At 42.4% G+C, this 121,896-nt stretch overlaps 2 protein-coding genes across 9 annotated transcripts; one reads left to right on the top strand and one right to left on the bottom strand.

The window, feature by feature from the left end:
- Positions 1 to 826: 826 nt before the first annotated feature.
- On the bottom strand, positions 827 to 29,190 carry JAM2 (junctional adhesion molecule 2). Of its 5 annotated transcripts, none has more exons than XM_053386530.1 (10): positions 29,023 to 29,187; positions 18,622 to 18,687; positions 13,331 to 13,441; positions 11,644 to 11,796; positions 10,697 to 10,902; positions 9,429 to 9,531; positions 8,578 to 8,685; positions 5,452 to 5,467; positions 3,752 to 3,782; positions 2,280 to 2,463 (listed from the first exon to the last, which is right to left on the bottom strand). In XM_053386530.1, exons 1-10 carry the CDS (start codon positions 29,075 to 29,077, stop codon positions 2,431 to 2,433), a joined length of 882 nt encoding a protein of 293 aa, XP_053242505.1. In that variant the 5' UTR covers positions 29,078 to 29,187; the 3' UTR covers positions 2,280 to 2,430. The 5 variants fall into 5 exon arrangements, with proteins under 5 accessions (XP_053242504.1, XP_053242505.1, XP_053242506.1 ...); XM_053386531.1 differs by having other exon boundaries at positions 3,752 to 3,779; XM_053386529.1 differs by lacking the exon at positions 5,452 to 5,467 and having other exon boundaries at positions 827 to 2,463.
- Positions 29,191 to 34,265: 5,075 nt separating this feature from the next.
- MRPL39 (mitochondrial ribosomal protein L39) lies at positions 34,266 to 49,752 on the top strand. Of its 4 annotated transcripts, none has more exons than XM_053386521.1 (10): positions 34,266 to 34,389; positions 39,577 to 39,783; positions 40,705 to 40,844; positions 41,754 to 41,853; positions 42,678 to 42,745; positions 45,127 to 45,239; positions 46,254 to 46,319; positions 47,314 to 47,467; positions 48,985 to 49,032; positions 49,627 to 49,752. In XM_053386521.1, the coding sequence occupies exons 1-10, from the start codon at positions 34,353 to 34,355 to the stop codon at positions 49,690 to 49,692; spliced, it is 999 nt and encodes a 332-aa protein (XP_053242496.1). In that variant the 5' UTR covers positions 34,266 to 34,352; the 3' UTR covers positions 49,693 to 49,752. The 4 variants fall into 4 exon arrangements, with proteins under 4 accessions (XP_053242496.1, XP_053242497.1, XP_053242499.1 ...); XM_053386522.1 differs by lacking the exon at positions 34,266 to 34,389 and adding an exon at positions 37,981 to 38,116 and having other exon boundaries at positions 39,592 to 39,783; XM_053386520.1 differs by lacking the exon at positions 34,266 to 34,389 and adding an exon at positions 37,982 to 38,116.
- Positions 49,753 to 121,896: the final 72,144 nt, after the last annotated feature.

Below are 121,896 nucleotides of genomic sequence, written 5' to 3'. Positions count from 1 at the left end.
CACCCTTATATAATATTTGCCTTTACTTAATGGATGCCATTGAAATGAGTAGGATTTGCTTCTAAGGAAATGTGTACAGGGTGGAGGGACACATGATTAATGGTAAATGTTTGCAACTCCATACTTGTTCTTGAAAGTTTGGTGGCGTGCTTTTAAAAATAAATTAATAACTGAAAAGTCCACACCAACTGGTACGAGCAAATGTGCTTGAAAATAGTTGCTATATTGGGAAAGAAATTTGAAATAATTGAGTAGTTTACACAGGAAAATTGTGTAAATAGTACCTGAAGCTTTGCCCAACCTTTGACAATTAGTCATAGTCATGCGTATAATGCAGATAATTGATTACTTGGTTGATCAGAACTGACTGCATATTAATTTGAGATCTATACTTGGATCTAAGGTTTTCCTATACAAGGTTTTTATCCTTGAAACAAAAAGCATCACATTACACTATTAATGCTTGCAGGAAGCATGGGGAACCTGTGGACTTCTAGATGTTGCATTACCACAGCTCCCATCTATGCCCATTGGCCATGCTGTCTTGGGTCCATCAACAACTAAAGCATCACAGGCTCCCCATCCCTAGCCTAGGAGCAGTAACCACATTTCTCACATCTCTAATAAGATACTTATAATATGGTGAGGCTAACAATGTCAACAGAACAATGTTAGGGCAAGAAATTATAGCCAGCTGTGAGGTTTAAGGTTCTTGGGTGGAGATGAGAATCCGGCTTAGGAATTTGTCTTGCTTTTTTTTTTATTTAAGAAACCTAACATTCATACCCATGTTTTGTCTTAAGCATCAGTATCATGATCACACTAGTAACAAAGCATATGTGATTTATTTATAATACCATCCAAGAGATTTTTATAAAAAAAACATTAAGGCATTTGTTAGCATTGAGTGGTGAAAAGGATTTCTTCTCAGGCAAAATGTACAGTCTTCAGAAAATAAATCATAAATAGGGTTTAAGGGGCGAAAAATGAGCAGTAGTAAGAATGCACTACACTTCAACAGACCTATACCTGCATAACTTTGTTATTGTTTAGATAGACTGAAAGAGTCAAGACATTTAAATAGTGGAGGCAAAAACGGCTTTGAACAATATTATTCTGATCTTGGCTGTGGAACCTATCATGTTCCACAAAAATTATGAGTCAAAAGCTCTTAAACTGCAGAGCTCTTTATTTGATTGATTCATATATTGCCTTTCTGCCATTTAGGCCTTTAAAGTTAGCTTACAAGCAGGCTGGAATAAAGTTGTTTATAGGGCAAGACATCACATGTAGATCTTCTACTCTAGAACAAGGAAAAATCCTCACTCTACACATGATGTCTTTTGAGGTTCTACCTATCCTAGACCAGGATGCAGGAGTAGAGAAAATAAAGTCAACATGTCAAGACTGTTCCTACTGCACAGTTCTTCCCACAGCCCGCTTGCTGGTAGAATTATGCCCTTAACATTAACAAGTATGGTAGCAGTTGTAGTTGTCTTGACCTGCACAATGGAGAAAAGGACAAATCTTCCTTAGAGGCATCTATGCCCCAGCCCAAAATATTGGCCCTGAATAGTTAAATTATTTAAGTTACTAAATTTATATCCTGCCCTTCCCAAAGGAGCCAAGGGCAGTAATGACCAGATCAGGCTACTTACTCCTGACAGTTCTTCCTAGAGGTCTGGCTTCATATAATCCAGTATCTTGTTTCCCAAAGTCACCAGCCAGAGACCTCTAGGTAGCCCACAAGGAAGACATGAAGGCAATTGTCCTCTCCACCTACTCCCAGGCAACTGGCATCATAAAAGAATATATAGCCAATTATAACTCATATCATCCATGAGTTTGTATAGCTCCCTTTTAAAGACATCAAAACTGGTTGCGCTCAGCAAAACCCACAAGTTAGCTATGTATGGTGTAAAGAACTATTTCCTTTTCTCTGTTCAGACTCTCCGGTTACCTTCACTGGATGGCACAGAAGTTCTGGAGTTATGAGAGGGGGGGCATACTTCAGCCACTTCCTCAACAATTTTATAAATCTGTCACCTTTCCTCATAGAGGAGTTGTTCCAGTCCTTTGATCTTTTGGTTGCACCTTTTCTAGTTGCATGGTATCCTTTTGAGATGTGGCGACTAGAATTGTGCACTTCATCACCTCCTCTCCTATCCTTTTGGGGATATTACACAGTAAGAAACCCCTTACAATTGCGTAATCTACAACCACCAGGTTAGAAAAGCACTATCAAACTACGTTAAAACAACTTTTGACAATCGTGTGTCTTCAGCTTTTAGCAATAGTGCCTTGGCTTTGCCATTGGTTTATTTTTTGCATGTACCACTCTTTAATATTTATATAATAGAGTCCAAGCATCCCTTTGATATTTTGCTCCAGCAAATGCTCATTTGGTGTTCCTCAGAGGGTGGGTTTCTTTTAAATAACAAAGGACTTGGTGTGCTTGAAATCCTAAGGAACGGAAAGAAGAACTGTTGAGATAATTCAGATAGTTGCAGTAGAAGGTTTTGTACTAATATCCATTCACCACTAATAATTATGAAAGCACATGGTGCAGACTCCAGCTATCCCTAACTATGGGCAATGTTGGCTGATGATGATGGGAATTGGAGTCCAAGACATCTGGAAGGTCCTATGCATTACATAAGGGGTAGCTAAGCCTGCGGCCCTCCAAATGTTGGACTACAACTTCCATCTGCATGGCTGATGGGAGCTGAAGTCCAGCAACATCTGCAGAACCACAAGTTATCCACCCCTGGTTTAGCAGTTTTCTGTGTCATCCATATCATTGTGAAAAGAACTCTACAAGCTGACTCACATATGTGAAGCAAACACTCTTTAATCCATGCATCCCCACCTGAGCATGAGATCAGCTGAATAAATCTCAATGTGGACTGTATCCTAAGCTTGTTGCCATTTCAGTGGTTCTATGCTGTCACTATGATGGTAAAAAATAACCACAAAGCTTCCTCCATGTATACAGACTGATTCCTACTGAAGTCCCTCCCTCCCCTTGATCTTATATGTAGAAGGGAGTTTGGTGAAAACCATCCTATCTAGCCATCTCTCACAGGGTCATGCAGTGTGAAAAACTTTAGTATGGCTGACATCTACCACTGCTTTGTGTGTTAACACTGATCCTACAAGTTGTCAGGAGTGCGGGAAAACAACAGTATTTAATATGTAATCTGGGTAAGGCTATAGAAATTCATGAACTTGCCACTAGATGGAGACGCACCTTCCTGAGAGCTGGTATGTATTCAGTATGTAACAAGACTGCTGGAAATAGCCTCTTTCTGGCAAATGCTCCTTTCTATAACTACCGGTATGATGTATAGAGGAGCGTACAGCTAAGTAAGATGCCAACAGAAATAACCTGATGCATCTCTTGCTATTCTCTACCAGGTCAGATGGGACATTATGCGGGACATAATTCAAAACAACTTTCTGTAAATAGTAGCCAAGCATAGTTTTCTTCCCTAATATGCTAGCCAGCTTTTTACGGGACACTTTTATACTGAAGAACATTCAAAGATAATTCCCTCCTTGCTCCCTGCATCTGAATTGGTGCAGTCCAGTTTACCATGTTGTCTGGGTGAATAGCTGTGCTCTTAGCCGTACTAAGAGCACTTTAGAGTTGTGGCATGAGAAAGTACATTATCTCCACCCTTCCTGAAGCAGACATAATGGGTGAATGAATCTTGCCAGTGCCACTACCGCATAGATACAGAATGCTCACCTTTTCACTGTTTGCAGCTTTGTTCTTCCTGCTAGCAAAACAAAAGTGGGAGAAAGTATACTGTTTTATCTGGGCATTTCATGCACATTACTTATATAGAGTTTTGTTTTCCATACATTCATGTTTCTACTGAATTTGCTTGGATTTTTATTTTTATTTTTTTAAAAAAGTTTGATTCAGTGCTTAGCACAAGGATAAGGGAACCTGTGGCTCTGCAGATGCTATTGGATTCCAACTCCCAGTATCCCCAGCCTGCATGGCCAATGGTTCAGGGACGGTTAGAGTATAGAGTCCCAACAAGAACTGGAGGGCCACAGGCTCCCCATCACTGGGAATTTGCCTGCATGTAAGAAGTCAATTAGGGACACGGGTGGCGCTGTGGGTTAAACCACAGAGCCTAGGACTTGCCGATCAGAAGGTCGGCAGTTCGAATCCCCATGACGGGGTGAGCTCCCGTTGCTTGGTCCCTGCTCCTGCCAACCTAGCAGTTCGAAAGCACGTCAAAGTGCAAGTAGATAAATAGGTACCGCTCCAGTGGGAAGGTAAACTGCGTTTCCATGCGCTGCTCTGGTTCGCCAGAAGTGGCTTAGTCATGCTGGCCACATGACCCGGAAGCTGTACGCTGGCTCCCTCGGCCAATAAAGCAAGATGAGCGCCGCAACCCCTGAGTCGGTCACAACTGGACCTAATGGTCAGGGGTCCCTTTACCTTTACCTTTACCTTTACCAAGAAGTCAATTAATCGTATTATTTCTAAATTTGGGGCTTAACGTTAAATTAATTTTTGTCTAACTGTTACAGAAGCAATACCCACAAGATCACATTATAAATCATATTATAATTGAATTAAACCCTATACTATTTTTTATTTAAACATAAGTAATTTTATCCAGATACGTCTGTTACATGGGTTTCAAAATATAGACAATATTGCTTTAGCAACCATGTAAAGTAGCTGTTTCACTGTGTTCTTATTAACAAAGAAAACATTGGCATATATACATATGAACTTTGAAAGAAATTGCCTTGTACATTTTCAGTGAGGGAAGTACTGAATATATACAGTGTTTTGTTCTACTGAGAATAAACTCATTTAAATCTGATCCACTGGTTTCAGTGAGTCTGTTCAGAGAAAGGGGTTGGACTAGATGACCCTCAGGGTCCTTTTCAACTCTATGGTTCTATGGTGCAATCCTTTATAGGGAAGACTGTTCAAGGCCTCCTTCAAATTAGTAGCCAATGGGCGACTGGAACCCTCTTAAAATATTAGCCAACTGAGCCCAGCTTTAGGTATTATAGGCTAGGAAATGAAATGGCTTAGATCCAAATTTTGCTCCAGCTAGCAAAAGGGAGAAAGGGAGTTTTTGCCCCATACCCCCTACAGCCCCTTGTGCTTTCTGAGGAAATGCTTCAGGGAGTTGTAACAGGCAGACATACAAGCGAAACATTGTGGGAGATGGCACTGGAGGGGGATTGGCAAAAATTGCCTCCTCGCCCTCTACTGTCAGCTGGATCCTTCCATCCAGGATCAAAAATCACCTGTGGATGGAAGGAGAAGTTTGGATTCGACCCGATATTACTAATGCAAGGGATTCTGCACAATAGTGCAGAACTATTGATCCTTGGATCAACAGTTGCAACTATAGTCAATGTTTCAGCTGTTCAAAAGTGGCAAACAGAAAGGAAAATAAATATACTTACGCTGAAGAATGTGCTTCTGGGGGATAAAAAAACAGGAAAAGAAAGATAAGCAAGTGCCATTCTCCATACTTCACACTGCCTAACTGCACACTTTACACCAGTCTCTGGAACAACTGCCATAAATATATGATCACATATTTCCTTCTAATCTTGCAGATATTTACTTTTAGACAAACATCAGGTTTTCCAGATATTCCCAATCAGATCACCCAGCTAAGGGTTAATAAAAGTTATATTTAAGACCATTTAAAGCAGGGTTTTTCCATACATTCACCCACCTTTTATGTAGCTTGGTTATGTTTTTCCTCCTTTCTCTGTGAGAAAGATGTGGTTAAATAATTTGAAGCTAATTATATTATGTGATCTGTAGTTTACATCTGTAGTCAGATGTGGCCTTCTGACTAGATGTTCAATCACTACCTCCTGTGCCCCACTCACTAGATTGCTGCATGTGTGAACAAAATAAAGATTCTAAAACAATTCTTTGTAGACTATGCTGCACTCTATAAATGCTAGAAAGGAAGCCACATCAGTTCATTATATATATAAAAAATTCCACAGTATGTAGGGCAATACAAAATAATTTGTCAAGACAACTTACAAAATAAGTTGCCAAGAAATTCCTAAGTAATCATTTATTGCTAGATTACAAAGTAACATATAGTCAATAAATTACTACTTAATTATTTGGTCTAAGTGGGATCTGAAGATGCCTGACTTCTTCCTAATTGCTCCTAGGACAAAAATGGTCCTATCTTACAGCTCACTGTTCAGTTAGATGGTTATTTTGTCCCTCGCGGTTTACTGCAGAATAGGAACAAGCGTCAATTAGGTTTTCTGTGGATTGATGTTTGTTCCAATTCAGCTGTAAACAGCGGGTTTTCCTAGCGAAAGGAAAACTTCTCAGACCCATGCCTAGAAATCACGGGGCAAAGAGGAATGTGGATGAACCCTGATTCTGGGAAAATAAAACATTTATTTTAAAGAAAGAAAGAAATATTTGGGGGACAGGGAGATGCACTCTCATTGTTACCCAGCAGAGGGAGCTGGCTAATCAAATTCAGCAGAAATTTCATATCAAAACTTGCCTCCAAAAATCTGCAAAGCGATATAACAGGGCAGAAACCATGGTGTTTGAGCTTTTACTGAAATACTGTCTACATGTACTGACTGGCTTTTAGACAACTGAAATATATCTCGTTACATATCGCAAATGAACCCACGAGAAACTGTCCTGTCTATTCTGTGTGCTGATGGCTTTTTACAATGGCTGTGGAAACGTACTAAACCTGACTCGGTTGCATTAAGCTCACCACATAAACAACTTCAGTCCAGGCTTCAGTCCCACACTGTGCCAGTAACATCAGATACAGAGAACAGCAACCGTTGTGGAAACAACAATTTCCTTTCCATGTGAATATTGCCAGGTAGAAATCTCTTTGCTGGGGAGCTGCACTGATCTCATTTCCCATGTGGATCTTCCATACGGTTATAAGCCAACTGGCATGAAGGAAGACCATGGGAATAGGTTGTTAGGATTTTACGTAGCCGATGCTGACTAGTGTGATTAGTATAAATCACGTGAGATGTCTGAGAAGAGTTTGGGAAAGGAAGACTGTCTTATCTCTTCGGTCTGTGAGTGTTACTGGACTGTACTTTCGCTTTTGCTCTATCCTTTCTGTTTCTGCCAGAGTTTGGAGAGCACAGACGTGATTATGGATTCTCTGTATATATTGTGAATAAAGCGTAGTTTAGACCTACGGATGTTTCTATCTTCTTACTGTGTGATGCCAGAAGACTTGTGTGCACTTTTCATATATGAAGTGTCGCAGAGGGGTACTCTGGAGTGAAGGGACATGCCATTCCAGAGACGTGCCCACTGGGAGACACTCGGAAGTACTGGGGGTCTGCCGTCTCCCCCCCCCCAGGAGAATTTCCTAACAAAGGTGTCCCAGCCTGTTGCAGTGATGCCTGAACTGGCTGCAGGTATCCTGGCTTTAAATGGTACCTAAATTCAACACCATGTGAAAAATCCATCGAGGTAAAATTCTGCAGTCTAGTGTAGATTAAGATTTAGTGTACTTTAATCCATGACTGTTTGTTATTGAATGGCAGTCACAGGGGCAGCCTGTCCCATTTTGCCACCTGAGGCAAAATGGGAATGTGCCCCTCTTGTCCCCCTGCCGCTGTGCCCCCCCCTCCAATTTCCATCGGTGGCGGAACACCACCCTGGCCAACACTTGGCAAAAGGAAAAGCATTCCACAATGCCTTGACACTCATCTTCTCCACCCCATGGGCTGGGTGGACAAGTGGCAACACCAAGTACCAAAAGTGGTGGGGCAGATGGGACGCTGCCTTTTGTGCTTCTGCCCCCTAAGGCAGCTGCTTCACCCTGCCTCATGGGTGGGCTGGATCTAAGGAGTCAGCTAAGTTTTACTCAGAGTACAGTCACTGAAATTAATCAACATGACTAAGTTAGGAGCATTAATTTCGATAGGCCTACCCTGGGTAAAACTTAGCTGAATCTCACCACAAACTGAACAGTTACAAATGTAAAATACCCAAGGTTGTTAAAAGCGGGGGGCGGGGTGTCAGAAAGCAATTCTAGATTTTCTGAGGGAAATCGCAATATTTAGACATTTTGCCACCAGCTTAAAGGTTTAAAAAAAGATTCAGAAGAAGATTGTATATCAAAAGTTCTCTACCCACCCTCTAATAAAAACTGGGTTGAAAACAGAACATGCAACGCTGACTCCAACTCTCTGTTATTACAAGGGCAGCATCTTTTATTTACAGGAACTGTTCATTATCCATCCACATGGAAAAAACATTAGCTTTCAACGCAGACCAGAAGTACTGCTTTCTGGCAGCTGGTTCTGCTGTTATTTCCAAGACTAAAGTTGTCTTTCCTTTTATTTTCCTATCACCCCCTTTTCCTATCACCCCCTTCCATTATTTTCCTATCATCCCCTTCCACCACCCTCCTTCCTATCACCCCCTTCCAAGTGTGCTAGCTCTGCTCCAAAACCACCTTTGCTTCTGCCGGCCCACAACCCCACACAGTTCACAAATATTTAAGCATGGGAACTTACTGATCAATCTGGGAAGGAAGAAGTTTCACTTACTTGAAAAGTAGCCCTTCTTTTGTGCATAATATACCCCGAGACCACAGGAAGCTATTATCAAAGCCACAATGACCACCGCAGCTATTATGCCACCTACATTAAGGTCATCTAGCATGGAAAGCAAAACAAATATAATTTCAAATTGGAGGTTGAGTATAGAAGGCAATATTCATTATATATATATATATATATATATATATATATATATATATATATACACACACACACACACACTCTCTCAAATAGGGCATGGTAGAGCCCTGGGAAGAGCGAATGTTTGTTAAACTACAATAACTATGGCCAGATAATCACTCTACACAGCTGGTCCAGGAACTGAAGTTAGTGAAAATATTATATGCTCCCTGCGTTTTCATCTGCAAAGGTGCATCTAAAGGCATTTCAAGTTGCAATCCTCACTACCCTGGATCCTTCTTTCTAAAAATGGTCCTGCACTGACCACTTGGATCCGTGGAGGCCGCCATCTTGTGGCGCAGCTGGGGGAGACAGTGCCAGCTAAGCCAATCAGAGGCAGGGGTTTAGGGGCTGTGACCAGCCCACTCCTAGCCTATTTAAGGGAACGGTTTAGTTGCAGGCCGCCCTCTTGGGTCCCCCCAGTATATTTTTTCAAGAAAACCTACTTTAAATTGTGGCAGTGTCCTGTAAAATGTATTTTTTTGCTTAAAATATTTTCTCTTTTTATTAATCATCCAAACTAGGCCTTTAAAGATGTGCCACATAACCGAGTTGGAAGTTGGAAGGTGAACTAACACATTTTAGTTTCCTAACTCTGTCTTGTAATTAAGACATTCTCATCTCAAGGTTGGTTGGTCACATTGGAATTTGACATTTACCAACTTGCATTCGCTTTACAGAACATTTCTGAGGCTGTCCAACTTTATTGTCAGCTTCACAGTAGTACTCTCCAGTGTCATTCTTTGAAACAGAATTGAATAGCTGGTAAAAAAAAAACAGAGAGGAAGAAGTAGAATATTCCAAAAAAAAAGGGGGGGGGATGAGCAGTCAAAACTGAGACAACATTTCTAGTACATTATGCCATTGCATTATTATTATTATTAAAATTATCATCATTATCATCATTATCATCATCATCATCATCATCATCATCACCAACATCATCAATGCAGTGGATTTAGAATACAGTCATACCTTGGAAGTCAAATGGAATCCGTTCCGGAAGTCCGTTCGACTTCCAAAATGTTTCAAAACCCAAGTGTGGCATCTGATTGGCTGCAGGAAGCTCCTGCAGCCAATCAGAAGCTGCAGAAGCCCCGTCAGATGTTTCGCTTCCAAAAATAGTTTGCAAACTGGAACAGTCACTTCCAGATTTGTGTTGTTCAGGAGCCAAAATGTCCGAGAACTAAGCTGTTTGAAAATCAATGACTGTATTTCACAGTTTTCCAGAATGCAAAATGATTGTCCAGTCTGACAGTGACAACTGATCTAAGGGATGGGAGAGGCTGGCCAAAGCAGTGCCAGCGCACCAATATTTTTGGCCAAACTGCTTTTAACCTTTTTAGGGGGAGGAGAGAGAAATGAAACAGTTCTGAAAATTGGGGTGTAGCAGAAATAAGAGGTGTTCATGGAACAAACATCAGTTGGGTGTTCTGCAGATTGACATTTGTCTCAATTCAGCAGTAAACAGCGGGTTTTCCTGAGGAAAGCAGCAGTGCAAAAGAAAAACCTCTTGGACCCATGCTTAGAAATCACCAAATAGAAGTGTGGATGAGCCAATTCAGTTACTGCAGCAGACATTTGGTGAGATAAGTACGTATCTCCGCTTTGTAAAATATATCCCATTTTCCTAACATTTTCTCATACTCATCAATCTATTTTATTATCCTATGGGTGAATCAGCAAAGTATCATGCTGGTTCTGAGCTATATATAAAAAGATATACAACGTGTAGGATGCAAGGTGACTGAAAGAGGTCCTATTTACTATATCTCTATGCAACTCTGAGGCAAAAAAACCCAAAACCACACAGTAGGGTCCTGCTACTATGTTGAATTTCCTCAGTACTACCACAGCAGAATGTTAAGCCTTTTCTTGGGCTAAGTAAAGTCCAATGATAAGTGGTATTGAGCAGAGGTTCACTAACCAGAGTTCCAGTTGTAGCATTCATGGTATAAGGAAGCCTCTCTTTTTTAATGCTCCGCAATGCTGGGCTTTCTGGCAGAAGAAGGCCATTCCTATACCATCTGTACTTCGACGCAGGAACCCCATTGTTTTCTTTACAGCGTAGCTCCACTACTGTCCCCGTCATAGCTGAGCTGGGCACTTCACAAGCAGGAGGAGCTGGTGGGACTAGGAAATGACATGATCTGTTTCAAAGTAAAATATCTGAATGGCTAAACCTGCCTATTTGCCCACAAGTTGCTCTAATAAAGGCAGCTGGATATAGTGGTTTATGCATCACATTGTATGCGTACTGTTCCTCGCCTCTAGCATTGTCCGACGGAAGTTTGATGTAAGCCAGTGTTCAAGATGTTTCAACAATGAATCAGCAAATGTAATATAATCTTTAGTTATAAACAAAATACTGATCTGAGGTGCATTATGTCCAGACTTTCTCTTCCACAACTAGAGATAAAATATAATCGGTTGTATCAAACTAATATCTAAATACTACTCCTCAGAGTAGACCCACTGAAATCAATGAACCTAATCATGTATTTTCAGTGAGTCCACTCTGGATACAACCCCATTCATACATTTTAAATAATCTATTTCAGAATGTCTAAAATTAGTTCCCAGCTACTTATCTCTTTACAAAATGGTTGGCTTTAAAGTCTGGTTCATACCATTAATTTAACAAAAATTATCCCAGGCCCAATGGATGTGTACATTTCAGATAACAATAAAATGATATAAAATGAAACATTATTTTTACAGAGGGTTTCTTTTAAAGACAACACACACACACACACACACACACACACTGGATACTTTATTGTACCCCTTCTGTAATTGGGTGGCAAACAAAATGCAAGAAGAAATGTACTACTGAATAGTGTTACCTCAAAATAGCTTTGTTTAGATTCTTACCCAACACTAAGAGAGAGACTATAACTTCCCCTATTTGTTGTCCATGTTCCGTGGATGCACTAATTTCACAACGGTATTTCCCAGAATCCTTTCTCGTCACATTTTTAATGCGGATGCTTGATTGCACTCTTTCTCCTCGATTTTTAAAATCACCTGCAAAACAATCAAGACAGAGAGCAATGGCTAGAAAGGAACTTCCTCAAGTTTGCTTTATAAATGTAAAAAACAATTGGGGAAAAAAGACTAGTTTTCCAGAATACAATGCCAGTTTGGCTCTCTACCTGCCATTCCCCACGATGTTTATTTTCTCCCGAAGACTCTTCCAACACTCCATTTCATATGAGCTAGTTTATTAAGGTATTTGGTGTCTCAAACACATATTTCGCATGCAATTTCAATACATTGTAAGCTTTCATATGTTGCAGTAGAATGTTTTCAAATGAGAACTATCAGCCACTATCAGTCATACAGCTGTTAAAGACACAAGTACCCTGTTATCAATGCCATTATTAATCCAAATGAAGGCCTTTGTGGATGCCATGGCTCCCAGGCACTGACTTGACAACTCCTGCTATATATCCTAATCATATTACTCCTTTTCTGGGGGAAAATTGTTAGAGCAAAATCGCAGCTAGTGGCTGTTAGGACATGTTTTGTGGTTGCTGCTACAGGGCTGTGACTGCTGGCAGTATCCCCCTTTAATTCCTCATCCCCCAATTTCCCACCCCGTTCTCTCCCCCATACAGATGCTTAGAGCGTACTCAAAATGACACCACTGAAAGCAGAGGAGCCATTTTGTGCCAGACCTAATTTGTGACTTAAAGGCAGGTTCACACATGAGATGCATGCTTTTTCTCATTTCTCCCTCAAAACTGTTACAACAGCAGACAGCACTACAAGACAGAGTAAGCCAAGCTACAGATGGAATGGGATGCTTGAGTGTGGATGTTAGCTGTTTGAAGAAGGGTTAGTCAGGACAGTCAGGAACACGAATGGAAAATGGAGGAAAGCCACATATGTGCGACTTTGCCTTTCAAGTGTTTGAGCAACCCTTGAAACAAAGGATGGGAGATTTTCAGTGACACACAAGAACTCTACAACAGCAGAATGCAATATGTATGTTCTGTTAACTAGTTACTCCACACACAAACACCCACACACACATATAGGGAATGTCACTTAATTAAATAAATCTTATGTCAGGCAGTCAAATCAATTTTATTTGATTTATCTATTAAGAAATGTGCCTATGACTAAAAGGAACATGTGAACCAAACAGGCTATCCTCTTGTTCAGCAAAGCAGGCAGCAGCTATTTCTACAGTTGATTGTGATGTCACAATCATGGAAATGGCTGCTAGAGCTACAAGTTCAATCCATGAGACTTGGGTTCAAATGCCCATTCAGCTTTGAAGCTTGCTGGGTGACCTTGGGCCAGCTGGTAACTCCTAGCTTAACTTAACTCACAGGGTTGAGCGAAGATAAAATGGAAGGAAAGAACAATGTACGTCATCTTGACCTTCTTGGGAGGAGAATTGAATAAAAGAGTAAAAAATAAATCCATGTACACTGTACATCCTGTGATTTCTCCATGCAACCCTGAACATGGGAACATTTCACATGCAGGACACAAGCCCTCAGCAGCACAGTAAACACACACACAAATATAAATGTAAGCATTTTCTTACCAACAAAGGAACCTTCAAAGTAGACAAATGTAACTCCAGTTTTGGTAATTTTTTTCCATTCTACTCTTGTAGTTTCCTTCCCTTCATTGTGTTTACAACTTAGAAATGCCTCTGTAGAGGGAAAAATACGTCATTGTTTCTGCTTTGAGTTGGAATACACTACAAACAACTGGCACACTTTCAGAACTAACTTTTGTAGAATGACTCTACAGATTAACAGTCCAAATACATTTTGTGTGTGTACACTGGGGTACAGAATGCACAAGCTTCTCATCATGCACAAAGTGTGCACCCATTCAGGATTTTGGTGCATAACTCTTAAGATATCTGGACCCAAGCCTTTCGGATTCTGCAGGTAGCATGGGAATTTTACAGAAAGAAATCCATATACAGTGGTACCTTGGGTTACATATGCTTCAGGTTACATACGCTTCAGGTTACAGAGTCCGCTAACCCAGAAATAGTACCTTGGGTTAAGAACTTTGCTTCAGGATGAGAACAGAAATTGTGCTCCGGCGGCGCGGCAGCAGCGGGAGGACCCATTAGCTAAAGTGGTGCTTCAGGTTAAGAACAGTTTCAGGTTAAGAACGGACCTCCGGAACGAATTAAGTACTTAACCTGAGGTACCACTGTATAAACACAACATGTGGGATGAGAGGCGCCCCTAAGTTTACAGTAGTACAAAAATAAATCCAAAGAAGCGAAGCAATTGCTAAACATCAGAAAAGCTAAACATCAAGCGCACTAAACAAGTTGTGAATCATCAAGCATTTTACAGTCTTCATCTTTCTCACTAAGACCATAATGATTATTCATCTCTAAAGGCTGATTGATACTCAAGAAGCAAGGAATTTGAAGGAATTCATTGGCAGCAGGGCTGGCCCATCCATGACCTCAGGTAGCAGAATCGACAGCAGCAGATCTGGCCTTCAAGAAAAGGATCACATGCAGATCTTTATTCACCCCTTGTTCCTAATACACAGCTTCACTCCCCACTTCTTCCCAGGCAAGGAAGGGGCGCTATTTTGTGCTTCACCTCAGGAACCAAAATGTCTTGGGTCAGCCCTGATTAGCTGTGTTCACACATGATGGTAAACCATGGTTAATGTGTAATGTGAACATGCAGACAGCTCCCACTTTGCTCCCTCTCCTAGCACAAGCAGGAGCAACAAAGCACAATCCCTGGTTTAGGATTATGTCAGAACCAAGAATTGTAGTTTGTTTGACTCCAAACAAACTATGATGTGAAGCCAAGGTTCTTGGCTTCCTGGCTGTGGTTTATTGGTGTGGAAAAAACCCACAATGTCCCACAAAGGTAATTGTGGGAGATGACCTTGTTCCCAATAGTTTTTCCTCCCTGTTTATGCACACATGATGTGTGTGTACAGTGGCAGGTACCAGCAGTGACGGCAGGTACCAGCAGTGGTCCGGCCTGGCTCCCTATAATTAAAGCCTAACTCCATGTACAGTCTCATTTCTTCATTCACGCCTACAACTTTCCAGGTTGCAAATGTTCAAAGAATAAGAATGAAAGACATACTTACTGACTTCGCAATTATATATTCTGAGCATAAAAGCAGCTACAAGGTTAGGTGGTGAAATTGGCCAGCTATTGTGTTACATTATTGATGCCTGCAAATTGTAGCAGGACACTTTATTCACACACGCACTGTTGTGGCCATTTTGGAAACTTTCTCAATCAATTAGATGTAACTCCATATTGCTCAGGCAATGTGCATGTAAGCCCCACATTACTCCACCCAAAAGAACATTTGTTGCATTTCAAAAGCATGTTAAAAGAAGTTCTAATGATGGGATCTTATCCTGCTCCAGGAAATCATAAACAACATTCATATGACAGACTTCCACAGCAAAACAGTGGAAATGCTTTTGTTTCCAAAGCTCTGATTGAGCGGAATAGGTGGTGTCTTTCCTGAAATGCCTGCATCATGTAGTCTTTTCTTAATCTTTTCTTATGCTTTTAAGAAAGAAAGTTACGAGACCACTGTGTTCTATTCCTACAAGTATTTTATTTGGCTGATTCTCATATTGCTAATATTATAGAATTAAAAATGAGAGGAGGGATATGGGATTTCAGAATTTCAAATCTGCACAGTGGGGAAGCTATTTTGCTCTTGTTCATGCAGCCTAATTTTAAAGACAAACCTTTTCAAAGATGGTTTCTCCCTGGCATTTCTCCAGGGGGGGAAAGGGTTCCTAAACTTTTGCATTTATAAGGGGAGAAAGATAAAAGCACAAAACTGTAGATGACCGAGGGATACACACACACACACGAATGAATAGTTGATATGGGTGGTCACTCAAGAAGAAAAACAAAAATGCAAATCTGAGAAGGGTGTGGATGAGAGAATTGGCAATAAAGATAAAATGGAATGTGGATAAGGACAGATGGAATTATTTCTGAAAAAACAATAACAAATAGATCCAGAAAAGACAAAGAAAGAAACTGTCAAGAGGAAGTACAATGTCTAATGATTCATATTCACTTCTGTTTGTAATATGATTTCTAGGAATAAGTCTGGGAGGTTTTTGTTTTGCTCCACCACTTTCCCCAGGAAAACCTGCAGTTTACTGCTGAATCAGAACAAACATCAATAGGGTTTTCTGTGGATTGATGTTTGTTCTGATTCAGCAGCAAACAGTGGGTTTTCCCAGGGAAAGCAGCAGAATGAGAGAAAAACTCATCAGACCTGTGTCTAGAAATCATGGGACAAACAGAAGAAAACATGGGACAAACATTAAGTGTGGATTTATGGTAATATCTTTCAAATCAATCACAGCAAATGCAAAGCCACTAACTCAGAAAACGATTGGACTAACACAATTACTGACTCTTCCATAGAGGACCCATGTTCTTTATTTCACATCAGGTCGTCTATATTTGTTACAGTTGGCACACTGTACTAGTTCCCATTTTGTTCTGGCAAGGGGAAATGCTGTGGAAGGGGATAACAGCCTAAACGATGCCAAGTGACCTTTCCTGGCAGTCCACAGCAGAACAGCCAATAAAGATACTCAAACAAAACAAAACATGCAGAGAGATATACACACATGGGTGGGAAATGAAAAGAAAAATACAGAAAGAGAGAGCGAGAAAACATTTGTTCACAGAATAATTGTTAAAACAGACTCAAAGCACATGATTCTGACAATCACCCAAAGCTCTACAGGGTTGTGTACAGAGTTCCATGCATTGCAAGTACACGTTCCCTTTATAGCTTCTCATTATATTAGAGGCACCTTGTGATTTTAGAGTCATCGCCTAGCTTTTCATATTGACCTCTCTGTCAATGAATCCTTGCACATCTACAATGGAGTCTGTCTATGCTAGGTGGGGAACCTCAGGCCTAGATGGGGAACCTCAGGCCTGCAGCCAAATATGACCCACCTCTGTATCTGGCCCATGGGATTCTCCTCCACTCACACGCCCTCCCTAGCCACACCCCAGGCCACACCCCTTGTCAGCCCTGCTTCACACTTTCCTTCACTGTTTTTGCTGGGCTAGAGTAAGTTCTTTAATTCTGGTTATGCCTCTTGCTTGTACAAATGGAGGACAGAGAGGGGTGTGAGAGTGTGTGAAGAAGCTAGCCTACTGTACAAGTACAGAATTCATATTTGTCACTGTTCACTTTTGCCTCTGGCCCCGCCCATCACTGGCATCTGGCCCCTGGAAGGCTGCCCAGCAGGAAATGTGGCCCCCAAGTTGAAAAAGTTCCCCATCCCTGCTGTGTATGTTGCAGACGATTCTGGAAGCGTTCCCAGGGGCACATTCCATTCATGAAGGGCAACAGCCAAGTCTGTACGGTTTTACCTTTACGCTGCATGAATTATGACCCTAAAGAACACTCACTGTGGCTGTGCACTGGCAGAGAATATTAATAGTATGTGTACAGAAGGCCTGGAGCCAAGTCTTCATATTTCCTACCCCCTAGGTTCACAGCTTGAGCCAGTTCTTTGTTTGTATTTCAAAAGGTTCCGAAACCGTAGGTCCTAAACATAGGTCCTTATAATTAATGCCCAATAATTAATGAATCCCCCCCCCCCAATTTGCCCTGTAAAATGCATTCGTGTCTCACTATAATCCATTTACCAGTATTGTATAACAATTTTAAGTGACGTTAGGCAGAGTGGGTTAAAATCAAGAAGATAAATAGTGACAGATTTTTTTAAAAAAGTTATATGACTAGATCACTTGAAATTCAGAACATAAAAGAGGGTGTTTCTAAATGGTTTCTCCCCTAAGGCGGGGGGAGTAACATGCCTCCATTACAGAGTTCTGAGAGTCCCTTTTCCCTGGGCTCCAGAGCATTGGAAGCAAGCAGTCACCATGAGAGTCCACAGTGCATGTTGCCTAGAAGGACAAAAAGCAACACACTCCAAAAAAGAAAAGCCAAACTGAATCTGAATATTCCAGCAAAATAAATTCAGTAGCGGACAGTTTGGTGGGACATAGAAAAATCTAGGGCCTTCCCAATGGCTGCCCCCCTCCCCAGAAATTGGTTGGGTTCTTAATATAATCCTAGAAATCTTTTCTGTAATTTGTGGGACACTCCCAAAGAACAATGGTATGGACTTGTCTGTTGAAACTTACCCAAAGTGGTTACAATGTGGTCCATGTCAAGCACTATCATATCCTAATGTTTTCAACTGATGGGGTTAAGCATATATTGCAATTTCACCCATTAAAATCAATGGAACTTTAAAAACTGTTAAGTTCTGCTGGATCAGATGGGCTGCGAAAAAGGGTTGTTCTGAAATCTCAACCTTATGTTGTTGTTTTTTTAAAAAATTATAATAATTTGGATTTGTCCCAGGAAAAGCAACTCTATTAAATAGGGAGAAGTACAGGCTGGCATTTCAACACCAATTATATTGTATAGACATTGCAAAAAACTTGAAACATCAGTTTCATACCAAACACCTGTCTGGAAGCACCCACAGGTTTGTATGTAACAAAGTCACCCTGTTTATGCAAGGACTTCTGCTTATGCAACCAAAGTTCTTCCTGCTCTTCTCTCTCTGAACCCGCCCCATGGCACATGCACACAAATTCTGCTCCGGAGGCTTGGGAATAGAATAGATTTGGGGACACTCAGTTGAGGGGGACAAATGGGATTACTTTTATATATATACAATCCAACTTCATTTTGTTGCTGCTGTATCCACTGCATCACTCCACTGCACTTTTATCAAACAGCCTTTTAAAATTCATCTCAGGACTTTCACTTAGCCACTGATATAAGATGTACACAGTCATACACATACTGTACCCTCAAATTCATTTGCTGTAACATCTTTCGTGTCTGTCTCTACGACGATTCCATACGCTTTATAATCTGAAAGGAAAAAGAAATCCTTTACATTGCAATGTCCATTCACTGTTGTTGTTTTTTTAAATCAAATAAATGCCCTCTGCAGTCATAAAGTTGGGCTGTTTGCTTAAATCATGTTGCCTGCAAAGGAGATCAAACTAACTAGTTAAGTTTTTTTAAACCACGCATGTGTATTTCAGAGTCCTTTTCTTCTTTTAATCTACAAGTACAACTCGTATTTCTATACACCTGCATCAGGGCCAAATGTACACTGTATTTTAACTCTAGGTACAGTTCTGGATTATAGTATTTAAACATCAGATCAGATGAAAGGTAAACTGCCCTTAAAAGAATCACTCAGGTTTCAGCTGAGCAACACCAGGGATAAGCAGTTTTTTGTACTGTTGCACTACAACATCCTTTCGCACAATTCTCAACATCAATACTTCAACCAGCCAAAGAAGGCAGAGGGAGGGGAAGGTTATAATTTTCATGTTATGACTACAGCTCAACAATGATTCTAAGTTGCGCAGCCAAGTTGTGCAACTGGAAATGATATTCTCTGGTCTTTTCAGGGAAGACTGAGGATTATCCAATAGGGATGGTGAAAGTCTTGAGAACCTTTCAATTTAGGGGGCTGCATTTCAGATCCCTTCCATAAATATTACGATTCGCTCCCATTTACAGGTCAGACCATACCAAGTGTGGTGATTTCACATGGAATATTAATATAAGCCCTCCCTCTAATGACACTCTGCATCTGAGTATGCTAACAGCTCTGTTGGAGCCAGGCCAAGTTTGTTGCACTTCAGTCCCACTGAAACCAATCTGGGCTGCATGCATAAGGCTTTCTGAATACCAGCAGTTCATCTAAAGCTTACTGCTTCTAAAGATGACTACACGTTTTCATTTAAAGTTATGAAGCATTTTTCTGACTACCCCTCCCCCCCCCCATTTTTCTGCTTTGATTTAAACTAATAAATAATCTAGGAAATGTGTGCATGTGTTTGTGCATTAAATAAAATGTGTGTTTCCACTATGCAGTTTACAGTTAGTCTTACCACTGCTGCTATTAAATAATATAGGCAGTATAATTAGAGTGAAATAAATATACATATATTTCAAAAGTCAGCATTTCTTCTACTACTGTTCTTGCTGGTTGCTAGTAAGTACTGTTTCCCCACCCCCACGCCCACTGAAATAGTTTACTGTTTGCCATTTTCAGGAGAAAAAACAGATGCATGCAAACTTTCACCTTTGTCTTCAGTTACTTTGGAAACATTTATAAAAACGTTAACTGAAAGACTCCTTATACACATCACTGAGAATTAAATAACAAGAAAGCTCAGACAAAAGGTGGGGTGGCGAAATTTTGACTAGAACCTTTCAAAGCTAAAACAATTTTTTATTTTTTGTGTGAATCCAGTAGGGCAGACCTCACATGAACCACCTTTCTGAATGCAATACATACACACACAAAATCATATGTAAGGTAACACACTTTTTAAGTGTGGGGGATTCCCTGGTCTTGAATGGGGTAACTGTGCCCCTGAAGGACCAGGTGCGCAGCCTGGGAGTCATTTTGGACTCACAGCTGTCCATGGAGGCGCAGGTTAACTCTGTGTCCAGGGCAGCTGTCTACCAGCTCCACCTGGTACGCAGGCTAAGACCCTACCTGCCCGCGAACTGTCTCACCAGAGTGGTGCATGCTCTAGTTATCTCACGCTTGGACTACTGCAATGCGCTCTACGTGGGGCTACCTTTGAATGTGACCCGGAAACTGCAATTAATCCAGAATGCGGCAGCTAGACTGGTGACTGGGAGTGGCCGCCGGGACCACATAACACCGGTTCTGAGAGATCTGCATTGGCTCCCAGTACGTTTCCGAGCACGATTCAAAGTGTTGGTGCTGACCTTTAAAGCCCTAAACGGCCTCGGTCCTGTATACCTGAAGGAGCGTCTCCACCCCCATCGTTCAGCCCGGACACTGAGATCCAGCGCCGAGGGCCTTCTGGCGGTTCCCTCATTGCGAGAAGTGAGGCTACAGGGAACCAGACAGAGGGCCTTCTCGGTAGTGGCGCCCGCCCTGTGGAACGCCCTCCCATCAGATGTCAAAGAGATAAATAATTACCTGACATTCAGAAGACATCTTAAGGCAGCCCTGTTCAGGGAAGTTTTTAATATGTAACGCTGTACTGTTTTTAACACTGATTGGGAGCCGCCCAGAGTGGCTGGGGAAACTCAGCCAGATGGGCGGGGTATAAATAATAAATTATTATTATTATTATTATTATTATTATTATTAATAATATATGTATTTTAAAAGCATCCTGGACCTGAGATGTATGTGCACTGTTCTTGCAGGCTTGGACCTTTACCAGGACACATTATCAACCACTAGGATGGGGAAGAAATTCAGTTTGGTTTGGATTTTAATCTGGATCTACCCAATTCTCACTTCCCAAAACAGCAAGTAAACTAAAGCACAGCTATCCTTTGTAATTCACAGTCCTGCAAATTTTGAAATGCAGTTCATCAACCCCCAAAAAGTGTATTTAAAATGTGTGTATCAGGGGAAAGCGTATATAAAATGCATTACATTAGTGAAACTGTCAAAGAAAAAGACACCCTATTAGGCAAAATTGCATGCAAAGTGTATATTAAGAGAAATATGCACTAAAATAAAGACATATTTTCAAGAGAATTTAAAAAAAACAAACCACCACCACCACCACAAACTGATATAGGAATGTGGTGAACTGAATTTAAGATGGAACCGGGGGGGGAGGTGAAATGAGAAACTGAAATTTCAATACCCATCCAACCTCATTAACCACTTGCTTTCAGTGGGAGTTGCACTGAGTTCCTTGAGCATAATATTACTACCTACATCTATGAATTAAGGACACAATTCAGTAACAGAAAACTTTGAAGATTCTGCACAAATATCCTTTTTCTTCCCATAAAGCTTTTGATTTATAAATTGGATAAATATTTTTCAGTTTCTTTTGGTAAGCATCAACAGGATAAAAATGCCCAAACTTAACTTTGAACCAGGCTTGAGATTTTTGCTGCCTCTTCTGTTTCTTGGCAATGAATAGGAAAATGGGGGTCAGGCATCTTTAGAAAAGCTTAGTGTCTTACAAATAATCAACTTACACTGCTATTGTAAGAGCTGCACAGAGTTTATTTCCATAGCAACAAAGTTGTTGGAAATGCTGCCAATTTATGAAGCCTAAAAATGCAAATGTTGTCCAAATGCATCATGTCTGTATTTTTTTACAGGAGTGCAAGATCCACTAAGATTGCAAACCCTGTTGCACCTTTGTACAACAAATGTATCATGAGTATGATAATTGTGTAGAGGAAAGGATTTTGTGTTGGTGCATGATGTGCTGGGGAAAGATACAGTGGCCAAAATGTCCTCACCTGTACAACTGCTACGCATATAAGAACTACTTCCTTATTTGACTACAGCCATCCTACACACTGCCAAGGTCGCTACACCTCCCAGGTACTTTGGGTGTGTGTGTGCGCATGCAGAATGCTACTTGTACAATCGGGTTTCCCTTTCCTCTCCCTTCTCTGCACAGCCTCATAATCTGCTCTGGGGCAGGGAGTTCTCCAATTCCCTGGAGCAGATTTTGACAGTGCATGGGAAACTGAAGAAAAGGAGAGAAAACATCCATTAGGGTAGTCTGCTGTGCTAGTGGAACAGCAGTATTTGATGAAACCCTTCAACTAGATTATGGAAGCCACCTGGGCCTCAGCACACAGGCTCTCTGGCTTCAGTACACAGTACACTGGACTCTGTACACGCTATACTGCTCAGACCATTGAAAACATCAAACCCAGAACAGCTTCTTCAGAGGCAGCAACCCACCAGATGTCTCTTCTACAGCTACGCCATGGAAGATGCTTTAACTAGAGCAGGGGTCAGCAAACTTTTTCAGCAGGGGGCTGGTGCACTGTCCCTCGGACCTTGTGGGGGGCCAGACTATGTTTTTTTGGGGGGGGGAAATGAACAAATTCCTATGCCCCACAAATAACCCTGAGATGCATTTTGAATAAAAGCACACATTCTACTCATGTAAAAACACCAGGCAGGCCCCACAAATAACCCAGAGATGCATGTTAAATAAAAGGACACATTCTACTCATGTAAAAACACACTAATTCCTGGACCATCCGCAGGCTGGATTTAGAAGGCAATTGGGCCGGATCCAGCCTCCGGACCTTAGTTTGCCTACCCATGAACTAGAGCAAAGCCAGGCAACATGGGGCCCTTCAGATATTGTTGTTGCACTGGTAGCCAGTAATTTATCGATTCCAAAACAGACGGCAGCCAAGCTGACTCTCAAAACCTTGCTACATATCTTTAGGTGCCAGGCAAAAACATTCCTCTTTTTCCAGGCCTTTGGCTAATTAAACAATCTAGGGCCTTTTACACCGTGGGTATTGTTGTGTATTTGTTTGTTTGTTTGTTGTATGTGCTTTTTGCATTTTTATATTGCAAACCATCCTGTGATCTTTGGATGAAGGGCAGTATAGAAATGTAATTAATAATAAAATAACTAAGCAACCAATATGTCACCCACTACATCAGGGATTGGGAACATGTGGCCTGCCAAGCATTGTTGGAGCACAACTCCCATCAACCCTGACTATTGGCCCTGCTGCCAACATTTGAGGAAGCCACATTAGCTATCCTTGAACGACAGTTATGGGGAACTGAGCATTGGACTATGTGCTTACAAAGCATGTGATCCAGTGTGGAGCTACAGCTTGCCTTCCGCAGGCATTGCAGTGCCCTGAACTACTGTTGGAATCTAGAATTAAACCCTTAAAGTTTTACATAATAATGCAAAAACAATGTCATGTAATCTTCCTTTTTTAAATAATAATAATAATTTAAAAACAGAAAGCAATCTTTGTATGATAAAGATCAACTGGCACTTTTTGTAGTAAACTAACAATTACAAACTTTCAACTCAAGCCTCTTGCCCTTATTTAGGTCTTTTTAAAAACAACTGTTTATACAAAAAGCAAACGCACACGGGGCAGATAGGATACAGATGACACAGAACAATGGCAAGGCAAACAGGAAAACGCACAGCAGCACGGCATTTTGCTCTGTGCCTCATTTGTTGGGTTAACGGTGCTACTTTTAAGTGGCCTCAACTGTTGCATTTTTCACTTCCCTTCTTTTATACAAAAGGAAGAGCCTGCCGCTGAAGGTGAATCTCTAAGGAAGCCTCCGTTGCTATGCAGCTCTCTGCTCCAAGCTCTTACAAAGGCAGTAAAGTAGAAAAACCATTCATGAATATTAGCACGCTGACCCAGGATCTTACAAAGAAGAACCCCAACCTTCATGGCTTTTTTTCTGCAGGGCTTTAGACTCAGGAAACTGCAGCAGATTGCATTACCTCAGCTTTGCAACAAAACTGGGCAATACAAAAAATGCTGAGAACTTTTCTTTGTTCAGATTCAGGATTAGTATTTAAGAGAGCCCATGAAGCTTCTCAACAAAGCAGAAGAGAATTGCACTTTACAGTACTGTCAAATGTAGCAAGACTTATCCTGGCTTACCATTTATGTAGCACTTTTAAGTGTGCAGTATTTGACAACCATTATTATCACTACCATCATCATATTCTTTCTTACAGTTGAAAAACTGGAGGTTGAGAGTTAACGGCTTGTCTATGCAATGCATCCATGTCCCTGGCAACTACCAGCCTGGCTTTTCTGTAAAAATGTGGCAGGATTTGAAAGTGTCCATCAAGTTGGTAGCATTCTTAAAAATAGTAGTAGCAAGTCCATTAATTTCTGTGATTCTCCAGTGGTTTGACTTCACCTTTGGAGGCACACTTCATTGTCTCCCGAGACAGACAGATGCCAACAACAGCTCTGAGTAGAACTTAGCCGGATACAGCTCTAGGAATTTCAAGTTTCACAGTGGATGCATTCCACTGTGGTGTCTTTATGATATATGGTTTATTTAAAGTAAAGTTAAAGGGACCCCTGACCATTAGGTCCAGTCGTGACCGACTCTAGGGTTGCGGCGCTCATCTCGTTTTATTGGCCGAGGGAGCCAGCGTACTGCTTCCGGGTCATGTGGCCAGGATGACTAAGCTGCTTCTGGCGAACCAGAGCAGCACATGGAAACGCCGTTTACCTTCCCACCAGAGCGGTACCTATTTATCTACTTGCACTTTGACGTGCTTTCGAACTGCTAGGTTGGCAGGAGCAGGGACTGAGCAACGGGAGCTCACCCCGTCACGGGGATTCGAACCGCCAACCTTCTGATCGGCAAGTCCAAGGCTCTGTAGTTTAACCCACAGCGCCACCCGCGTCCCTCTCGCCACCCGTGTCCAGTGCCTACTGTGGAGGTTTCAAACATCACATCCCAAGTGGACGCCAGCTTCTTCCAAAGGCAGCAGCATCATCCCTGCCCTGCCACATCCCACCTGTTAGGCACTTGCTAACCTAAACCCTGGTCTTTGCATTCTTACACCTAGTTCTTTGATGCTTTGTTGTGCTAATGGATCATTACCCCCCAGGTTACTGCCTCAAACAAAACTAGCTTTGTATTGATTGCCTTGGATTAAAGAGGGTGGCTGATACACAACTTCTGTACTTTGCCTAGGTTAATTGTCTCTCCACATACGCTAATTCCAGAGGATTAATAGCAGCTAACACACATCTTAAACACACACAGGTCTTGCTACTTCCCTGTTCCAACAGCTCAACCTTAATTAAATTCTAACACCAACTTAATCCAGAATTCAGGGGGTCTTGCACCCATAAATTCACAACAGTACAATTTGACCTTATAAACTTTGGATAGCTCTGGAACAATTCTTTACTATACAAAGCTTAATTGAGATTAAAATCAGTTCCCAACACAATATCAAAGTAATTTGCATATTGCATGAAAAATGCTATGAGGAAGATATCTTTCATTGATAGGTGTAATCCTGATTTATGGAAGGATCTTGGGACAGGGAAAATGCAGACAGGGAACAATTTCTAAAATTATATTAAGCCATCAAAACAGAAACATATCAAATCTTCCAATAATCACATCAATTTGAAATCACTACAGTGTACAAGTACAAAGTACCAAATCTGCCGGGAATTAAAGCTTAACAAGCATACTAGTCAGATATCCGACATATTTCAATACACATTGTTTTCACAGCTGTGTGATTTGGCTTCACCTATCTGTGTTCAACACAGTTCTTGGGTGGGGCGTTTTCTCCACTTCCCCCCTCTTATCTTCATTGAAGTTATATTTATCAAGAGAAAACATAATCTTTGAGGGCATGCTTTTGATTGTTTTCATGCATGCTACTTTTGCTTTCAGGGGCTCTGACAATCTTTTTTTAAGAAAAATAAAAACAAAACAACTCCCCCATATGTTTCATAACCCTCCTAAAAAGGAATGTTTTGATTCCTTAATCAGTTTGATGTGGATGTTTGAAGATGTTGTTATACCTTTAAAGCATATATTCAATATTTTCAGACCTAGGACCGACTTTTAACCCAAACATGCATTTGGGAACCCATTTCTTAATCTTTTACCATACATTTTCAGGGTGGTAGTGCTCCTGTTGCAACCCACCTTGGATCAGGCTGTGACCCACGAGTTGAAGACCAGTCCTTTGGGGCACTGTTGTTTGTTAATGGTTGCTGGGAATTGCTCTGTGAGGAGTAAATTACAGGGTCCATAATTCTGTGAGGGAAATAATGTGCTTTGAATGTGCTTCAGTGTGCTTGTGCCAGGTTATTTGGAACCCTAGGCAAGACTAACTACATGCAACTCTCCCCCAAACGGCTAATTTCAATTTTCAAAAACAGGTTTCTTCTAGAAAAGATGAAAAGCACAGAACCTGAAACTGCTGAATTTATTTTAAATTGCAAGATTAAGTATCACCATGCTTGATTATCTTTCTGAAATACAAAAGAAAATGCTTTAGCACACAAATCATTTTGAATAATCTTGTGAATTGCGATGTAAAATTTTAAGTCTCTTAAAAGTTTCAGTTTCAGGCACATCAAAATCTCACTTTGTGCACCTTTCCCTTTGCAATTTTTTTCAACAATTCCTTTAGTAAAGATAAAGGGACCCCTGACCATTAAGTCCAGTCATGGACGACTCTGGAGTTGCGGTGCTCATCTCGCTTTACTGGCCAAGGAAGCCGGCATTTGTCCACAGACAGCTTCCGGGTCACGTGGCCAGCATGACCAAGCCGCTTCTGGCAAACCAGAGCAGCGCATGGAAACGCCATTTACCTTCCCGCTGGAGCAGTACCTATTTATCTACAGTGGTACCTCAGGTTACATACGCTTCAGGTTACATAGGTTTCAGGTTACAGACTCCGCTAACCCAGAAATAGTACCTCGGGTTAAGAACTTTGCTTCAGGATGAGAACAGAAATCATGCTCTGGCGGCACGGCGGCAGCAGGAGGCCCCATTAGCTCAAGTGGTGCTTCAGGTTAAGAACAGTTTCAGGTTAAGAACGGACCTCCGGAACGAATTAAGTACTTAACCTGAGGTACCACTGTACTTGCACTTTGATGTGCTTTCGAACTACTAGGTTGGCAGGAGCTAGGACCAAGCAACGGGAGCTCACCCCATCGCGGGGATTCAAACCGCCGACCTTCTGATCGGCAAGCCCAAGGCTCAGTGGTTTAGGTCAAGTAATAAATAATATAGTTGCCAAGCCCACGAGTCTCTTTTGTATTTCTTCACACAATATACAACCAATGTACAGCCCACTTGTTCAATGTATTTTACTTCCAAGTCAACTGCCTAAGGCACATTTATCAGACAGCAGGTTCCATTAAACTCTAGGTTTAGTCCCAAGTGAGATGTTTCGGTTCATGGTGCATAGCTGCAGAATCCTATACGTACTTGGGAGAAAGCACCACTGAACTCAGTGGAACTTCAGGTGTGCTTACTTTACAGTTTTAGAGTACAGTGAAGTTAGTTCTCCTGACCATGCTTTTCACAGCTTCCCCCCACTCCAGTTGTTCACATCTGGGCTTCAATTTGTGTGAACATGGATTTACAACCCAGCACTGAAAACACTGTGAGTCCACAGTAATCAGCGGAGTGAATCCAGTCTTGTGTGTCACAGCTGCAATCTTCCATGGGAATAAGTCAGGCTTCCGCAACCTCGGCCCTCCAGATGTTTTGAGACTACAATTCCCATCATCTCTGACCACTGGTCCTGCTAGCTGGGGATCATGGAAGTTGTAGGCCAAAACATCTGGAGGGCTGAGGCTGAGGAAGCCTGGAGTAAGTCTTATAGCCAGATCCTAGGCATGTTGCCTCAGAACTTAGTCCCACTGAGCTCAGGTGAGCCAACTCTTAAGTAAAAATGTACAGAATTTCCCCTCTCCTAAACAAAGTAGAAATCCCACTTTAAAATAAAGCCAGAATTCTACCTCTCAAAACTGCAAAACAAGGCTTTCAACCACTTTCAACACACACTTAAGAATAGGGCTGGGGAAACTGAGGCCCTTGCAATTCTAACTCCCAACAGTCCTGACCATTGGTGATGTTGGCTGTGGCTCATGGGAGCGGGAGGACAAAAGCACGTGGAGAGCCCCTGGTCCCCATCTCCCAAATACCCCAAACTCCTTCTTCATAATAGCTATCTTTCCCCAGATTCCACGGGTCTCACTCCACAGTAGGTGTGCACAGCAGTCTCCTTCCAGCCAATTCTCATGCAGGCTTAGAAGCAAGGCAAGTGTGAAGGGACACGCCCATGCACCTTAAACGCTTTGGGTAAATGAGCATCCCAAGATTGCAGCGTTCTCAATTAAAGCGCGCGTTGGGAATTGACACCAGCTGACCCCGGTGCCCTCCTGCGGCCCTGCCCGGTTAACAGACCCCCAGCAGGCGCCGCTCCGCTTTAAGCCTCGGCTTCCCCGCCGCGTGCGCCTGCCTCCTGGGGCCGGGAGCGCGTTTCCAGCCGGCCTCGCTAATCAAATCAAATCGAGCGGCGGCTGGGGCGGGGGAGGGTGAGCTTCGCGGCAGTACCGCCTAGTAGGAAGAGTCAGAGAGAAAGAGGAGACAGCCCAAAGAAGCCGGGAGAGGCGAGGTTGCTCTTCCCTACCAGGAGGAGGTGGACCTTTTGTAAGCGAAAAGAGAGCGAGCCACTTGCTGGCGTCGCTCCCTGGAAAAAACAACCAGATGCTCCTCGCAAGAAGGCGGCGAACTTGGCTGCGCGGCGGCGAGGAAGGACTTGGGTTTTCCAGGCGAGCTGAGCGCCCTCTCCCCCCAGGAGAGAAAGAGGGAGAGCCGCTGCCCTACGGGGAAGGAGAGGCCAAGACAGAGAAGCGACTTACAGCCCAGGAAGCCCAAGTGCCAGAAGAGCAGCCAGAAGACGCGGCGGCTCGCCATCTTCGCAGCAACAGCTGGCTCGCCGCTTTTCCTTTCGCCCCCACGAGGGAAGGGGCCGGGGGCGGGGAAAGAGAGCCTGGCGACGCAGCTGGACGGGGTGGGGGGGGGTCGTGTTCTCCGGCTCCACCCTCCCTCCAGCCCTCCCTCCCTCCCTTCGCCCGGGCACCTCGAGCAGGGGAGGGGGACGGCGCCTCTCCCGTCGAGCCGGGGAGATGGGCAGGGGTTTCCGCTGGGTCCTAGGCGGAGAGGGACGGGCCCGAGCTGCTCAGCCTCCCCTGCCTCGCCCCTCTGCCCCCCTCCCCTTTGCACATCGACGGACGTTTCCTTTAACTCCGAGGCAACTTCTCAGCAGAAGGGGCGGCCAGAAGCAGCCGAGGAGAGGGAAGGGATCGCGCTGCTTTTTGAAGGCGCTGGAGAGAGAGAGAGCTTTTTGCCTCTTTGCCGGACAACAAGCCCCTACCAGATTTCCTTATTGCATCGACATGCCCCCCTTTCCTCGAAGGAGCACGAGGTGGCGCACGTGGTTCTCCTGCTCCTTATTAAAGCTCCACAACAACCCTGCGAGGGAGGTTGGCTGAGAGGCAGTGACTGGCCCAGGGAGCTTCATGGCCGAGTGGGGATTTGAACCCTGGTCGCCGCCCAGCTCTTAGCCCGACACTCTTCACCGCTGCACCACGCGGCGTCTAGCCTCCCATTCCATCGGGTATTACAGTTCTGTTGGGGCTTAATTTTTATCTAGCACATCTTCATTTATGTAGCTATAGCCCAGCTTTTCCCCAAGGTGGTGTACATGCTTTCTCCCTTTACATTTTTGCCTCACATCCCTGTGAGGTAGGCTGAAAGACGGTGACTGGCCAAAGGTCAGCCCCCCTTTTCTAAGGCCCATAAAGAAAGCAACAGGTATCTATTGAAACAAACGATCAGGAGCTCCCATTATCTCCTGTGCACCTTCAGTTGTATCCCATTGTTTCCAGTGAGCATTCTTGCCCTTCCTCTTAGTACATCCCGCCAGGCAACCCTTTGATGGTCCATCTTGCATCAAAATGATCTCATACCTATTGCCTAGAACACCACCAGTTTCCTTTGTGTGTGTGCGTGTGCGTGTGGTCCTTCAATAAAGAAAGCAAGAGTGGATTCCCTGGCCCTGGAAGACTGCGGCTGCAATCCTAACCTCAGTCACCTAGCAGTAAGCTCCACTGACATCAATATCTGAGTAGGCATGGTCAGGATTGCATCAGAAACGGGCTAGGGATTTTAACATGTCAGAAACACACTTCAGTTAACTCTCCAAACATCAGCTCTTGGGAGGCAGCTGTCCAACTTTGCCATGTGCTGGCACTAGTTGAAGTGTGCTGTGCTGCATTGACTGATGGTGCTGGATTCAGTCTTGTGCTATATTAATGCAACATGAGAACATTTCTCATTTTAGGAGCATAAGAAGAGCCTGCTGCATTATCAGGCCAATGGCCCATCTAGTTGAGCATCCTATTTCCATAGTGGCCACCCAAGATGCCAGTTTGAAACCTGCAATAAGGGTCTGAACAGTATGCCTCAAGTGGTATTCAGAAGCATTGCTGCCTCCAGCTGTGGAAGTAGAGCAGAGCCATCCTGGCTAGTAACCATCAACAGCTTTCTTAATGAATTTGTCTGATCCTTTTTTAAAGCCATCCAAATTGGTGATCATCACTTACTGTAACAGTACAGTTGCCTTACAAGGCTCCTCCCAATGACTTGTTCATTGAGCGTTCATCCCAATTTGCTTGCACAAAGCCTGAAGTTAGACTATATCTGGTCTTTATTGAGCATTCATCCTGATTTGCTTGCAGAGTGTTTGATTTGCTCATTCCCCACATTTTCATTCATTTCCTCTAAGTTTTCTAAGTTTCTTTTCTAAAGTGAGTATGTTGTGCTAGAGAGCATGGATAGCCACCGTGGCATCCTCCAGATGTTGACAGACTGCAACTCTCATCAGCCCCAGCCAATAGTAAGGGATGATGGGAGTTGTAGTCCATCAGCATCATGACAGCACCATGTTGGTCACCCCTGTACTAGAGCAACAAAGTGCTTTAATCCATTTTAATCAATAATTTAATTATAAATAAGTTCCTATATGAATATTTTAACAACATAAGATATAAACAGGGTGGAATCCAGCACTGCACAAACATGGTTTTTCCTGTGCAATGGGAATTCATCTGCCTCTCCTCCAGCCTATGTGCTTCTGCACCCCCGCAAAGCCTGCTCCGGAGGGCCATTGAAACACATACACAAAATCCCCAAACAATAATTATACCTCTCTGCTGAAAGCAACTAATAAAACCCCAGAACTTAAGAGAGAAAGGAAAACAGCCTTAACCTATTCATAGTGAGGAAAGAAAAGTTTTTCAGCTCAAGGCTTTGCTAAAGAATCAGGTTTTGGCAAAATGCCAAAAGCCATAAATTGTCTGCCACTTGAAAAAGATTTGGCCTGCATGAGAAATAAAGGAAATTCACTGCTATTGGGTGTTCCTGCACTAAATGATAACAAAAGAACAATGTTTGTTCTTCTCATTGGGGGCAATCTCTTCTCTGTGGAGGGCACCGTTCCTCTGGGGTTAACTTCTCAGAGCCAAAACTGGGTTAGGGACCCCCTTTTCTCTCCCCGCCCAACCTCTTTGCTTTCTCTCTTTTTGTCACTCCTTCTTCTCCAACTTTCTGCCACCCACTATTCTCTCCCTTTGTTATCTCTTCTCCCCTTGTTCTTCCCTCTTTCCCATATACATGAAATCAGGCCAAGGGCCACATGAAATTGAGTCAGGGGCCACAGGCTACCCATCTGCCTTCTATGGAGTAGGTAAACCTTGAGGGAGAAATTCGATTCAGTTCATATTTAAAGGTGAACCTGCCTATTTCACACGTTCCAAAACAATACATCAGTGAAAAGACAACCAACCATTCTTTGAAATTCACGCGTCTCCAAATTTGGCAATGCAGGTCTCTACAAAAATGCATGTGGTAAGTGTGCATGAAAATGTAAACATTCATGAAAAGAAGGTATAAAAATGCATGTTCAGGAAAGCTGCTTATATTTATTTAAATGTATACATTTGGAGAACTAGGCTCTTTATCACAGAAAGCCAGAGGCTAGGAAAGAACAGCAGAGGAGCAGCAAAAGTGAGCTGAGGCTATGATCCCTGATGGGTCTGTCCTGGTGCACCATGAGCGATAACCTGGGGGTAGTGGTGAAAGGACACTATATAGGACGAGAGATACCACTGTCTGAATTTGTCCCCATAAAGATATTTACTTGTTGCCTTCTAACATCTGAGGTGCCATCTTCTTAACCCAGCATGGATCCAATGGATACTTGAAATGTTGAGCTATCTACTCCTGTTCCCGAGACCATAGACTAGCAAGCCATTCCTGCCCTAGCTACACATTAAAATATCAAACCATGCGATTTTGGTTCCTACTGTGGTCTCCATCATGTCATCAGTGGCTGGCTTTTGTTATGAGGTTAGTCAAATATGCCAACTGTGGTACCAGCCAAACTGATCAAAGGCTGTTGGAACTTGGTCATTTTACAGATTGCATTTGGAGAATTTCTGCATATGAATCTAAGGTAAAAAGCAAATATAATGAACAACTGTTTGTGTATGCACATGAGAGGGAATGTCAAATTACCCCCCCCCCCGCAAAAGTAAAAGTCTATGAAAAGAAAAAACAAGTTTTATTTTTTAATTAAAGAAATTCAAATCTCCAAACATTACAATTATTATAATATAATCCAAATATATAATGAAAACAAACTATTCAAAACAAACTTTTAACCATGAAAAAGGAAGTGAAACCAGGATAATTTGTACTATGGAATTAAGAGGTGCATGGCTAAAAGAAAGCATGCTGGGGGGGGGGAATGAAACAATGTCTCTAACAACTATATCAATTTTTCTGCTGGTGTGGCTGTTTGTCTTTTGCCATTCAAGACGTTACATCTCTCCATCATCTTCAAAAAGGCCAGTTTATAATTGCTCCACAGATGATTGCAGCTTTGTCCTTCTTAAAAAAAACCCCTCAGTATTGTCCAGGACATAAAATAAATGTTGACATGCAGTCAAAATTTCAAAAACAGTTCCACCTCATGGAAGTTGTGAAGAAGTGGTCTTTAGGGCAAGCATTGGCTTCCTTTGGCTCATGGCATGCAGTCAAATCACAAGGTGAAAAAAGAGATAATGACTGAAAGGGTAATTTCCATAAAAAGAAAATGCTCCAGAATCCAAAACAGCTTCCAGTATTGGGGCTGGATTTTTGTAAGAGATGAAAAAAAAATATAGCTCTACTTGAAAGGTCTCATTATCCATGATTAATAGGAAGGGAGTTTAATCCAGCAGTGGATCTACCAGCTTTTATCCAAAAGAATGAATGTCACATCTTTATAGGTATAGTCTCTTCCCAGCCTGGTCTTAATAGACATTTGCCCCTAGATGACTCTGACAGAAAGAAGATTGGAGAAGGAGGATAAAGGAGAGAGGGAAATGGAGAGGGAAAGTGGAATGCAAAGGGTAGGGACACACACACACACAGAGAGAGAGAGAGAGAGAGAGAGAGAGAGAGAGAGAGAGAATACAGTCAGCAAGATTTACACACACACACATACATATGCTTGTACCCCAATCTTACTGGCTGTATCCTCATTATCAGAAAGAAACAAAATACAAAAAAATGGCCTCCATCCTTAAGGAGCAGGAATTCAGTCCTTTAGGAAGCATGCATTGTTCCTTAGCTAGTGAAGAACTACCGCACTTATAAAACACATATCCTCACCATAGCTGACCCAGACACACTCTCTGATCATAGATTCTCATAATCTTCCTCTTAGAGATTGTTATTTATACCAAACAGAAAGCAGCAGCAACAGCAGCTGGAGTTGGGTTGAGAAATGAAATGTCCATAAAATGCTTTTGGCCAACACACAACTCTTCCATCACGCTTTAAAATAAAAAAGCAAAAGGAAATGTCCCAGTTGCTGGAAAGGCAGGGTGATGGTTATGTTTCAGAAGTTTACTGGTCACTGCTGTTGGCATGGAGATAACTTAGGTTAAAAGCAAACATGGAATTCTGAGGCCGTGTATGATGTCACAAGCGGGATAACCTCAGTGGAACTTGATGAAAGCATTTAAGTGTTCTAAGGTGTTGTTCTGAAATGAAATTAAGACCAGCAACAACTTCTAAAATGGAGCCTTCTAGCAGCAAAAGAAAGAAAAAAGCTGCTACTTTAGCACAAGCACAAAATTAGATGTTACCCAAATGGAGCCTGCTCCTCCTAAACTATTGTAAGAACCGAATGCATTTTATTTGTTAAGATTGCAAGCTTGGTATATATAGGCTGTCACCGATTTACTACACCATACTTCAGCATTTCTCCTCTCATCCAGGGTGAGGTCCATATTTGAGCACCATTTGGGCAGAACTTCCTTAGCAATGTTAGCTAAACCTTCTGGACAGCTGTTTGTGGGCTCCTGTTGAGGATGTGCCCCATCTATAGACAAAACAGGAATCCCTCCCTTCTCAGACGCAAATCTTGAAACACTGAACCTGCATACTAGAGTGGTCAAAAGTTAAGTTGAGGAATGAGGGTGACAGGAATTAGCCTCATAGTATGTAGATACACTTTTGAGAATCCATAATTATTGTCAAAACCACAAGTAACTTTCATTTATTTGAAGGAGGTCGGCCAAGATGGTTCTTACAAGCATTTTCAAATGATCTGCACCTCAATATATAACATGGCAAAAAGGATCCTGTGAAAAAGTCTCCATATGGTAACACTTACAGTTACCAGGTCCTGCAAAATAGTAAAAAACTAATGTTATGATATTAATTTCCCTTCAAAGCATTAGATGGCAGTCACAATATGGTGGGTTAACATCTCCAAGATACAGTGGTACCTCGGGTTAAGTATTTAATTCGTTCTGGAGGTCCGTTCTTAACCTGAAACTGTTCTTAACCTGAAGCACCACTTTAGCTAATGGGGCCTCCCGCTGCCACCGCACTGCCGGAGCACGATTTCTGTTCTTATCCTGAAGCAAAGTTCTTAACCCGAGGTAATATTTCTGGGTTAGCGGAGTCTGTAACCTGAAGCGTATGTAACCTGAAGCGAATGTAACCCGAGGTACGACTGTAGTAGCATGAATCAGCTCCCAAAGTCCCAAATAAGATCAACTCTTTTCTGGGTAAGATATCCAGAATTTCTATTGATCATCTGAATTTGATGAGTTATGAGTTGACTACTCATTCTGCAAATCATTCTAAACCTCTTCCTCTATGGAAAAAATATATATACATCCAATATCACTTGTCCCAAAGATTACCCAACTTCACAGTGTTCAGATTCCTTTAGAAGTTGTTTCTTATTGTGTGATGTTTTTTCGTGTTTTTAATATTCTGTTGGGAGCTGCCCAGAGTGGCTGGGGAACCCAACCAGATGGGTGGGGTATAAATTATTATTATTATTATTATTATTATTATTATTATTATTATGACTCTGAGTATATCCCATTTGTGACATCATACAAGACATTAGAATGCCATCTTTGATTTAGCCTAGGACAGGGGTCTGCAACCTTTAAAACAAAAGGAGCCACTTGGACCCATTTTTGAAGAAAAAAAACCTGGGAGCCGCAAAACTCGTCATTATATAAATAACTTTTTTGTCACTTTTTAAATTATTTCTTTCTTTGACTCCTCAGAATTACTCCTCCTCATAGAAATAAATGTTAAATTAACAAGTTACCTTTTTTGTGTGTGTGTTCTTCACTCCCCTTCTAAACAGTGACCAGCGTACATGCCCCCTTTCAATGCAGTGACCAGCGTACATGCCCCTTACAATGTAGCGAGCGGGCGGGAAGGTGACGTCGGGACGGTGCGTGACTAACGCACGCACTGCCCCCATGCGACGTCACAGCCAGTACAGCGCCCGCCACAGTGGGGAGTGTCGGGGCGCACAATGCGCCTTTTCCCCTCGCTAGTATCCGCCCCGGAGCCGCGGCAAAGGTGTAAAAGAGCCACATGCGGCTCCGGAGCTGCGGGTTGCTGACCCCTGGCCTAGGATATCTCCATGTCAACAGCACTGAGCAGGAAACCTTTGTAACTGGATAATGATCAGGCCAATTATCTAGCATCTTCAATGTTTATTTTGGTCTCCTAAACTAAGGCTGTGCACATTTATTCAAGCTGCACTGTGCTCACACCACTAGGTTTTGAAGCCAAGTACACATAATGTTAGCCACAATCCATATGTATCCTGTAGTTTCTTGAAACAATCCTGTAGTTTCCTGTGTTTAGATGTGTTTTCCCTCAAACTAGCTTTCATCTGATCTGAAAACTTAAGCCACAGTTAAGCTGAAGTGTGTACATTTGAGACAGTCATTATGCATGAGATGACAGCTCCATTGGAATTTGGTGCAGGGCAACCAATCAGGTAATGCACATTGAGGGAAGAAATCCTCACCCCCTATCTGGTATGTACAGCAATGTTAAAAAGCAAATTTAAATGTTGTGTGGGTGGAGAGGGGATGACCTCATTGTCTTTTAAACTGCTAATTAGTACATTGCCTTTGTCTGACAGAGTTGTGTGCAATCTGAAAACCTGCTTCCAGTATTGAAAACTGTCCAGCACAGTTGATCCAATTAATGGTGTCATCTCACTTGCTGCGTGTGACAATGCAGAAGTCAGATGTAACTGCTTGAATTTACATTCTGATCTGAATATTTATTTTTACCCTTTCTAGTTGCTTCATGCTCTGGATAACATGGAAGTTTTCATATGTACAACTCTATGTACAAAGGTTTTGTCCTTGCAGACATTCACACTATGTACAGTGGCAGACCTTGGGATCTCAAATTTCAGCAGTGCCCTGTGTGATGCCAAAATTTGGTGCCCCCCCACCAGTGCTGTGGTTTTTTTTGGTGGTGGTGGTGGGGCACAAGGGGGCGGCTCTACAAACCAGTCAGTGCTGATATAATATATGCCAGGGGTTGACTGAGTGCTGGGGGCGCCAGTCGCAAAATAGCTGTTGGGGAAAATGGCATTACACGAAATGGCTGCCAATGGGAGCTTGGCACAACACAAAACTAGAGACAGCTGCTCCTGATGCTCCTTGTGCTTACCATGGGATGTCAGCTATGTTCTGCTAGTCCTGGTTGTGCACGGAAAATCAATATTGTGGCGATATCCACAAGCACTGTCGCTGTTGAATAGCAATAGGCAGCATCCTCCAGTACCTGGAAAAGTGGCCACACCACACACACACACACACACACACACACTCATATTTCACAGAAATGACTTAGATCTGGCACCCCCAATCTTTGGCCCTCCAGATGTTTTGGACTACAATTTCCATCACCCCTGACCACTGGTCGTTAGCTAGGGATCATGAGAATTGTAGGCCAAAACATCTGGAGGGCTGCAGGTTGGGGATGCCTGACTTAGATGGTACCTGCCCATTTTGCCCTATAACTTTCTAGGGTTAGAGACATACTTTTTCTTTTTAAAGAAAGCTCAGCGTCAGTCTAGGGTGCCAAGGCGCCTGGTTGCTGGTGATCACTGTATGAATAGAGAAAGGGCCTGTTTGCAACCCCTCCGTCTCCTGGCTAGCTTCCTTGCAGCAGCTGCACAGCGGACAGAAATCAAATAGGCATAGTAGCTCTGCCCACTGCTGCACCTCTTGCATTTCTGCCTGTCCAGCTGCAGCTGTCAAAACGGGCTGAAAGAATCGCTCGAGCAGGCGCCTCAGTCCGCTCCTTCCAAACCCATAGACCATGAGGGGCCGTTTCACGCGCGCCCTCCGCCTCCAGAAGCTGCGCGCGGGGGGGGGGGGAGAGCCGTAACGAGCCGCGCTGGGAAAGAGAGGCGGAACCTTTGTTTCGCAGCAGCTGTTTTCCGGAAGGCGACGACTGTTGGTGCTCCGCTTGCGCCGGGCTTCGAGGGGCGAAGGATCCGCCTGGCGATGGCTTCTCTTTGGAGGAGCCGCGGAGTGTGGCGAGGCTGCAGCCGGAGTGAGTGCGCCAGGGAATGGCTGGGTCAGGCTGGCGGGTGTGGGGAGAGAAACCTTCCCATTCCCCATTGATTTGCACGGCCCATTTCAGCACGTGGGGAGCTGCAGTGCTTTGCTTTCCCAAGTGAAGGAATGGTGGTTTCCCACCCACCCCTTTGCCCTTCGAAAGCATGATTTATTTATTTTTTGCACGCTGGGGCCTGCTTGTATCTTTAATTTTTAAGCCAAATGAGGTAGGCGCCTCATATATTCCAAGCTGAACCCTGAAGGTTCATAACGAGTTCAGAGGCTGTGAGCTTTGGATCCAGTTTTGCTCTTTGTGGGTAGCGCCGTGGTCCTTTCTCTTCCTCTCCCCCTCTCTCTCTCTCTCTCTCTCTCTCTCCAGAGATATTGCAGCTTGGTAAACCTTACGTTTTGCTAAGTTTCAATAGGACGAATAGGAGGTCTGATTTGTGATTAGGGCAGTGTGTGCTGCTGGGGTAGGGCACTTTTTGATGTGGTCTTGTGCAGTATGCAGAAGCTTTGTGCTGTGAGCAGGGTCCATCCTTTTTGTATGTTCTGAAAAATTTGACTGGCATATATATTAGTGGACAGATAATAGTGGCACCCTAAACATTTACAGGGACACGCCTGCCTTTTTAAAAAATGCCTTTTGTTTTGTGTGCAAGTGGGAGGAGGAAAAACACTGTGATTATTCCATCCCACAACTTTCAAAGGGTTTGCCATAACTCCTGCACCATTTTTTGGCCTTTGAAATGTATTTTATGTATTTCGTCCAAAGAGCTCAAGCTGATACATACTTTTCCATTCCCAGTTATGCTCACAACAGCCCTGTATGGTAGGTTAGGTTGGGCAGTGTGTCTTGCCCACGGTCACCAAGTGAGCTTCATGATTTGAGTGAGGATTCAAAACTAGTTCTTCCCAGTACTAGTTCAATTCTGTAACTACTACACCATGATGAAAAATTCCTCCCTTCCTTCAGTTACAGCAGTGAACATATTAATAGTAATTTCCTGTACAACACTGATAGCCCTCTCCCTAATGTAGCATGTGGTGATAAGGCTACTAAGCTGGATCAAGTTAGTTCTAGCTATGAAAATATGGATATGTGGAAAGGCCCCTCAATACTGGCACAGCAGTATCGCTTTTAGATCCGACTTGTTGGTAAGGTCTAATAGAATTGTATATTTAAATAACACGTTTGAACTTCTGAATATATGAAGTACTTTTTTCTTATCTGATTATTCATTATAGATATTGATGGTGAGTAATGAACTTACCTAATAGTTTCAAAACTTGTCAAAGTCTTGTTTACTGCAACATTTTTTGATAATATATAAATTATCTACTATTCCACTTAGATCCTTAGAGCTTGCTTCCAAGGAACTGTTCTGGAATGGGATTGTTTTGTTTACTAAAATGAAGCAATATGCTGTTTGATGAGACTTCTTTTATTTGCAGGGCTTGTTTCAACAGCTCCCGCTCCTCAACTCTCAGTAGCTGAGATTGCTCAGATGCGCAGTGAGCTCTTCACAAAAGAGAAAGAGAGGCAATTGTCACTTTATCCACGAATTGAGAAGATTGAAGTTAAATATGTTGGCAAACCTAATCCAGGCACTTTTTTAATAATGAACAAAGGGCTTTCCACTCCTTACACTTGTGCTATGCGTAAGTACTTGCAAATGGAGGGCTGTAGTTATGTCACCCTTAAGCCAAATGGCAAATCAAAACCACACTTTTAAAAAGATGGACAGTGCATCAGCTAATCTTATATGAAGAAGAATGTCCTTGTGATAAATGTTCTTTTTTTGAGTAAATCTAGTTCACTGTTCCAAAGGTAGTACAATTACCCAGTTGCTCCTGTATCCCATTCAGAAATCTCTCCCTCCATAGGTTACTCCCATCCCTTTATATTTTATCATCTATTAATGGGGCCTAGCAATCTGGTATGTTGAGAGTAGAGGCCCCCCCCCTTTCATGGGCCCCCATTCCTTTAGGAGTAACCTGCCAATGGAAGACAGAGCCACTCTTTCTGTCTCTCACTTTCAGGTGTTCAGTCATTCTCTCCTGCATCCTATTCTTCCCTGCCCAACAGGTTGCTTGCATGGGGAGGCAGACTGCTCTTCCAAGGACTTGAATGATCCCTTCCAGGTGGTTTTCGAAATTAGGCTGAGGCCCAGTGGTTTCCTATCCTTGTTAATCTCCAACATTGTTAGTTCCACCTTTCCCTGGCCATCAAAAGGATGCCTGCCTGATTATTAATTTCACATCTATCAAGAATTCCTAACAAGCTAAGAAGGAGTAGTATGCTCCATCCATCCAATTTCTTTACAACATTCTACAAGATGATCTAAAAAAATAAATAGGCTGACGAGGTCCTCTCTTTTCTCTTCTGTTATCCCAAATGTTTTTGAGCTCTGATAGTGTCTGACAGTAAAGACTGAGCAACAGCTGGTCCATGGAGAATGCTGCTGCTGCTCACTCTTTTTTAATTGATGGTTTATTGTCCGGCTGATTATTGTAAACAAAGTACAACTATACTATCACTATTATTTTGCTGTACTTTTTGTACTTTTTCGCCTTTCCTAGATTTAAGTGAATGGCACAGTAAGAGATCGGTACTTGCCCTTGTAGATGGACAAATCTGGGATATGTACAGGCCTTTGACTCGCTCCTGTGAAATTCAGTTTCTTACTTTCAAAAGTGAGGACCCGGAGGAGGTGAACAAAGTATGTTTGTACCATTTTTCTTCATAGTGTTTTCTTCCCTTTGAGTTGAAGCTTTTTTCGAATAAAACCTAAGGAAGGGAAGGATTTGAATCTTGTGTGTTGAATACAAGCACAAAGATGAGGGCAGAAAATAATTGGTACATAGTCATACATGGTTACTCATTATGTATTAGTCAAAATATTTGGCTTCCTGGTTTTCTTCTATTTTTAAATCACACACTTCTGTAGTACATTTATATCTCTTTCCACATAACTGCATAAGCAATGCTCTTCTTGTTTATGGTTGAACAGTAAGAAATGCAGGCCAATAAGGGTTGAATCCAGAATAGCTCTTTGAAATTCTATTTTACTCTGAAAGAGGAAGGCAGGGAAGGAAACTCCCCCAATTTCTCCTTTACCCTGTGTGTCCTGGAAAGCTCTCCAGAAAATTGTGAGACCCTCTGGAATAGTGTGGGAAGCAGCTTGAGGAGACAGGAAAAAGGAGGAATCATTGAAGATCACTTTCTCCTTTTCCTCTATCAGAGAGTCTCTGTTGGATCTTGGTGCCTTCCAAAAATGGAAAGAGTCTGGCCATTCCTGTAATGGGAAATTCGGATCCTACCATATAGCAAACAATTTCTGGAAAGATTTTGTATGTGTGGCTCTGTTCTAGAGGGCTTCATATCTTTCAACAATTACTAGTCCTACACAGTACATGAAAATGGAGGACAGCTCCACTCCTCACATTTCCGCTTCTCTACCACAAGCAAAATTTATGTCAGAAGTGAGGTGGAGAGATATCCATGAATATTAGCAGCTGTCTTCTTGCATCTTTTGAGACTTTAACGCTCTGTTTTCACTTGAAGCGAACTGTCTTGGCATAGCATGATGTTAGAATAAATAAAGTTTGTTTGAAATCCTTTGTTGCAGGCCTATTGGCGCTCTTGTGCTATGATGCTGGGCTGTGTATTAGAACAGGCATTTAAAGATGAATACCCAGTCACTCTTGTTAGAGCTCCGGAAGTGCCAGGTACATGTTTTGCTGTTGCAAATTTTTATTGTTCTTGAAAGTTGATGAATTGTATATTGGAACACATGTAGAAGGTTCTTTGATTAAAGGTCTTCTTAATTTATGCATTTCAAAAGCTTTGGTAATTTAGAGTAATTCTAATCTTGTAGGAGTGGACTTCCCCATCCTCTCCTCAGCCCTGTAGTGGCCCCTTGCCCTGTGTGAGGAGATTCGGGGAAAGAGAAAACCTGTTTCGCAAATGGATCAAATAATTTTTATCTGTTTGCCTCATTAATGACCATTGCCATATCTTGTAGCAGACAATTCTATAAGTTAGTTAAAAGTTGAATGACGAAATACTACTTAGCTGTTTGGAATCTACTGTTAGTCAACTTCATGGAATCTCAGTGTAACTTACCTCTGATAAAAATTGTAGAAAACCTAAAAGGTCTGAGCAGATAAAAATGCTTTCACCTTTGCTGAAAAGAGAACAGCATTGACACTGGGAGAACCTCCCTGAAAAAGGATTTCCAAAGATGAAGTGCAAGTGTAAACCCTTTTCGCCAGTCACCAGAAGGTGGTGAAACTCAGAGCAGGGTGTCAGAGGTTGACCTTAATAGCTACCCAGGTTTTATTTATCTTTCCTGTAGAGAAAATGCCCCACCCCCTACGGTCATTGTGGTTGCTCTCCTCTTTTCCTACTCTAGTCTATTGCTACCCTTTTTAGACGGTGCAACCATAATCATACCCAATATTCCACATTGGCTGCACCAATGTTCAGACCTAACTTCAGACCTAACTTCAAAAATTACTCATTTTCTTTTGGATCTTGACTTGCCATGCAGTGATATCTGGAGCTTTTTGCTACGATGTAATCTTGGACAGCAGGCTGGACGACTGGAAACCAACTGCTGTAAGTATGATGATTCACTAGACATGTTCCAGTGTACTCTTTATTTGGGGGATAATTGGTTATTCAATGTTACAAAATACAGGGAAATTTTCACCAAACACAGATCTACTTGCCGGCAAATACTGTCCAGTAGATGTTGACTAGGATGTATCCAACATTGCCTGTTCCCGAGCAGAAGAGAGTTCTGCTTGTGCATCGGGATTTTCTCTTCCTCTCCTTTCCTCTTCTTCATGCCCTTAAAATCTGCTCCAGAGGAGTGTGGGACCCTCTGAAACAAATCTTGGGGGCACATAGGATGCTTGAAGACGGAGGAGAGGAAGAGGTGAGAGGAAAGCTGCTTATGCATTGTTGGAGTCCACTCTGAGTTGGCTCCCACCAGCAAAGATGACTCTTGCCTATTTCCTTCTTCCATCCCTTGTCTCTCATCCCCTGAAAATATGTTCCAAAGGTTCCAAAGCAATATGAGAGACAGCACAGAAGGTTGCAGGATGGAAGGAGAAATAGGTGGAAAATGCTTATTTCTCTTCAGCGCATGGGGTCTTCTATTGGATCTCAGTACCATCCATGAATTTCAGAAGCTCTTCTGTTCACAGAAGTCTCCTTAAGATCCAAGCCATAGCACTGCATTCAGGCTTGGAGTCACATCTTGGGGAAATTTAGGTCTGCATTGGCAAAACTTTATTTAGGATAGTCCTTTCCCAGCATACCTGTTATTGACTGAGCAAAACAAGGCATCTGGAATTACTCAAGCGTTTGTATTATATGGTGTAAGGCAGGGGTATGCAACCTAAGGCCCATGGGCTGGATGCGGCCCAATCGCCTTCTAAATCCGGCCTGTGGTCCGGGAATCAGTGTGTTTTTACATGAGTAGAATGTGTCCTTTTATTTAAAATGCATTTCTAGGTTATTTGTGGGGCATAGGAATTCGTTCATCCCCCCCAAAAAAAATATAGCCCGGCCCACCACATGGTCTGAGGGATGGTGCACTGGCCCACGGCTGAAAAAGGTTGCTGACCCCTGGTGTAATGATAGCAGTATATTGTGTACAGGAATATATAGGGTATATTCCTGTATACAAGGGTAGCAGCATATTATGTACAGTATATTGTGTACAGGGTATTGTGTTTGCGCATGTACAGGAAGTGTGTGTATGTATATGTAAGGAAACACATGTGGACTGGTTGGATGCTAAAATGCAATCTTTCCCCAACCTCCAGGCAGTTTAGACTACAAGTCTCATCATCTCTGGCCATTGAGCATAGAGGCTGGGACTGAAGGCAGTTGGAGTAAGCTGAGGAATAGGGAGGCTCATCTATTCCTGTTACTGCTCTGGTATTTTCTCTAATTAGTGATAACCCTGTGGATAGCTCAGTCAGTAGAGCATGAAATTTAAAATCTCAGGGTCGTGGGTTCAAGCCCCATGTTGGAAAGAAGATTCCTGCATTGCAGGGGGTTGGACTAGATAACCCTTGTGGTCCCTTCCAATTCTATGATTCTAAGCATTAAAAGAAATGGATTTTTAGACCATTTTCGTACACAGCTAAATAAATGCGGAAACGAAAAGGTCTCCAGATAAAGATCAAAATAGCTATGCCTCATTTTGTAGTGTGCACAGTAAAAATGATTCTCTAGAAATGATTCCTCCCCTTTTATTTGTATTAGTTTCAACAGTGAAAATGAGAATTAATTAACTACAAATTAGTCTTTATAAACTGAGATTGACCTTCCCATGCAAGAGCTTGTATAATAGAGAAGGTCTATTACAGAGGTTTCTGAACTTTCGTGTCACGACACGTTTGTGTCGGCTGCAGTGTGTAGGTGTGTCGTGCGAACACTCCTGCGCTCCTCCTGGGGCTGGAAAGGGGTTAGTTTAACCTCCAGTTTGCTAGTAAAACTGAATTACCATGCCACAAAATGATGCATATCTGAAATGTATGTCACCAACATGAAGAGTTTGGAAAGCTCTGGTCTCTTATTTAATCCGTAAATGCAGTTTCAGGCTGGTTCCAAAGTAACTACTATTCGCCTTACTTGGAAGTAAAGTAGTGAGAGCACTTTTCATGGGTGGCTGTAAAACTAAAGAAGCTAAATAATTTTGCAGTCTATGGGGGGTGGGGGAATGAAACATTACAACAAGGAAAAATCACCAGGAACAGTTAATATTTACTATCTGTTGTCTCTATATTGCATTGTCTTGCCTTACTCCAAGGCTGAGCATAGGCAAGACTTATCCTAATTGGTTTGGCCTTGGAAAATCCACTGGAGGATGAGGGCTAATCCTTACATAGCATGGATTCCAGTCATCTGAGCTAACTTGCATTCTGTATTTCTTGCTTGTCTTGTTGATCTGTGTATACATACATTTTTTCTTCTTTCCCAAGGAAAGTCTACATTCTCTTACAAAAGACGTTAACAAACTAATTCATAAAGACCTTCCATTTGAAATGCTGGATGTTGATGCAAAAGTGGCGCTTGAAATTTTTCAACATAACAAGTCAGTATTACCATATTTTGTTTAATATCACATGTTGTTTAAAAGCAGGCCACCTGTATCTTCTGCTGAAATTGTGTATTCTTTTCCATGAGATAAGTTTTATATATAATTTAAATGAGTTTTAAAGCTGATCCAATTGGTTACATTAAACAATTACAGTGGTACCTCGGTTTACGAACTTAATCCGTTCCGGAAGTACGTTCTTAAACCGAAACGGTTCTTAAACCGAGGCATGCTTTCCCTAATGAGGCCTCCTGCCGCCAGTGCCCTTCCACCATTTGGATTCTGTTCCTTGACTGAGGTAAAGTTCTCAAACCGGGACACTACTTCCAGTTTTGTGGAGTTCATAAACTGAATTGTTCGTAAACAGGACTGTTCTTAAACCGAGGTACCACTGTAATGTTAATTTTCAGCTACTAAGGTACTGACCTGAAGTTTTTCATCATTTTTGCCAGTAGATGGCACTACAGTTGTTGGTAATTAAAGGAATGTGGAACAAGTCAGATCAACCAAGCAGCCATATATGTCATGTGTACCTGTGAGAGAGCTTACATATGTAACTTATTTTTTTGCTGTGTAGTAGATAGTCTAAATTAATCTACTACAAAGAGTGTTAATGAATATAAGTAAAGGGAGATGTGTTGTCTAAGAGAAACAATGTGCTTAAGCCTGAATGTATAGGCATCTATAATGCTAGAATATTGTGGAGCTTGAAATGTATCTGAATTAACTTCACTGTCACTGTTTGTTGTGGATTTGAGTAGTTAACAGGAGGAAGCCGTCTCCTACTGCTTACCCAGGACTGGCGGACTGTAAGAAAGATGCTCTTTTGACAATTTCTTGAGAAGAACTCCTTGGAATGAGGGCGGTTGAACCTAGTAGTTAGGAAGGAAAAATATAAGGTTATGAATATGCAAAGAAGTGTGGCATAATGTGTATTCTTCCAGTTTGGTTATGATCTTCCACTTTATACCTTGTGATGTTGAGTTATGAGCCTCTTTTCTGCTTCTGTAGGTACAAAAGGGAGTTAATTGAACAGCAAGCTTCACAGAACTCTGAAAGAATAGTAAAATTGCACAGGTGAGCAAAATCTTGTTTGCCTTTGTTTCATAACTAGGATTACATATAAATATAGACAGAGAGTGCGCAGAGACAGAGAGGATTCTTTGTAACTGTGAGCTACCTGTCATCAAGTCACAAAAATGATTTGAACTTCCCCAGATACAATGAAGGTACAAATAGGCAACTTGTTTAACAGCGTTCAGTTGTATTCTAGTCATGGGGTGAGACTGGGGGGATATTTTACATTGAAGAGCAGCATATAAATGAATCACATTTTAAATGTGTTTGTATGTAATACAGTGGTACCTCGGGTTAAGAACTTAATTCGTTCTGGAGGTCTGTTCTTAACCTGAAACTGTTTTTAACCTGAGATACCACTTTAACTAATGGGGCCTCCCCGCTGCCACCATACCACCACCGCGTGATTTCTTTCCTGAAGCAAAGTTCTTAACCTGAGGTACTATTTCTGGGTTAGCGGAGTCTGTAACCTGAAGCGTCTGTAACATGAAGCCTATGTAACCCAAGGTACCACTGTATTCAGTACTTGTGAGTTGGATCTAGAGTTCCAAGAGCAGAGTTCTGCTTACAGGATAGGGAGCTCTCGGGCTTTGACTTCTTCTGCCTAGAATGTTCAAAATGCCTTAAACTGACTTTTAAAAATCATACTGCTACATGTCAGTTGTCCTATTTACTAGATTCCATAAGGTAGGTTTATTATGGTGTTACCACAATAATCTGGTACCTTCCCTTTTGGGGTCCCAAAAGATGCATCTCCTCTGTCAATGCAGGTGACACAGATAATAGCACATTTACTTCTTGGTTCCTCCTATAAACAGCCTCACCTATAAACAACATCAGGTTTTCTAAAAGAACAGTTCTGAAATCTACTGACTATTGGTGCATCGCATTGGCAGGACTTTTGTTTTGCAGTAAATGAGACAAATGTTTGGTGGAAATACACTTTAAAAAAAATTAAAGTTATTAATCTTTCTTTGTTTTTGCTTTCAATCAGGTTAGGTGACTTTGTAGACATTAGCGAAGGTCCGCAGATTCCCAGAACCAGCCTATGTCACCAGTATGAGGTGACAGCTGCTCATAATGTTCCAAGGGCTGAGTCTGAGCTTATGCGGAGATTCCAGGGTCTCTCTGTTCCAATTTACTTAAAGGTAAGTCATCAATTTGCTTATAGATATTTGTGATTGAAGTAAGGAACATAAAAGATGCTTGTTATGTGGATGTGTCTGTCTTGCTTTTTTTCCATGATCAGGGCTTCAGTATAAGGTGTGTTAGTAGCTTCTGTTATCCTGTTAGACATGAGATATAGCACTTTTAGTTCCAATGTGTAGTTCCACTACTCTTTTTTGTAGAATAAGTAGAAACTCATTCATTAGAAACCTGTAAATTATAAATGGCACGAAGAGGAGGAAACCAAAAATTGTTATACAGCAGTCATAGAAGTGCTGTTCCCCCCCCCCCCCCCCGTTGTGGAATTACAAATCCCATCATCCCTGACTTTTGGCTGTGCTGGCTGGGGCTGATGGAAGTCCAACAACATTGGAGCATCCTGCCCCCATTAAATGGCTTGATTTTTTGAGTTTTGTCATAGGGAGCCTTCTTATGTCAATTACATTTCTTTTTAATGTAATTGTTAGGTTTTTGTTCTTTTTTTTAAGGGAAAGGCTGGGTGCAAATGTTATTTAATTAATTAAAGAACAGCTTGAATCACTTTCAGTATATAAATATAAATTTGACGTAGAAGACCATCTGTTCCTTTTAATGAAGAATAAAAAGCAGCACAGCCTCTTTAAGATTCCTAACCTAGATGCCCTCTGCAGCATATTTTGGGCGGGGGGCGGGCAGGGAGGGTATGAGCAGAGAAGAAGGGGAAGTCCTGTCACACAATTGAAATTCTGTTTATGTGATGTTGGATGCTTCCCTAAAGGGGTCTGTTTCCACTTCTCCCAACCAGACCATTTAATACTATTTGTTGGTTGTCCATTTGCAACAGTAATTAGATCTTTCTTGTATAGCGTAGAGAACAACCTTGTTAAAGGTGTTAAACAGCATGTGTGTTTTGGATCAGTGCTCCCTTCGCAGTTTTTGTCAAGAGCTGAAATAAATCTCTCTGTACATACTTAAATAAATTTGTTACAAGCATGTGCTTGCATTTAGGAATCATTTTATGTCCACACACAAACACACACAAGTTGTTTCTATTTATTTGGGGGTTTTAAAAACTCAGTTTACAAAGTCGCTTACAAGAAAAGGTAGCATGATGCAGTTGATACAGATATTTGAAAAAAATTGATACTCTTATTCTGGCACTTAAAGTTAACTTGTTGCTTACTTTCCTTTTTTACATTATATTTTACTAATAAACAAAATAAACCAAATACAAACAGTATAAAGAAATACTGTTACATTTTAAGTTTTATCTTGCTAGATCATATTGGAGAAAGCCATTGAAATCAGTGGGCTTAATTTAATCATGGCTAACTAGTCCACTGATTACAGTGAGCCAGCTAAGAGTATGACTAAGTTGGATAAAACCCTCTTGAGTAGTTATTGTGAAACTGTAGTGATGGAAGTTCTTGTCAGAGTAGTTGTTGTCATAGGCCATTGAAGTAGACATGGTAAGACATCTGTCTGGCTATATACTTGACTGCACCCTTTCACATTCCAGCTTCATCACACAATATGGCACAGGTTGCGGGAAAGGTCTCGAAACCTAGTAAGTCTAGTTGCATTATTATTATTATTATTATTATTATTATTATTATTGTAATTTGAATTGTTGACATGCTATCTTTGGGTATTTAATGTTTTATTTCTTAGAGGGCTAAGGATCAAATGTATACAAAAATGCAAATTTTAAATTATCAGTTTTACATGATCCATATTAGCCCATCTGTTGCAAGTTTTGCTGCTTATTTGTACAACTTCAAAAAGTATGGGAACTTTGCTTTGCAATCCCAATTTGCATATGTAACTAAAACAGAACTGTAATTTCCTCCAATATGGTGTGTATTAATAGAACAGTTTTCAGTGAAAAAGTGTTAATGCCTTAAGATGGAGGAAATTAGCATTTCCCAGGGGAGGTAAAAGCTATGCTGTGTCTTTGCCATTCATACATCAGATACCACAGTTTTGTTGAGAAATCTCCATGTTGAGAATAGAGTGGCTGCTAATAGACAGGTTGTTTAATATGAGTGCTGTGTTTCTTCACTTGCTCTAAATGAAGGAGCAAGAATGACTTGGAGCTGGTGCAAGTAGCATATGAGAATACTGTATATGCTTCCAGTAAATTATTTGCTGTGTTTTGCAGATCAGTGAAGACAAAATGAAAGAAGCAAAAGATGAAAATGAAATCTCAAATACTGAATCAGCCTAAGTCTTTCTAATTTGCACATGGGTAAAACTTGTCAACATTAAATTGTGTTTTCTTTGTAAAGTACCATTTCATTATTCAGTCAATCCCCCCAAAAGGACTTCTGACCGTAGGTTTTCATGGACTCGGGAAAAAAAGCATTTGTTGGCCCTTGCTCCTACTTCATCAAATCAGAAGTAAGGTGTAAACATAAATGAAAGTTTTACGGATGGGAAAGTTCACTGGATAGCTAAGTTGGTTAGAGCACGGTGCTGATAATGCCATGGTTGCAAGTTCAATCTCCATATAGGATAGCTGCATATTTCTGCATGGTAGGAGGTTGGACTTGATAATCCTCAGAGTCCCTTCCAACTCTACAGTTTTATAAGTCTATGTGCTGGCACACCTGCAAGCTTCCACTAAATTATGCCAACAGGATTGCTGCAATAGGAATTGGGAAAGTTGGTTTCAAATCCAGTTAGATAATGATGTTGCCTCTCATCTATAATGTCTGTCCATAGCCTGTAGTCTTAGCACATTTTTCAGTTGATATGTACTGGGTTATGTATGTATTTTATATTTTATTATTATTATTATTATTATTATTATTATTATTAATAATAATATTTTTTTTAACTTATACTCCGCCCTCCCCGGCCAGAGCTGGGCTCAGGGCGGCTAACACCAATAAAATCACAGTAAAAACATAATAGGGGAAAACAAAACAAAAACAAAATAATTTAAAATACAGGTTAAAATGTAATTTAAAATGCAGCCTCAATTTAAAAGTACCGTATTTTTCGCACTATTGGACGCACCGGTCCATAGGACGCACCTAGATTTGGGGGGGGCAATAAAGGGGGAAAAATTTATTTCCCCCCCCCCGCCAGGCGCGGGGCTGGGGCGGGGGAAGCCCGAGCTTCTCCCTCCCCCAGAACGGGACCCAGAGCCATGCCGAAGCTGCGCGCAGCTTTGGCATCGCTCTGGGAGCTTGCGGGGCTGGGGGAGGAGGAAGCCCTCCGCCAGTCTCCAAACCATGTCGGGAGACAGTGGGATGGCGCGCTGCGCCTCTCCCGCTGTCTCCCGAGTTTGCGGGGCTGGCGAGGGGAGGAGCAGGCTTCTCCCCCCCCGCCAGCCTTCTAGCCAAGTCGGGGGACAGCGGGATGGCGCGCTGCGCCTCTCCCACTGTCTCCCGAGTTTGCGGGGCTGGCGAGGGGAGGAGCAGGCTTCTCCCCCCCGCCAGCCTTCTAGCCAAGTCGGGGGACAGCGGGATGGTGCGCTGCCCCTCTCCCGCTGTCTCCCGAGTTTGCGGGGCTGGCGAGGGGAGGAGCAGGCTTCTCCCCCCCCGCCAGCCTTCTAGCCAAGTCGGGGGACAGCGGGATGGCGCGCTGCGCCTCTCCCGCTGTCTCCCGAGTTTGCGGGGCTGGCGAGGGGAGGAGCAGGCTTCTCCCCCCCCCGCCAGCCTTCTAGCCAAGTCGGGGGACAGCGGGAAGGGCGCGCTGCGCCTCTCCCGCTGTCCCCCGAGTTTGCGGGGCTGGCGAGGGGAGGAGCAGGCTTCTTCCCCCCGCCAGCCTTCTAGCCAAGTCGGGGGACAGCGGGATGGCGCGCTGCGCCTCTCCCGCTGTCTCCCGAGTTTGCGGGGCTGGCGAGGGGAGGAGCAGGCTTCTCCCCCCCCCCGCCAGCCTTCTAGCCAAGTCGGGGGACAGCGGGATGGCGCGCTGCGCCTCTCCCGCTGTCCCCCGAGTTTGCGGGGCTGGCGGGAGGAGCAGGCTTCTCCCCCCCGCCAGCCTTCTAGCCAAGTCGGGGGACAGCGGGATGGCGCGCTGCGCCTCTCCCGCTGTCTCCCGAGTTTGCGGGGCTGGCGAGGGGAGGAGCAGGCTTCTCCCCCCCCCCGCCAGCCTTCTAGCCAAGTCGGGGGACAGCGGGATGGCGCGCTGCGCCTCTCCCGCTGTCTCCCGAGTTTGCGGGGCTGGCGAGGGGAGGAGCAGGCTTCTCCCCCCCCCGCCAGCCTTCTAGCCAAGGCGGGGGACAGCGGGAAGGGCGCGCTGCGCCTCTCCCGCTGTCCCCCGAGTTTGCGGGGCTGGCGAGGGGAGGAGCAGGCTTCTCCCCCCCCCCGCCAGCCTTCTAGCCAAGTCGGGGGACAGCGGGATGGCGCGCTGCGCCTCTCCCGCTGTCCCCCGAGTCTGCGGGGCTGGCGAGGGGAGGAGCAGGCTTCTCCCCCCCGCCAGCCTTCTAGCCAAGTCGGGGAACAGCGGGATGGCCTTCCCCGCTGTCTCCCGAGTTTGCAGGGCTGGGGACGGGGAGGAGCAGGCTTCTCCCCCCCCCGCCAGCCTTCTAGCCAAGTCGGGGAACAGCGGGATGGCGGCGTTCCGCCTCCCCGCTGTCCCCCGAGCTTGTGGGGCTGGCGGTGGGGCTCTCCTGAAGCCTGGAGAGCGAGAGGGGTCGGTGCGCACCGACCCCTCTCGCTCTCCAGGCTTCAGCGAAAGCCTGCATTTGCACCATAGGACGCACACACATTTTCCCTTCATTTTTGGAGGGGAAAAAGTGCGTCCTATAGTGCGAAAAATACGGTAGCCGATAAATCAAGACCATAAGGGGAGGGAAACATAAGGGTCAGACGGAGTCCAAAGGCCAGGCGGAACAGCTCTGTCTTGCAGGCCCTGCAGAAAGATGTCAACTCCCGCAGGGCCCTAGTCTCTTGTGACAGAGCGTTCCACCAAGTCGGGCCAGTACTGAAAAGGCCCTGGCCCTAATTGAGACCAATCTAACCACTTTGCAACCTGGGACCTCCAAAATGTTTTCATTTGTGGACCTTAAGATCCTTCGTGGGGCATACCAGAAGAGACGGTCCCGTAGGTACGTGGGTCCTAGGCCTCATAGAGCTTTAAAAGTCAAAACCCTGTACTCCACCGGGAGCCAGTGCAGTTGGTTACCATGGGATATGAAGCCCTGAAGCATCACCACCAAATGAGGGCTACAAGAGTGACATTAAACCATACATTATCTGGTGTGGTAACCTGGTGACTTAAAATTCTGCATCAGGAATTGTGTTGCATGAGTTCAAATTCAGTTCATGGTAGATGTTGCTGCTACAGTGCTGTCATGGTGGATGTGTTCTCTACAAGTCAATTAAACATACACATGTTACAGTGTTTTAAATAAACCTGAAGGACACATTCAAATCCAGCAGGAGAAAATTAGTCAAAGAAATGATAAGACTGGAACACAGATCAGTCTTTCAAAAGTGCCAAGGGCAATGATGTAACCTGTCACAGCAGTAGAGTGTATTTTGAGCAGACCTGCCCCCAGTCTTCAGTAAGACTGACCTTTACCTCCATTTCCATGTGATGGCAGATGATGACTGACTCCACCACTCACCAGCCCCAGCCATCATGGCCAATGGTCAAGGATGATGAGAGCTGTAATTTATTGGCAAGCTGAGTTATCACCTTCAGCCCTTGATTTCCCTCAAAATAGAATCCATGCTAGCAGGACAGAGGGAGATGTCTGCCTGAGGTTTTGAAGAGCTGATGATGGCCATTTACTCACATGGTAAAAATCAGCTCTCTTTATATATGCAGACCAGCTTTCACTTGTACCTCACAAAGTTGCTTTCCCAGTCATGTTCTCATCTTTCCCTACATACTATTGACTAATCAGCAGTAGGTGATCCCTCTTGTCTGCCTCCTTGTATTGTGACAGCATCTGTACATCAGATGCATGGCTGGCACCATTTGTTGATGGGAAGGACTAACCACCTAGCCCCTTCGCCCTCCTTACTGAGGAAGGTGACTGGTTGAATTTTAGGGGATCATTAAGGTAGACAGCTCTTCGCATCTCCTGCTGCTCAGACTGTCCCATTTTGAACATACCAGAGCGGTTTTCCATTCATGGGTGTGTATGTGAGAACTTGTTGGAGTTGCACATGTACTGTAGATGCACACATCTGCAGCAAGCCTTGGCTTACTCTGAAATCTGCTGCACTAATTTCAGTACCCAAAGCCCACCTTCATTTCCATAGTGGTGGGCTGCTGGGTCTAGGGTGTAAAGTTTCTGGAAACTTTGAAACAGTTGAAGGGGAAAAACTGGGTTTATTTAGGGGGTGGATGACAGAAATGGAAATCTTGCAATATGCAATACTCCCCCCCCCCCCGCGAGCCAGCTCTGCAGCTTTCACATGATGGCAAGAAATGTGTTTTGAGCCTTTTCACTATGTCAACCTGGGAGCTGGTGTAGCAAAAAGGGATTTTTCCTCCACTCCCACCCAGGCTGATTTGAACAGGGTCTGTGAATGCAGTGGTCACTATGCTGCTCCATTAAGCCCAGCCACTTGGATTGTCTCTTTAATTTTTTCCATAATTGGATGGAAGTATATATTCATATATCTCATGGAGAAGGTGGAAAAATATGAGTGAATGAGATGCAGAGGCTGTATTTGACTATCATGTTGCAGGAACAATATATTTGGCAAGCTCCCGAGATTACTCTCCTGTACCATATACCTTTTAAAGTTACATATCTTGCAGTATTTGGAAGAACTTCCCCAGCATCAAATCCTGAGATATTTGTTTACTAATCCAGACAAACTTGGTAGCAATGCTGTTTCTCTCTCCTTGCCCCACAGACGTGATATCTGCTTTGTAAACACATGGGCTACAGGTAGCTGTGCTTGTATTGTGCCCTGTTGTGGGTATCCACTTCTACCTTGGGGTGATGTTCAATTGTCTTAGGATGTTGGTGCTGTCAACAGTGCTTATGCATACTGTGCTATTGTAGAGGAGTATGGCAGCTGCAATGTTCACATGTTCGTATTCAGTAGCTCTATATACCAGTGGCCAACCAGATTCCTATGGGAATCCTGAAACCAAGACCTGTGTGCAACAACACTCTCCCCCCTTACATTTTCCAGCAACTGGTATTAAGAAGCATATAGCCTCTGGCACTGAAGGTGGGACATAGCTATCATAGCTAGTAGCCATTGATAGTTTGATCCAGTTGGAGTGTCCAAGGCAGGCCCAAGAGAGTAACCCCACCTAGACTGCATTGCAATAATGAAGTCTTGAGGTTACCTATGTATTAATCACAGTGGCCAGAATAGCCTAGTCCAAGAATGGCTGTAGCTGGTAAAAGGTACTTCTAACCATGGAGGCTGAGACCCCAGTACCAAAAGATGGAACCAGGATCACCTCCAAACTCCAAACCTGTTTTTTCAGAGGGCATGCAAATTCATCCAGAACAGACAATTGATCAATCTTCCACCCACTGGAACCACCCACTCACAGTGCCTCCATCTTCCCAGGGATTAAGCTCAATTTATTGACCCTCATCCAATCCACCGCTGCACCCAGACAACAGTCCAGATCATGCACTGCTTCTCCTGACTGAGATGTTATGGTCAATTAGAGCTGTGAACATATTGATGACACTTCACTTCTACACTCCTAATGACTGCACCTAGTGGCTTCATGTAGATACTGAACAGCACTGGAGACCAGATCGTGGCCAGATGCGCTCTAGCACAAGGACCAAGGGGTTGAAACCATCTCCCATTGCTGATGTCTGGGCATGACCATGTGGGTAGGAACAAAACCACTGTAGAACAGTGACTCCAATACCCATCCCACATAGCCGGTCCATGAGCATACCATGGTCAGTAGTATCAAAAGCCACTGAGAGGCTGAGAAGCAGAGATGTATTCCCCCTGTCCCGCTTTCGATTCAAGCCTCAAAGTCATGTCTGAGCCTGGATTGAACCAGATCTCGATACTCCATGTTCTTCAGGAACTTCTTTGCTGCCCAGCCACCGTTTTCTCCACCAACTTACCAAAGGAGGGGGTAATTGCAGTTTGTTAAAAACCATATGGTACAGTGTGAGTTTCTTCAAGAGTGGATATACTACTTCCTGTTTAAGTACAGTAGGCGCCACTCCATTGCACAAAGACACATTCACCACATCGTGAATCCACCTGGTCAATGCCATCTCCCAACCTGAACTACTTTTCACCAGCCAGGATGGACCGTGGTCAAGAAAGGAAGAAGCCAGTTGCATGATTGCAAGATTATTGGCGTGTGTGTGTCTTAAGTGCTGTGGAAATGCAATGGGGAATATCTCTGTGGTTACACTAGTGCTTGAAATCCACTTCCAAGCATCAGGCAAAATGAAAGATGCCCAATCACATGACTTGAAAATAAAACCCACACTTTATCAAATGAATAGAAATAATAATAATAATAATAATAATAATAATAATAATAATAATAATAATAATAATTTATTATTTATACCCCGCCCATCTGGCTGAGTTTCCCCAGCCACTCTGGGCGGCTCCCAATCAGTGTTAAAAACAGTACAGCGTTACATATTAAAAACTTCCCTGAACAGGGCTGCCTTAAGATGTCTTCTGAATGTCAGGTAATTATTTATCTCTTTGACATCTGATGGGAGGGCGTTCCACAGGGCGGGCGCCACTACCGAGAAGGCCCTCTGCCTGGTTCCCTGTAGCTTTGCTTCTCGCAATGAGGGAACCGCCAGAAGGCCCTCGGCGCTGGATCTCAGAAAAAGTCATAGTCACTTGTGCGTGTCTGTGGTCATAATAAAAGATTTATTGAGAAAGTGGTTTCATTCTGTTGTGGGAAAACACAAACATTTTAGCAAACAAACCTGTATGTGAAGTAGTTATTTTCTGTCTTCCCAGCATCAAGGTAGCCCACAGTGGCTGCTTCTTGCTTTCCTTCCACCAGTGGCAGATGTTTTTCCATCTCAGTTCTGGAAATAAGCACCACACACCACTAATGCTAACACGTAGGAGTCAGTTAGAAATAAAATAAACCCCTATCACGATTAGCATTAACAGCATGTGGCCTGAAAGATGAAGTCCTGAGTTGATGAAGCTGCTGCAGTCTTCTCTTTGATTTACCTGTAACATAAAAAGAGCTGTGAACTTAAGGAGGAAATGTATTCTAGCAGGAAAAGAATTTTGGTACAGGGAACAGACTTTATGGACAATTAATTCCTTCTGTTGCAATTACTCAGGACTGGGTCCCACCTCCCTACTCAGAGTAGACCCTGAAAATAATGGACATTAATAACTTAGGGCCATCAATTTCAGTGGGTATATGCTGAATAGAACTTAGTTGGCTACAACCTATAATCGCTTGTAGCTAGCCATAGTCTATAGAGGGCTAAAATTTCCCCCTCTCTTCTCAGCTTCGGTCTTGTATGTGGGAACCCATTTGCAATCTTGACCCAGGTTTCAAAGGCAGCTTGTGTGGAGCTGGGTTGACCCGAGATTTTGCTTGACATGGGTTTCTTGCCATCTGCCTCTTTGGTGAGTGGCCTGCACCTAAACTGCTGTTTGGAGCTTTAATAAAGTTAGTTGTGAAATAATGCTTGTCTTCAGAAGTTTTTCTTTTCTAAAGGAAGTGAATGAGGCTGCATATAATTTTCATAGCAGCCCTTAAATTGCGACTGAAGAGCAATGAGGAAGTGGATGTCATGTAAGATGCGGTCAGTTAAGCGATAATGGAAATTGCCTCTTCTTTTCAGTCTAAATTAAGCCAGCTAAATGCAGTTACAAGACTCAACTCATTCAAAGGCCCGGAAGAGGCTGTCGCCAAGCATGAGGAACTCATGTAAACAAAAATGCACTGCAGGTGACACAGCATCTGAAGGGAGTGTCAAATAAAGTTACTAAGTCAATGCTAGGATTCAGAGACACCCCTTCACTGACAAGGAGATCAAGCAGGTCCTTTCCTCCCCTTTCTCTGTTTTATATTGTCTTGTTTTTCCTTTGAGAAACCTAAGAAATTAATTATTCTGATGAGCATTTCCCCTTACCCTCCACTCAAATGCATTAATCACTAGGCCCTCAAAGTCATCAGGCTTCTCTAAGTGAAGAACAAAAGTCACTGGGCTTCCTTGGGTATAGCTAAGATGATCCTCACACTCATCCCAAAGTATGTGGTGATCTACTGCCTCACTCAGGCAGATGGGAGGAAAAGAGCTGGCCTCATGCTACCTTCCAAAGCTTGCAAACACAAATTCCCACAAAAGAGGCGAGGCTTGCCTGGTTCCATTAAAACAAAACCGGCCAACTACAGTGTGGGGGAGATAGAAACAGTGGATTGTTTAGTCCTAGTGAAGAAAATGTGAAGATGAAACTCTCCTTCTACAATTGCCACCACCACCAGTTCTGCAGTTCAGATGCATAGGAATTCACACAAACAGGTCAACGCCTTATTTTCATTCCATAAAAGATGGACTCTGGGGCTGTTGTTTAAATGGTATAGTTCACCTTCCAGGGGTCCTGGCTGTGGGGCTGGGCTTGACTGGGGTGCTGGATTATAATTGGGCTGGATGTACCCAAAGGGTTCTATCCAGCAATGTTTTTGTGCTAGCGAAAAGCACATGTGCAAGGCAGATGCCACAAATTTCACTGATTTCCTGTTCCACACCACAGTCCTCCATACAATGTCCCATACTCTTCTGGAGGCTCCTCTGACTCTTACATTTGGAGGGAGTTTTTCTCTTTCTGCAGGTAGAAAGAGCTGCAATGGGTAGGAGGCGCCACTGAAAACCATGTGCTGTACTTGGAACGGAAGTGTAGCCTTTGCCAACCTGGTGCTCTCCAGATGTTTTGGACTACAACTCCTATCAGCCCCAGTCAGCATAGGGTGTGCTTTCTGAAGCTGATGGGAACTGTAGTCAAAAAACCTCTGGAGTTCAAGTTGATAAAGGCTGCAGTACTAATGCAAATCCACCATGAAAAACAGTCCAAAGTGCATTTTTTAAATAGGAAACCATGGTTTCCGATGTTCTTTCCTCGCTAACCAAAGCTTAAGGGCTATCTGAAAGCATTCCGTAGAATCAAGTACTAAAGTTGTATCTAGGATATATCATTTCAGGTTGCAACATGGAAAGACTGCATTTGTCTATGCTGCTTCAAAGAGGAATTAATCTTTTCACCTATAGAATCTCAGCATGTCTGGGAGATGGATTCATCCTAGTCTTCACCCTGCCGTGTTATTTTACTATTTATATGGAGTCAATTTCCACCCATTTAAACATGCAATACAGCCATGTTCCTCTCAGTTCCAATTCAAGCATGAACTGGCATTATCCAGGAAAAGTTTTACTACTTGATTCTGCTGCAGGTATAAACTGGTCATTAGTTATTTGCTGAAGATATTTCTGTGATATATGTCTCTGAATACATTCTTAAACATTACATGACATCAATGTACTTAAAACTGCATTTCCTTACCTTTTGAAGTTACTTTCATTAATATTTTGAGCACAAAATATGGGCTTAGCCAGGCTTACTCAGGAGTAACCAGCAAACTTACAACCTTCTTTATCATAGTAAATGCTCAACCGGTACTTTCCCCAATAAATCTAGACACTTATTTGACTGAGTTCACTGCATGTGTGATGGGTGTATGAGAGATAAAATCCTCTTTACAATCTAGACTACTTTTGCTCATCTAAAGATTTACTTCATTATAGAAATACCTGTCCAGTTACTTGCATTTTGATAAAAGAAAACTGAACCTGCATACGAAAAGACTCCAAACTTGCGTTTTAAATCACTATAATATATCTCTATAGTCATTTGGTTATTTTAATATTATAAATCATGTTTTTGTAAAGATCGCCCTCAAGTATGGATGTAAGTAAGGACACATGTTCTAAATGAGTTTTTAAGGACGTTTTTGATAAAGGAATGTTGCAAACAGGAGTTGTATCTCAAGAGGACCATGCATAAGTCTTGTTAAAATCAACAGGACAAATTAGTTCTGACTACCTCAAATCCCAATAATTCCCATGGGTCTTAATTATAACCTTTGTAATTGGATCATGGTGTACTGATTTGTGGCCCTAATATGTAGCAAGCTAAAGCAAACTTGTAAAACCACCTTATAAAACGAATAAAATCTGTTGTATTTGCACAGTCACTTCTGTAGATACAGTCAAATGTTAAATCACCTGCAAGACCCCCAAGGCTGTCAGTTGCTTGTTACTTTAACACAATTATTTAAAGCATTGCCTCTATTTCTTGGCTTTATTTGGCATAATATAATTTAAAGGGCACCTCAAATGATGGACACTGTTGGTTTGTATAACAGTCTCTTATTTTTAAGGGCTTATTTATATTTATGTTTTCACGTTGTCCTAAGCCTGTCAGTCTAGTTCTACATATGTCTAGGGTTGATTTTTAACCACCTTGACTCTTTCTCCATGCCCTAGTTACTTGGCCCACTCTATATTTTCTTGTGGGTTGTATTTTTTTTTAATCTCTCTTTTAAAAAACCATAAATACTCCTACCTGTTTGTTTCAGGCTGTTTCCTCATAGATGCAAGCAGTTCAGCAAAGAGGCCACAGACTTCCTTTCGATCCACTTCGTGCGCACCGAAAATCACACAATGTGCATGTCCTTTTCTCTTTCTCCCTCTCTTGAAGGGAGAGAAAAAGAATAAAAGCCCACAGACACAAAGAAAGCACATGTTAACAGTGCCCTGGAAGTGGCTGGCATTGGCCCTGCGCTGTGCATCCTTGTAGAGCAAGTTAAGCAAAGAAAGCCAGCCCCTAACAACCTTGGGACATTTTATAAGTCATGAAGGTGACTCATCCCCTTGCTTTCAGTAAATCCCCTGACCTCTTTTTTCACTCTTCTCAGAATGTGTGTGTGCATGCCCGTGCGTGTGACAAAAATCCCATGCAATGTTAGAAAATGTACTGTGTACTTTCTGTAGACTATGTACTTTCTGTAGGCTATTTTTAAAAAGAGTAATGAATGCAAATGGGTTGCTTCTATTTATTATTTACTTTATACATAAATTTCTAAAGCACTAAATCAAGAAAAAGGAAAAAATATTCTCAAAGCAACGTACATAAAAACCAAAGGTAAGAATATAAATGGGCAAAGATCAGAAGAACATAATACTTGGTCACATGTCAAGGGTAGTTTGGGCCAATAATATATGCCTTACTCTGACCTCTTAAACTAAGCAGCTAAATAGTTAATGGTTCTCTGAAAGAGATGATCTGACCCATTAGCTGCCTTCCTTGCAAATATACAGAGGAAGGTTGGAAAGCCATCTTCAGGGGTTATGGGTTGATTTCAATGGGACTAATGCATGACTAAGGTGGTCATGTGTCCTACCTTACAGAGGATAACCCTCTCATTGGATGGTTTGTCAGAGGATAGCTCTCTATTGGAAGGTGTCCTCTGTTTGAGGACTATCCAGTCCAAGTACGGTTAAAGAGGAGGAAACAAAAAAAGGACAACAGGAGCCTTTAAGTTGCTCATCAACAGTTAGCAGCACCTGGTCAGCAGACAGGTCACCTGGACACACCCTTCCCTGTTATGGTGAGGTGCATTGCATTTCTATTTATAGTGATTATTTCTAAATGTGTGTCTATACTTATAAATTAACACATGGTTACAAAAATCCTTTGCAATGTATAACTGGCTACCCTAGATCAAAACTTCCATCAAACCAAAGAGAGTGCTACCTTAAGATTATAAAACAGTTTAAGGGATTGTAATACTGCATTTTTTTTATTTTGTAACCTACCCTGGGACCTTATGGAGAAAAACACAGAAAGAAAGTATGCCACCTTGGGCTCCAAGATGGAAAAGGTGGGGGATGTAAGAGAAAGAAATTATACATACATACATACATACATACATACATACATACGGTACATACATACGGTACATACAGTGGTACCTCAGGTTAAGAACTTAATTCGTTCCGGAGGTCCATTCTTAACCTGAAACTGTTCTTAACCTGAAGCACCACTTTAGCTAATGGGGCCTCCTGCTGCCACCACGCCGCCGCCATGCGATTTCTTTTCTTATCCTGAAGCAAAGTTCTTAACCTGAGGTACTATTTCTGGGTTAGCAGAATCTAACCTGAAGCGTCTGTAACCTGAAGCACCTGTAACCCGAGATATCACTGTACATACATACATACATACATACATACGTACGTACGTACTAAATCTGCTTCCATAATTATACATACATACATACTAAATCTGGTTCCATAATCATGAAACATTTATTGTTGCAATAAGAAGGACGTTGAGTCACACATAAGAATGATGTGCTGTTTAATTTGGCAAGGCTGTTGGAGGTAATACTAAAATGTCAATATATCTAGCGGGCCCTTTCCTGCTTTTCCCAATTATGCTAGAATGCTAATTGGTTTGACGTTTCAATTTACTTGCACACAAATACAGCACCAAATATCTACTGCCACTTGTGATACTATCTGTCACTTTAGCATGGATGGGTTCCCCCCAAAATCAGTTAAAGCTTGAGTTTTTGTAGAGCTCTTTGCTCCTCAGTTCAGCAGTTGCAAACTGAAGCTACAATTCAAGGCTCACTTTGCCTGGGAGTAAGTCCCATTGGGATTGCATCCAAGTCATCATGCATAGGATTGTAGTTTTGGTGCGACAAGCAGAATTTGGAATCAAATTGATACTTGGTAGTGCACTTACTCCACAACATTCACCATTTTATTGGATGTTAAGGCTTCAATTTCCATCTTTATTTCCAGTCAAATTTCCATTCTTGATACGCAACTGATAAACTACTCAGTGATTTTTTAAATTTGTTTTCTTACAATGCTTGTTAACCTGTGCAAGAATCTTGTTCCTATAAGCTGTTAAAATGGGGATTAAGAGGAATGTTTTTCTAGTTGATCTAGTATGAATATGACATCAACATCATTATGGTCATCATGATTCTGGTTCATGATTTCTCTGTAACCATCCCATGGCAATCCACCTGCCACTCTAACCACTTTATGATGAGACTATTAATTTGAATCATGTACATTTTATGGGAGATGTAGTTTCTGTCTAGTTTGGGAATCCCAAACTTTCTAAGATAATGAAGAACATGTGTGGAAAGTAGTCCGGTTTTGATTGATGCTGCAATGATCTTCTGGATCATTGAACCTGTGATCTTCTGCAGGGATGGACGTTGGTCTTTCAGATTTCAGCGGTACCCTGCGCAAGGCCCAAATCCAGTGCGCCTCCTGCCTCTCATCTTCTGCTTAATTAACTACATCATAGTTGTGACGCCCTTTGACGCCCAGTGCAGTGGGACCGTTTGTGCTGCCCTAAGTCTGCCTCTGCCATCTGCATACCAAGCAGACTGAGCTATGGTGCTTCCCTATCCTTAAAGCGTATCCTTCTCTGTATGGGAGGAGAAGAAGAGGGTAGGTGATGGGACAGGTGGACAGTGTGACAGCTGCAACTTCCCCATGTGCATTTGAAAGTAGGCACCAGATGAAGACCTTATAAATCCCAAGAGTATTTAAAGAAATTGAACCAGCACTTTACTATGCATGCTGCTCTTGGGATTATCAGCCTGCTTGAGGGTGGACGTGGTGAAAGGTTCTGGAACAATTGCATTACAGGACAGCAATTCCCTTCTTAAACGTAATCACACAATTCTAGGTTTGGAAGGTACCCCAAGAGTCATTTAGTCCAATCCCCAGCAATGCAGGGATCACAGCTAAATGGGAAGAAGAGAGTGATGAGGAAAGCTTCACCTTCTGAACTTCTGTCTTTTAAGCGGATATTGAAATCACAGTAGGATAATTCCATAGTGACCAATGTAACGTTTCCATCATAGTTTGTGTTTTATCTAATATTATTTGAACTCCAATTAACATGAAACGGTTTCTGTGTGAACTGGATTAATTTTCATTCTCAAAACTATCAAGAGGTAATTTAAATACTTTCTTTTTATTGTGTTTTAAAGTGATGTGACCAGTGTAACAGTTTTGCAACATCACAAATTTATTTGCAACTTGGATAATTGTTTTCTCTAAAAGTATGGACCCCCACCCACCCACCATGTGCCAGTATACATAAAGAGCTAACGTCACATGGACAAGCGTGAAACTGTTGGTGGTGATTATTGGGAAAAGGTTTCCTGGCAAATGGTCTCTGACCAATATAACACGGCCAATGTAACATGAGACAATTCATTGACAGACTCCCTGTGCTTATGACACTTCACTATGCATTCATATGTTGCAGGTCTGTGGGAAGTTCGAATGCCCATGGGAATTTACACTTAGCTGTGGCAAAACCTTAATGACTTGTTTCTTTTCAACCTAACATTTAGTATCATTTCCAGGGAAGACAAATGTCACAGAAACCCCGCTTTTTTTTAGAAGAGAATTTCTTACTAATGAATAGTATCACTTGGCCAAAAAAATTATTATTTTCAGTTTCCCACTCACATACTCAACAGTAACAAAGTTGCCAACTGAGGCCAGTACTTCACTGGTTGTTCCTGCTTGTGGACCTTCTTTCAGGATAATTACATTTCCAATGTATTTGTGGTGTTTATTTTGAACTGCGTATGTTAAAAAATCATTTACATTTTGTGTTCATTATTGCCTTCAACCTTTTGCAGAATTCATTGTATTGTTCCTTGAATACATTCAGCTCCTGAGGTGAATTTTTGTATCTCTAGATTGGGGCTGGGGAACCCCCACCCCATGGGGCAAACTTGGCCTTCCAGGTTGCCCCATTTGATCCAGGAGATCATTTTGGGCAAGGCACGGCTGCCCACCTTGCACCTGATGTCATACGTGTAATGGAAGGGAGACCTTGAGCAAAAGGGCAGGACTTTCCTACCTTGAGGTGATTGTGTACATCTCAAGGTGATGTACTCCTTGACTTTTAAAAGACATCTGAAGGCAGCCCTTTTCAGGGAAGCTTTTAATGGTTGATGTTTTACTGTGTTTTTAATATTTTGTTGGGAGATGCCCAGAGTGGGCTGGAGCAACCCAGTCAGATGGACGACAGCTAAATAATAAAGTTGCTGTTGTTGCTGTTGTTGTTGTTGTTGTTGTTGTTGTTGTTGTTGTTGTTGTTATAGCATTTTCTGTCTTCATAGGGAGAAAAGGGACAACACCATTGTTCCTGTTTGTGATCTATCTAATGGTTCCTTCTGCAACAGGCAGGTGTTAGTAAAGTAGAACATATGCTTTTAATTTGGGGTTGTGTTTGTTGCCATAGCAGTCGTTTGTATGTGCTGCTGTAGAAACCTTTATTTAACGGAGTTTGACCACACCAATTAACGCTAAATGACTAACATTGCCCTCGCCTCCTGCACTGTCATCTTAAAGCTGGGAAAACCACAGGAACTTTACTATCCATTGTTTAATGCTAAAATACAGTGCACTTGTATTGTATATTTTCCTCTTCCTGTAGGGTATAATGATATTTTCTTTAAACTCTTTTTCATTTCCAGCTTTCTGTTGATTTATGTCAGGTGTGATTATGGCCTAATTTTGTGCAGGTGGGTGGAGAATGAAAGGCGGGAAGGGGGCAGAAGGGGGGAAAGTAATGGAAGGAGAAGGGGATGGGAAAAGCCTTATGCAAGTGCTCAGCTTAGACTTCTTGGAAGAGTGATCTGACCCTCTATTGGCAGCCCAAGACCTCAGACACTCCTTGTCAAGCACCTCCTACTGTGGAGCAGCCCGCACCCCCCTCCTGCCAGCAAGGATCCTCTGTCTTTGGAGGTGACTGAGAGTAAGTCAGGTGCTGAGGCGGCGCCAACCCTGCCTCTGACTCCAAGGGCCTGGAGATGTCAGCAGTGGCACCAACAAACCTGGCGAGCCCAACCCATTGAAGGAATGCCCATTTGCTTGCCCATTCCTGGGATGCGAGTCACCTGCTGCACTGATGCTGTGCCCACCTCATCCTTCAAAAGGAAGGTGTAGGCTGCATGTTGGATCAGCACCTGAGCTTGTGCTTAGCCATGCGTCTGTATCTCTTTTGCACCTGTTGCTCTTGCAGAACCAAGCCTTATCTATGTACCATTCTGATTCATGCATTAAAGCCTTTGGTAGAAACCAAGTCCATAGTCCCTGTTCTTCATCCAGCAGTGAGGGCCAAGACACCAGCAGTAAAGAAGTCTTCAACATGCATGGATATTGGCTATTCTCTGAACAAACAGTGTGTGTGTGTGTGGGAGCTCAAATAACTCAAATAGCATGCATTCACTGCAAATTCACATTAGGATTCTCCTGGGAAAGATGTCTCTGGGGGAACCCCTTTCCCTACACGTGCCCCTGCAACTTGCTACTGTCACTGCTTTGCAATGTGCTGATTGAAGAAAACAACTCTACATTTTTAACAATACAAACAGCAGCCAGAGTAAATTAAGAATGCAGGGGTTGGGGAGGAAGAGTTTAGCTCTCCACCCCATTGTTGTCCTGGTGAAAGCAACTTCAGAGGGGCAGTTATCTGAATCAGAAGGGAATCTACCACTGGCACCTATAGAGGCTTCTTTCCCAATTCAATAGCAGGTGGTGAGGACTTTCATCAAGACCGCAGCAGCAGAGGAAATGTTTCAGCTCCCTCTCCCCCTGTAGTTCTGATACTGTCCAGCTGCTATTTACTTTTTTTTTTTTAATGCACAGGCTAATTGAAATTTTCACAATTAATGGCTGATTTGGCCCTAGTTGCATAGTTATTTCGACTCTGCCTAATGCTCTTGTGTGTAATGTGAGGGATTAAAGATAAAGGTACCCCTGACCGTTGGGTCCAGTCGCGGACGACTCTGGGGTTGTGCACTCATCTCGCTCTATAGGCCGAGGGAGCCTGCATTTGTCCACAGACAGCTTCCGGGTCATGTGGCCAGCATGACTAAACTGCTTCTGGCGAACCAGAGCAGTGCACGGAAACACTGTTTACCTTGCCGCCAGAGTAGTACCTATTTATCTACTGGGACCGAACAATGGGAGCTTACCCCGTCGCGGGGATTCGAACCGCCGACCTTCTGACCGGCAAGCCCTAGGCTCTGTGGTTTAGACCACAGCGCCCCCCGCGCCCCCATGAAAGGGATTGCTCTCATCTACAACACAAAGTATATGTTATGAATTGCACTGTGGGTCACTTATAATTGCAAAGTTACATAAACATGAACGATTTCATCCCCCGTCACCCTGTACAGTGGTGCTGTGCATATATTAGTTTAGGGAAAGGGTTAATTCTCTGTGTGTTTTATCTGACATACATATATCTTTCTACGGGAAGGAAGCTGAGCTCAAATTTCCTGAAACAATAAAAAGTTTAGCTCAACTATATTTGGCACCACACAAAGCAGGTATCAAGCAAGAAGGAGACAGAGACTCTTGGTTCTGTGTACCCATGTAGGTGGGGGGATTTTAGATGCTACTCACAACTTGAAGGGCCCCATCTCTAGTTGCTGATAGCTGGATTTGTAAAGTACAGGGGATTTTTCTTGCCAGAAAACTCTGTATGATGGCATAGTTTGCTAACTGTGCAAGCTGTGGGATTTTTTTCTTTTGGAAAAGGAGTGGGCCCCTCATCAGCTGGCATCTTGATAGCATTGTGCAAGTGGCTTTTGGTCTATAGAAATCCCCTCTTTCTTTTTTATTTTATGTTAGCAAAAAGATAAGAAATAAATGTTAAGCACTCGTTCATGATCTGTGTTGTTACTGACTGTTTAAAAGGTCTGTTTTAAGTGTAAGCAAGCAAAGAATCAGCCACCTGAATAGCTGAAGGACTAACTCCTGAAAAATAAACAGTATGGGGTATATTTAAAAGAATGAATGAATGATATCATGCTAGTAGGTTGTGGTTAAATTCCAGATCAACAGGGTGTGTACATATGTACAGTGATTGTATGCACTGATGTAAAGGTGTGAGGAATTTGTCCACATTAGACTTTTCCCCTGGCTCACGATTGATTGGTTTGGAAAATAAGTTACTTCTTTAAAAATGGAAATAGCGCCACTTAGTCTCCAAATCCAATCCAACCACAGAAATTGCCACACCTCCCAGTTCAACCTGTGCTCCAAATCCCTTCTTCTTCCGTTTCATGTTTCATGATTGTAAGCAGATGGTTTCTATACAAGAATTTTTTAAAAATAGTTTTGTTAGAGTTTTAGGGTATACAATTAATTGATCAAAATCTAAATGAATGCCAGTGGGCAATTGCAGATTATCTATTTTGTATACTAATGGGTGATTGTGTTGGTATCCAGAGGTCTTGACATACTTAGGTATTTTGATTCCAAGAGATATTTCTCAAATGTTTAAACCGAATCCAAATAAGTTGATAAAGGGGTTTTACTCTGATTTGGAATTATGGGCATTACTTAAATTTAGCATTTGAGGTAATGTTAATGATGCAGGGTTTAGGTCCTGAAAAGGACCAGGGAGATCCATTTTCAAATCTGACTCAGAAGTCCTGGATTTGGATACAAGTTTCAATGGAAGACCCTTCCATTCCGAGCAGCCCCTTAGTAGAAGTAAGCAGGCAGATGATAAGAAATAGGCTGTGTACACATATAGCATCTAAAACAAATGGGGCTCTTTTTTCACACTCAGCTTTTGTGCATAGTGGTTTGCAAGTGTGTACATGCTTTCTTCATGTAAGAATGTCATCTAAAGTGGCAACTACTAGCCATAAAATACTGCACAAAGTGTTATTTACTCTCCTCCATCCAAAATTACTGTTTTCTCCCGGGGATGGAGACTCTTGGTTGTGCTGGTCCCCAGGAACAATACTGACAGTCCTCTTCTCTCCTCTCTCACTTATATTTTGCGTTCCTCTCCCCAACATTGCGAAACACTAATAATAATGTTGCCTGGTGCCCATTTTCTCTCCATAGCAGATGATGTTTTCTCCCTTCATTTCCTTAGCAAAGAACGTTAGGCCACGGAACTTTTGAAAGCATTGCTCACCAATTCTTAGAATTCTTGATTCTTCCTCTTTTTCCTGGAAGCTGCCGTTACAATCATATGTCAGCTTTGATTAATATAATGCAGGTTAAGCATATGAATATTCAGTTGGTCCTGAACTTACATGATTTATTCTTGATGCATCCTTTGTTTTCTTGGTGCTGGGTATATTGGCACATTCACAAGGTTCTGAAAGCATCACACCCACCTTCCATTTGGGTGTATAATATCTAAGTCTTCTATTTTATTTAAAGAAATAACATCTGATTTTAGATTCCCTGAGAGCTATGGACTACTTCACACATTTTAGGGTAACAAGCCAACATCCTCCAAGGATGCAGTTGCCAGAATATTATGTACAATCTTAGCTGAGTGTATCTATGTAATATACACACCTACATTTCTGATGTGTTCATACATTGCTTTGTTTAAAGCTCCCTTCTAGGGTTCAGAGTTCTTTGTCATCAGGTATTAATTCTGACACTTGTAAAAGAAAAATGAGTACCTATTCACATAAATGCTTTCCCATATACTCTATAAACCAAATATTTTTATAACAGAGTGGTCAGGAATCGATTTCACTAAAACAGTGGGCCCCATCTGTACTATACATTGAAAACAGTATCATGTCACTTCAGACTGTCATGTCTTCCCCCAAAGAATTCTGGGAAATGTAGTTTGTTAAGGGCATTAAGAGTGGTTGGGAGATCCCTATTCCCCTCAGAATTCCCTGGGAAGAGGGACTGATTGCTAAATTGCTCTGGAAAGTGTAGCTCTGTGAGGGGAACAACCCTCAGCAGCTTTAACAAACTACCGTTCCCAGAATTATTTAGGAGATGTCATGACTGTTTAAAGTGGTATAACGCTACTTTAAATGATACAGTCTGACAGGTGCGGTATATGGGATCTAAGAGATACATTTTTAGGTGTGACGTTTTAATTACACAGTGGGATCTGAAGCTCCTTAAGTCTGGCTCCTTTCGGTTGTTAGCCGAGTTGCCATTAACAGTGTTGTATCTCTGTAGCCATCGATAATCATGCCCTTGGCAATCCTCATCTAAAGCCATCCAAGGTGGTGGTGACCATCACTGCCTCCTCTGGGAGCAAGTTCCAAAATTTACCTATGTGCTGCATGAGGAAGTACTTTCTTTGATCAGTCCTGAATTTTCCAAGATGCCTCTTCATCAGATGTCCAAAAGTTCTAGTGCTATGAGAGAGAGAGAGAGAGAGAGGGAGAGAGAGAGAGAGAGAACTTCTCTATCTTTCTCCATGCCCTGCATAATTTTATAAACTCCTCCTCATCCTTTCTTTAACAGAAGAAGTCCCAAATGCTTCAGCCTTCCTTCTTGGGGAGCCGCTCCACCCCCTTGATCATTTGGGTTGCCCTTTCCTGAACCTTTTCTGAAAATATTCCAAATGTAGTCACAGCACAGATTTGTATAATGGCATTATGACAGGGGCAGTACTAATTTTCAGTTCATTTCCAGATGATCCCTAGCAACTCCCTCAGTGAATGTGTGGTGTGGAAGGGATAAAGGGAGCATCCCTTATGACAAGGAACCCTGCACTACAATTCCTGTCACTCCTGACCATATTGATTGGGGTTGATGGGAGTTGTAGTCCAATAATATCGGAAGGTGAAGGGTTCTCCATCCTTGCCTTCTGATATAAAGCTATTGGCCCTAGCACTATGACTTCCTAGCATAGTTGGATCATGTTAGAACACCTGTGTAGACTCTCTCCCACTCCCCAAATTGAAAAAAACCCCAGCACCAATGGGCTTTAACCCTGGTTAATTATGACTAGGATCTGCCCTAGGATTGCAACGTAAAATCTGAATTTCCTATTAGTGTATCTGGGAAAGCCCCTGCAGTTTTTCTGGAGAGATAAGTAATACTAGCAGTTGTTTCTACCATGAATCACATTTTTCACTTCTGTTGAACTTTAAGCAGAGCCACAGCAGCACAGGCAAAATGAAAGCGAAACTTCTTGGTTTGGCATGCCGATCATTGAAACAGTTACGGCACTAGTGAGAAATGTATGTGCTTGCATACATTTGCACATCTGAGTCTCTGGAGTGAACGGAAAACTCCGCATGATACCAAATGATACCAAATGTGGTTGTTTCATGAAACCTGGCAGACGGACTTCCAGAATGTAACATGTAAAGTATCAGAGTCTCATCCTCACAAGCCCACTTCAAGGGGTTCTTTACATTAAAAAAAGAAAGATCAAATGTTGACTTATAAGCTAATACTTACAAAATAAAAAATGGTAGCAAATAGTCTGTTTTCAAGAATATAACAGTTGGGATAACCTTTTTCTCTCTAGCTAATGTTTCCTCTGCAGTATCCACACAGAAGAAAATGCAAAAAATAGAGAAGCACTCAAAGTTTACAGTATTCTAAAAGCTTTGCAGTATTTTTTAAAATTTCTATGTGATTGAGTGTGGTCATTTCAGGTTACAATGTATTTTTTAAAAAATAAGTTTGTATTTGTATTTCTTTTTCCAATTGTAAGTGGTAAGTGTTGAATAAATTTAATTAATAATGATAAAGCAATAATATTTTGGGGTGCACATGTGAGAGAAAGTTTGTAAAGTGACAAATAAATGCAATTAATAATAATGAAGTACAGTTGGCCTGCATCTTACATGGGGGTTCAGTTCCAAGGGTAACATGTATAGCCAAAATCACATTACCCTTGGAACTGCCCCATGGCTCGCTAGCCTGCCTTCTAATGAGGTTGCCAGTGAGGAAGAGAAAGAAAGCATCCCTCCCATTGCCAGAAGCAAGGGCAATGGCTCTGGGATTGCTAGTGATGCTGTCATGAGATCTCACAGGCAATCTGACTTCCTGTGATATCTTGCTTGGAGACCTGAGGCTCAGGTGAATTTTGTGTGTATGGCAGCTGAGATCTGGTACGATGGCTGAGATCCTTCATTCACAGTGAATATCAAAAATGTACCTGAATGAGAACAAAAGTTTTCTGTAAGTTCAGAAGATTTTTACTTCTAATGAAATACCTTCATTGAATGAACAAACACTGTGCAAGAAGGCTAGATTTACAGATCAGTTTTATACTGGCTACATAAAAATCTAGTGCAATGGGAAATTCATTGCAAACATCGTGAAGTAAATGACTGGCATATATTTTTGTTCCTTCATTTTTATGAATGTTAATAGTATGCAATCATTATTAGTGATTACTGTCACTTTCATGTGAGCTTGAAACACCCCTCCCCCCACCTTTTAGCCACTCTGTGAGTTTGGCAGGATGCCTAAAGAAGGTTAGAAGTGGCTTACAGTGAAATGCAGCTGGAAAAGTCAGTGAGCAAATGGTGAATCAAGAGGCTGCTGGAGAACCTTCTGACTTCATGAAAAGAGCATTAATAATAATAATAATAATAATAATAATAATAATAATAATAATTTATACCACGCCCATCTGGCTGGGTTTCCCCAGCCACTCTGGACTGCTTCCAACAGAATATTAAAATACAATAGTCTATTAAACATTAAAAGCTTCCCTAAAGAGGGCTGCCTTCAGATGTCTTCTAAAAGTCTGGTAGTTGTTTTTCTCTTTGACATCTGGTGGGAGGGCGTTCCACAGGGTGGGTGCCACTACCGAGAAGGCCCTCTGCCTGGTTCCCTGTAACTTGGCTTCTCTCAGTGAGGGAACCGCCAGAAGGCCCTCGGCGCTGGACCTCAGTGTCCAGGCTGAACGATGGAGGTGGAGACGCTCCTTCAGGTACACTGGACTGCTTCTTATATTGTGTTTAGGAGGCATGGGCCACCCCCTCAAACCAGAAATCTTGCTGTTCTGCAAGCGAGCTCCCACTCTTTGAATGCAACTCAAAGATATCGCAAATTTTTTTATAAGATATTTATTAAGATTTTTTAAGATATTACAATAGAATAAAAGAAAAGAGAAAACAGATATATAACAAAAATACAGAATAAAAAATTAAAAAACATATAAATTTTCAATTGCTAATTTTCCTTTAACTTGTTTCCCGGACCTCCTCATACCTCCCTTTTTTGTATTCCACCACAAATTATTAGTTCAGCAAATCCTTACCAATATATTATTACCTATTTATAATCCTTTTTTTTCATATTCTCTTAAAGCATTACAGCTGGAAACCACTTAATTTCAATCTAGATATCGCAAATTAAATCAAGATATCGCAAATTAAATAGGGTTGTTTTTTTTGGGAAAATATTACAGTAAACCCTTGCACCCAGTGAAATATTGCTTTCACTAACACCATCCTGGCTCCCAGTGCCTGATTAAAGCCTGTGGAGGCCCCTGGGCAGTCAAAATCTCAGGGGGCCCCTTGTTTTGTGTACTCTAGGGGGATAACACAGAACTAAGAAAGCTTGATGGTAATTTTATTTCAAGATCAAATGAATATTGTTTTGATCTGTTGTTGCTGGACTCCTAAAAAGCATGGGGCCCATAGCTGGTGCCTACTCTGCCTGTTTGGTAGGTAAAGGTAAAGGACTCCCGGATGCTTAAGTCCAGTCAAAGGTGACTATGGGGTCGCAGTGCTCATCTTGCTTCAGGCTGAGGTCTATTTGGTAATCAGGCACTGTTGGCTCTAGCTTTGCACATCTGATACCTGCCATCTAGGCAAAGGGTTCAGCCAGTCCTTCTGATGATGGTCCAAAAGAATTGTAAGATCAGTGTGTTCAGTCCTGTTACCAAATGGGATTTTGTGAATTTTTTAAAAATAGAAATCCTCATGAAAATTCATCAGCATTTCAGTGTGACTATACACATTTTGGTGTGCAATTTTGCTTAATATACAATTTTTTGCATAGCAATTTCCCCTTAATATAATGTCTTCTTGCATGTTATCTTCACTAATATATGCATTTCTCTGTGCTACTTTCACTAATATTTACATTTTAATACAAACTTTATCCAGAATATGCAATTTTGTACACATTACTTAGCCAGAAAACTGTATTGCAAAATTCAGAGAAATGCGAATTTTGAAAGATGGCTATGTTTCATAGACAGACTATGAAGTTCACTGGGTGACCCTGGGCCTGTTATAGTATCTTAGCCGAAAAGGCTGATGGGATTAAATGAAAAGGGGGAGAACCATGTATGTCACCTTGAGCTCCTTAGAGAAAAAGGAGGGATATGAAATAAATAAATAAATAAATAAGTATGTATGTGGTGGGCTACAGGCTCATCCTCCCTGCTTTATAATCTGTAGGAGAGGTAGCTAACCCCTAAGTATAGCTTCTTAGACCTTAGCTATGTAACCTATTCAGAAATAATGGAGTCTTTTAATGATAGCGTGAGGACCAACTAGTGGTCTCTGACAATAGCAGATAGGGTAAAATGCGTGGCAACGTCATCTTCATATAAAATAATGATAATAATAATAATAATAGCCCTTCACTGTAAGGTCCAAGGCGGGTCACAGAAATTCAAAAATACAGTATTTGAATCAGTTTAAAACAAGTATCACTATGCCCTCATGCTATATTACATATGGTCTTCAAAGTACTTTTCCTCCCACTTTCTTTGGGCTGCTACAGCCTTCTGAGAGAAGATGTCTGGAAGTTCCCAAGTATAGCACGTAATTTTCCTAAACTGCACGTGGGAGAAAAAGCTGTAGACAGACTATTATTTTCTCAGTGAATCGAAAGGGACATGGTAGAGTCACCATTGCTCACGGCGTGCACTCTCATTTTTTTTCTGTCTCACTTTCTTTCCCCCCGAGTTAGCAATTGCAGGTTTTGTAATGAAAAAGGGGATGGGAGTGGGACAACAGAAAAAGTGTGTACATACTTCAGGCGATGCTTGTTCTATCTTTAAAGACTAAACTCAGTTCTGGCACCTCTCAGGTGGGCGCCATTGCCATTACAAGAAAACTAGGGAGGTGTTCATGGTGAGTTCTGGCATCTATTTTTATAGAAAAAATAGCACTGATCATGGTGATAATGATGATAATGTTTCAGAAGCAGAAGAATGAGAGGGAAGGGGGAAAAGATAAGTTGGCCCCCACAGTGATTCATGGGGTTGAGGTGCCTTGAAAAAGAAGCACGGCGAAGCCTTCTGGATGTATTCCCAAAGCTGAAGAAACTGACAAAGCATAAAGGATCTAGATATGGTGAAAAAGCTTATCAGCAGGCATTAATCTAAATTTGTGAGGTGATATTGCTAATGTCCAGGATGGGCAGAGATGGTAAGCAGTCATGAGCCATAGCAATTATGTTTTGTACCATAGAACTGTGGCAAGGCGACAGTGGCAGTCTTAGCCAATCAGTGTATCCATTTTTTTAAAGGAACAACTAGGTTAAAATTCTCAGGATCTGCAAACAGAGATGCTTACTTTAATTAGGGCAGAACATACTTGCTGGAGGGAATCCATTATTCACAAGAAATAATTAATGACCAAATTAGAGATGTTACCTATACCAAGAATGGCATTGATTCTAGGGGATTAATTAAGATCCGACACTTTTACTCTGATCTGTGGCTTGCAACGTCTTATCAATGCCGTTACTTCCCATCATCTTGCCAGAATTGGTATTTGCCTGCACTACACCTGCTTTCTCTGGTTTACCGCGATGGAACTGATACAAAATTAAAGACACAAAGAGCAAAGCCAAACTATCCAAACACACAGGGCCGTCTTACCCATAGGTGCTAGGGGTGCAGGGCACCCGGGCGCCGGGCTCTCAGGGACGCTGGGCTGAGAGTCCGGGGCCTGAGAGTTGAGTCCAGGGAAGTGCCTGCCCGTTGGTCAGAGCACCGTGGGGGGCTCTTCTGCTGCAGGCTGCTCTGCGCCATGAGTTCGGGGGTGACCAAGACAGTGAGACGCTGAGGCGGCTAGCTGGCTCCACCCTCCTGCACGCCTGGGACTGGGCAACCTGGGTGGGGGGCACCGGGTGGATCTTTGCACCCCAGCGCTGCATATGCTTAAGACAGCCCTGCACACACACACAGTCTTGCGACACACACAGAATTCCAGTTGAACAAAACACCTTAGTAACACTTTATATATCAATTAATCTCACCATAGTCTTGACCACAACGCAGAGAGCAATTACAGATATGACCAAGGATGTGCATACTCCCAGGTTGCGTGTGTGTGTGTTGGAGCTCATATGCTGTGCTCTCATTTATGTAGCTTTATATGCTACATAATGTGCTGCTGAAGCAGACCCCTGCAGCCAACAGGATTGCACCTTCCATAAGCGGGTGCTCAGTTTGACTGTGTGTGCATTCCCCTAAATATGTGATTGAGTTTGACAGAAGCATAAGGAATTGACATATCTCTGGCAAGTCATGCATCTGATGTTGGTAGCAAGAAACTTGTTTGCAAAAGAAATGGAGATCAGCAGTGATTCCAACAGAGAAAATGTGAGAGTTTGTCTCAATGACCAAGTTAACTCATTAGGCCAGATTTAAAGAGAAAAGACAAAGATAAAATAAATTTGCAACAAATTGGCAGCCATTTATTGAAAAAAGCAAGGATTCGGGCCTCATCAAAATATATTGTGGTTTTACGTTGTTTTGAATTCAGGTTTAGTGAGAATGTTTAAATCATTTAATCTCCTGTCATAAATTTATGATACAGATTCTTGTCTCTTTCTCCCTCTCTTCATTTTTAATATTTACTTTAGTTAATTCCTTTTGAAAGATGGTTCATGACCGATTCATTTCACAGATACTTTATAGTTGTAAGTTTGCAGATGTTCCATTTAAATTTGGATCCCTCCTTTTTAAATAAAAAACATATAATTATATGCTTCTAAAAAGAATAAAGGGAGGGGAGAAAGTTAGTAGGTTTTAAGCTAAATACCAACCCCACCTCCTGTATTGTATATCTGGATAAATTTGGTCAGATTAAAAACTTGAAAAGTTTTTATGTACCCTAAATTTTATTTTAAAATTAAATCCACATTCTTCAGTTGCTTGCAATAAAAATGAAAAATCTATTATTGTGTAATCAAAATTATATCACAGTAAGTCATGCAGATAGTAAACTGTGCAAAAAAGAAAAGAAAAAAAACAGTGAAAATGAGAGTGTTGCATTACTTGTGAAACTGCCTGCAACTGATGCCTTGATAAAAGTTTTCTCTGTAGTCGCTAATTTATAGGAAAAGTTAGTTTCTGTGGCTTGAAAGCTTATTCCTCCCCCCCCACAAAAAGGCCACATTCTAGAGAAGTGCTTGCATTAATCTTGAGTCACAAAGCCTTGAAAGAGACTTTTGGCTCCTTAAAAATGAGCAGATGACTTATAGCATGGTATAAACGAAGCCTACTGTGGATCTGGAACAAGAGGCTCTATTCCATGAAAGCTTACGCCACTGTAAAATCTGTTAGCCTTTTTCTTCTTAAGAGAGTATCATCAAAAGCCTTCAAAATGGTTTTAAATTGTATGGAGTCCAGCAGAGATCCTATGACGTTTAACAGAGGCACAACTCATGTTTCCATGACATCCGTAGAAGAGTAGCGCATTATTTAACCTCAGTTGTCTCAAAAAATAAAAAAGAGTGTATGATTAATCAAAGAAAGAAAAAGAAGACACTTCAGAGATTATTCATGGACAAAATTCCCTTTTATTTAGGGCATAGAACTAAGTTCCTCTTTTTACAAACTTAAGACAAATTTGTATTGCCTATGAATACCAAAACGGTACCTCACCATTTAAATTTTCCAAAGCGTATGGGGGGAAAAAGACAACAGGTGATATTCAATACTAGTCAGAGTAGACCCACTGCCCACTGTATGACTTAAATCTTTGACCAATCCAATAGGTTTTCTATCTTCCCTCACATTTCTAATGTATGAACAGGTTCTGGTTTTCTCAGCAGTAATGATTTTAAATTCCTAGTACCCACATAGCTTTAACATTTCTAAGATGTCTATGAGGCTTATTTGTGTATGTGTAGCTGCGATTCCATAGCTTTAAAGTGGATTAGACAAAGAAGAAGTCTACCGATGGCTACTAGTCATGATGGCTATACTCTGCCTCCACAGTTGGAGGCAGTGATGCTTTTGAATAGCAGGAGGGGAGAGGGCTCTTGTGTTTGAATCCTGCTTGCTGGTTTCCCACAGACTTGATCCAGAAGACTCTTCTTATGTTCTCATATGGGACTGTTATATCTAAGAACCTAGCAAGCTGGCAAACCATTGATTCATCTAGTTCAGTATTGCCTACATGGGTCTTCATCTCTCTAGATTTTTCTCACAAATCTTTCTCATCACTAGCTGGAGATGCCAGGGACTGAACCTAGAACCTTTTACATGCAAGTTTATTTATTCATTTAGAACATTTTTTCCCTGCTGCCCGCAAAGATAAGTCATCTGGGTGGCTTGCTAAAACCAACAACAGAATAAAGCAGTTTAATAAAATATAAAACCATAAAACTAATGCAGCGTACAACCAGCACAGAGGATACAATTTATTTCTTTGTGGCACTTTTATGCTACGCAATTAACCAAGTCCTCTGAGTGGTTCACAAAACTGTAGAAATCAATTAAACATAAAATGCAATTGAAATACAGTCAAATATCTAAAAGAAAAATCAACACAATGCTGTACTGACACAAAAATCAACCTAAGAGTTATGGAGAGCAGCATAAGATAGTTATAAAGCATCTCTAAAACCCAGCAGGAGAGGAAACAAGGAATGCCAAAATCTAAAATGCTCAACTACTCAACAAACTATATTTTGCTTCCAGGACCTCCCACAACTAGTAGACACTGACTGTCTACTAGGCTATCTAGAGACATCTGCAACCACCTGGGCAGGCAATTCTCCCTGCAGTCTGTATGCCAGCCATGCACCCAACTATCTATGTTCCTATTAATAGAATTATGCATTGCCACCCTTGGAGAAGTATCTTCAGCTTGGGGTTCTTTCTAAGGGATTGTTTCCCATCATTTCCCATGTGGTATGGGTCTTGCCTTTGAATCTTGGGACTTGCTTATATACTCACTTACTTTTGCCAATAGGATATGAACACAGCTGGGTATTTGCCTGTAAATAACAGACATGCTATTCAGGAGGGCTCTGTTGCTAACTCAGAGTGAAGAGACTCCTGTGCAAACAGTAATTTAGCGCTGGAGTTGCCATCCCATTGATGAAAACCACGCACATTGTGAGCATATTTGCCAAGCCTATAGTTAATACTAGGGTTCTACAGATGGTAGGATTCCAGCTTAGCCCCGAGAGTGAATCCACTCTAACTCATACAAAGACTGTAATAAGCAGTTGTAAGGATTGCAGGAAAGGGACTAAGTCTGCAGATCTTGCCAAGATTTTGACAGTCGAGTGGAGGTGAATGAGAGAAAAAGATACCTCTTTCTTCTTTCTCCCTCCCAAGTCAAACAGGAGTTTCTGTGCACTGTAACCTTAATCTCAACTACTAGAATGAATGCTCTGGTATTATAATAAAAGTCATTTTCAGAATCTTTCAAAGCTCGCCTCATGAATATTTGGTGTTCTTCTTCCCTCCCTCCTCTTGGTTATTTTTTCTTCACAGTTTGGACCTGATCCCAAGTCAAATGGAAAAGCTGCCTTTCCTTCCTTTGTGACTGTAGTGATAATCATTCTCCCAACATGTAATGTATTAACAATCAGATTCAACGTTAGCCCACTGATTCTAATTTACATTTTAAACACCCAAGTTTGCTTGGAAATTCCAGTGCAGCACAACCCTATGAATGTTTGATCGTAGTAGGATTGCTTCCACACTACTCCTTGTCGTAATTTCTTCACTCATTTTTCATGACAAATCCAGATCAACAAATCCTCAGTGAACTGGTAGAACAATATCGATGCTTTTCAGGGATAACTGTGCCTAAAATAAAAGGTTTCCTGTTATAGGTTCTGGAAATTTTATTGTTTCTTTTCCAGCTCACCTGCAGGTTTAGTGATGATTTCTCCCTTATAGGCAACTCCTGCTCCCCACGGTGTGTATGTTTAGTTGCTAGTTTCCTTAATTTCGTTTTCTCCTTTTCATTTTTAATAGTGAAACATACTAGCTCACTGTAAAAGGATATAAAAGGCGAGAAAGAAAGCATGGAAACCAGGAATTAAACAATTAAGGGGCAATTAATCACTAAGCCTACTGCCGCACTGAAAAGGAAGGAATAAAATGGCTAGAATCTGTAAACAGGAAGCTTTTAATTAACATTGGAAGGGAAATTTGTTGAACTGGATGAACATGACTAAATCTTATAGCAAAATCTTGGTCATAGAAATGGGCGTTGTTAGATAATATAACTAATAAGTAGATGTGAAACTTTAATTTTAATCCTTTACGCAACTAACTGCAGCAAAGCATGCCTTATCAGCTCCAAATGGCTCTCGTGTAGTTGCAAACTAAATCCTTGTTGTTGTTGTTTAGTCGTTTAGTCGTGTCTGACTCTTTGTGACCCCATGGACCAGAGCACGCCAGGCACTCCTGTCTTCCACTGCCTCCCGCAGTTTGGTCAAACTCATGCTGGTAGCTTCGAGAACACTATCCAACCATCTCGTCCTCTGTCGTCCCCTTCTCCTTGTGCCCTCCATCTTTCCCAACATCAGGGTCTTTTCCAGGGAGTCTTCTCTTCTCATGAGGTGGCCAAAGTATTGGAGTCTCAGTCTGTCCTTCCAGTGAGCACTCAGGGCTGATTTCCTTAAGAATGGATAGGTTTGATGTTCTTGCAGTCCATGGGACTCTCAAGAGTCTCCTCCAGCACCATAATTCAAAAGCATGTGGGCTTATTCTTAGATATGCATAGGATTGCAGTCCCAGGTTATTTCTGCATGAGTGCTTTTGTTTTGAGTATTTCTGCTTGGGTGTCCACTGTTTCAGTCTATTGGCACCCTTTTAGAAGTTAGAAGGTCAGGGATAATGAGAGCTGTAATTGTAGTCCTCAGGTCCTCAGGTCCTCCATCCCTTCTGTAGGTCTTTAAAAGGATTTGAGGCCCACATTTGAGAAAAAGACCAGATTGCCTGTGCATTAAGACACAGTTCAGCTTGAGTCATCATATATGGGAAATATGACAGTGAAAATCATAGGGAAAATCCCTGCTGGCTGTGTGGTTTTTGTTTTATGCCTGAATGCAAGCTCCTTTGGATGGTGGCATTCTGAAAAAAAAAAGAATAGAAGTATAGATAGGACATGAACTATTTATTCCACACTCACATGCCCAGATTGATGCATGTACTTGTAAGACACCATGAGTCCAGTGGAATTTACTCTTTTGCAAGTGAGCTTGGGATTGCAGCCCAATTCTGTTACTGTATACTCATGTCCTCATTTTAGCAGGGATGTATGTATATTGTATGAAAACATGTACCTTTGGTAAACCAAGGCTGTTGTAGCTGTCTAACTTAATTGCATGTCAGAATCAAAGGCATGTAAAAGAACTCACTTTCAGACAGAATGAGTGTATCTGGAGAGGATGCAGAAGGGGAAAAGAAGCTCCTCTTGTATGCTAAAAGGATGCTTATTGCGTAAGTAATTGCTGTTTCAAAATGTGATGGGATATCTGTTACTAAAGATGACTTGTCAGTTCTGTCGAGCCGCGTGTGTCCATGACTTGATTGGTTGCTGGGTGCTTGCTCAGAGAGAAAAGAGAGCCTTAAATGTGATCTGTTTGTTTTCAAGGGGGGGGGGGAGTTGTCATATAGCAATATAATTGGAAAAGCCCACCAGATGGCAGTAGCATCCCATGCCAGTTGACAAACTCTTATGAGAATTTTCTGCTCCCTCCTTTTCCTGCACTGCTAGCCTGTTCTTCTTGTTGTTTTTAAACTAAATCAATTCAACAGCAGTCAGTTTTTAAAGTTTAGCTTGTCCATACCAGTAAATGCAATAACAGCATTCTAAAATAAATAGATGAAGCAGCTTAACCAGGGTGGGGATAGATATATCTAGAGAGAGAGAGTTCTTGGAGGAGTTTAGCTGAGACGGGATTTACAGGTGCTAATCACAATATGAGCTCTTCTCTCTCTCTCTCTGACTCTGTCTCTCTGTCTTTCTCTCTCTCTCTCTCTCTCTCTCTCTCTCTCTCTCTCTCACACACACACACACACACATCGGGAGGCTCATATTGTGATTAGTACCTGCAAATCCCGCCTCATCTAAACTCCTCCGAGAACAAAATAGGATTACAATGCTTTATGGGCTTATTAAGGAGAAGTTATCGCTTGTGTGAACATGGGTTTAGCAAATTCCTGGTGGCCCAGCACTTGTGTAATTACCCAGAATACTGGGAATCTTGCGCAGTTGTAGCTGTTGGCTCAGGAGAGCACACACTGATACTTAAGTAGCAAAGCAACATTTAGGATGAGTCTGACTGTAAGCCCACTATGCAGAGGTATGGCCACTTTTTGTATTCCGTTTTGTATGCACAATGTGTAGCACATAGCCAGCGTTTGTTCAAGAAGACAACAATTACAACAGCATTAGCCCTCGCCTCCAAGGTCCAGGCACATCACCTATTATTTTGACATAATGTTTTCATGAAAGCGTATGGGCTGTTAACAGAATAATAGGTCAGTCAATGCGTGTATAACAAAGATGGCATACTTGCCCTTCCTCTAGAACTTCTAGGTCCATGGTAATTTCATGCTTTGATACGATTGAGAAGGGAGCCACAGTGGCAAAAGCAGGTATCTTTTCATCATCTCTGGGGAAATGGTGCTTGAAGAGAGTGCATAATTTTTGCAGTGGGAAACCAACGGCCCATTAAACCCATTATTCCGTTTATAGGAATGGATGTATAAGGCAGTCTAACAGAGGATATAACAGTAGAGGGCCGTCGTTGAGAATTTGTTGATCCAGCAGTTTAACAGTTAAGGGTATGCTAAGATGGCCTTATTTCACTTTTTTAATGGCCCAGTATTTATTTATTTAGTTATATTGCTTAAAACTGGGAATATGAAATGGAAACTAATATGGTACGCTTCCATGAAGACAAAAAATTGCTGAAGTTATACACAACTGTATCAGGAATTTGCAGTGGGATCCATGAAGTCACCTTGAAACAAAGGTCTAAACCTGGCTATTTCTCATAGTATGGTCACCACAAGGAAGCCTCCATGTTGGAGCTGTAATTTATAGAGCCACTGTCCATAAAGACTGCTCTGATTGCTTGCCCTATGCCATGTTTTTATTAGAGACTGGTATTGGATTCGATGGTTTAGGTTAAATCAGGTTTATTCCCATGTTGGGTGGTTCTTCTGAATTATAACTGTCATGTGCAGCAGGTGCCCTGTGGAAGTGTTTCCACTGGCTTGCAAATGGCCATGTAGCAAAATAGTTGGCCAACATCATTTATTAAAGGTGGCACCAGGCATCTCTAGTTAACATGTAGACACATTTGCATGTTGGCGCCACTAGATCAGTGTGCAGTTTTATGTCCTTCTGCAGTGTGAAAAATATCAGGAGTAATTTCATCCACACTGCTCCCACTGCTAGTTTGGGAAGCGGTGTGCACATGATGTTAGTCACAATCCACATCTATTGTGTTGTTTATTAAATATTATTAAATAATATATTAAATATTATTACTATTAAATATTAGAGAGCCAGTGTGGTGTAGTGGTTAAGAGCAGTAGACTCGTAATCTGGGGAACCGGGATCACGTCTCCGCTCCTCCACATGCAGCTGCTGGGTGACCTTGGGCCAGTCACACTTCTTTGAAGTCTCTTTCAGCCCCACTCACCTTACAGAGTGTTTGTTGTGGGGGAGGAAGGGAAAGGAGAATGTTAGCCGCTTTGAGACTCCTTCGAGTAGTGATAAAGCGGGATATCAAATCCAAACTCTTCTTCTCTTCTACTGTGTTTTTGACGTGTTTCCCCCTAAACCAGTTTGATCTGAATTGAGAAACAGACAGAACTAGTTGTGTTTCAAGCTGGTAATGTGTACACAGCCTGAAAATTTGCTGGAAACTTTTCTGACAGTCCTTGCTCCCTAGAGTTTTATCCCCAATACAGTAGGGGATGCCAAAATACATACCTTCTCAGTGGAATCCTAATCCACTTAGCTGTTCAAACAACATCAACCTATCAAAGGATTTTAGATTGTTCAAAGGCTTTTCCATTGTTTAGTAAGACATTTATCCGAGCAGAGGATATAGATTTGGGATCTCGCTGAGGACTGTCTTACACCTACTGTAATTACATACATTCACCATATGCATTCACTTACAGGTTGCGTGCAATGATTTATTTGAAACATCAGTGGGAAGATGGAATATAGAAAACAGAACTCATATTGCAAGCTCGGAATTTGTCCTCTTCACCTTTCATGAATAACTGCTTTGTTTCTTTAAGTGAAGGATCTTGTTTCACACATGTGTGCTATTTAATGAACGAGCAGGTCATTGAACTGCCTACAGTTGTTACATGCACCACAGTGCATATCAGTTATTTTAGGTACCAGTTACTACTGCTTCTACATTGATGGTGATCAGGAAGGGGGGAAATGTCTAAGATTTTGTTGTTTTCACAGGAGAGCAGAGGTACCTAATCGTCATGCTTACCTGAGCAAATAGACCCCCAACCAAGACCCCATCAGTTTTGGTGATGGTAAAAATAGAATGGAGTTTAAACCTATCTGCCCAGCTCTGCAACCTGATGGGGATGAAAATGGCTGCTAACCCATCTTGTCTAAGCTTGTTTTTCATGGGCAGGCCCAAGGTTGATGGTACTGCCTCAGGCTGCCCACAGCTGTGTCCAATTCAGCTGTACTCTCCTCACCCAGTTGCAGGTGCAACAGGTTTGTTAAGTTTCCCAGGGGGCCAAAAGCATGGGGGAAATGCCCCACTCCACTCACAACTCTTTCTTCACCCTCTCTAATGGTTGAGCTTAATCAGATGATCATTGAGGGCTTGCAAAATGCTATGCCCTTACAGTTTGATTTCAAACTGCACAGGCAAACACAATGGGTTGCTTGATGTCATTGTGATGTCAGGTGGGCAGCTCTGCTCACCCATCAAACTTGGCCCATAGGGAGAAGGAAGAGGAGGATCAGGCCCACAGGACAGATTCAGTTCACTGGTCCTGACCTAACCTGATCTAGTGTCTACACTGTACTTCAGTTTTTGTTCAGTCTACGTGCATAATGCCTGAAAGGGGCTTATGTGTCACACGTGGCATGTACGCATCAACCTAGGTAAAGTGCACCTTCAATTGAGTTTGTACAGCTCATTTCAAAATATTATTTCAGTGTATGCAGATTTTTACTGATCATTTCTGTGCTGCTTTGTACTATTTTTTAAAAGCAGTCCTTGTACAACGTGCATGCAGGCTGATATATTTTGTCCTTTTTGTTGCTTTGGCCTATGGCTGAAGTAACGAACAAATACACCCAGATAAGGAGAGATTACAACACACTTAAATGATGTGTTTGCCTGCATTTAACCCTGGGCACGAGGAAGTGGGGTATATTAAATGTTATGCTGGCAGGATTTCCAATTTAGTGGAACCAGAAGGACTCCGCCCCCCCCCACACCATGGTCTTTTTCTCTCTGCAGAAATTAATAATGGCATGCCAGTTCTGGAAAAGGTAATTGGCAAATAATCCTAACATCCCAGCCAATGTTTAGCTCTTATTAAAGGAGATGCTTGAGGCCATGTATTTTGCTGAATGTTTGATGGTTTTCTGCAGTTTTCCAAACAGGCATTTGATAAAAAGAATACTAATGTGATGTAATGAAAATCTTCCTTTGAAAAATGACCAGATTGCAGCTTTTGAACGTATGATAAGAGTTCCTGGCTGGTACTTCTATATGCAAGGAAGAGCTGACCAGTTTTGCATGCCACCTCTACCGACAATATTCACAGACTGTTCTACTGCTACTCAGCAGCAGAAGAGATGGCAACAGGCTCATTCCTCCAATGTATCATGCCCAAGGGCTTGGGGATTTGGATGTTTTGTGTGGTGCAGCACAGCCAGGCCTTTTTGATAAGAAAACTTTTTGGGGGTATTGTTGGAAGAAGAAGAAGAAGAAGAAGAAGAAGAAGAAGAAGAAGAAGAAGAAGAAGAAGAAGAGGAGGAGGAGGAGGAGGAAGAGTTTGGACTTGATATCTCGCCTTTCACTCCCCTTAAGGAGTCTCAAAGCAGCTAACAATCTCCTTTCCCTTCCTCCCCCACAACAAACACTCTGTAAGGTGAGTGGGGCTGAGAGACTTCAGAGAAGTGTGACTGGCCCAAGGTCACCTAGCAGCTGCATGTGGAGGAACGCAGATGCGAACCTGGTTCACCAGATTACGAGTCCACTGCTCTTAACCACTACAGTGGTACCTCTGGTTAAGAACTTAATTCGTTCCAGAGGTCCATTCTTAATTTCAGGCTTGCTTAGTGTAGCTCTAATTTTGGTAGGTTGTTTTTGTGGGTTCTCAGCCACACATGCATAGCAACACACATATGTGCACACAAATGACATGTGTTTGGATCTTTAACCAAGTGAAATGGTGCACCATAGAATACCCACCCACCCAAGAAGAATCCTGATGGATCAGACCAAAAGCCCATCTAGTCTCACACTGGCCAACCGATGCCCATGAGAAGAAGCACCCTCCCCCTTATGATTCCCAGCACCAGAGGCATACTGGAGGCAGGACAGTAATGTATAGCCTTCATAATGTCTTATCCACAAGGTTGTCCAATTTGTTTTTAAAGCTTTCTAGGTTGGTGGCCATTAAATTTTTAACAGGGATAATCAGCAACAAGACAATAAGCCAGAGTTTAGAGTAATGAAGCATACAGTTTATTACAGAAATAGATAGACTAATGGTTTTGGAAAGGTAACACAATAGCAGGTCCTGGGAAGTCTCTCCAAAAAGCATGAATGAGAGATGGGCTACCTGGCTCTGATGTAGTTATTGTCCCTAACCAGTGATTTATTGCATTGATTTAATCTGTGTCTCCTACTCTCGCAGCAGCAACAGCAGCAGACTGGGGAGAAGAGGACCGCCTTTCCTCTCAGATAATCAAGGTTCTGTGCAATCTCAGTAACAGCTCTAATTTTCCTTTTTAATGAAACAATGGTATGCCATACTGAGGTAAGAAAATGTCGATCATTTTTCCTACCTAGGCAGTCATCTTTTCACAAGGGCCGACATTGATGCTGACATCCAACATTGCCTGAGATCTCCGAGTACAGCGTTCGCCAGATTGAAGCATAGAGTGTTTGAAGACGGCGGCATTCCCAGGGAAACCAAAATTCTTGTTTACAAAGCTATTGCACTACCAACCTTACTGTATGCTTGTGAAACGTGGATCACTTATAAACACCATCTCCAACTCCTCGAAAGATTCCATCCACGGTGTCACCTGGGAAGACAGGCGAACTAATGTCAGTGTACTGGAAGAAGCAAAGATCACCAGTGTTGAAGCTTTGTTGGACTTGCCATGTTGTTCAGATACCTGATTATCATATTCCAAAGCAACTACTCTATTTCCAATTTAAGAATGGAAAGCTTAGTGCTGATGGACAACAAAAGAGTTTTAAAGATGCTCTCAAGGCAAATCTAAAAAAGTGTAGTCTAAACACAGATAACTGGGAATCACTTGCCTGTGAGTGCTCCAATTGGAGACTAGCCTCTACCAAAGGCGCCATGGACTTTGAAGAAGCACAAACTCAGGAAGAGAGGGAGAAATGAGCTAAAAGGAAGGCATGTTTGGCAAATCCTCACTGTGATCAACTCCCACCCAGAAACTATGTCCCCACTGTGGAAGGATGTGCAGATCCAGAATTGGCTTCCACAGTCACTTATGGACACAATGTTAAGATCATATTCATGGAAGACAATCACCAAAGAAGAATAGATGTCATACTGTGGTAAGAAAAACCACCCAGTCACTCTTAACAGACCCAGTTCAGCTGAGCCAGATAAGGGAACAATGAGATTTCTATATCACACAGTATCTGCCTTCTATTAGGCTGCAAATTCTTGACACAATCACATCAATATTAATCTTCTTGAGTGCAACACAGAAGTCACTGCAATTATGAAAAGAGCCTACTGCTAATGACTTTTGTACTATATTATGAAAAAGATCAATATTAACAATTTAAATGAAAAACGCTAAGTGGAAAGCGAAGTTGCTAATGCAAAAGCTGGGGTGAGGGAAAACTCTTTCCAAATGTGACATTGTTCACCTTTTATCCTTACTTTCAAAGTAAGCAAAGGAGTGGCCCTGCGAGAGAGAAGGCTACCCCCAGAGTCTCATATGCCACTTGTTATTTTAGAAGCTGGTTTTGGACTTCAGTGGAGTTCAGCTGAGTTAATTGCGTAAATGTGCCAGCTAGTTACCTCATGTATGAAACCTGGATACCATTTTACAGAGTAATTTCTAATGAGATGCTGAAAGGTTTAGGATTCAACTAAGGAGAACAAAAATAGGAGATGAGGGTATAAAAGCAACAATTCTAAAATAAGATGCCATAGCATTCATTATTGTAGGTTATAAAGGTTGGGGTTTTTTGTTTTAAAAAAGCAGTGGTAAATGGAAAAATGATTAATTATGTTTAGAGTCCTTCAAGTTTATTTTTTCTCCTATCCTTAAGTGATTTTTTTATAGGCTGTAAAATAAGAGAGGGAAAGTGGTGCCAAATGGTGTGATTTTAAGAAATTAAAAGGGGTGCAAAGCAAAACCTGTAATTCATTTTTAAATCTTTTGACATCCAGGTATTAAAGTATGCTATCTTATTTTGTTCAAGGTTGCAAAGACAGTTTGTCATATTTTAAAACCTCACTTAATGTGTTACTTTTATGTATTCAACATAATTAAGTGGTAAAGCTTCTTCTAGCCCGGTGCTTTTTAAAAATGGGTCCCCATGTGTTGTTGGACTACAATTCCCAGAATCCCTGGCCTTTGGCTAAACTCGCCTGGGATGATGAGAGTTGCACTCCAACAACATCTCATGACTCTAGGTTAAGGAATACTGTTGTAGACTATACAGTATAGACTGCTATAGGCAGTAGGTGGGAATCACATGCTTGCTAGGTGGGGGGAACTGTGCACAGAAAAATCACCCATCAGGAAGAAGGTGAGACCAAGCCCTTCTTTCTGACATCCTCTTTTTCTATCGGGAGGGATTTGAGGAACTGCTCTCTCCCACCGTAGAGACGCCATATGCATGCAAAAACACAGTCTGATATGGGCACAGTCCAGGAGAAGCTTTCCTACCAAATCCTGTTGCATGCATAAATACAAACTCATCAAGTGGAAATTAAAATCCTGCAGAATGTATCAACTGGCTTTTCCTTGGTTTAGTCATTCATTTGCAATGCTAGTCTTGGCAGATCGAGTATGCTTCAGAATGATTCCAAAAACGTCTACCGGGGCAGGAATGGCTGCATTTAAAATGAAACAAAATGAGCCCAATGGGAAACTAATTTTAATCCGTATTTCATTTGTGTGGATAACAGTGTTTATGTAGATTGGCTCTTTTAAAGGCCATAATGTTAATGTAAGCAAAAGATTCCCACTGTCCTACATTGCAGTTTCTCCCTCTGTTGAATTTGTGTTGGAGGCTTAATAGATGCCTTAATTTAATGGCAATAGTGCACTAATTGAAAAGGGTACCTTGAAGTGCTGATGCGGCAGATGTACCCCTGCGAACAACAATTATGCAGAAACTCAAGACAGACAAATCATGCACACTACAAAGCAGAGAGGGAGGGAGGGGAAAACAATTCAAATGGCAAAAATGCACTTCTCTGAAGTGCCACTTTCAATCAAACACTGACTCTTATAGAACATGAATTTTCTTCAGGGCTTCTTGCAATTTACAGTATTTGCTGATTGTCCTACAAATGGTATCCATTTCCCTCATCTATTTGCACGCTATTTAAATGGATTGCTCCCATTAGCAGTAATAGGAATTACTTGGATTAATCTGTTAAAGCACAGAAGAAAGAGAGAGCCCTCCCTAAATTTGGTTGGAGAGCTGCAAACAGTATCAGTGATGACCTCAAAGGCCAAACCTGCATTGCAAGAAAAACACCAAAGCATTTTCATTTTCTTTCAAGAAAGGTGGAGTCAGTTTGATGGCTAGCTAAGGCTTGATACCATTTCCAGGAGTCACAGGTGCTGATGAGAGCATTTGGGGTCATGGTTGCATCCTGGTGGCCTCTTTCAAGTTAAGAAGGATTGTTAATTGATGAACAAGCAATGCCATTGATGGCCAATGTATTATTATTACTGGTGTTTTCCAGTGAGCATCCCAAGGATGGAGTCAATTGATTAATTTCCCATAAACCTGCACATGACTTCCCAAATTGGCTTGGAGTCCTGCCCCCATAGTTTCCAGAGCAGATTTATGGATGATGGGGTACAGAGGTAGAAGAGAAAAAGGGAGTTCTGTTGCACAAATGTAAGCTGTTCCACAAGTGCAATAACTTTGTTGGATTCAACCCATTGCCTTGACTTGTTAGCAGAAGGTGCAAGAGAAAAATTCTCACCTGTCCTTAGAAGGACGTTCTAAAGTCTAAGTGCCGTCGCTGAGAAGACTCTTTCTTGTGAACATGCCAAATGTGTTGGTATTGGTTGGGCATAAAGAAGACTCTCTCCTGGGCACCTTAAAACCTGGGCAGGTCTGTATTGGCGAAGGCTGCCCCACAGATAACTCTCCCTTGCTGGACATCTTCAAGTAGAAGGTGTGCAACGATCTATTGATGATGTTTCAGGTCAGAAATTTCCTGCACCAAGCAGATGATTGGCTTATAAGGCACCCTGAAACTCCATAAGTTTATGATCAGTTAAACTCAGCATCTTAAAACCTGGCCAGGCTTTTATTGGAGAAAGCTACTACCTCATAGATAACCTGGCTCCAAACATTGGAGGGCTTTAAGGGTCAAGCTATCTTCTATTCTTTGACATCCCTTCTGATTTCCTGCTCCCTTGTCCCTTTGTACAGGCCACTTATCTAGCTCTTGGAAATCTCTGAGAGAATCACTAGATTGCCTTTGACAAGGTTGAATATCGCACATCAACAGTCATAAATCCAAAGTTTAAGGAGTCACGCACCTTTATGGTCCATAAGGTAACAGGCTTCCCTTAAATTTATGTCTTGGTTCTGCTGTTCATTATGCTATTTGATAGAGAATCACTATTTCATCTCTCTCATGCCCATAACATATAATGTGTACTTACACTACAATGCTGATGTCTTTTCCTTGTGTTTTAGATTATTCTCCTTGAGGAGCCTTGAGAGAGGAATGAAGCAGAAGGACAGGGGTGGATAGATAAATTCCAAAAGTATGACAAATATTTTTAAACAAATAAAGAGTACCATGAATTTTTAAAGCAGGTAGCAGCCATCAGGATCAACATTTGGCCTTGGTATTTTTTTCTGTTGGGAGACTGCACAAGCATACATACAAAGGAGTAACAGTCACTAATGTTCAGAAATATATATTGAAGTACTGATTTGTTGCTAGCTGTAAGCTAGCTTCCTCCTCCTGCCCCTATCTCTGGGAATGTGCATAACGACTGTGTATTGAGATGACATCTATAAATCCTTTTTTAAAAAACAAAACAAAACACAGATCCAAATCTTCTAGGACTCACAAAATCACTGCACTGGTATATAACCAACGTTCAAATGTTAGTCACCATTTACATTTTATATAGAAAATGCTTTTTTTCTTTTTAACAGAAAAAATGTTTAGTATAAGCACATTTTCTGTCTGCTAGCTCTTAGCTTTCTGCAAGGCTGGTTTAATAGATTTATTTACACAGTGGGATGAGCCTGGAAACATATTTTAAATCTAAAATCTTACATTCTGCTGAATGTAGCAAATGTCGTGGAAAGGCACCAAACATGCAGAATCCAGACCTACATACCTGCTAAATGTACTTGACAGGCAAACACAGCTATGGGTTTATGATAAAAAGGCACAGGGCATCTCAAAATGATAGTCTGGCATATGGCACAACAAGTGATGCAACGTCCATCTGAAGTAACTGAGGACAGTCACATTATTTTACTTAAATGAAATTAAAAATTATTGAAAATTATGTTCATTGCCCTCTTGTTTTCCTCAGAATTGTATTTATTACAACACACACAATTTTTATTGTTTAGTGTAAAACAAGATGGCCATAATCTTGCCTTCTACTGTGAACAGTTAAATGCCATTGAAATCCACATAGTTTTAATGCATAAAACTGTACATGATTGCGGCCAATGTAAGTGCTATAATAAGCAAATATACACCTGATTTTTCTTGGTTTCTACCCCTGGCCCCCAAATACTTTAGGATATAAGATCCATAAAGGTTTGTGGCTGTCTAGTTTTGTGTGTGACTTAGACTGAAGATGTTTTGATAATTGATTTACATGGATAATAATCCACCACAAAATTCTCCTCTTCAATTTCCATTGACTGCTGGCTGACATTCAGTTTAGTGGAGGTTGTGTTGGTGAATGTCTTGGAAGATTGTATATCATGCATTAGGTCTGTTGGTTTTCCATTTTGCCATCCTTGATCACATCTCAGTTCTTTTTTCATTTGCAATATTTATGTCCCATATTTCTACCTGACAGCAGGACTCCAATACAGGCCTTGTTGATAATAAGTGAAAACTGATACATAACAACACATTTATAAGATTCTTTCAAAAGGTAGTGCTGTTTTATGAAGGTTCTTGCAGGGTATGTGTGGGATGGTGGCAGCTATCCTCTCTCTAGGCCTTAGAGATTGCTGCTGGTGGCATGATTGTTTTCAACTACTGCTCTTCAGAGGTTCCATGGAGACAATGACAGAGCATAGTCTTGCTGCCACATGTGTTCCCTAGTAACCTAGGACCAGGTAGTACCAGAGGGTGTTGTCCTGGAAGTACCTGGCATCTCCTTACACAGCTGGATAATCTGCAGCTTTCAGCTCTTCCCAATGACAAGTGTGTATGTGCTCCGAGAAATGCTCTTTGGTAGGGATGGGGAACTATAGACCTGAGGCCAAATGTGGTCCTCTAGACCTCTCTTGGGATTCTTCCAAGGCCATGCCCTTCCCAAGCCACACCTCTCGCCAACCCTGGTTTGCACTATCTGACTGAAATGTGTCCTTGAACTTGGCCAATACTTCTTGCTTGTCCTCAGTAGAGGACAGAGAGGCTTGTGTGAATGTGTAGAAGCTACTCTACTGTACAAAGATAAAATTCACATTCATTGCTGTGTTCCCTTTGGCCTTTGTCCCTGTTCACTACTGTTATGTGACCCCCAAAAGGCTTTCTGGAAGGGATTGTGGCCCTCAGGCTGCAAAAGCCTCCCCTTTCCTGCTTTGGATAAAAAATGATGGGGAATCTCCTCTTCCTAGGCCTTAGATGTTGATGTTGGTGTGACTGTTGCCTGATGCAGCCTTCTCCACTTGCCTCATGGTGGGGTTGACTCAGCTAGACTGCAGTTTGTTCACTTGAAAACAAGTTGCATGAAAGTACCAGGGGTAGCTCAGCTTGTTAGCATGGTGCTGATAAGGTCAAGGTTGCAGGTTCGATCCCCGTATGAGACAGCTGCATATCCCTGCATCCCAGGGGGTTGGATTAGATGATCCTCAGGCCCCCTTCCACCAGTTCATGATTGAATGCACCATGGTAAATGGTGGAATCAATGATGGGTGACTTAGGTTTATAATCCTATTGTAGTATTTGTAGTGATTTTTTGTTGTGAGTTGGTTTCATAACTACCAATTGTGATCTTATATTGATCCGTCATGAGCAAAGTGCGATTCAAGTCCCTCTGCCCCAAGAGGTCTATGGGTAGCCAGCTTCATTGTGATAATGTCTGGATTTGTTTTCTGCTCGTTTAAGGCTAGAGTTTGCCATTAGTAGCAAAAGCATCCTTCTGCAAATTTTATTTGTAGGTATATGTGACTAGCATATTGTTTATGTTTGAATGCATATTTAATGCTGCTGAATCTTTTCTTCTAACACATTTATTAGCCTTGCTTTCTGGTCTGGAGCTTGTGTGCTTTTCTGTGTGCGAGATAGTACTTAATCAGAATCCTTAGCTCTTGTAAAGTTCTATATTGTTTAGAGCCTGATTTAAATCTTACGGATAAATTCTACTCTCCAGAGCCCTCAAAGCAGGATATTATGCATCTATAGATAAGTCTGTCCGACTTCCAATCTTTCTTTAAGATGTAGGGGAAATTATTGCCTGATATACAAGAAGAGTGTAGAAATGAAGAATGCTTTGTGGCCAGGCATGCTTCTGTCTTACATATAACTTGGCTGTGCCATGCCATTTTGCATCTACAGTGACTTTAATTTATATGTTCAAAAAATGGCTTATATCGAGATTTTTTTGGTGTGTCATTGGGAAATGGGATCATAGGGCACTCTCCATTTTCAGTTTGAAACTGACGCCCTCAGCTCAGTAAACTCCCCCCTCCCAGATGCTTGAATTATAGGTATGAGAGAACAGTGGAGGGAAAGAGAATGTAGGGAACTCTGATGAAAACAACTGTACATTAGATTAATAAAAATAATGATACTTTGCATGCAGCGTAGGAAAGTTTCAGCGCTCATCCAGGAATCTTATCTGTTTTTGAGGTTCCTGAATGTGAAAGGTGATAAATATTGCAGATAAAATCTTGAATATTGGATGATTTGAGAATGTAAAGCACTGCTATAGAAACTCAATAAAGCATTTTTGGAAAAGTGTTTAGTATGTGCTTTCAGTGCCCATGTGTAATATAAGGAGAGGGAACTCAGTGAATGATGAGTGTAATATAAATGAGAGGACACCAGAAGAGGTTAGACAGTAAGGAATATTGTTTTATAGATCAAGGCATTATCTTTTTAAAATCTTGACCTATGGTAGTTCACTTAAGGATGCAATGCAAATGTTTAACTAAAGGAGCAATTCAACCTCATTGCGTGCTCAGTTTAAAATGATGCTATTAAATGTTAGTTCACCCCTGCAAGTGCCACTTATTTTCTCTTGTTTGATCACGACCAAGTGGGGAGAGATTTGTCTGCACCAATAAAACAATGGGGACAATGGCAGAGATTCCCACAATTATTGTGGACAGAGAATATGAGAAAATGATCACTGCTAGCCAATTTATTTATTTGATTTCTTACCTGATCTTCACCATAAAGTCCCTAGGCACTTTGCAACAATATAATAATACATTATTAAAATCAATTAAAACAGCTGACATCAGAAATATAAATTTGGTCCTAAAAATGTATCTCTAGAGTAAAGAGGTGAGTCTTCAGCGTGCAATGGATACTAAATAACAAAGGTATCAAATTCCGTCGCTTACGGGCTGTCACAGAGAATGTCTTCCCTCCAATCTTACAAGGCTAGTAGGACCATCAAGAGTGCTCCCTCTGCTGATCTTAGAAACGTACATTAAAATGCTGGCAAATTTTAATGAGGACATTTAGAAAAATAATTCTCAAATTGATGTGAAAATTTGAGAACTGAATTTAAGACTGGGAAAATGAGAAACTGAAATGGAAATGGACAAATCTGCCCCTCACATGCCTTTTCTACTTGTGGAGACCCAATTAGAACCCGAATCTTCTAGGGTTCAGAATCAAGCAGGTAGCTTCTATGAGAAGAAAAGCTTCCTTCTGCAAAGGTCACGGCTAAAATTTGTGAGCAACCAGCACAAGCAGTGTGATGGCAGGGTCAGAGCTAAACGCTCCCCGCACAACCCCTTTGCACTTGCTTTCCCTCTTATTGTGAGGAATGACAGAAGAGGACTAAAGAATACAGTGGTACCTCAGGTTACAAACGCTTCAGGTTACATATGCTTCAGGTTACAGACTCCGCTAACCCAGAAATAGTGCTTCAGGTTAAGAACTTTGCTTCAGGATGAGAACAGAAATTGTGCTCCGGCGGCGCGGCGGCAGCAGGAGGCCCCATTAGCTAAAGTGGTGCTTCAGGTTAAGAACAGTTTCAGGTTAAGAACAGACCTCCGGAACGAATTAAGTACTTAACCCGAGGTACCACTGTACTGAATTTTCTTAGCATTTCTTTAGATGCCAGTCATTTAAGCAGTTCCTTAAGTTGTTTTAAGTCTGCTCATGTTCCTTCTTCCCCAGTCTTTGATAGAAATGATTTCAGTCAAGATAAAAAGTGTTGGTTGTCTAGCATGGTACTGTCATCAAAAGCAGGAGCTCTGTGACCCATGAATAGACCCATTTCCTTCATAATGTTTTCTGAAATAATTCTGAATACTCTAGACCAGCAGTTCTTCAGGCTCCCCATCTTCATGGATCACTTGAAAATACCTGGAGGTGTCAGCAGGCCACTTAATAAACTTTTTTGTTGCTGCTCTAGAAATCAAAATATATAATTCGTATATTAATAAGCTTGTCTTTGTAATGCACCTGCTTTTGTGAAAAAGGTTCTGTAAAGTCGGGCAGAATGCTTATCAGCTTTAGCAAGTCATATGCAGAGCCATAACTCGGTGACTTTCTGCCCCTGGCAGAACTGTCCAGATTGTGCCCCCTAGCCACAGACAAATTGGCTCTTCTTTCTGCCTCTTCTCCAACCCTGCCCCCTCCACCCATTCAATTCCTCACACACTTCACCTTGTAATGAATTATTTTTTGTAATGAATTCTGACTGAAGGGGGCCAAAACAGAGGACACCAAGATGCAGAAGGCTGACCTAGATGACAGTATATAGGCGTCTCCCCACATATACACAGGCCCCTGAGTGCATAGGTGAAGTCACATAAAGTGGGGAGCACCCCACTTTAATAGAGAGGAGGGCATTTTAACATAACAAATTATCAAAACACATCATCTTCATTATTTCTCCTCCTTTCCCCGCTCCCACCTCACCAATAAACCCTCCCTCCCCTCTAAGACTTCCCTCAGCTCCTCTCTTTTTCAATCCATATTAATCTCTGCATATTGTAAAATTGTACGCATCCTTATATTGTCTATCTATTATATTAACCCTCAATAAATTTGTGTGTTTTTATTCAAAACATGCCAAGGAGTCCAGTTCATTTTGTTGTCTTTCTAAATAGCTTGTAAAAGGCTCCCATTCTTCTTTAAAGTCATAGTTGTCCTTATCTCACAATTTGCATGTCAATTTTGCCAGTTCTGCATAGTTCATCAATTTCTCTTGCCACTGTTCTTTTGTCGGTATTGCCATTCAAATAGTGTGTGTGTGCTCCGTCTCAATTATACAGGACGGTGCTTACCTGCCTTCCCATTTATTTTATTCAAGTTGGCACCCTTGAAGGAGGGTGTGCAAGAGGAGAGAGAGAAGTGACTCTGGAGTAGGCAGGCTTTGAGGTTGGCAACTCTCCCCCCCCGGTGCCCAGAGATGTAGGGGCATGGGCAGTGAGGTGGACTGGGCAGCATCAGGAGCCAAGGCTGGTGGTGGTCTGGGAGAGGCACAGCTGGCGCCTCATGGCCAAACAGGATGGGGTGCTGGGGCATGTGCAGGCTCCCCCGTCAGGCTGCCCAGCCAGCCCACCTGCTGCACCCGGCTGCCAGGAGAGCCAAGGGGTGAGGGGGGCAGCCGAGAACAGCTGCTGGCCAGCACGCCCTCTTCCCTGCCCTGCCTGGGCTGTGGGCAGGGAGCGCTGGCTGGACAGGGCACCCGGCGGAGGGTCTTGGCAGCTGATTTTGCACCCCTGGTGGGGGCCCACCCCACCACCCCCTAGCTACACCCCATATGACTGATATTTTAAATTGTTCAGCCAGCTTTCTGCAAATCAGTGCTCCACAAATCAGTGTCTGAGAACCTCAGGAAAGCTACCATCTAACCTCTACCAAAAAGGAAGAACTAGTGTCTGAATCATCCAGATCCCGCCGTGAAGAGCTAAACAACAAATGCTCAATTCAGCTGAAAAGAACGGCTGCAGATGAGACAGGAGTGAAATGCAATTATTGAAGACTGAACTTCAAAATAAGATTGCTTCTCTGGGAGAAGGATTAATCAAAGTAACTGCATAATAGTGTTGTGCGATAATGATTGAAGCTGTTTTTTTGGGGGGATTTTGGTTGTTGTTGTTTTTTTTACTCCAAGCATGCTTAATTACATGAGACATGAGCTAAAAGCCTTTCATCACGCCGAAGATGAGGTGCCAAATCTACATTTAAGAGTTGACCCACAGATGAAAAACTCTTTCATTAATGTGAGGACTGATAGCGGCGAGGCCTCTTTGGAGTGCTGGTTTTTTCTTTTAAATGCTGCATCACTGGATTGGTGCTGACATCTCTGCTGTTCATCCAATCCATTTATGTTCAAGTTTGGCACACACACAGAAGGTCGATTCTTAGGCTCTCTCCTTCCCGTTCCATGGTGGCAGCAAGCCACTGATGGTGTGGGGTTTTGGAAAACAAACCCCATGATTAAAAGTTGGGTGAGTTTAGCCTGGAGATGAGAAGGTACATGTGAGACATGACAATTCTCTTCAAATATCTGAAGGGCTGAACCAGAGAAGGTGGAACAGACTTCTTCTCTGCTGCTGCAGAAGGTGTGACTGGAGGTTATGGGTGGAAAGGGCAATTACAAGAACTGTTCTAACAGTAAGAGACGATAGTGGAACAGACTAGCTAGGGAGGTGGTAGACTCTTTTGCTGGAGATAGCTAAGCAAGGGTTGGGCAACCATCTGTCTGGGATGCTGTAGTTGCACCCTGCATTGCAGATCTTGTATTGTAGAGGGGGCTGGGCTACATGAACTTCAAGGTATCTTCCACTTCTAAAATTCAGTGGCTATATGTGCTGAATTTTGGTAGGCTGTGCCACCTGCAAAGGTGGTCATGCAGTGTTTCCAAGCCTACACATGTCCCTGTCAGGGCTTCAGGAATTCTATTTCATCCCCGGTGGTAGCAAAAAGAAGAGAAAACAAGATAGTTCTTTTTAATGAGTTTATTAATGAGTTTCATTCATAACAGCGAGAGACAAAGGAACACAGTCTGCCCTAATCATGGCATTGCTCCAACTCAGCTCCTTCCTAGCAACAGCATTTCCCCTTATGGTGGCTGCTCATGGCCAATTGTCTCTGAGTCCTTTGTTCCTGCACTCTCAACAAGTGCCGAGTTCTGGGAGAAGGGGTGTCAGAAATACTCTCCAGTGACATGTCAGGTGGCTGCTCTGCCTCTGTCTTCCCTGGCTCTGCCTCCCCCTTCTCCTAACTCTTCCCAACTCTTTTGTTCATCTGTTTCTGAGCTGTGACCCTCCTCAAACCCCTGCTGTAAATCAGTGCTGCATTCCGTCAGGAGAATGTGGGTGGGGTGGGTGATCTCCAACATTCCTCCTCCATCTCTTCCCCTGGAGTCCAATCCCTGACATCCCCCGATAACTCACATCCCTGCTGGCATAGTAAGGTGCTGCCACTTACCTGTCCACAGGTTGGTTGCATTGATGCTGTTTACCGGGAAGTAGAGGGGTGGTTGTGAGGAAGTAAATAGGTCAGCAGAGAGTGAATGCACTGGCAGAGCCAATTCAGCACTCCTGTTAGCACATTTACACCATGCTGCCTCCCCTCTTTGCCTCCTAGCAGGCAGTAGTGGAGGGAGCGAGTGAAGTCAGGTGAGCAGCATCGCCTCACCGTGCCACCCACTGCTGGCCATGCTATGCTCAGCACACATGCCACCATGGAATCATTTTGAGATTGTGAGCCTGGAGCCCTGGCGGACTGCACTGAAGTTGCGTTGTACTCTTTGCACTGTCCCAGGGAGAATGAGCAAGAATGACTGAATCCCAATAAAGGTTCAAAAGCAGTTATTTTCTTATTACAAACACAAAAATGGCACCAGAGAACAAAATAGTGTTGTGGCTTGAGTTACGAAAATGAGATTGTTACACAGAGGAAAAATTAGTTTGAGCACAACTCATATACAGGCTGTATAAATACCACCATGGCTGGACCTACAGCTTACACTATGATTGTTGCTATAATAGAGACAGAGGGAGTCAGGAAACATTACGGTTGCAAAATAATAGGGCAAGCAGACTTCCACCACCACTCTCCGCCACCTGAGGTCCACATGTGGAAGTGGGTAGGTGGGCAGGTGGACTGCATGGCCAGAGCAAGTGTGAACACTTCCCCCTTTGGTGGCACTGCAGAACTAGAATGCAGCCTTTACGCAAAGAATGCTCAGCAAGTGAACTTACTATTACAAATCTGCTGTGTTATCCATCTCAGTTTCTGGACCACAAAAATGGCCCATATAGGATACTACATTGGCACCTCTGGCTGCTGTCTCAAATCTTTCTGCCCTGGCTGTGTCATAGAGATGCCACTGTGTGGCAGTGTTGCACCCGCTTTTGGTGAGAAATAACATAAGGATTTCAGGAAATATTAGGGGGGATCTTAAGACCATGGGCTCTGTCCTTCCTGTGCTTGCAACTGATGTGGAAATCGAAGTAGTTTTTCTAAACTTTGAGACAGTTTTTCCACCTCATCAAGAAGCAGTAAAGGGGACAAACAAAGCGTTTTATGGTACTTCGCCAGCATGCATGCCTGGAGGTAACTGTTCCATTGGAAGAACATTACCCATCTGCTGGCAGTTTCAAGAACAAACATAAGTAATGGTGGGAACAATTAGTGGGCTTGAACAGTACTGTGATATACCTGCTGAAAGCTTACACAGGAGACCAGACTCTGGAATAATGGCTAACGGGCACAAAAAGAAGTTGCTGTTCTGGAAGCAACTAGTGATGTGGAATGAAATAATACTTAGAATTTAATAATCCTTTGAAGATTTTGCCAGCTGCTGCTTGGAAGAAGAAGGTATATCTCCAAGTAGTAGGGATCACATCTGTATGGAATACCATGCAGGAGACAACAAAGCACTTTCTGCCCTCCTCCTCAGAACAGATGTTGAGTACCGTGTGCCGGCAGACAGCTGAACTCATACTTCTGCCTCACTTCGGACAGAAGCAACATCCAGACTGAATTCATCCCAAGTAAATATCTAAATGTGCATGCAGAATAGTTAGCCGACCTCCTCTTTTGTGCATTTCAGCTGTCGAAAAGGAATGGGTAGCTGATCCGATGCACAAGGGGACACTGCCCTATGAGGCTCACTGCATTGACAGGAGAAAGTAGCATGCCTGGAAGCAGGGGAGGAAACCTATGGAGGTCCTGACAGACAAATAAAAACATGGCAGAGGGAGAAAACACTGTGCTGCCTAGAAGGTGGTAGAAAATGAGTTTATCCATGTGTCCCACTAGGTATCCATAACTCAAGACGGAGCTGTGAGTGTTGTGCTTATTACTGAGAACCAACTGTATGAAACCTTGGGGCAGGTGGTTGTCTGTGTAGATGGTTCTAACCTCAATAAAGAATGGCAATGATTTGCAAATAAACCCTTGTTGCTGGGGGTAATTCTTCAATTGATAATGTGCATTCTTAGAATGGGCAAAGTAAGGGGTAGACTGCTTTGGTTTTTCTAGCTACCCATTGTATAGTGGACTCTCTGGCTGAACATGGAGGTGAGATTGAAATCATACAAATGTATTGTTGGGGCAAATATATATGTAGTAAGACTTAAAAAAGAGAAAAGCTTGAGGATGCTGTCCTATGCACACTGTAAAGCTGGGAGTAAATCACATGCAACTGTGGACCAAACATCCAATGCATCAGACACAATGGAAGAACTCTGAGGCTGTCTGTGATATATTGTAGGATCCAAGCTAAAAGAATGGCAACCATACTTTTATGTTGCACCCGTGGCTGAATTCAGATCTGTAGAACGGATCATGGTGAAGCTGCAAGAACACGTTCATACCCTGTATATCCACCTACTTTATCAGAAATAATAAGTTTCTACAGAAGCATTGGCTGTAGCTCAATGCTAGAACACATATTTCAGTTTCTGAGTTTTCTCCAAGTGGGGCTGCGAAAGATCCCCATCTGAAACCCTCAACAGTTGCTACCAGTCAGTGTGGAACAGACATACTCTGACCTGATATGAGGCAGCTTCCCATGTTGAAGCTTTCCATTATTAGAAGAGGAGGATTTGGATGTACAGAACCTCTAAGGTAGATAAAATAGCTTTAAACTTCTAAATAATGCTCTCCTGCGTGCATCTTTCGCCGTGCGAATTCTGCTGATAGAGCGTGCATCAGCTCTGGAATGTGGCAAGCTATTTTCTGGAGCTCGTGTTGCTAATTGCTGATACTGTATCTACGGGAGATTGATGGATCGTCCGGAGGCGACGTGGGGGCCATGATGGCTGATATCTCCCTGGCAGTATCCCAACAGATCAATGGTAGCAAAGTGCATCAATTCTGTGCATCGTTCATTTCTCCCCTCCCCCCCCAATAAATAAATTCTGGAATTCAAGAATCTTATTGGCCTAAACAATCAGAGATATGCCAAAATTTTGTTGTGCTGCTTTTTGGTGTTTATGATATCTTGCTGCAAGGCTGTGAAAACACTTGAAACACATCTAAATGAAAGCATTTAAAGAGTGCAATCATGTTGACAGCTTCCATCCTTTTATTAGATAATCTTATTTGTTGCACTAGCACATGCTCAACATGTGCATCATCCTAAAATGAATTGTACAAATCCATATGGAAAGGAAACCTGCTCAAAATTGATAGGAGAAGAAAGAAACTGCACCCCAAGGACATTTTTTTTTTAATATAAAAAATCCAAGCCACCGACTGCTTAGTCCTCAATTTGCAATTGTAAAGATGGGGGCTGTTTTAGTCAGCTTATTTAGTCTTTTGCAAGAGATGTGTGAACCAGACTATAAGGAGATGAAAGCTCTGTTGTTAAATCCATACTCAGATGAGCTCACTGAACATTAAGGATACCCTGAAGCAGAATGGGAACTTACTTCAGAGGTGTCATTGCTTTTGTAGTTTCAGAACATGTTGCCAGAGGGAAGTATCTTAAGCTTCTCTCTCTGTCGCTCTCTCTCTCTTAAAGCAATGAGCCATCAAAAACTTGCAGTTCCTAAAGTTTGTCTTTCTATTGTTAATTAACAGTTTTTAGAAGTTTAAGGCGGGGAAAATTATGGATGGAAAGTCATATAAACAAACAATCAAGAAAAGAATGAGAGATGGACATACTTGAGACCTACATTGGCTCCCAGTACGTTTCCGAGCACAATTCAAAGTGTTGGCGCTGACCTTTAAAGCCCTAAACGGCCTCGGTCCAGTATATCTGAAGGAGCGTCTCCACCCCCATCATTCAGCCTGGACACTGAGGTCCAGCACTGAGGGCCTTCAGACGGTTCCTTCACTGCGAGAAGCCAAGTTACAGGGAACCAGGCAGAGGGCCTTCTCGGTGGTGGCGCTTGTCCTGTGTAACACCCTCCCATCAGATGTCAAACAAATAAACAACTATCTGACTTTTAGAAGACATCTGAAGACAGTCCTGTTTAGGGAAGTTTTTAATGACTGATGTTTTAATGTAGTTTTAATCTTTTATTGGAAGCTGCCCAGAGTGGCTGGGGAAACCCAGCCAGATGGGTGGTTATATAAATAAATCATCATCATCATCATTATTAAAGCCTGATACCAGCAAAAGGGCTTCTAGTTGTACCTCTAACCCAGGGATGGACAGAAGGTAGATCTACTGGTAGGTAGATATTGGGGTGCTTTGAAGTAGATCAAGAAGGATTTCCAGCTACCATTTTTAAAAACAAAAATAAAGTGCTGAAATTAAAAGTTAGGAGAACAGTAACCTGGGGTGTTTTTTGTGTGTGGGAGGCCTGTGGTTGCAGTTCATTTCTGGTGCTTAGAGTAAATCATTGGGCTCAGAATTTCCCAGATACGGAAACTATTCACCCACATTGTCATTGTCTTGCCAGAATTCAAGGTCATCACTGAAACATGTTTAGTTCCCCAACCAGAAAATACACTGGTGTCTCTATGTTCTGCAAAATACAAGTATATCAAGTAACAAGCTGATGTGTCAGGACTACAGAAAAGACAACTGACCTAACCGCCTTTCTCAACATGAAAACAAAACAGTCAGAAGTGGCTCACTGGGTGGGGCAGAGCCATTACGTTAATTCTCTGGCAGGTGGGTTGCTGTTGATTATAGGGAGGGCAGGGCAGTGAGACGGTTGGTGCAGTGCAGACACATCAGTGGAGCTCATCTGGTGCTCCTGTCAGTGCATTTGCACTGCACCAACTTCCCCACTGTCTTTACCTTTGACCCAGTAAGCAACAGTGATCCGCCTGCCAGGAAGTTGTGGGGTGGCTTTGCCCCAGCAAGCCACTTCTGAATGTTGTTAAGCAAGGCTTTTTCTTAAAGCAGAAGGGTGAGTGGGTATGGGGACATGTAGGCCTGCAAATATTGCAGGACTACAATGCTGAGGGGAGTAGGAGTCGCAACAACTTTTGGAGGGTCAGAGATTCCTCACCCCTGTCTTAAAGGACACAAAAATAAAATATATACTAGATCATTTTCATTTGTTCTCAAATGTCACCTTCCTGTTTTTGAAAATGGTGAATTGGTGTGTGAACAAGCAGCAGCAGCAGCAACAACAACCACACGGAGACACAAACACACCCCTGAAAAACTACCCTGGGAGAATGCACAGACCTGACTATGAATCTGAGGTAGTCTGACTTGCTGATTGTGAAGGCCACAGCAGTGGTTCCAGAGGGCTGCCTTCTAAAACAGTTTTAAAATGGAGAAGAAAATCAAGAGTTTTCTGTAAAAGTCATTTGCCAGATGGTGTAAAAATGAATATAGAGCCAGGGGCACTTCTTTTTAGTTTTCAGAGTATGTTGTTAGAACTTTGCAGTTGTTCTAAATGTTAGTTGCCATGGTGCTAGGATGAACTTTAGTTCATTATAAAAGTAGGCTGAGAGAGAAAAATGACAACAGCAACAAAAAATTGTGGAGTCGGTGTACAGAAAATGTTACTTTTACCTTCAGCCCCCTTGCCCTTTTTGTGCTTTGCACATTATCTGAAATTGGGGAAAGAGAACTGCACTTCCAGCTTTTAATTCTGAAAGGTAGAGGAGCTGAAGTCTCACAGTTATTTTTGGAACAGCACAGCTGCTCCAATGTTTGCAGAGGAATCCGTGTGGGAGATGTGCAAGCTATTTCGGCATGCAGAGTCTGCTCCATCTCTTCCATGCATTTCCTTTTTCAAATGTGCAGATACAAGCAGGGCTCACTCATGTCTGCAGCCTCCTAGGGTCTTAGTAAATGTGAGTCGCTGCTCAGAGGCGTGTTGACAACTGCTACTAAGTCAGACAGTCTTCAGTAGTGCTGAACACTCCACCAGACAACCTATTTATTGTTTATTGAACATTCATTCTGATTCGCTTGCACAAAGCTTACACAATACACTATACCTTTAAAGCATATTCAAAACACAGTCATTCCCTTGGAGAATTATGGGCACTGTAGTTTACCCATCACAGAGCTACAGTTCTTACCAACCTGTAACAAACCACAGTACCTAGAATTCCTTGAGTGGGAAGATGTGCTTTGACTGTGCTGTAATGTTATAGTGTGTAGATGGCTTATGCATGGTCTTTATTGAGCATTCAACTCCACTCGCTTTCATGGTGTTTATATGTTTCCCCATTATTCAGTCATTCGCTCTTTTCAGTGCATTTCTTCAGCACTTTCCTAACTGCAAAAGTCTGTATTTTTATGGATTTGTTGCACTAGAGAGAAAGAGCACTTTAATTGTGCAGGTCTAAATTTTGGGCTCCTTTGGGAGAAAAGTCAGGATAAACAAACAAACAAACAAACAAACAAACAAACAAACAAACACCTGTTGTAGGGTTGAATCCCTCTATAGGTGACCTTATATCTCTGGCCCTAGAAGCCACTTTCCTTTTGTAACAGCATGGCCTGCATTCCATATCTCCTGCTTTCATGGCATCTCCCCCAAAGCCACAGAATAAAAATCTACCAAATTAGTCTTGCAAACACCATCTCCTGTCAACAGAGTGATCTGAAATGCAATTGTGTAACTGGCAAGAACTTGCATGATAAGAAATTGTCAGTCAATTGTCAAATGCTACAAGGCTTTGGAAATCTACATGTCGAACAAAACCACTTTGAAATTTAAAATGTCTTTGAATTTTTAATGGAATTATGTTTAGCTTTTTAAACCAAAAATGCTTTCTATAAAAGTTGCTTGATTTCTGCATGCCAGGATTCCAGCATGATTATTATAACCTTGCAGCAGCTCTCACAATGAAATACTTTTTGCTCCTAATATAAAATAATAAATTCAGCAGGAGTTGTTGTTTTTAATAAAGAGAGGTTTGAAAAAAGAGTTTGGAGGAGTCAATAGTTTTTTTAAAAAAGTTATGAAAGCTGTATGACACATAACTTTCATGGTATAATGCAATGCATTTCATGGAAATTTCTCTGGCCTAACATTCCATATCTTGCCTTTAGATTGCCTTTCTTTCCATCTTACATTTTTGTCAGGTTCTCTTTTGATTTAATGTTCCAAAAAACTAGAATGTGGCAAAGTGTTGCATTGGCACACTGAAATGAGAATTTTCTTTTAAAGTGATATTTCATAGCCAGCAGAACAGAATCCTTCAAAGATAAACTAGCAGAATATTATCTTATTTTCTCAGTCAGTTTTAATTAGTTTCCCAGAACTACAACGTCTCATTATTTAATATAGATTTCATTAATATGAATCATATAATCACCATCAAATGTTTGGGAATTTTGATTGATTTCTGTCTCTCCTGTGAGACAATGGAAGATTGTGCTTTGGGAGTTAGAGAGTTACTGTTGGAGAGTTACAGCATTTGCTGTGGCTGTAGAGACAGATATTGGAGCAGTGCTTAAAAAAAATAAATGTTTAGGGGTACTCTCATTTTCCTACTCATATTGAAATACTGCCCCTCAATGAGGCCAAACTTAGATCCACAAAATGTTTAGGGGTATGCATACTCCTAGAAAAAAAGCACTGTATGGGAGAGACATGTTTTGTTGCAGCTGGGGCAGATGAAGGTTTCTGGTTGTGCTGTTGCAGATGCACTATGGTGTTTCTTCATTCTATGCTCTTCCCAGCAGTCATTATTCCTCTGTCTCCAACAACTGCAGTTATCTGCAAGGGATCCCCACATGGCAGGTTTAATGTTGCCAGCCTTCATGTCACATTGGAAATGCTAGATGTCCCACATTTTGCAATATTCTGTTCACGCTACAACGGATCAGAAGATGAGCTGCCAAATTGATTAGGCTTCAGAAAATAGATTAAGGAAAATGAATAAAGAAGGCTGTGTGTAAAAGCCAAGAGAGAGCATTCCTGTAGAGTGACAAACAACAACAACAACTAGGGGTGTAGGGTGTGTGTGTGTGTGTGTGTGTGTGTGTGTGTGTGAGAAAGAGAGAGAGAGAGAGAGAGAGAGAGAGCACACAAGCACAGTGGTGGTAAGGCCAAGAGCTCATCAAGATAGTCCTCAAGAAGTGTCAGAACATTTTGGCAGCTGTGTAGACCCCTTCTGTATAAGGAGCAGTGAACACCCCACATATTTAAAACACTATGATACAACTTTAAGCAAAGTATTCTTGGAGCTATAGGTTGTTAAGGGTTAATTCCCATTGCGGCTTAACATTCAATCCCTATAGAACTCAGGAAATTGAAGCTTTAGCAAACCAAAGATCCCATAATTCTTTTGGGGAAAGCCATGGCAAGTGGTATTATAGTGCTTTAAATGAATAGTGTTAGGTTTGCCATACATCTGGAAAATTCCAGACATGTATGGAAATTGGATGCCTAAAATGGCGACTGGGGGGAATTTTTCAATTTTAATTCTTGTCCGGAATTTCCCACAGGTATGGCAACCCGAGTCCCCCCCCCCCCGGTTTTCTGTCTTTATGTGTGAGTGTGTGCCGAGGCTTTCTCCCCCTCCCCTTTGGCTGCCGTTGGCTTCCCTTTCAGCCCCATCCTCTGCCTCCCAGCGTGTTCGCTTGGCCCATTGTTCTAGCCCTGCACGCCATATTTCCACTGCTGCCTTTGGAAGGAAGAGAGAGTGACAGACGCACACAGGCATGGGTGAGGCGAAGCGTTTAGTGGGGAGGGCCCGCACCGGGTGTGGGGCATCTCCCTTCCTTGGGTGCCTCCCTCTCTCTCTGGGCTCCTGGGATAGGCGGTGAGGGGGTTGTCTCCCCTCCTTGAGGGCCTCTTCAGTCCTTCATCCCCGGAGTTCTCCAGGTCTCCTTGCCACCTTGGCATCCAGGTCCTGCCTGTCATTGCTGCTCCGATGAGGCCTTCACACTCAGCCCCTTGAATTTGGGGCGGGGGCTGCCACCTTGGGCTGGGTGTGGGGCTCCGCTGAGGCTGGGGCTGTATTCTGCTGCCCTTCTGGTCTGCCTAGCAGCAGCAGCAGCAGCAGCAGGGAGTCACCATCTGCACCCACGGCTGGGTTTGAGGCAGAATATAAGTGCGAGTCCTTCATGATACTTCTGTATGTGAGGGGCGATATATAAATAACCAACAGGCTGGCACATGGGTCGTTGGGCGATTCTTCCTCCTCGGCTTCTTCATCCCTGCCCAGCAGCTCTCAGGGCTGCTTCCCCCCCCCCCACGTCCCTCTCTAGGTATTCTGAACATGCTGGTGTGGTTTCGGCTCCCCTTCCCTTGAGGTGGGGGTGTCCCCAGTTCTCTTTCACACAACTTTGGAGGTTTCCTTACTTTTTAAAATATGGCCAGCCTAAATGGTGTGAATGTGGTCATAGAACAGTTAGCTGGCCTCTCTCTCTGACTTCCTCTAGGGCAGGAGTAGGCAACCTCAGATCTTTGGCTCTCAAGACTCTCACCTGATCATGGCCCCTCCCAAGACCACACTTCTCACTCCAATTATTTTGCCTGCCTAGAATGTGTCAATGTACTTTGATAATTCCATGTTTTGATAACTGATCGATTTGAGGGTTATATATCAAATAATCAAGGGTAATAAGCCTGTTACCAATGAGATATATGCCAGTCATCACCATAATATTGCACATCATGTAAATTTGTTTCCATCCTTCACTTCCATCTAAGACTATAATCCTTTCTGCTGTTTCTCTTCTGGCTATGGCATTGGCTTCTAATATCCCCCAAATTATCAGCACCATTCTGGTGGTCTTGCACAGAGCACAGCTGCCTTGATCTGAGAATGCCGCAGACTTCTTGTGATCTGATGTTTTGAAACACTGGGAAATTCATCTCCAGCATCTCCAGGCTATCGTTTCAGAACATTATTTCTACAGCTGCCACTACTGTCTCTTTGCAGGCTGACTAGGAAATGTATCCCTTTCAAACTCTGGATAATTCATTTGTGCCCCAAAGAAATGAAAATGCTGAAAGTGTGTATGTATATATTAAAGCCAAGTAGTGATTTTGCTTTTAAAGTCCTTTGAACTATACAAGAAAGCTTTCATGCCTCTTTAGAAATGCCATCCGGAATAGGAATAGCCAGAGAGAGGTTAAGCTGGAAATCTTTGAGATCCAGATGAGCGTTCACCTTCCAGATGTGTCAAAAATTTGTAATGTAGAAAGCTGTAGTGCATGCCTAGAAGAAAATATGCACCCCTGTGATGACTTTTTGTGCCCTTTGGAATAAATATGTCAAGAGAAACATGCCCCTGTATTTGACGAAGCAATTAATGCTTGAAAATTGGATATCATGGGATAAAATAAGATAAAATAAGAACCAGGTCATACTATTCAAAAGCTGCTTACAGCCAACCAGATATACTCAGAAAAAAATGTCGCATTAATGTCAGTGAAAAGCCTTGCTATATGGTTCCTTGAATTCTCCTTGAATTTTATGTACGTAACATTTGCTCTGACTAGGTATGGGGGACCCACATGCAGAGGTCAGCTTCTGGGGGCACAGCTTGTACTTATTCAAATGCTTCCCTCCCCCTCTGCATCATGATGTTTACATGGATCTTTTGAAATTAATTTGGGTGACTGTCCTGAAGCAAATAAGGATGCACATTCCCAACCAAGACCGCTGTGTGTTATGCACGACAAGAACTGGATTGCAGCTCTTTTTTCTTTTGTCGCTTGCCAATGTGTTTGCCTCAATATTGCATTAATGACTAATGAGCAGATACAACTGTCTGTCGTGCTACCAAAAGAGTGTTTGCATGACTTGGAAGCTTTTCATTTGATGCTTCTGATGTGTTCTTAATAGTAACATATTGGGTACCCACCAGGAATTGCACATATCCCTTTTGCAAAAAAGTCCTTTCTGAGATGACTGCTCAGAGTCTGTTTAGGATTTCTGAAATCACTGTGAGAGCTCAATGCCTTCCAACTTTAACCTTAAGGACCGTTGACTCATCACAAAGACTTGACCTTGGCTTAGGCCTTAGGAAGAGCTGACTCATCACCAAGTTTCCATTCCCCAGCTCTGTAACTTCCCTTACAGAATGCAAGGCTTGCCTTGGTCCTTGGGCTCTCCTCACAACACAGACTCCCATCTTCGCTGCCCCCCCTCTTGAAATTGTTTATATAGCACGATCTGGGACATGCTTCTTGGCAGTGGTACTTGGCAGCACCCATTTCTGGAGCACCGAGATTGTGTTCTGGTGACAGAGGCCTGTAGTATCTTTAGCTTTGTACAATCACTCACATCTACAATCAAAATGAAAAGCAGTTAACAGAAATAACAAATTTAGCACCAGCTTCACGGAGCTCTGGAAAAGCCTCCAAGAGATGTTACTATCAGGATTTCATTGTGCAGAAGAGTTTGAAAAACATGTCTTTTTACAAAAATAAAAAAAGTATATTTCATCGGCACTGGATAGTTCAGTTGGTTAGAGCATGGTGCTAATAACACCAAGGTTGCAGGTTTGATCCTCGTATGGGACAGCTGCATATTTCTGCATTGCAAGGGTTGGACTAGATGACCCTTGGGGTCCCTTCCAGCTTTACAATTCTATGATTCGAAGATTTCGGAAAGGAATAGGCACACTTTCATGTTCCTGGAATAGTATCTACTCTCTTATTTTGGGTAGGAGAGAGTTAAAGGGACAATTCATGTCCAAATTAAATATGAAGAAAAATAACACTTTTGTTATTATTGTTAAAACTAGCAAAGTATTATGAAAATCATGAGCCCTAAGTCAGAACACTGAGAACAGGCATATCTTTTAACTGTTTTTTTTTAAAGGAAAAAGGTATTTTAATATACCAGCACTATATTATGAACGCTTAGGGATCCTAAATCAGGGCCTTGTTAGCCTATTGGATTGTTAGCCTTGGTCAAAACAGTCTGAAAAATCTCAATTGTCAGAAAAAAATAAATTCATCAAGTGCAGGATAAATTCGTCTAGTACAGATATTCTAGCATCCTTTGCATGGACCATATGACTGGAGCTCATTCAGCAGCAGTGGTCCACTGATCATAGTTTCAGGCTGTCTAGTATAAAATATTGGCCATTAAACAATTTCTGATTATTAGATATAACACCTAGGTCCTAAATCTCCTGTGCATATACTGCCTTTATCAAAGCTCGTCACATGAGTAAAATACGCTAAAAACTGGATTACTGAACTATCACTGGTGTCAGACTCCCCAAAGCGTGGTCCTGAATTTTCAGGCAGATGGGATGTGAATATGGGTAAAGTATTAATTTTGGCTTGACTTGTGACCGTATCATCGGCTGTGCTAAGCAGTCCGTCTTCTGCATGCTCAGGGCATGCTTAAGTGTCTCAAGTTGTGCATTTAAAAACGGGGCCATCTAAAGCTGGCAAGCACCACCATGTTCTGGGACTAAGTAAATTGCTCATTTTTTGATATCATGATTGCTTCTGAGTTGGAAACAAATCAGTTTTCTTTACTCTTAGATCCATGATGGGTAAAGATTAATACATCATTTTCTCTCTGGAACATGCAGACTGTCTTGCAGTGCAGTTTGAATACAAAGCCATCTGCAAAATGTTTCCTTTATTCCTTTGGATTTTGGCTCAGATTCCAAGCGAAATTTAAATGCAACACCAGTTCCACTGTCTAATGACTGAATAATTAGGCTTTTAACACAGACAAGGGATCATCTGAAGAAATGGCTTTTTGTAAAAGGGCATTTCCTTTTGAACTATGCCTCTGTGTCTGTTCTGCCAAGTTATCTCCTCACTGCAGAATATATATCTTGCTACGAGGACTAAAATATATCTTACATAGCTTAAAGAAATGTTAACTCTCATACCTGAATGCCTTTTTATAGAAGGCTTCCGTGGGCTTGTTATCAAAAAGACTGATCGTTTTTCTTATTGTTTAGGATTAAATTTGTATGAAATGATGGCTAGTCTTATAGCAATTCTGGGGCAGTTGCACATTTGTAACCTAACCAGATTGTAGCAGCTCTAATGCAGCCTGTATCCAACCTGCTTGCACAACTTGTCATGTGCAAGCTCAATAGGGCATTATAAATATCCACCATGCATTTAGTGAAAGTGTTGGGGGAGAGCAGGATTGCTGCTCTCCCACTGCCCTTTCAAAATTCGTGTGAAAGGGGATCTATGCGCATTCAGACCTAGCCAATCAAGGTTCTCTTTCCATGAAGGATCATTATAAGAATATAAGATGACCCTGGTGATCAGATCAATGGCCCATCTAGTCAAGCATCATGATATGATAACAACAACAACAAGAATAATGCAAAAACCAGATGTGAGGCTTCAGAGGCATGGCTAGCAAAAGTGTGGCTAGCCGTCATGCTTCCCCTTCACATGATCACTGAATGGATGAGGGTTTGTCTAAACATTCCTAACACAGCAAACTCAACATGTTTTCCCTTGCAAAATCAAACTCTGAGTTGCTAGAAAACAAGTCAATTTGGCCTATGAAATGAAAAACATACAAAATGGTGGGAATCAGCCTTGAGTTCTGAGGCTCGTTTGTTAGCAATTGCCTCTAACCACCACCACCACTACCATGATTTACAATGAGAAGCAAGTTTATGAGCAGAAATTCAATTCCAGTAGCAGATCCCATTCACAGGCTATCCATCTAAGAAAGTTAAGATTTTTACAACCTACGAGATAAGATACTTACAAATAGGCAGAGGACAAAACAGAAAGGGGTGCAGAGAAGGAGAGGCCAAGAAGAGATCCGAAGGCTAAGGAGAAGAGATACAGTACTTTCCCAAGAAAGAGTTCCAAAGAAAAGGAGTGGCAAGATAGCAGGGACAAAAGAAACCACAAAACAGAAGAAGTAATCTGATGTCTAATCGAGAGGATGGCAACAACCCAGATAAATGGAGGAAAAATATGGAGGAGCCTTGGCTTAGTGGTACAAAACATTACCTGTGTACAAAAGGCCCCGAGTGCAGTCTTCAGCAGTCTGTTGCCTTATTTTACCTGAATAAAGGGACAAAGTGCATAGAAAGCAGCTGTAGGGCCATGCTTAGACTCCTCTTGTCCTCACCATCCATCAAAAGCTTGGAAGCATTTCTGCATACACCTTTATGTATTGGGACTTCCCCAGATTGTGGAGTCCTAAATGTACATGGTTCTAGGATCCAGAAAATCTACTCACATAGAAGTCCATGTGTGAATGCTTCATCACTCCCCACCATCCACCATCCTTGTGGAGGGGAATTACTAAGAGGCAAGCAGGTAGCAGGAGGACACTGGAGGTGGGCCTCTCCAAGTGCATTGACTACTTATTTGTGATTGACCAGGCTAGAGCTTAGACCTGCATAAAGATATGTCTGAGGGTCTTCTTTTGATGGACATGCCATCAAATATCTGAAAATGGATTTGATGAGTGATCAAATCCATTTTCAGATATTGAGGAAGTTCAGGTAGTGGAGGAAGATCTAACTGAGCTACAAAACGACATTGAGTAAAAGCCAAAGTTTAAGAAATTGTACCAAATGTTTTGGTTACAGAAGGATAGTCTTGCCCTATTCTGCATGGACAGTGGTTAAGAAGCTCCTTGTTGCATTTCTTCTTCTCAATTTGGGTCAAAAGTTGGTTTGGGGAAAACACAAAATGCAGTCGTTTGTAAGAAATGACACGACAGATAAAGGATAGATGTGGATTGTGGCTAATGTTGTGTGTATGCAACTTCCCAAACCAGCAGTGGGAGTGCTCTGGGTGCATAGCCTAAGGAGAGGTTGCTGACAGCCCATGTCAACTCTGGGCTGGTTGTAAGAAGATTGGCAGGATGAAGGAAGACTGCATTTGGTGGGGCAGAACTCCATTTGTTCTAATGAGCCAGCCTCCACTGGGACATCTTACAGTGTCTTTCTTCTTGGAAAAAGTAGAATATTTCTCCAGACACTAGTCTGGCTTTTTTCTTTTCTTTTGAATCACATAATTCAGACTTTTCAAACTTACTTGGAAAAATTACATTGTTTTACAATTAAACACGGGGGGCCATAATTCACGCAGACTTCTATGCACAAATTCAGAATATGTTCTTCTTCCTCAAGAAGAACATCTAGGCAGAAAGTCCTAAAAGTCTTAATGGAAATGTTATGCTTTTCTGTCCATATGCGTTGTACTTAATTCTACATCAATTTTACATGGCACTTATCTTAGAGTCTGGTTTAGAACTGATGAACAAGTCTTAAAAGGATGGTGATGGTGAAGATAACTGCAGTAATCACAACCACCGATTACTAATAAGCCATCTACAGTTATTCCTCTTGTTTCTGGAATAAAGTGGTGGTGGGGATATTTTCAAATGCCCATCAGGGGGCAGTAGAATTCCATATACAAAAAGCTTATGTTGCAGCTATCATAAATTATTTTGTGTTCTCACTCTAGCATTAAGCTAGAAAGCACTGTAAAATTCATGCTTTTCTTTTTGAAAAAAAGTAACTTCTCTACAGCAGACTATTTGTCTGTTTTAACCCCAAACGTATAAGTTCATTTAACTATTTTCATTTAGCGGGCAATAAATAAAACCTTCTGAAATCCCACAGTCCTCATGAGGAATTTACTTTGCATCCCAATACAGCATTCAAACGGAATTCCATTTCCTCCTTTTTGAGAAACATGGAGTAATTAGGCTTTTCTATAGAGAAGTGATTATCTAATAAATGACTTTCTGCAGAGTGCAGTATTCAGATGCAGCATGAGGGGGTTCTTGGGCCACTTGGTGGCCCAGCACTGAAAAGGCTGGCACTGAACAACCAAAACGTTACAGAAGCTTTCAAAATAATGAAAAGGCTCACGGATAGAATAGGTCTTCAGGGCATATTATGACAATCTGGACGGTTACATAGAAAACTTTCAGCAAAAGATGATGGAGTGATAGGTAGTTGGGCTAACTCTCCATTCTGAAGATACTAGAAGCAAATGATAGCTCAGTTGATTAGAGCTTGGTGCTGATAATGCCAAGGTTATAGGTTCGATCCCCGGACAGCTGCATTGTAGGAGGTTGATCCTCAGGGTCCCTTTTGACTCTACAGATTCTATGATTTTTTGCAACCAGGATCATATTATCATAGATCTGGTACCAGAGGGGAGCTATCCTTCTGCTCTGGGAGTCGACAGAGACAAGAAATTTGGGAGGCTGCCAAGGTGATGGGGGCATGATGTCACAGGCTACTACAGCAGATGGCGGTGGGGTGTCTGCTCTTGGGACTGTGAACTGATTTACAAAGGGACTCTGTCTGCAAGTTCAACAATGATTTTGAAATTCTGTGATATGGTTTCTTGTTGTTGTTCGTTTGTTTGTTTGCATGCTGCTGGCAGTGGGATGCTTTTCAAAAAATGTTGTTACTAACAGTGACTACATAATCGTATGAGCACTGTTCCAGAGTACTTTTCATTCTCATGTATATTACATCAATTCGAAAAAAGATTGGCTATGTAACCTTTTTATGTTACAGTTTATAATACCTACGCTATTTGAAGTTATTGTTATGTATGCACAGGTCATCGTTTGAATATTTTATTTACAGTTAATGAAGAAATTACACATCTTTCTACTCACGAGTGTTTGTTGAACTAATTGGATGGTGAAGAATAGAATGAAACAGTAGTTGCTATCCGGAAACACTGTTCAGCATAGTTCAGAGTTGGACATCAGAATTGGACAATTGCTGATTATACAAAGCTTTACAAACTTGATATGACTTATTCAAGGACTTTCAGACACTTCAGTTTGATAATTTTGATGTTTTGCATTATTCCATAAAGTAATTGTTTCTGGCCATTGTGTTGCTTTCGATATTGCTGAGGCAGTGGGATGTAGCAGGTGACTGTTGGAATTACCCTGTTTAAGGATGTGCTTTTTGCAAGTTATAAGGATGGAAACTGTTAATGCTGCTTAGGAATTATTCAGAGGGTTTTGTGTATGCATAACTGTGTATGACAGATAAAGGGAAAATGTGTGTTTTTGACATCTGCCCTGCGCTACAGGAGTGCCAGGGAAAACTGAAGGAGACTGGAGGTAATACAGCTCTGCCACTGAGGCTTGCAATCTTAGTTAAACATGTCCTGGAAACTCATCATCTTTGGGCTGCCAGGATGTGGGTGACTGGCTAAGGTGATTTGACATGCAGAAAGGTGGTTAGGGCATGTGCGCCATGGGAAAGAGGGAGGCTTGAGTTCTTGGGGACTGGAAATTGCTGGAAAGAAATGAGCTGTTATTGTACTGGGGTTGGGTTAAAAATGTAATGGCTTTTATGATCTGTTTTGATGCTGATTTGTTTTAAATGCCTTAATAACTGTTCTTTCTTTGTGTGTAGTATCTGACGTTAGATGCCTTTTTAAAGAAGGGGATAATGCCATAGATTTGGGGTACCAGAGTCTGTTAGTAAATGGTAGAAATTAAGAAACAGTGGCATTTAGATAGTACAGTCAAACCTTGGATCCTGAATGCCTCTGTTTTGTTTTGTTTTTTTTAAAATTATGTTTATTAAAATTTTCAAAAGAGAATACAAAAGAAAAACAGAAAAAAAAGAAAAAAGAAAGAAAAAAAGAAAAGAAGAAGAAAAAACAACAGTTAAAAAAGTTTACCTTAATTACATTCCATACCCAATTTCCTTGACTTCCCCGCACCTGCCCTTCTTGTATTCCAATTCCAATTTTTAGCTCAGCAATTTTTATCCCCCCCACTTTACCTTATTTCCTCTAATTCAATTAACTTAATCAAATTTTAACTTCTAAACCTCTATCTTTATATTTCAAAACTTATTCTTAACATACTTTTCGTAAATTCCTCCATCAATTTAATTAACCTATTTAAACTTAAAAATCTCAATCTTTATACACCAACACTTATTCTTGACAATCTTTTACTAAGGTCGGCCCTAAATCTCTCCCCAATTTCCCCCTTTTTATGTTAATAGCAAAAACCAACTTAATTAAAACAGAATAATATTTTTACACCCTTTGGATTCCCGACCACCCCCTTTCCCGGTTTCGATCCCCAGCCAAAGTCCATCAGTCCATCCAAAATCAGCCTGGCGATCTCACATCCGAGGCACTTAACCCTCTCTCAATTTCTCTCTGCCGGTTTTCTTGATAGTCCTTTATTTTAAATTCCGAATCTCGAAGAGGCTCTGTTCCAGTAAGGACCATATTTCTTCCAGCCAGACCTCCATATTTAACAATGGAGCCAAAATCTTGTTTCTTACTTCTCATAAGTCCAAATGTCCCAAAGGCTCCGAATTCTGCGTTGGCCATATTTATATTCCATATGTCTTCAGATCCCCATAAGAGGAGATCTCTCCAATTTCCATTCTTCACTTCCAACCAAACTTTCATCGTCATGTTCTTATTTTCCATTATTTCCATTATTTCCAACTTAACAGGGCTCTGGCTCTCTTTAGTCATCTGCAACATCCCAGCGCCTCCTTCTTTCTCATGTTCTTTAAACGGCACCTCAAATGACTCAGACTCTTTCTCCTGTTTGGCTATAAGGATTTTTGGATCAGCAACAACACTTCCCTGTTCATCTGCAGGAGCTTGAATCATATCCTTTCCAGGTTCAGCAATTTTGTTTACTGTTCCCTTCATTGTTATTACATTCATAGTCAAAACATTTGTCTGCTCCTGTAGATTTCCCAAGAGACGAAAGGTCTTTTCCAGTTCAGCCAGTATTTTCCCACTTACAGCCATTTTTGTAATGTCCTGAATCCCCTCTAGAGGGATTCTAGTTACTTAATGACAAATTATCCTTTTCTTCTTTATTTTTGACAATTTGTTACCAAATTGTATCAAATGTAACCAGCAAAGACAGCAAAGACACAGTTCTCCTTTTTCCCCCCAACTTTGACAGCTAGTTTGACAGCTGTCAAAATCTATAAACCTCTTCCACAGGCTCTCTCCCCGATCGCTCCCGGGTTTTGGGGGAGGGGTAAATTCCGTTCTCTTATCCTCCAGCACAGTCACTTAAATTGGCCCAATATAAAGTTAATTGCTCTTTTCCACAAAAAGAAAGACATTCACACAACCTTAGTAATAAAATCCTTGCTTTACGATGTCTACAAGGCGGGTAGGTTGACTTCCTTTTTAGCACCTTGCCCGATCTTGCCGAATTCCAAGAAATAAATTTCCCTTTTAAGTCCAATTACCGTGTGTCAGGGAACTGCCATCGGAGAAACAGGCAGTGAAAGGGCTCACAGAGGCTGAGAGAGACTTATCAGCTGGGGAGGGAACCAGCAGGGGGAGAGGAATAGCTCCAAGGGAAAGTGAGTCGGAGGGAGGGCTCAGAGACACTTCCAGCGAAAATAGTGGGGAGGTTTCAGGACCTCCCATAGGGACACCCACTCCTCGCCGGAAACTGTCACGCCGAGAGTCCAGAAGACGCGTTTCCGTTAAGGAACTTTTATGCTGGAAGAAGTTCCATAAACGCCCACTGTCCGATTCTACGAGCGACTGATGGAGCCATGCTTAAGGAGCTCCGTCACAGACAGAGGTTTGTGGACTTAGCCAAACTCTGAGGGACTAGGACTTTACGCACAAGCAGCTCATCATCCCATCACAGCAATCGGACAGTCCCTGAAAGCAGCTTGTGCAGAGGGGCATCATGAGCAACCCAGCCGGAACCGGGGGAGCAGGAGGAGCTGGAGAGGGTCCAAGCCTGGAAGAAAGGTACCGGGTGTTGGAGGTCCAGCTAGCGCTGCAAACGGCGAGGCTAGAGGAAAGGAGGGCGCAGGATGCAGAAAAGGCAAAAGGCGCCCCACTAGCAAGGAAGATGCCAGGATTGGTGCAGAAGTTTGGGGGGGACCCCAGGAACTATCAAGCCTTTAGGACAGAGATGCAGTATGCTCTCGAGCTGCAGTTTGACGACTTTCCCGACGAGGCATCGCGAGTGGCGTTTGTGGTTGGCCATCTCGAAGGGGGGGGGCGAGAGACTGGGTTAGACCCCTGATGGCAGGGAATAGTGAAATGCTGAAGGACACGAGGAAGTTTTTTCGCGCCATGGATTTGATGTTTTCCAGCGAGATTGAGCAGGGACTGGTGCGCAGACAGTTGATGGCTTGTAAACAGGGGAGCCGATCGGTTCGTGAGTACTGGACTGAGTTTACCATGCTGATACATAAATTGGGGTGGGACCTATCGGCGGAACCCATTCAAATGCTTTTTGAAGAGGGGCTTTCTTCGGCGGTGAAAGACGAACTTTCCCGGGCGCCCAGGGTGGAGTCTATGGACCAGCTGACCAAATCAGCGCTTACCATTGGAGCGCGCCAGGAGGCGAGAGCCTTGGAGAAGCGGGAAGGGAAAGGAGAGCGTTGGAGGGATTTCCGCATTCCAGAGATTCCGGAGCCAAATTTCCCGCCAGGAGAGCCGATGGAAATTGGAACAGCGCGCGCGCGCAGTTTCAAATCCCAGTGAAGGGCGGAAGAAGGAGGGGAAGAGCACCAAGAAATGTTATCTCTGCCAGCAGCCAGGTCACTTTGCCAGAGTCTGCCCGCAAAGAAAGGAATGGCAAGGGATGGCGGGAGCTGTTGGGGGAAAGGAGGAGGGAGTCCAGGAGCCAGTAAAAGCCAACGCCTGGCTGCCACCGTCAGGGCACAGCAGCCAGGCCAAGGAGCAGTAAAAGTGCCCACGCCGGAACCTCCAAGACCAGCCCTAGTGATAGAGGTGTTGCTAGAGCTGGCAAATGGACACCCACTAAAGACAAAGGCGCTATTGGACTCAGGCAGCTCCTGTAATTTTATGAGTAAGGAGTTTGCAGCTGAACACCAGATACAGATACTCCCTTTAAGTAACCCCCTGCAGGTGACCACGATCGATGGGAGGGAGCTGTTGGGAGGAGAAGTTAGCCTACAGACCATCCCAATGGTTATGAGGGTGGCCAGGCACACCGAAAGGATAGCGTTCAATGTGGCCACCCTGGGAGGGGCTCCCGTTATTTTGGGAATGAGCTGGCTAGCGTTGCATGATCCGCTAGTGGGCTGGCATCAGAGAGTGGTCTCCTTTGGGTCAGCACATTGCCTGGAACACTGCAAAGAGGGAAAGGCGCCAGAAGGGGCAAAAGCCTTTCTAGCAGGGACGGAAGTAACGGACAAAGGGAAGGTGCCCAAACAATACGCTGACCTGAGCAAGGTCTTCAGCGAAAGGGAAGCAGATAAACTACCACCGCATAGAGCCTTTGACTGCCAAATCAACCTGGTCCCTGGAGCCCAGCTCCCAGTGGGCAAGCTGTACGCCATGTCAGACAGGGAAATGCAGGAGTTAAGGGAGTTTATTGATAAAAACCTGAAGAGAGGCTTCATCAGAGAGTCCAGAGCGGTGGGGGGCAGCCCAGTGTTTTTTGTGGACAAAAAAACACGGATAAACCCAGACTTGTAGTGGACTTTAGAGCCTTAAATGCAGTGTCAGAACCAGTGGCTTTCCCCATGCCCAGAATTGATGACATTTTGACCAGGGTGCGGAAGGAAAAGATATTCACGAAACTGGACCTGAGAGGGGCATACAACCTGATACGGATAAGGAAAGGGGATGAATGGAAAACCACCATGTTCACCCCTTTGGGGGCTTTTGAATATTTAGTTATGCCCTTCGGATTACAAGGAGGCTCAGCATGTTTTCAATCGTTCATGAACCACGTCCTGGGACCTCTGCTCTACAAGAATTGCGTGGCCTTCCTAGATGACGTGTTGATATATTCAGAGAATGAGGAGCAGCATGTAAAGGATGTCAGGGAAGTGCTGAGCCAACTGCAAGCAAACCAGCTGTGGGTGAAATTGGACAAGTGTCAGTTTCACACCAAGGAGGTGGAATTCCTGGGGTACCGCTTGTCAGACAAGGGATTAGCCATGGATCCAGGCAAGGTCCAGGCGGTGCTGGAATGGAAGACACCGAAAACGAAAAAGGATGTGCAAAGGTTCTTAGGGTTTGGGAACTTTTACCGTAAGTTCATCAAGAACTTTGCCCACTTAACGGCTCCCATCACGGACTGTCTCAGCAGCAAGAAGAAATTTGTTTGGACGGCGGAGGCGGAGCAAGCATTTGAGGAATTGAAAAGGGCATTCGCTTCGGAAGAACAGCTCCTGCATGTGGATTTACAAAAACCAATGAGAGTGGAAACTGATGCATCAGACCGGGCGGTGGGGGCGGTGCTTCTTCAGCCGGGGAAGAATAAGTCGGAGTGGAGACCGTGTGCCTTCTTTTCGCGTAAGGTGAACAAATCCGAGAGAAACTACACCGTATATGACCGAGAACTACTCGCCATTCACGAAGCGTTCCGGAGATGGAGACATTTACTAATTGGCGCACAGCATAAGGTGCAAGTGTGTACGGACCACAAGAATTTGGAGTATTGGAGAACGGCACGAGTGCTCAACCAACGACAAGTGAGGTGGGCCCAGGAGTTCTCCAAATTCCATTTTGAAATTTGCTATGTGCCAGGTCCAGAAAACGTCAGAGCGGACGCTCTCTCACGCAAACCTGAATATTTGGAGGGGGAGGGAGCGCCTGAAGAGAGACATATCATCCCAGAGGACCGCTGGGTGTGTGGGGCGGCCTGGGTGGGGCAAAGGGAACTGGTAGAGGGAACGGTGAATGATGAATACGCCCAGAATAAGCTCAGAGGTTTAAGGAGAGAGGGAGAAAACCCCGGAGGTTTTGAAGAAAGAAACGGGGCATTGTATTACAAAGGGGCACTATATATACCCGAAGGGGAATTGAGGGGGAGAGTACTCAAACAGCTGCACGACAACCCCACAGCGGGGCATTTTGGGCAACACAAGACCATGTGGTTGGTGATCAGGGAATTTTGGTGGCCCAAGGTGAGGGAGGATGTACGGGAGTATGTAAGAGGGTGTGACCAATGCCAGAGAGCCAAAGGAGAAAGGCGGGCGCCGGCGGGGTTATTAGAACCGTTACCCACACCAGAACGACCGTGGGAGGCGGTATCGATAGATTTTATGACTGATCTGCCTAAATCCCAGGGGAAAACCGCCATACTGGTCATAGTAGACCTGTTAACTAAGATGGGCCACTTTGTAGCTTGCTCACATGCAGTCACTGCGGAAGAGACAGCGAAATTGTTTGTAGAACATATTTTTAGGTTGCATGGCGCCCCCTTGAGGGTGGTCTCTGACAGAGGGAAACAGTTCACGTCCAGGTTCTGGAGGAAACTTATGAGTTTACTGCACGTAGAGGTCAACTTTTCGACTGCCAGGCACCCTG

The sequence above is a fragment of the Podarcis raffonei genome, chromosome 4 (genome assembly GCF_027172205.1).
Source record: "Podarcis raffonei isolate rPodRaf1 chromosome 4, rPodRaf1.pri, whole genome shotgun sequence".
Lineage (NCBI taxonomy): Eukaryota > Metazoa > Chordata > Lepidosauria > Squamata > Lacertidae > Podarcis > Podarcis raffonei.
This window is presented reverse-complemented; position numbering and strand designations above follow the sequence as displayed.

Coding starts and splice junctions, on each gene's coding strand:
- JAM2 (XM_053386528.1), bottom strand. CDS start 29,077: ATGGCGAGCCGCCGCGTCTTCTGGCTGCTCTTCTGGCACTTGGGCTTC. Junction 18,688..29,022: donor GCACTTGGGCTTCCTGGGCT/GTAAGTCGCTTC, acceptor TTTTCCTTTCAG/ATTATAAAGCGTATGGAATC. Junction 10,903..11,643: donor AGTCTCTCTCTTAGTGTTGG/GTAAGAATCTAA, acceptor GTCATTTCCTAG/TCCCACCAGCTCCTCCTGCT.
- MRPL39 (XM_053386520.1), top strand. CDS start 38,068: ATGGCTTCTCTTTGGAGGAGCCGCGGAGTGTGGCGAGGCTGCAGCCGG. Junction 38,117..39,576: donor GTGGCGAGGCTGCAGCCGGA/GTGAGTGCGCCA, acceptor TTTTATTTGCAG/GGCTTGTTTCAACAGCTCCC. Junction 46,320..47,313: donor AGAATAGTAAAATTGCACAG/GTGAGCAAAATC, acceptor GCTTTCAATCAG/GTTAGGTGACTTTGTAGACA.